The sequence below is a fragment of the Neodiprion lecontei genome, chromosome 3 (genome assembly GCF_021901455.1).
Source record: "Neodiprion lecontei isolate iyNeoLeco1 chromosome 3, iyNeoLeco1.1, whole genome shotgun sequence".
NCBI lineage: Eukaryota > Metazoa > Arthropoda > Insecta > Hymenoptera > Diprionidae > Neodiprion > Neodiprion lecontei.
In genome coordinates, this window is record NC_060262.1 from 34,464,903 (window position 1) to 34,602,695 (window position 137,793).

Below are 137,793 nucleotides of genomic sequence, written 5' to 3' on the forward strand. Positions count from 1 at the left end.
AATATTCTTTCAGCGATTCGCACAATTGGCATGATGTCAAAAGAATAGATGACTTTTCAGAATGTTCACGTTTCTTTTTTCATTTCATTTCTACTACCGATCTCATACGTGAAGCATATGATTCTTGACCTCAAACCGAGATAAGTTTCTTTCCATGACACAGTTACATTGTGACAGGATTCAACTGTATTGAACGCGAAGCGTACGACATTATGATAACACCCAAGTACTTGCGCGATAGCGCGGTAAATCAAAGAAACTCGAAAATAATCTACTCGAAACTAATTGTAAGACGCACGGGTTTTTCTATTCTCTGTCGGTGATTAGTCGGGCTTGTTCCTCTCTTCAAGGGCCTCAACATCTGGTTTACTTTCCGTTATTATACCGTACCAAAGCAACGCTCCGCGTACGCGTGTTCGCGTACCTATGACTACAGCTTTGATACGGAATCGCGGTTACTCTTTGCCACAGTTAAGTCACTTAAGCCACTTGATTATCGCGTTTACATGCAGCTGTGTAAATGTTCCACACACGGTCCAAGTGTCTGAGTCGTGTTCGTTCTGCAGCCTCGGACCATCTGCGCGATTTCCAATTATACACGTCGGAATTGTGCCATCCACTTTGAAGTTGAATGAATTCCTAATTGCCGTGCGAGCTTTTTCCTCTTCGCTCGTTGTACGGCTACATTGAATTTTCAGAGACAGCGTCGTGCCCGTAAATGGGAAAATGGGAGTACATAAGGAGGAATTCACTTTTCTTATGCTTGGACAATGCAATGGTGGCGTATCTCGGGTAACTCGGTATACAGCTTACGATATTTACAATGGCGTATAAAGATGGCCTGTCTGTCGCTACCGTGCGACATTATTGCCTCGTCATCCAACACCGTTTGTGGTTCGACGTAATCTGTGGACGAGTGTTTTCCTTTTGTTACTCGAGACCAGGTTACATAATTTGCTGTTCATCGGCAGGCAGCAATATATTATTAACCATCCGCGGTGTGATAATACATAGGTATATTATTTTCGTGTACGTATAAACTACAACTGCAGGTAATAAAGATTCTTCACTTTACGATTTGTGTATAATCCGCAGGATATAAAGCATATCAAAGCAGATATGTTAACGGAGCGCAAAGAGAGTAATGTATGTTAAAAATAAAAAACTATTACAACGAGGATTAGCGGATAAATATTTACATTCGATTATAGCACGTTATAATTCAGTAAACCATTTTTCTTTCTCTCTCTCTCTCTCTCTCTCTTTTCAAGCACAAGCGATTTCGGGGACCAGCAGAAGGAGAATTTTGAATTTAAGTCGAGCCCACGCAAGCTCGTAACTCTTACCGAGGATCGCTTACAATCGGACTCTGCAGGATCGCTAATTTGTTCCATTTATACGAATGACCAAACACCGGCCAACTTTCAGTCCTGGAACGCGTCACCAGCTGGATTAGCTATTTGAAAAAATTATATTCGTTGATGGCGAGATTTGCGTGGGGGAGCGGAGGATTACGCTTTGAAGCGAGAGTGCAGCACTTGCCAATACGACGTAGATATAGCAACAATTATTCCGTTGGATAAAAACAAACATCCTTATTTATGACGATCAACCTTGATTATCCAAGTACTGTAACAAGCGCCTTTAGAGTAACGGCTTACAACACGTCACGTTTACAGTGCGGTAAAATTATGTCGATATTTTTTCGAAATCGGGAATTTTTTGCTCCCGCTTTTAGCGCCAGGTTCAATTCGCGTTATAACTATGAATTAGGATACTGCGGGAATTTCCATGACGATCCTGCGGACGCCGATTTACCCATGGCAAATGAATAACGAAATTGAGGTCACGCTGGTAGAACTGAGAGGTGCGTGGCCATTCTGAAATCGCACATGCGTCACTGTCCAATTCGTCTTGACAAGTGGCTCCTTTTACGCTCCTTCGCGCTAAAAACCGGATCCCGCCTCCCCCGGATCGCTGAGGACTGTGAATCGACCTGTGGAACGACGCCGAAGACCTAGAAAATATTTTGCACGCCTGGAATACGTTATCGTTCTTCAAAATGACCATTTCCAAGACCGACGACCCAGCTGGACGCCCGGGAAATTCAAAACTTGTGAGAGGGACTTCGAGGAGTGGCGCTGTTTTCGCCATTTCATGGTTTTGCAAAAAGTGTTTTACGCCCGATCGGATATTTGCCCCCCCCCCCGGGCTTCGAAGCTGTCGGAGCTATTACTCGACAGGAGACACGCGTTTTTGTTCCGGACTCGCAATGCCAAGGTCTTTCCATGAACCACACTTATACGGTGAATGTCAGGCAATTTTTTTTTTTTTGCCTTCAACTTTTGTACCTTACCGTCTTTTCTTTTTTTTTTTTGCTCCGCAGGCGATCAACAAGCGTGTGTCTTTTTTCAAACCTCGTGGCTGCAGAGATTGGACTTGAATCGCGTATAATAACCGATAATAGCGTAATTACAAACTTTTGAAGCGCGTATTTTTAAAACGAATATACGGTGGGTTGGCTAGTTTATAAAGAAAGAAAAAAAGAAAATGTAAAGAACGTTATTTCGTTATTTCATTATTTCAAGGTGCACGGAAATGAGAATCGCTGTCGGTTGTTTCGCATCATTGGTTGCCGCGATATGACGTCATTCGTATCATTCTTTACAGGCGCTTCGAAAGAACCGGTACATTTAAACTTTTTTTCCCGAACTGCGAGATATTTACAATTATATCTTTCATACGAGGAACGGGCTTCGTTGATTCGCGTAGCTGTAACCTGTTTAAATTAATTCGTCTGAAAATTATTTTATTTACATGCAATTCGCACCAAGCTTTATTCAATTTCGAGAGAATCCGTCGAACGTTATCAAGGACATTGTAACACGCGAGGAGATTTCACAGACAGTTCACAATAACTATTTGGAAAAAAAAAAGAAAAAAAAAGAGTAACAATCAAAACCGAAACATTTACACGAAACTCGCAAGCTCTTGTGTGAAAATTACGTTAAATTCAATACAAGTATCCGCTGGTAACATGATTAATACTTTTATTACGCATAGTTTTCAAATTTTCCGATCACTTGAGTGATCTGTAAGCAGTTACGCACAAGTCAGATAGTCAAGCGTGTAAATTGTTTATTTTTGAATGTTGAGTTTTTCGCGACAAATAGTACACCGCGTGTTATATCTACGATAATAAGCCACTATCGCTTTCCAAGTAGGTAGGTACCGAAGATATGGTGGGGCTAAGTGTGGCTGAATTTCCGTCGGTGATGAATCACGTCTAGGAATTTGACCGGATGTCAATTCGGCGTTATCTCTGGCTGGAATGTTAACTGTAGCAAAGATAGTAACGTGCTGGAAAATGCATTTGGTCTTCGCGGTAATCGTTGACAGTGGCAATTTCCACCCCTTAGTCATCGTAATTTTCTCTATTTTCGTAGCCGTACGCAGTAATCTATGGACCATTAGAAAAAAAAAAAACTCTCTGTCGTAGTTTAAAGCGTTATTTAAAACGGTAATACAATAATTCTACCGCTTCGAACGAGTCTGTAACAATCTGACGAATAAAATGTAGTCAATAAAAATCTTAAGCGGGTAAACTATAATCATACCGGGATATATCGACTAGAAAATAAATTCTCAAGTATCGAAACGGGCCGTTATCAATTATGTGTGAACAATGATGCGTGAAAGTAGCTGCCTAGTCGACGTGTCCCGACAGGGGCGTTTATCAATGAGTAAATAAATATCTGTTTCGAAATAAAGTCTGTTTATTTTATCTGCGGAAATCTTTTCCGTCGTTAAAACTACTCGTACAACCGAGCACGTGCTCAGCACTAGGCGAATCATCGAAATTTCCCTCCGCCGAATTATTACCACTTTCTAAAGCATCCAACGGTTACCCAAAACTCTCCACCGATCCGAAACTTGATGACGATGTTACACCACGAAGGATTACGAGAATTCAATCGTTCATCGATTCATTCATTCGCTACACGTACACATGCCTGTATATTGTTCGGCAGTTAGGCGGCGATATATCAGTATAAAGTATATCATTACGGAATCGCGGAAGCGATATTTCAATCGAGAAAGTCATTTGTAATTGACAAGTGGCACAGCGGAGTGGCACAATGTGTATTAGATATTCAGAATGAAATAGCGTAGAATGAATTTAATCGGCGGGATGGGAGAAATCCGATACGCATCGTTAATTACGCTGGTAGGGAAATTTGAACAACGTTTGGAAAAATCTACAGTCCTCAAGTTGCACGCAGCTACATAATACTGTTCGTTATAAGATCAATTTCAGTCGAGTCACATCATCTGCAGCGTCGCCTTACGTAAGTCGCTGTCTGCGCGCGTGTATTTAATTTTTTTTTTTTTTTCATTCTTCTCTCTATTTCTCGCAAATAATATTGATGACGTGGACATGGACGGATAAAACGCGAAGCCGGTAATTCAAGGACTTTATTGCTTGTCGTAGCGCATCTCGTTACGTTACAACTGTACAGTCGATATGCGGTGCGAAAGTCTAGGCTGCAATTTTTCCAGCCTTATCGACGACGATCAGCCACAGCGAAGACGTACGTCGAATTTTTGATGTTACATTGAAATAGAATTACAAACTGCAAGGACACTCGGTGGTCGCACCGCTTCTCGCTTTATGCATTGTAACATATGTGTATGCAAACGTAGATAATGCAGAGATAATTACAAGATGAAAAACTAGAATATTATCGTGAACATTCGTCAAACGCGTCCCTGAATCTCGCCAAACTGCACCGGATGCCTTCGATACTTGCAGGTTGCAAATAGATACCAAGACTCAACGACGTGTCTCACGTTCTATTTCGCGTGATGTTCGAGAATTTTGCATCGCCTCGCCCAGAGGATTTTTCAATCTTTACTTTGCGGTAGAAGCATGTTTATTGTCGGTATTACGTGCTTTTCTCCCGAGCTGAAACTGGGTGCACTGTATACGAGTGTCGTGAAAACTTGGCAGCTTATAGACAACTTGCACAATGCGTATAGGAATGGCAGATAAAAATCTAACCTCTTTCTAAATAAATTATAATTTTAGGAAAATTCGGGAGGGCGATCTCTTTGCCAAGAATTTCATCGCTTTAAAACGAACCTCCTTCTCTCGCCGCGCGATATTCATCTATGTATCGAATGAGGGTTTAACCAAACTCCCAACGTATCGTCGCATATATTTTCAATAAAATTTCATTAAACGTTGTGATAATCGCTCGACTCAACTTGCCATGCAGAGATAAGTACACGTGTAATGTTGCCGCCGCGTAACGTCTCTCTTTCTTCCGTTCCACATAATTTGAACACGCTGCAAAAGGATAATCTGAGAACATCGTAATCAGTGGTGGTTTAATTGAATGGCCAAGTGGGGATTTTAGCGGTGGCGCGGTTTCGTTCCATGGATCGCTTTTACATGCTTCCTCGAATTCCGCAACTGGCGGCCTTCGATGTACAACGATCGACGCATACGTAGAAATAATTCTCCCCGTTGTAGAGCAATAGTTTTCTCATTTTCTCTCTCCAATCATCCCTGGTTCTCTACGAAAAGAGCAGCGTCACTCGTTCAACTTAATTTCTCCCCATGTCCTAGACGTTTGATTTTGTTCTTTCGTCCCTGCAGCTAATGGGTCGTTGCTTCCGGGCCTAGAAATCGAACCGAAATCACGCGTTCAACGCGCGAGAATCCAGTACGAATATAATAATTACCGTGACATTTTATTTGTCACAAGCTCGAGTCGAGTCGGTGATTTTTTTCATATTTTGAAAGAAAAAAAAAAAAAATAAACGATCTCGATCGTTGGGTCGATTTTTTTCACTGCACAGAGCAATTCTCATCGATTTTCTGTTATTTTTGAACGAAGAAATAATTTACCAAAACAAAAATACTAGCCGCAGCGCAGTTATTTGTACCATGATACGTGAGATATTGTTTGTTGGAAATTTTCGTAAGTTTATGACTTAAAAGCCAAATATATACCTTGGACTCGGGAATATTTCTTATTGAACAAATTCTTGTTACTTGGCTTACATCGCGCAGAATCACTTTCCGAGTAGCGTAAGAAATGTCCGAATCATTCGCACCGAAACTGCTCACAAGAGATTGACCCAAATTATATTCATATACGATAACCGTTACTTCAAAGTTTACCAATTAATTAAGAGAGCCTTAATCAACTGAACATTCATTCGTATAATCTTCAATTTTTTTGCGTTGTAATAAAAAAATTTCTTCTTCCAAATCCCCCCCCAAAAAAAAAAATCAAAAAAATATCCACATATTTAGCACTTGACCGAATTTGACTTTTCTTGGTAATAATTAGTGAATTCACTCTGCTAAAAACAGCTGCCCACATTTCGTCCGTCACTGCAGAGTTGAGTATTCGAATTTTTGGTACGGGTCCAAACGTCGTAGGCTAGATCCTAGAGTTAATTTGACATTTCAGTGAAGAATGCGAGGACTAGCGTGAGAAGTCGGGAACTTCGGTGATGCAACCTGTTGCTTTTCGGCATTCGGCTTCACGTTCCGTGGAACTAGCATACATTCAAGTGCATGAAGCGATGACATTTTCGTATGAATTAGAAAGATTCGACGGTAAAAAACCGGTATGTTGTTTATTCTAGCTTACACACGAGTCGTTTCTATCATAGCCTTACGCTCCTGGCAAATCTCAAATATTATCTCACAAATTTATATGCAGAGATATTCAATATAAATATTGAGGCATCTGGGTGATACTTGTTTGATGATAAAGTTGAATTTCTCAATATTTTAAGGGTAGGAAATGAATACGTGCAAATAGATGAAACTAAGAAACATTTGAGACACGTAGATTTTCTTTCAAGAAAAGGAAAAAATTATTTTTTGGGTAGTATCCAAAGTTGGGAAATAATTGAAAAATTTGAATACACGGACAGAGTCGAATGGTAAAAATTCTATGTATCAAGGCGGAGACAGCTTTATTCAACTGAAATTTCTTGGCAATTTGATCGTGGGTTTCGACAGGTATAGACTCGAAAGCTGCGGAGGCTCAACGTTGAGCGAAAAATTATAATAATCGCGATCACAACTCCGTTTTAGAAAAGTGACGTAGCCCTTCCCGAGGTATAATAGAAAAGATGACGATATCGTATTACAATTATATTACACCATTGCAAAACTCAATTCGTTAGGGTATAATAATAATCAAGTATTCTATCCAAACGAAACACGCAGCAATGAGATTGGGCAAAAGTGAGTTGCTCAAAATGGAAAATCCGATAAATCGTCGATAATTTTCTCACTCATTTTCCTTTCGACGTTTTCCCTTTACCAAAACCGAATCGCTAACAAAGCTCGCTAATCGTAAGCACCTGACGGCCTCTTCTAGGCGACGAGGGAGGAGGTGGCAGTTCCAACAAGTGATATCCCTACCCTACGACGTCTTCGGGAGGCAGCGCCGGGTAAAGCCGGCGAGGAAGCGGTGGCTCCGGCACTATATAGGTATGTATATGACGTTATGCCGGGGTACACAGTACGCAGTTGAGACTCGAGATCCCCGGAGTTGTGCGACCGCTCCGCGAACCGCAAACCGGTGAGAAAAAGTTACCAAGAAAGAACTTCGAACTTCGCGCGGGGAAGACAATTCGAGCAGAACAGACTGCATCAGTGATTTAACATTTTTCAAATTTTATTTGCAACTACGGTTCGCCCTTAACGCAGATCACACATTTTTCGTCAGGGTAAGTTTTTCGATCATTTACTCTACTGCGCTGTATTATTTTAGAGCTGTAGTAGCAACGACGAAAATTCAGATGTGATATTCAAATTTTGAATACCATTCAAGTGGCCGTAATAAATTGAATGAAGAGGATGTTAATATAATTGAACGCGGTTACCTTAATCGAGAGTTCGTTTGCATTGTGACAAAGATATTTTAACCACCCACGTTCTAAACTTATGCAAAACAAAATATATTCATTTTATTCTCTTCTATTCGATACGTTTTTTTATTCGGAATATCTACTTGTTACCCTAGAATGTGATTTTCCCTGCCTCAACTACTCTGACTGTTTATATAAATGCAGAAATATGGTGCAACTTTTTGACCTTCACGGTGATTTTTCCACGTTTTATAAGATTGCTGTAAAAAATTAATAATAACTTCGTTCCGTGCCAAGGTTTGGTCCTTAGACTCGATTATCGTTACGCCTTTGCCTCCAGGTGTATCTATGCAAATGCTATTTCAAAATGATCAGTCATGAGCCAGCGAATGTTTCAAGTTTCTTAAAACCGAATTCAGATTGTGATCGGCAGAAATGCGTCGTATTCGTTTGGAAAATAATATAATGAGAAAAAATCTTACTCGTATAATCTTGCTGTAATCTGTTCCTAATCACACATTTTACTTATATAGAATTACATTTCCACTTCGAGGGTATCGGTGTATCTCGAAAAACCCATAAAGTAAAAATTTTCATACAATTTTGTACTTAAACTTAATGTTCGTGAGCCAATTACAGCACCGGGGATTATTTTATGTTGCCATGAAACCGTCGTAGCTACGCCCTGCGTACAATTACTTATTTACAGGAATATCGCTATCGCGGTTTCGCTACCGGTCTCCAGGAAGGTCATGCAGCGTATGGCACTCGTATATAATTATTGTTCTATCTCAACCGCGGTGAATAATAATTTGCTTAAAATAAAAAAAAAAAACCGACTCATTAGGTAAGAGGCGTGTCAGTTAACTAATACGTTCGCGAATCAAACATTTTATAAATTTATATGTTCCTGTTTGGTGAAAAAAAACAAACTTTGAACGTTATATTAAACTGACAAATATATAACGCTGACATGTGTCAAGCGTCTTCCTTATCACGGGTGAAAAAAAAAAAAAAAAAAAAAATGGGGCTGTATATATATCTGCTCTCGTACTCTTTCCTCCTCTTTCGTACAACGCAGTGTTTCCTTTTATCGATACAGCTTTGTCGATCCCCCTGATTTCATAATAGCCCAATTAAGTTGTCGATACTGCTGGTATAGTTTAAGATAGACTTTGTACAGTGGCAGAAAACGTTTGAAATCCAGGGATTATCCGATAGTTTATTATCCATTAAGTGACGCCGTATAAATAATTTACCGAACCGCTGACGAATAATTAGATGAATAGAAAAATTATTCACATTCCATGTTCGTTGTATCCAGACATATACAATATACATGTCTCTATAACAACCTTTCGCTGTTGGTGGCTTTGGTAATCCGCTTGGACCGAGGTCTTTGACTCGAAAAACACTCAACAGTTCAACCAACATCGCCAAGTATACGTATATTATATATAGGCTACAAACAGCATTGCACCGCAGCGTGTGTCAGAGAGTTAAGAATCTTTATCTAACATTCTATGTTTGTCAGGTAATCGAGCACAATAAAGGCGGTGCTTTTGTTTTTCAACCAAGGGTGAAAACCCGCGGGCTGTTTTATTATCGTCCGTTGAAATATCGTCCATCTAACTACAGAAAACAGTCCATCTTTATTTATGGAAATCCCGATGATCTACGGCCAAACATTTGGCTATTTTTGTTGTTGTTGTTTTTTTTTTTCACCTTATTTTCGTTTTTTAATTGCACTCCACGAACCGTTTGACACAAGAACAATAATTAACGTAACGTTATTCTCATCGTTCACGTTCGCTCTTCTCCGAATGGTAGAAACTTATTTTTATTCTTTTCTCTTTCATCTAAATATAATATAGGAACTAGTAAGTTTCGGGCACGCGCGGTCGCACCGCGTCGTTTAAAAACTCGTAAAATAATAACAGTCGTGGGCCGAACGAAAGGTCGCTTCTAGCATTATTTCTACCGTATCTGAATACATGGGACGAGAATTGGCGGACGTGTAATATACGAAACCGAATCTAATCCCATTAGCGTTGTTAAACAAGCCACAGAAACATTTGTTCGTCGTTAGCGAACCCGGTGTTTGTCCATTTTATATACACGGTGTTTAATGATGCTTTTCACAGGCTGTATTGTCCTTGCCAATTCGTATTACACGTACCTATATATAGACCTGCTGCTAGAATAATATCTTGCCGAAGAAATTATTCAACTGATTTTCACCTCCGTTACGTGAAAAATCCGACAAGTGAAGTAGGTACACTTTATCGCACATGTGACGACTGACGTCAGGGTAATAGAACGACGCTCGATTTATCGATTTTGGATAAACTGATCGTGAGATACAGTCGCACTTTGAAATCCCAAAGTAGGGCAAGGATTGTGATTTTAGTATATAAACATCCGACAAACGGTTCGATCACAGAAATCGGGTTCGGTTTCTAATTCGAAAATACGATTAAAAAAAAAATCGTAATTCTACACCAAAGTAACAGCTTTTTTCCAACAGCCGATATCCAATCTGAGGCGAATAGATTCAGCCACACGAAACACGATCCTCGTTACGGCGAGCTTTAAAAATAGCGATTAAAGCTAATAGCTAAAAAAAAAACAAATCCTGCCATGTCTGCGGATTATTTTGTTTGTACGTTTGTTACCGATAAACTCAAGCACCAGTGTTCCGATTTCCACGAAACTTACACGAATGTCCACCTTACAAGTTCGGGAGTAACATAGGCAAGTTCAAATTACACCGCATCAGTTTTTTCCGATAGAAAAATGATGTACGATATAAAAAGTGATCGTTCGCCGTCGTGATGATCGTGAAAGACTTATTGGGACGTACGGTTAGCAGGAATGGTCTAACTCCGCAATGCGGTACATACTCACCTTGATCGAGAGATAGAGAAAGAGAGATGGAGAGGGAGAGAGAAAGAGAGAGAGAGAGAAAGAGAAACGGGTATATGCACCTAGGCACAGTGTGCTTTATATCCATTCAACGCCGCAGGGCAGAGGTGGGCAGCCGAAAAGGATCTGAGGTGAATAACTGCCCGGATAGGATTGAAGATAATGGTATATGGGGGCCTCGATTCACGCGAGATAAAAAACGAGACGAGAAGAAAAAGGAAAAGAAAACAAAAGGAAAAAAAAAAAAAAAAATTAAGAAAGAATTCGTTGTTGAATCTCTCTCCTACGTGATTACTCTGCAGGGTCAACTTAACGGCACTGGTTTAAATTGGTGCAATCACGCTCCGAAATTCCATGCCCTCTGTGTACCCTGCGACGTGGCCGTCTCGTACGTTCTGCATTGTGTTTTATACATATTAAATCGTGCATGTGTAGAACGTTATACTGATTGGCCAATGTAGCAGAAACTGGGCTACGTTCCGAAGATCGTTGCAAATTTTTTTATCAAGGTCTTTTGTTTTATAGAGTGTGATATGTAAATTACGAGTACCGCAATCGTTTACATGATTTCAAATTTCATCAGAGACACGTCGACTCGAATTTTTCTGCCACATCCACGTTCAGATCGCTGAGGTAACTTTCCGATGCAATCGCCGGGTCTTGACTTCCGGAACAAAGAAGATACGGCGGTTATTTTTTTAGAAAAAGCAACAGGTCACTCGTTGAAAAGATTTGTACAAACAACCGAGCAATGATCATGTTTTCGAATTCTCACATGTTTTTTTGGTAAACAATTTGAGTCGACTCATTGGTGTCCGCTATTTTTCTACCGGTCAATGTTTTACAAAAATACATATTACGTTAGAACAACAAAATTTCTGGCAACTCATTCCGACCTCACAGATTGTCACTCGAACTTGGTGTAGAATTTCATGATTTCGTAGAAAAATATTTGGAAATCCTGCGGAATCATTCCGTCATTTAGTTAAGACGGTTAATGCACAAAATGTAATTTGTTTCGTGCAACTGCAGGCACATTTACCGCGTACCTTAAATAGTGAACGACGAAAAGGATGAGCATGGAATTATATTTAAGCTGAGCCGAGAGTAATATCGAGGATGACATCATTCATATTCATCTGGCATACGTTTTAAGACTCGCACAAAAGTTATCTCAATCTTTTCTACCGTGCGTTGAACTATTTTTGCCTTCAATTATTCAATTACTGTTGATGCTCGGAACTTGCCACGTCGATTCTATCGTAAACTATAGATACGACCTTCGATTGGGGATAATCGGTGACGAAGAATGGCTTACAGTGCAACATTTCGTGCGATTATTTATTGCTCATTATCCACTTCGCACGCGGTAACTGTGATGATAAAAACAACATTTATTGAAGTTTTAGCGCATACCCGTAATCACTGGTAAATACGTACTCGGGTGAAAATCCAGCTGCGCAGCCGGCTGAGTCATCGAAGATTATGAAAAAGCGGCAATATACATTATCGATATTTAATAATAATCAAGTCGAGAATAACCCAAACGTTTCACGAGCGCGATTTTTATTGAGGATATCCTAATCTTTGGATTAGAAATAAACCGACCACGTTAATTGCGATTCGTGGGCGTAGTAGTAACAAGGCTTGAGAACGCGTCCGCCAATGAGTTACGCATTCGCCTACAATTGTTTACATGAATTAGTTCAGTCCCATTGCCCGCATCGCTGGGAGGAACATCGCTGGTTATGGAACAAACGAATGTGGGTGACGGAATGATTTCAGAGTGATTCAATGATCTGACGCGTCTGCAGCTAAACAGGTCGAGAACACAGCCTTCGGGATATGATTATCTGCATGTGTAATACGACACAATGTATACAATTTATGCAAACTTTTTTTTATTCGCGTAACTTGTTAAGCGGAACGCATTCGTCGCGTAACTTCTACACAAGGATCGTCCAAGTAACCGCAGCCCCAATTTATACCGAGGGCGACGCTTCGTTTTCAATTATAGTTTGAACAGAGAAATTAGTTTACTGTATGGTCGATTAAAATAATTCAATCGCGACGGGTTTTCCAGAGTAGAAAAAGTCACTCTTTTTACACAATTCTGGTTGTAAAACTGTACGACTTCACTATCGCATTTTATCATCATTCTAATTGCTAAGCAATGCGTAGGGTAGGTACGATTGTACTAACAATCATTGCCGATCCTAGCTTCAATCTCGATTCATATCACACGCGTCTTTTTTGTCAAATGCAAATTGGGACATGGAAATATGCAAGGAAATTGTGTACGTGATGTACATTCTAGTAGTAGACCTGTAAGAAAGTTGGATGCTTCAAGCTCCGCGAGGTGATGCTAAAATACGCGACTATCTGATTTTAAAATTATGAACGTAGGGTATGGTATAAATGTAATTACTGTTAATTGTTTGAAAATTTAACCGTAAAAAATGACCAATTCCTGATTCATGATAAAAGAACATTATTCATCGCACGAATGAACAATTCATTGGATTCGGCGAATCGATGTAACGAAAATATGTTCCGTCGCCAAACAAAATTGTAACAGGTTTGAATTTTGTGATTGAAAGAATGTTATTTGCGGAGCGCATTTCAAGCGTCACTTTTCTGCACATCTATTGTCAATATTTCTGACTAAACCCGACCAGCTGTTATTATAAATACCAATGATTTCATTCTCAATATTGGCTAACCGCGGTGTTTATGAGTTCTAATTATACCGTTAGCTTTATCCTTATCAATATTGTGTCCGTAAATAAGGACTTGGTCCTGAAAAATACCGTGCAAATAACCAATTCACATTCCCCCACGTGTATCGTTGCAGCAAACACAAAATTTTTCACACCTCAAGTATAATAAAAGCCACGTCTATTCGGTGTAAAAAATAATCACGCACTAGGTTGCGTGCCTTAGAATCGCCACTTGAAAAGGGTGAGTATTTTTTCGAACCAAGTTGCTCCCTCCACTTGCCAACTAAATTGTAATACGACAAAGTGGCATGATTGTACGACGAATATATGTTGCGCTTATATATTACCGGGGACCGTGTGAGATTACAGGGGCTCGACTCGTCAGTGTCACTATCAAACATCACACGTTATAAATAATGCTAACCGCAGAAGCTCCAAGAATAACGGAGCTGTAAGTCACGCTCTTGAGCATACCCTCGAAAAACGAATACGTATTTCAACCCTTCACACATAACTACTTGAAAGATGTTTGGAGTGTTTGCTCTCCAACTTGGCAATAACGCGGTTAGGAATCGGACGTATCCAGTTTCCAAGAACGACTCTCTTTATCTAATAATGAATTCTGTTCTCAGATGGGAGGAATAAAAGCCATTTTGGGAGTGAAGGAACTTTCGGATCGTAAGGCTGGGCTTTACAGAGCTTTGTTCGCCGAGTTCTTGGGCACGCTGCTGTTGAACTTTTTCGGCTGTGGTGCCGTGGCCAACAAAAACAACGTCGTCGCGATCAGTCTTGCCTTCGGCCTGACAGTCGCCGTCGTGATCCAGGCTATCGGGCACATTTCCGGAGGGCACGTAAATCCAGCGGTCACCGTCGGTCTCGCCGTCGTAGGCAAGGTACGTTAAACTCTACGCGAGAGATCTTTTGATCGCGTACCGTGACCTCGAGATTAGAATTACGAGCTCTCCGCGAATGGTCAAAGGGAACCGGTCCACGCGTTCTTTATAGTCTTCGGATTTTGCAAGAGAGATGTATAAAAATAAATAAATAAAAAGAACTAGGCCTTTCCCATATCGGTATAACCGTACACGTCTATATACGAGCATGTGTGTCAACCCAGGGGTTCTCTTCTGTACGTTCTTTGAATGATAAAAAATTAAACTTTGCAATTGGAAATCGTATTACCTTATACCTACGTTGTACATATGCTCTGATTTCAATCACCGTAATAAGATTCATTTGGTAAAGTACAGCCGGTTATTCGAGGCACCTTACCATCCTCTGCAAGTACCTTGTATCGAGTTTAAATCTAATGAATTTTTTTTTCCTACTCACCAAGGTTCCCGTAATCCGGGCGATCCTCTACGTGATAGCGCAGATCACCGGTGCAATAGCTGGATCGGCGATCGTCAGGGCGTTGTCAACGGAAAGCGCGGAAATGCAGGAGTTCTTGGGAACGGTGGGACATGGGCTCCCCGTGAGGGTCGAACAAGCTCTCGGGGTAGAGTTCTTCCTTGGTTTGGTCCTGGTCCTGGTGGTCTGCGGTGCTTGCGACGGAGCCAAGCCCGACAGCAAGGGTATCGCGCCGATCATCATCGGCTTCGCCGTTACCGTCGGTCACTTCGTTGGGGTGAGTAGTAAGCTAGACTGCCGGATTTCCGAACGCCTACGCACTTCCAAGCGACTGATATCCGGCCCTTCGATTTCGCGGATCGACTACCGGACAGTTAAGAAACAACCGCTGATCCTTCGCGTTCCGTCGTTGATTTCAGATTCCAAGAACCGGGTCTGGGATGAACCCGGCTAGAGCTCTTGGCAGTGCGGTAATCATGGGAAAGTTGGACAACCAATGGCTGTACTGGGTGGGACCACTTCTTGGAGGAATCGCTGGAGCTTTGATCTACGAACACGCGTTGGGACCGGCCGAACAACCGGAACCACGAAGACAGTACGAATTCGCCGTCACCGAGGAGAAAGAGGTATTCGAAACGAAAATGTAGATCCACGATTACCGCGTGGCGAACGAGTCGCTTTTTCGGAACTGAGATCTCGACACCGAAATTTTTTAAACCCGGATACAAATTTACGTATACGTGATTTTTTTTTTATGGAGTATATGACGAAGATTTTACAAAACGCTACCGCTTTTAAAACGCAGAAAACAGAAGCGCGTCAACTTTTATTCTTTGCACAGTTTTCGAAATTATGCTGTAAATATTGCTGTGAAGTCATGCAGATTTGTAGTCGTAAATTTCATCGCAGTAACGTTCAGAATACTTTTCAATCTATGATTGTTTGTACGCGCTATACGAAATTACTTTGCGAAAAATCGGAGATTCTAAATTCTTTTTGACTGTCCGTTTTACCGGATTAGTTTTATAGTTTATAGAGTAAAGCATGAAAATGGTAGAATAGTAAGGAAAAATAGAACAAGTGCCGTGTGTAACGGCCGCTTGTGTTTTTTCTACAGCGATTCGAGTACATAGACAGCGGGAGGGACGAACTTTGAATGATGCTGAAAAATGAAAACTAAAAAGAAAAAAGAATTTCAATGCATACAGTAAGAATAAAGAAACGATTTGTGAATACGCAACTTATTTTGCAGCTGCAGCGACTCAACAAGAAGGGTGCGACTCCTGCTTGATCCGGGGCTTAAAACCGGTCTTTGTAACGCCGAAATTAACCAGCATGTTGCGCAATACAAACCGCCAATTCCACATAACCAACATACCCTGCACACAATTACGCAATACGTTGAACCGTCGCTTCTCATCTTCTGTTCGTCCATTTTCTCATTCGTGTCTCTTCGGCTTCCAAGTCATGTTACCTACGTAATACTAGTGTAAATTTAAACACGTCGAAAATTTCATTATGATAAAAATCCAAAGATTACTCCACTTGCAGTTTTTAATTTAGTAATAATCATTCATCGTTAGAATATTCTTTTAAAACTGATAACCAAAAACCTCTGAATCCTCGGTGAAGTTAATTTTCTGAAATTTACTAAAAAGCTATTGAACGTTTCGGGGTTTCTTTTGTTTTCGCATTTGTTTTGGAAAGAAAAAGAATACTGAAGAGTGAGAATTATTAATAAACACTATTATTGACAAAGATCGCGGTAGACGACAAAATGTGTTGAATTGAAAGTTTTTTCAGAAAATTTCCTCTATAATTTTAAGTCATTGATAGAAGATTCACGAATACGAGATAACTCATGATACGACCGAATTGTTTTTTTATCACTCAGACTGTCATCCGTTGCAGGATGAACGTCCAGTTTATCGTTGTAGTATTAAATCCTTCCGCCTGTACAGCTGTTACTTTTGACTTGATTAAACGTTACAGGGATACGATTTCGCGACTGTCGATCTTTTTAGAATCTTAGGTGTACCTTTCACCGCAAACTTAAGGTTTGAAGTCCTGGTGCCAATAAAATTTTGAAATATTTACAGATATACAAACTCGAAGATTTTTTATCATTACTTTTATACTACGAGGTCGATTGCAAATTTTCCAATGAAAATATTTTGCTTGATCCAATTCCGTTATTCTCACGTGTCGAAATGAGATTATTTTATCATTTCACGTTACAGCCGGAAACATTGTTAGGTTAAAAAAAAAAGAAAAAACAGCGAAAGAAATTGTAACTTAGGTGAAGTTCATTATTTGAGAATAAATACTCGGTTGTTGACTGAATAGGATAATCTTAGCGCAATCATTGCGCAAACAGTCCAGTCAGATAAGTCAAAAGATATCAGAGCGCGGAAACTGCCTAGCTTATTTGAACTCGGAAAAGTGGAGTAGAGGACTACGTTATCATCCGGTACGAAACTCAACCCGTACCATCGCATACTCTCATATCATTTGTGCATTTAATTTATGATTTAACGATCACGAGTATTCTTCTATTCATACGTCATTCTAACAATAACGTAATATTAATCTAAATCATAGAACATTGATGTTACGTAATTTAATCATGTAAATTTTACTCGTATAAGCCTGTATCTATGTCATTACTGTGTTCTGTAATAAAACATATTTTATACATAATACGAACAGTTTTAAAAAAAAAAAAAAAAACCCACCTACCTCTTCCACTTCCTTGCGCTGTCAACTTAGTTTTAGGAAAGCACAGCGCACGTCTATACTCATTTTCGGCAAATATGAAAGTTTCTTGATCACAGGTTGGAGTTACATTGCAGTTCTTGGGTTTTCATCGAATATTGCACTGATATGCCAATTATTCTTGACTGGTAGAATTTTCAAATTATTCAACTTCAACTGATATAATGTGCATCTGAAACGGAATTGTAGCTTTTGTACAAATTCTAATCGATATGTCGAGACATGCGGTGAGGAAGACGTTCTAAGACAGAAAGACGTAAATAACGAGTGACGGTAGATCGATTAATTTCGCATGTACACAGTTCCTTGTATTTATGACAGTACAGCAAAGCAACTGCATTCGCAGAAATACATGCGTTCTTAAATCTAAATGGCTTTATAGATTTACAATAATACGAAAGTAAGATAGAGATAACTCGTGATCCTCGTCCAAGTATGATATTTTAATATGGACATAAAGTGGGTAAAAGAGACGATCGTTGTCAATCCTGTGTCAGTGTCAAGTCAAAACGCTGTACTACTTTTTTGAATTTGTAATTCAAGTACGGTGTGACTCATGGAATTACATTCGTAAATCCCAATACAAGTATGTACACGTTTTTGATTATTGTAATCTGGTGTGTATTGACTGAAATTTGAGTCTTACATGTTTTATTATTGTAATACATTGAGATTAAATACTCTGTTTTAAAATGAACCTTGATTGGCTGTTAGATGAGAAATTCTAAAATTAGTACAGCTCATTATTATATCTAGAACGAGAAAGAACACACCCAAGTGTTCGTCACTTCATAAGGCCGAATTTAGTAACGTTATTGTAACTATTCACGTTTCGGAAAACCAGTTATTTCGTCATTTTACAGGGAAAAAGCTACAATTCAAATCTTCTAACTTAGCTACTACAGTCACTACAAAATTGAAAAATACTAATTTTATCCATCAATATTACGCTACGCCAACGTTAATAAGTTCAGCCTCATATCATTTCTGTAAATAATCTTAAAAAGGTGGCAATTGTTTTCCCCACTTTATATGCATATTACCTACCACGCTTGAAATAATTCGAACATTGATAAATGATGGTATCGTCGGCGTGCAATTGACAAAAATGTGCTGAAATTCAGGTATAAACGTCATTACGGTTTCTTTTATCCTTCTGTAACTTACAGACAATCAATTACCTGGTATTTAAATATTAAAAATCTGACAACACGAAGCATATTTGTCTTGTTACTGTGATAATGTATTATATTATTTAAAATATCATGTATTTGTCTCAAAAAATTTTGTCTAGGCAATGTCTGTTACAACATTGTACTGAAATTAACCAAGACTTGATGTTTGTTCTTCAGCCCTCCCAATGCTTTATATATATATATGTATGTATATATATATATATATATATCTAAATAAATGTATATTTTGCAGAGGCTTCTGTCATCCTAGAATAATAATCTTAATTCAAACCTTAATCCAAAATCTTTAGACGTCAATATTTTCTTAACTATCGAGTTGTGATAACTTATCCTCAATGCTATCCTGTGTTTCATTTGAATCGTGCAAATTGATCGTTTCATCTGCTAACTCGATTACAGACTCCTCTAGCTCCGGAACTTCTGTTTTTGGATGATGCAATCCAGAATCTGAACCAACAAAGACCTCTGCTGGTTCGGTACCTTCCTGACCATCCAGAGACAGTGAAGAATCTGGCTGAGTCTCTTCGTTACCTACGGTACTTTCACTGATTTGGATTTCTACCATATCCCCAGTTTCGTCTTGAGTGTGCATTATTTCATCTTCACTCTTATCGCCAGCTTGTAGATCTTCTAACAATGACTCTCGAGTTTTATCTTCAACTGTTTTCGCCGCTTCTTGGGTATCGGTAGGATCCTCTTCCATCGACTTGTCGCCCTCCAATTTTAATTCTATATTTTCTTCGAGTGCGGATATTTGACTGAAATTACCCAAGACATTATCTTGCATTTTCATCACATTCTCTGAAGAGTCAAGAATGCTGCTTAATTCACGGCTCATCGAATTGTCGTCAACATGTTGCGATTCCTCTGTTTTCACCAGAATAATCTTTTTGTTACCGTAGACTTTGGAAGTGCTCGTTACGATTGGTTTCTTATAATCTCTCTTTGGCATTTCTAATGTTGAGACACTGTCTTGTGATAGTTTTTCTTTTTTTATAGTGACAATATCTTTTTCATCACTGTCATACTCCTTCTCTTCATCAAAAACGCTTTGCTTTCTTTTAACGAAGACTCGTTTTAGAGGCAGTTGCTGTTCCTCTTCAGATTCGTCTTGTCTTTCGGGCAGCATGTCTTCAACGGACTCTACTTCTTGATTTTTACGTGCTTGCAACTCTTCAATTTTCAATCTTTGCTGTTCCACACGTTTCTCGAGTTTCTCCAATTTCACTTTCGTACTTTCTGGATTCTCTTCATTTTCGTCTGTCGATGTTACTGGCATATCTGGTCCTTTTAGCACTGTTTTACCATCGGATGATTTTAGTTGGGTACTCGACGGCTTCACGTCACCTTGAGAAGTGCTTGTTGCCAATTGAGAAGTTTTCAATTCAAATTTCGAATCTGTCAATTTAGATTCCAAACTGCTGGTTTTCAACGTCACAGATTGTTGGAGGTCTTCTGCAACCTGTAGCAAAGTGTGTCCTTGAATGTCAAGTTTGTCCTTCGGTTTCTTCACAACCACTCGCTTAACAACATTTCTTGTCGGCAATTTTGCAAGCTCTGCTGGGTCAAGAATTGTTCCGTCCGGATTCATAATTACTTCGCGTGTAGTATCCCCTTGTCTGATAATTCTTCGCACGATGACTCTCTTTGTAACTTTAGTTGCGCTTCCTGGTGTGCTCGTCGGAGTTTCGCTTTCTTTGATACTTGATGCAAGAGCCTGAGCTCCTTCGGCGCCACCTTTTCTGACAACTATTCGCTTTATAACTTTAACGGTATTGACAGATTTTGGAGTAGCGGACAAGGCATCTGTTTTTGAGACTTCTTCCTTTGAAGTTGGACCAGCTACGTTACTCGTTGACAACTGATTGGACGCTGAAGCCGGTGTCCCATGCTGAGAGCGAGATTGACCGAGGTTAGCAGTCGTTGGTGAATCTTTGGACTGTTCCTGTGGAATGTTTTGATGTTTGAAGGGTATCTTGTGTTCTTTGAAAACAGATGCGACTATCTTTTGTACCTCAGCCTCGGTGTCATCCATTCGATGCTGGGTACGAAGCTTCGGAGTTGATTCACTGTCCGAGCTGACAGATCTCACTTCTGATTTAGTTGATACAATTTTAGCAGACTGTGAACCACTGGGAGTGGATCTACCCTTAACATCCTGGATTTCCCTTCTGTGAATGGGCATCAATGTCTTAATTGTCTTCTTCACTAAATTTCCATCCTTGTTCCTCACGTAAACAACTTGTTCTTTCCTATCTGACTTTTCCATCTCTTCGTCACTCTCTGGCGGCTCATGCTTTGGAATCTTTTTCGTGACAGATGCAGGTGGTTCGTAATCATCATCACCGTCAGTATCCTCCTCCTCTTCCTCTTCCTCCTCAGACTCGGAATCAATTTTCTCTTTACGAATTTCTGGCCTTAATCCATCAGGACCCATCTTTTCACCTGCCTCGATGTGCTGTTTGATATGGGTAACGTAATCGGCTCTATTTCTACACGATTCCTGGCATATTTCACATGTCAGCCCCATGCCACGTTTGGCGTGTGTCAGCTGATGCACTTCCAAGCTTTCTTTGCGTTTGAAGGCTTTGCCGCACTCCTCGCATGCGTGAGGTTTCTCAACGGAATGAGTTCTCATGTGTCTCGTCAGATGATGAGAGAGTAGGAAGGATCTCGGGCACAATTTGCACAGGAAAGGCCTATGTCCAGCATGAGTTGTCAGATGTTTAGCCAATTTGGTGCTGGACCTGAACGCCTCCTTGCAGTACTCGCAAATAAAGTTCTTGTCATCGCTATGCAGTAGTTCGTGACGCTCCAGACCTTGTTTGTAAGTGAATCTCTTGTTACAAATGTTACACTGGTAAGGCTTTACAGATTTGTGTACCGTTGCCTCGTGTTTTTCAAGATCGTCGGTGTTGAAAAATTCTCGGTCGCAATGCTGGCAGCCATATCTCAGCTCGTCTCTGTGGATCTTTTCGTGACGTTGCAGTAGACTGATTCTGGCAAACTGTTTATGACAGATCTGACATGTGAACGGTTTTACTTCCGAATGAGTGGTCGCATGCTTGGACAGATCGTATTTTGTAAAGAAGAGCTTGTCGCATTCGGTACACTTGTAGTTCCGGTCTCTGTGAGCTCTCTGAATATGAAGCTGAAGAGCTTGTCTCAGAGGGAATGTTCTGTCGCACTGATCGCAAGCGTGAACTCTTATCTCTCCCGGTTCTAGTTTCCTACCATCTTTCTCGTTCGGACTCTCATTTCCTCCATCGCTACCTCCATCCTGCTCATCGTACATGTCGTGATGGTCCATGTTATCAGATTGCTTATCGGACTGCCAATCCCTTTCCCGTTCTCGTCTTTCCCTCTCACCTTCCTCCAATCTAGGTTTCTTCGACTGGTCATTCTGCGATCGTTGATCAGGTGTTTTATTGTTACCAACGTCCGGCGGGTAACTTGGTAAAGCCGGAAATGGTCGAGGCAATACTCCTGACACAGGATAAGCTCTCAACGCCTCATCAGCCTTCTTACACTGGATTTTGAATTTGTAAGAACGATCAAGATTCCAGCGACAAACACTGCATATCATCTGAGGCATCCCATCCGCAGCGTACACCTTAAAATAATATACAAGTCTGTAGTGTGTATTAATATATCATTTCCACAATTCATGTTATCAGATACATTGAGTCTTATTTGCTTGAAGTTAATTCCATCAACAACATCGGTCTTTACTACAATTTGTACCGAAGTCACTTTTAAATCTAAGTCAAAATCATACAGGCATAGCTGTAATAAAATACAAAATATACCAACAGTAGAACACAAAAATTAATCCAAGCTGAAACCTTGATTGCCATTAATAATATACTTATCGTCAGCTCACTGCGATTGTTTTTTTTTTCTCACCAGTTACTGTTTCAAGAACACTAAAGGGAATAAGTAAAAATTTTTTGTTTGAAAAATCTGATGCAAGAATGAGGCATGAAACCACATAAAATGATTTAAATATGAAGTAATCGAACATAACTTAGAATGAATGTACGTATCAAATAATGGTACTTCAGGTTTACAGTAGAAACGGCTGTAGAAATTGTTTAAATTTCTTAAAATTTATTTGATTTTTTCTCGATTTAGGAAATCTCACAATATTTGAAAGCAGAAGGATAATTGTAACATTTAACGGTACTGACATATACCAAAAGAGTGTAAGACCCTATAATATAGGTTCAAAGATTATGTAGACAAAGAAAATAATTTTCCGTCGAAGCATAATACGATACAGCTGCTGATAAAGAGTATAACGGGTGAGCGTGCTCGAAAGAGATCCGTACTTGCAGTCGAGGGTGGATGTTCCCGCCAAAATACGACTATACGACTATAGCTCGCCGCGATCCGAAGTTAGCGGAGACAGAGTATACCTATAATACCGTTCAATGCCCCTGCTCACATAGCAATGTGAATTCCTACGTTACCCATGCAAGTCAACGCTATTGACTGAATGCTATTTTCCGATGAATTGTATGATGAGCAATATTTGAGTAAGGCCAAATCGCCAAGACGGATGTACGTTCGTTGGGAACCGAGTAAATAATCTGAGTGGGAAAAATAGTTACCTCGATAGCGACGCACGACATGATTTGCAGGGTAAGCGGCACCTGGAACGGCTTGCTGTGGTCCTTTTCGTAGATGAAGCTAAGTGGCTCGGACTCTGTCAGGCAGAATCGACATACCCGCCTAGATCTAAGCGGTGCCGGTCTGTTCTCCATTTTCCACTCCCGAAACTGCGTGCCCGGTTGTAATTACACTATTTTCGAACGTTATTTACAGAAAATCATCAATAAAAACGACGCCGAGCGTCGGTAAGCGTCGCGTAGTCGTCACGAGCGAGATACGATATACCGCTATGGAGTATGGCGGAGACTCGGGCGCCTATTTCCCTTCGCGTGGCGTCCTGGGAGTCGCGACTGCGAGGACTTTACGCACTAGCGCCGCTCACCGCGTATCGATTCGTTCCCCTGCTCGGTCGGTAACTGCCGGGCGGGCGACTTGCTATCTACTAATCGCTGCGGCTCGCCGCAGTTCACCGGAACACCGCTAGAGCTTTTCAATCGATCAAACTAATAATCTACTACAGTACAAAAATAATAATAGAATAATTCGCCCTTGTATTAGAATAAAATCCAGGTTGGTGTGAGAACTTATAGTCAGAGACAGTTAAAAAATGATATAATAATAAAATAGAGCAAGTCCATGTCGGTTAACTTATTCTAAGCACGATGGAAATTTACTCGGAAGAATTTGCGCTTCGTTCAATTTAGACGCACAAAAGTTTTTGTTCACATATCGCGGTCGAAGTTGCAGATTATTTTTCCGTTAATCGTTACACACTTCGCTAATCGAATTTTATTTTGTCGTTAGGAATTCACAGATTTTTTATTTTAGTTACCCAGATAAGTAAATAAATATAATTACAACTTCAATTGATATATTAATCAATTAACACGACGATTTCTAAAATTTCCGAATCAATTTCATCACACATGAAATACGCTAGTAGGCACACGATAATGAACTACGCGTCATATTTTCTGATTCGAAAGTGTTCAGAATTTCAATTCCATTAACTCAAAGCTATTATAATATTATTAAAGTAATGTCGAAAAAACTCAACAACCGTATAATAAAAGGACGTCGGCAATTATATACCTATCATTGATGATTCCTTAAAACTAACATTTTCACACACGATTAAGCTTGTTCAAAAATAGTGTTTCACATATCCGTGAATTGAGAAAAAAAACGTCATTATTAGATTAACATAGCTACTTATTTTTCAGTGTAGGCGAGGTTCCATTTTTATGGTACAATATTATCTATAGGTACGTATATGACACATCTCGAAATTAGGGAATAGTAAAATAATATTCCCATTTTCAAAGGTTTTCGACGAACGAAGCAGTGCAAGTAATGCAATAACTACTTTTACTTTGTAATTGCAATTGCCTGTGAGAGGCGATATTTTATAGATAGTGTGTAAGCTCAACTGGTTGTAGCAATAGGCTTATAGTAAAATTCTGTGATAAAACTGCCTTGCTAAAAAATTTCGACAACAACTGAAAACCATTTTCCTCAAATATCATTTGCGCAAATCGAAATATTGAAGCAAAGGCATGGGTGCTACATCACTTGCGGTTCAGACCTGTAATTCCAAATGCCAAAATTAAAATACTCAAAAATCTTTGCCTCATTCGCGTAATGTCTTCACATGGAATGACTGCAGTCATTAGTGAAGACTAGCCAAGCAAGTACCTATCGATATTCGCAGATTTGAATACTAATCGTAAGATATGTAAGTTAATTTCTTGACAATACCATGCTATTGATTCCGAAAATCATTACCATCCCGAAGTAATGATAGCTGTTGCTGGAATAAAAGTTAGCAAGACATCTTTCATAAGTGAAAACATTCTGCTTCGATCTGTGATACACACTTTATCTGGACTTTTTACTGCAAGTTGAAAATATGTTAGCATTTTCTCACGTAAATAACTTTTTTAATAATAATAAAATATATATTATTTATAATAATATGAAATAGGAAAAAAATTTACAATAAATCCGAAATAAATTTCTATAAAAATGCGTGTCTTGGGATGCCAAAACTTTGAATATCAAACTGACTTGTAGATGCTTTTTTAGCAAATCGACATCTTACGGGGGGGGGGGGGGGGGGGGATTCCCTTTTGTCCGTTAAATTTGTTGTTTTTTGTAATTTTCTGGTGAAGAACCTATACAACGAATCAATGCGGATTTGGAATGTGAATTTATTTATTTCTTATCGAGTCACAAAAAAAAAATGAAAATCATTTCCTCCCAAAAATACACCCTCTCCCAACCTACCCACGATTATCCCCAATTGACGCTGTGCACCATTTGAGTCTTCCGTTTAATCCTGCAACAAAAACCGAAGAACATTTCACTTCACAGGCATGTAGCTATCGTTTGACGAAGCGAAAAAAAAATTAAGCATCTGGTTGTTATTGCAGACCTCACAGCCGGGTACTAGAAGTACCCGAATTTCCTTTTGTGCTAGCTATAGGTCCCACAGTCACCCTTCTCCATAGACTCAAAACAATAATAGTGGGTTCGGGGTCGATTTAACAATTAATAATATAGCCGCCAGATATTAAACCGTACTTCAGGGTTTATTGGACAGGCTTTACATTCATTCAATCAGTAGTTATTCAAAGCTTGTGTCAACTTGGGTAACTTTCTAACGGTTATCCGTTCAACACGGGTCTCTTCGCGAGCAGAAACGGAGTAGGCCCCAGGATGACGTGTACAGGTACCATCTCACCCGACTACAACAATTTTATGTTATTTGTTATTTATTTTCAAGTATTCTTGATCAGTGGACCGCAATATCCATGTTGGTTTCCCAACGTGTCAACCACCCCATGTCAAAACCTCAACCATGAGGCCCCGGGAATGCCAGCGCGAGAATCCCCAACCGGCTCTACCCAGTTATGCTCTCGCATCTAATTACTCGATCGGAAGTGCATTAGAAACACGATCCAACGTCATTTAATAATCAAATCGATCGTTATGAGCCTCGATTCGTCGAATTGATAGCCCCATGATCACACAGATCACTGTATCACTTTCGCACACATTACGAGCTACTATCAACAAGACTTACGTGTTGTCTCTTCTGAGTTTCGACTAATACTGATCTGGTTTTGGATTCTTCTCCGTATTCTCCTCTCGCTTGCTCTCGCGGGAATTTTGGGAACTTTAGACTGTATTGTCTTGTTGACTACTCGCCGTAGTATGCGTGAGATTAGCGTAGGTACTTGGATTCATTCACTCACACATCGTAGTATTATAATACATTCTGTCCATTTACTAATCGCTAGCTGATCTGTAGCGGTCATTCACCCCCTCGCCTTACCATACCTCTCTGTTATTACATATGGTTTCAAGTAGTGCTCGTCCAAACTGTAGCGTTGTTGAGTACACTTCTTAATTTTTTTAAACATTCTCAAGTTGATATCGCGTTAAACATTGGATTCTAACTTAATAATTACGTGGGGCAATAATGGTATGTGGCAATGGCCGATTACGAAATTATAGGTCATAATGCGTCGCAAAAAAATTACGTCCATCTGTTTGTTTTAAACGAAAAGTATTCAACGTATTGCTTTCTTTTCGTCAAACGATAGATACATGTGTATAAAGTAAAATGTTCGTGGGTTGGTGTTGCAGGATTAACGGGAAGACTCAAATCGTGCACAGCGTCAACTGGGAATCATCGCGCGTCAAGGGGGGCGTATTTTTAAAAGGAAATGATTTTTAATTTTTTTGTGAATAGATAAGAGATAATTAAATCCACACGCCATAATTCGCACTGATTTGCTGTCCAGTTTCTTTACCGGAAAATTGAAAAAAGTGACAAATCTAGGGAAAAAAAGAGGAAATTGTCCCTTACAATTTCAAAAACCACAACCAGGAAATCGTGGGATCAGTGGTTGAGAAATTTGATAACTACAACCACGTAGATTTGATTCGACAATTGTAATAAAACCTTCCGGTTGCGGTAGCAAAGTTTTACGTGAAAAGTACTAAAATATTTTTATTCTCATGTGCAAAATATGTGAATTGTCTACATGAACTCAAAATTGACTCGTGATAAAAAAAATATTGGTTGTGACAAAGAGAAAAAAAAAAAAAAACACACATTTTCTAGGTACACTGAAAGAATCACACATGAACGCTTCACGATTCATGCATTCAGTTATTCTCAAAAATCCACATACATACTGCGATCGTGTGAAATGTGTGAAGAGTTCCGCATGTACGGATACTATGAATTATTTCAGTCAGAGACTCGATTCGTTTGACTATGACCTTCATATACCTTATTTGGTAGACATAACTGGACCACAATCTCAACCCATTTCGATTTTATCACGGTCATACTTCTATTAAGAAAATACTGTTAAAAGCAGTGTATTTACCAACGACGATCTTGTCACTCGTTCTGTTCCCTCAAAGACTCTCGCTTTGTCGTGCCTTGAGATACGTGTAGGCTGGTGACCGATTTTTTATGCCAACAATTTCGCGAAACTTCATTGAATGAAACAAGCTTGTAATTCGCATAGAACATACAATGCCGACGCGAGGTGATCATAATGACCGGTGGTCACGCAGGTTCTCCGAGAGCGATCGCGAAATTTGTCGGAAAAATTACCGAAGGTAACGAAAATCCGACTGCAGTCCGCAAGAACTCGATGATCCTATAAAACCATGAATATTTGAGCTGAAATTGGAAATCCGCAGAGCTAATTAATTACTGATGGAGGAAATTCATTCATATCGGTTTGTAGACTTTTGATGTTAACACGGTAATTTTTTAGAAATCAGGACGTAATATTTTTGCCAATTCGAAGTCAAGCATCACTTCCAGTCGAGCGTTCGAAATTGTATTTCCTCATCATTCTTCTCGGCATACCATTGCTCGTGGGCATCACTAATTCTTTTTTGTTTACAGTATACCGATCGGTATATCTGTCCGTAGATTTTTCTCCGTAATAGCAATTCAAAAGCTTTGTTGTCACGATGTGCTCCACTGTGCCTTTTGTTATCAGAAAAGAAAATATAATACTTCTTACCGTTCCATTTTATCTGTAGATCGCGCGTTAAGTTTCAGACTCGTCTGAATGATTCCAGTACAAAAATTGGTGTTATACTGCAACAGCTGCTGACTTCTCTTCATGCCTGATAATCATAGCAAAATATAATCTCTCTCAGAGCTGATCTGCGTCTTCTTTGTCCCAGCACAGCCACCGATAACTTGCAGGATAAAGTCAACTGCATCTATGGGTTCCTTTGTCCACATGATCATCGCGCAGTGTGCTTACACGATAATCTGCAAGATTCACCTTAAAGGACTTCGATCATCCATCAAGGAATGAACAACTACGTTTCAATTTCGGGTTTAATGAACCCTCGAGATAAACGTTGTTCCTCAGGTCAGCCACGCACTGCACGTGAATACCATCCAACATGCCTTTCGATTCTCGTTTTCGTTGAAGACGAGCTCAGAACATTTTGCATGAGAAAGTATTTGAGTGGTTTGCGGGACCGCGAGAGTTCTTATTTGCGAATTTTTAAGGATCCTGTTCGAACACTCAGCCGATGGATGAATACCAAACAACCGAAAGGTAAGAACTGCAGGAGGAGACGTGAATCGAATGAAGGAGAACTCTCGTCTCATGGTCAAAGTTATGGGACAACTAAGCACCTGAACCGAAGAGAACATCAGTTATACAAACCAGCTTATACAGCATTGTAAAATCTCTGAGAATCTCTTCAATTAATCCGCTTCTAAGCAGTTCATAAAAAAGAACCGAATTATCCGTATTACATAGGTTCTTGAAACAGGTCAGCAGAAGTTTCAGTAATCCCTTGCCAAATCTCATTGTAGAGAATGCAAATGAACGTCGTGCATGCGATATTTAGAGAACAAGTCAAATCTGCGCACGGTGGTGTCGGCCTTGAACCGGTTGACCTACCGTAGCCAAATGAAATCCCCCGGAATCGTAAATACACTCAACAGCCGGACCTCTCCGATTGCGAATCGTGATTGTCGTCGGCGTTCGTCTGGGCTGCAAATCCCTGGGCTTCCATCCCAACGGCGACATGTCACGCAGTGTCGGGACATTCACATTATACGGGGCTGCATGTCTTCTTTGTTCGATCCTCTGCACACGGTATCCGTCAGCGATGATCAGCCATACATACGCCGTGGTACCGAGCAGAAGCCCTATTCTCGACGAAGAATGTTGCAACTTGCCCGGGCGAAGTGGGGAGGCATATAAGGCCCCGATGCCTCGATCAGACCCCGCAGTAGCCCAATAGTGATCCATCCATCCGGACGCGATCAGCCAATACTTTCCACACGCACTGGCTACAGCAGTCTGACGTGTTCGCCGTTCGCGATCCTTTACCACCGGCACCAGGATGAACTTCTGGTTCCTTTGTCTCCTGGTTTGCGTCGGTAAGTCAAGACTCGAGAGCTCAGGCATAAGGGGAGGGTTGCGTTAATGAGTGTATACGAAGACCGGGTGAAACTTGACTTTCTTCACGCGGGTTAGACTGTTTAATCGGTGTTATCCGGCCGTTACAACGTTGCACGTATACATGCGTCCCACCTATAAGCTACCTGTGTTACCGGTGCGGAAATCGGTTCTGAAACAATCGATCTGACCACTCGGTGATATTTCTCTTTCATCCCCACTCGTTTCTCCGACACTTTCTTTTCAAGTAGGTATGACAAGTGATTAGCCAAATCTCTGCCTCGATACTGCGCATTGAAATTGTGTAAGCCGGATATTCCTCACGGGGTTAATCGCTTATGCGAAACGCAAGAGTTTATACCGTGATATTTGGCTATTTAAGGAAACTGCATTACGTACAGCGAAGCGGAATGAAAACTGGTTGACTCGAGTCGAACTAAGATACTTCGATGACATTTAAGTTCAAACCGATCCAACCGAGTCGAGCGTACTTTCTCGCTTTCTTTTCGCACGAGGTCGCCCGGTATACCTGCACTCGTCTCTCTATGCCTTCGTGCAACGACCAAACGCCATTGCTGACCGTTCACGGACGAATTGGCTGCCTTGAAAATAACTCCGTTTGTCCTCTCTAACCCGTATGCATTCCGATCTTTCTTTATCTCACGGCTGCCCGTTCTTCCGCGTCTAGGCGTGGCGATAGGTAAAAAATCCATACACGTATGAACACCTACACGTAGAATTGCACACATGTTGTACGTGCGCTAGTTTATTTTTTGGTCCGTACGTGGGTGCGGTGCGAATAGGTGTTTCTACGAAAATGACCGTTGGGATCTAATACCGTAAGAGTTGACCTTGCTCTACTTACCTTCAAGAAGAGCTTGGCGTATTCACCAAGATATTTAGTAGTTATTGGAAACGTTCCGATTCCCTCAAAATGCGTACGTTTATCCCAATCCACACAAATGCGTACTATATGCTCATGTTTCTTCAGGTGTGGCGACCGCGCAGCTTTCCAGAAAGGAACAGGCTGCTGAACAGGCCCGCAGAAGAGTTGGTATAGCTTCGAGATCCAGGGAACCAACGGACAGCAAACCCCAGAAGAAGGAAGAAGAAGAATACGACGAAAAGGAGTACGAAGAATCACCGAGTGCCATCAAGCAGTTCAAGTGCCCGGAACCTAACGGATACTTTCCAGATCCGGAACAATGCGACAAGTACTACGACTGCCAGGACAATAAAGCTCATCCTAAACTGTGCCCGGATGGACTTGTCTTCAACGACTTCAGTCCTCAGCAAGAAAAGTGCGATCTTCCCTTCGGCATCGATTGCTCAACGAAACCAAAACTCCGTAAGTACACGTAATTTCGATTTCGGGAAACTATCGATTTCTCTCATTCGATCTTCAATCTGTTGAAGAGTGCAATGTTACCGTGTTGCCAAAGTAAATTTCTCTCAAAGTATTCCATAATTTGCCTCCGCTCGTTAAAAAAAAAACGATTCAATATTTGGCGATAGACTGAAGAAAACTTTCTTCTTGGAAGTAAATAGAAATCATCACGAGATCTCAAGCAATGACAACATGTCGTAGAAGATCCACACAATTTCGTCAGAATGATTTGTTTTGTTGAACCCACCACGAAAGCTGTTCATTACATACCCAAACCTTGTATCGACATTTGAAACTCTTGACCTGATGTTGAGCGTAATCTCACGTGTCACACCCATGTCGGATGAAATCTGAGCTTCAATATCCATTACAGAACCTCCCATGCCTACGGTGAACTGTCCACGCTTGCACGGCTACTTTGCGCACAAGGAAGCCGGAGTCTGCGACAAATTTTACTACTGCGTCGACGGGCAATTCAACATGCTAACCTGTCCAGGCGGTTTGGTCTTCTCGGAGAAGACGGGAATTTGTAATTGGCCAGACGAAGCTCAGAAGAAAGGATGCGGCTCCAAGGAGCTGTTCAACTTCACTTGTCCCGCTGTCGACGATTCAGTAGCGGCGACGCATCCCAGGTATCCGGACGTGGAGGACTGCCAGTTCTTCTACGTCTGCGTCAACGGAGTTACCCCCAGGCGCAGTGGTTGTAAATTGGGTCAGGCCTTCGATGAAAGGACTGGGAAATGCGACTGGGCTAGAAAAATTCCCGAATGGTTGGTATTTTTACGTTATTAACACCTTTTGGGGGACGTTATTCGACACTAGGGTATTTGTATTTACATGAATCCATGTCTGAGGAAAAGTTGAAAACAAACGTTCATCTTTCAGCAAAGACTGGTACAAGGGTCAGTTGACGGACGAAGAATTAGATGCCCTGGAGAACCCGCCTCCGAAGCCTAAGCCATCTGGAGGATCTAGTCGTAGAAAAAGGCCGCAGAAAAGTCAAGACTAACTCTAATATACTTTAAGAATAAAACCTGTAATAGTTTTAATTATTATTTGTAAAGTATAATTTTTTTATTTCGAGATTGACCCAGTTAATGCTCTAACTAAAAAATTCTCTCACATCTTCTTGCCGTGGCTGGTATAACTAGGTAGAACTAGTCAGTACTTTCCAACTTGTTTTACGCTTTTGTCAAGGCTAAACGTCAAGTTATTTAATATTTTCCACAAACGATTAAATTAATCATTCGCTCGCGTATCTCCTTGGTGACAATTCCAAAGCTAATGGAGCCCGAAGCGATTTGGCTAAAGTTTCAGTTTCACTAAGACCTGTTTCTCTATACCTGTCTACAAATAAAGCACTCGTGTCGATTTACATTTTATGGTATTTCATGCATAATACAGGCATATTGTCGCGGCGAGTTGCTGGCCCTGCGGCTGTCGATCCTATGAATACCCGCAAAGCTTGTTTTAACGTTTCCACCCGGATACCAACGATACGCCTGAAATTATTTCGGAGCAATGAAAACCTCCAAAAAAAAAAAATAAAAAATAACGTGACAATGTAGAGTAAATTTTTCAAATCTTTTCGGAGGAAATTAACGAATGGAAAATTTTTGGTCTCGTCCGTAAACATCCATCGACGTCACCGTGTCACCGAATCAGACTTTCGCCTCGGGTCTACTGAATTGAATTCAGTTTCATTGACAATATGTGCGCACAATACGTGCAGACCTGACCACATTTCATCGTAAAAAAACACACACGCACAACCTGTTCATGTAATTTGCCCTACATTGTTCGGAGGTTCTCGATTGAAATTCGTGTACCTAATCTGTAATCAGCGTTCGATCCTGCAAAGTGGCAAGATCGGTAATTTTGATGAACGCGGCTCATTATAGTTCGCAAATTTTTACGAACAAGTGTCAAGTACATCGACAGTGGACAAGAACGGGCCAAGTGATGCCCCGTAAATAAAATCTCGCAAAGTTTGTAGGAATTGGCAAGAAAATGTGAAAGTATCGAATTTCAACCAGTGGTTGGAATCTGGTTAGCCAAAATCACGAAGGTGTATAAACCGCATCCATTTCTTATATATCATAGTATAATACTTACGTACGAGGCACGGTGAGGTACTCACAACGTGATACACCAACGTAGAAACACGTTTATCATATGCACCGAATGCTTACACAGGAGCAAAAAAGGCTAATCATCCGGAAATGCTAATATCTAGCACCTCGGCAAATGTCACGCTAAACTCACCATTTCTATAGGTCGCCTATTCATTCATCCGTTGCGTAACTCGTCGAATAACGGTGACGTAAAAAAAGGAAAAGAAAGAAGTCAGCATCCTGAAGTGAATTTGACTAGAATCTTCTACGAAGAGCTCGGACGGAGGATGAAAATAAAAGCTTTGTACGTAAACATACGTCTAATTATCTCATCAATCGCGCGAGGTGGTACGCACTGGAATGATGAGCATTTTGGCAAAGTATACCATTATTGAAAAATGAAAGTGTGTCAGAGCATTGACTGAAAAGTAAGTTTCTTCCATTCGAATAGTTTTAAGAGAGAAGTTTGTCCGTAGTTCGAAGAAATTTCTCACCGCACGTATATTTGTATCAAACCTGAACGTTTGACTCCTTCAACCAGGCTGGTGAAATATATTTGATTCCCAAAACGATGCTAGGCTGCAGGTATCGAGAAAAATGACACCGCATATCTGTCGGCTACAAATCGACTGGCGTATTATACACAGTGGCACGGTAACGTCGCGATGAAACTGTAGCGACTGCAGTAAAAGGCTGTAGCAGCTTTCACGACATCTGAACATCTGTTGACACCGTCAATAATCAGCAATGATTGCTTAAATCGCAAGAAGACCAACAGCTATCCGGCAAGATGAATCAACTTCATTTCTTACCGATCGACTGTTCGTTAGGCCTGGACAAAGAGGATTTTCAAGGTAAGTTACAAGTTGAGAAGATGCGTGCAACGTGAGGGCAGGTAAAAATAATTACCTGTTCAACTGGCTGACTTTTATTTTCGTCTTATAACTGCAGGCGAACATTCGTACGTAATGAGATATCTCACTAACGAGTATTTTTCTCAAAAGTCCTGAGAACTCGGTATTCTAATAATCAGTCTTGCTTGAACGATGTTCTACCCAACTACCGGTGAAGGTTTTTGTCGGCAAAAAGCATACGTACCGGTAGTTTGAAAGTGGCATTGCATACACAAGGGAAATGAATTTGTGGATAACGGTTGAACCAATTACCTTGAACGGTTGAAACATATGGCGCTTCACGACGCGAAAAAACGGCACCATTTTGTTCAGGGATCAAAAGAGACCGTTAGCTAATGCGATCGTAGCATCGATGCACAATTATGGGAAACTTTCAGGAATGATTGGACCAATTGCATGCCATCCGCAGAAGAGTCCGGCGAAATAGCTGAACCGAATCGGGCGATTTTTTCGGCGATTCTTCGCTGACGCTGCTGTTAATTCTTACCGATCATGAATATCCGCAGGATTGGCCACACTGGATTCTGACAAGGCGTGACCTTTAAGATTTTCTCCACGAAGTCTCGGAGCGTAATGTTCGAAGAAAGAAGCAAAGAGAGACAGAGACAGAGAGAGAGAGATAGAGAAAAAGCTTGGCTGGATGCAGGGGCGAGAGGGATTTCTGATCACGTGATCATCGCTCTTCACGGTGTCTTTGAAGGGACGATATAGTGGGGAATCGTTCTCCGATAGTGGGGATTGACAAAGTATACCCAGTGGAGAGACGCCTTGACTGCAGTCTTTCGCGTCGAGACGCCTTTCCAAAGAGCGCCCAAAAATTATCTTTACATCAATAATAATCATTGGATAGTTACCCGTTCGATAGACAAGACAAACGATTAACATGACTAGAGTGTGTCTTGTGGTGGTGCTGGCTATTGCGGCCGTTGCATGTAAGTACTTTATACCTCCGCCAATGTCGCTCATCTCCACTTTTCTCCTCAAGGGGCCCAAGTATGCATAGTCTTTTTATGCAAATTTCTGCGACTCTCCTTTACGTCCGTTCGAACATATGGTAGCTGTAGGATAATTTTTCACTCCTATCAGAGGAACAAAGGGCATTTGATTAATTTTAGTAAATCATCACAATGCCCGAACGTCCTTAATTGAAGATAATTTCTAACGACTATTGCTCATTTTCTAATTTCAACGTCCGATCTTTTGACACCAGGAACATTATTGCGGACAGACCGTTTCTCTGTGGTAAAAATAAATGACGAATAGCGTGACATGTAAATATTACGAGTGAAATGCAACTGTATGAAATTTAAATCGGTAACTTTCTACGTTAACGGCTGACTGAATCGATCGAATATCTTCTCACTTCTAATGCTAAAATGAAAAGAAAAGATATATAAACCGATAGACACTTTTCATTTTTCCAATCGTACCGGATCGATGTATAATCTCGTACTTCCGCGAATGCATCGATAATCGATAGAGTATACTGAGCACGTATCAAACGTATCGGCATGTGTCGGCCAGTTCACCATCATGGTAAACACTCGGACTATAGCTTTGCAGCACTTTCTAAAATGTAAATGATAGCGCTGTCTCCCTAAAGTTACACAAGAGGCTTGGAAATAGCTGCCGCTATCAATTGTGCAGCGAAACATATTACAATCGATCCAGGGACAAAGATAACGATCACCAATACAGAATTTGTCACTAATTAGGAACTCTCGGAGCGCAACTTTCTCGACCAATTAAAACATCGAATCGACGGGTCAGCCATACATCTGATACTGACATTCGCGTTACTTTTACAGCCGGGGCGTTCAAGTGTCCAAAGGACAACGGAGAGTTCGAAGATCCTGTGCAATGCGACATGTACTACAAATGCATCGACGGAGTCGCCACTCAGATGCTGTGCCCAGACGGTCTGGTCTTCGATCCGTTCAACCGCAAGATAAATAAGTGTGATCACATCTTCAACGTTGAATGCGGCGACCGCCTGGAATTGCGTGAGTTTGAAAATTTGCAAATACATCAAATTATACTTTCCTACCGCGATTAGCCGCGTTTCTTGCCGAACGTCAAATTAGCGTCTAAGATGGGAGAACATTTAAACAGTTCATACGGGGTAAAATCTAGGTAACAGTGTAGTATAAGGCCCGACAGAAATGTTTCTGTAGGAAATTAACACCGCGAAGTGGGCTCGATTTGGGTTTTAAAACTCGGTTAAAAAATCTCAACTATTTTCCAAGAAAAGAAAGTTGGCTCGCTCTTTGCTCAACACTTGATTGCACGATCGGGGAGGTTCATTAGTGTAACCGGCGACATGCAGAAGCCGGTACAGGATCGAACGTACAAGAAAGATCGTTACGCAACATGATCAGGCGGCTATCCCTTCAGCCGGTGATGATATAATTTATCCTCTCCTCTTTTTCGATCAGAGCCTCCTCAACCATCGAAGAATTGCCCAAGGCGAAACGGCTTCTTCGCTCATCCCGACCCGTCCGTCTGCGATGTATTCTACAACTGCATCGACGGAGAGTCAATAAAGATCCCATGCACGACGGGACTCCACTTTGACGAGTACACCGGAACCTGCGTTTGGCCTGACAGTGCGGGTCGCCAGGTAAGATTCGCTTCGCGTAGATGCGACGGAGCTTTGTAAGTCGGCGTCCAAATTTCTCCATCTTTCAATTGCCGTCGTACAGGGTTGCGGCAAGGTGGGCAACAAGCTGGCCGACGGATTCGAATGCCCGAAGGAAGTGCAACACGACAACCGCGACATGCCCGTCGATCATCCGAAATACGCCCATCCGGAGGATTGCCAGAAGTTTTACATATGTTTGAGCGGCGTGACACCCCGTGAACAGGGATGCAGCGAAGGAACGGTCTACAACGACGTTCTCCAGAAATGTGACGATCCTAAGAATGTTCCCGGATGGTACGTGAACACTGCTCGTATATGTAACTAGAATTGACAATTTTCACTCGTGGCCGCAGATGCTGACTTATCGAAATTTCGATTCACTTCCCACGTCACGCGCGGCGTCGGAATTGATCGTTTCCTGGATTTCATAACTTTCTTCTCTGCTCTGTTAAATGACTTTTGTTTTTATTTATTTCATTTTACTTTATTTATTTATTTTTTTTTTTTTGTTTTATTCTACAACAACAACAACCGGCCAAGCGTGAAAGAAAGTCTGATCAGAATTTCTCACATTTTTCTATGCGGTTTCGTTTTTTCGTTTCGGAGAATTTCAAGCCTATAACACTACGCGCTTTCGGAACCGTCTAATTCGTAAAAAAAATTTGTCAAAATTCGGCCGGGATTTGATATCTCGAGACTTAAATTATCGGATCGTCGAAGAATCGTCTCTACAGTGATTGATAAAATTTTACTTCACGTGTCGCCATTGCTCATTAACACATAATTTGTATATTTAGTGGCTTACGATGTCACAGGCAGCTCGATACACGCGTTTGACTTTCTCGTAGTCAAAAAGACGTTACAGAAGGGTCAATTTTGGTTCCATACTTTCATAAACTCACTGAACATCCTGCGTCATCAACTTTCAGCGAATATAAATAAATTTTATAACACTTTTCCGATCTTTACATTCGCTGCACAACCACGGAGAGAAACAAAATTCATTCGCTCCAATTTATTCCATTCCTCTATCTATAATCAAATTCGAACTCTGAATAACAGTGATATTCAACAGCACCCTTAATATTTCATGTAACTCAACAGACCGTATCGCAAACTGTTTTTAATGGTCAGCTCCTTTGCAGTTAGTTGAGTACATCTAAATTTTTGACATCATTCATTCGTTACAAACTAGCCGATGAATACTTTCAATACAAATGATGCAACGTTTTCAGTGAACTTGGTTCACGCGTTGTGAAAAATAATCTAAAATTTATACAATACGTCCGAGACAATAGAAAATGGTTTGAAATGAGAATGAATTGTACGAAAGACGATGTTAAACTATTATTTACTCAATTCTAAAAACTATTGCAGCGAGGACTGGTACAAGGAAGATGCCGCTAAGCCGTGAAGAAATCTGTGAACGTTTCCTGTCCCGCATCGGGACCTCCAAAACGACTTCGTTCTACACGTCTCAACTTATTTTATACGATTAGAAAACGATTTAGATATGAATACAATCTTTGTAAATGTTTTCTAATAAACGGTATTTTCTCTCAAATGAAATCTCATTATTGCGTTAAAGTAATTCATCGTCGGTGAAGGCTTCATTCGTGTGAAACCGACATCTAGATAAGATTATAGCCAACATCTCTCGCTCTCTTATACGCGAATCGTGCATTCAACTATGAAATTAAATTCAGAGCTATGACGATGTTCTTATAATTGTAAAGACTTAGAAAAAACTATGCGGAAGTTTGGGTTTCTGATCGATTATACCCGTACTTAATGGCATCCACTCCGCGAATTCCACACCCAACTGATAAAGAAACAACTGTTGAAATTCACATAAATAATTAGTGCGAGGAATTCAGCGCGTGGAAATGCCTGACGGTATTTCAATCGTGAAATTGTCTTACTTCTTAGTTTTCTTTCGGTATACGTTATAATATAGAACCGGGTGTACAAGCAAACGAAATTTTTTTCCGAACCAGTAGCGTATATTCGAAACAAATTTCATCGCAGTAATAAACTAGCGAGAGTGTTGTTGGTCTCTATGAATGCGCAGCGAGGCGAATCAGCGATAGCTTTCACTGGATTCGTAAGAAATCCGAGGGGTCCGGTTCTATCTTCCTTTCCTCGTTTTTTTCACAGACGACGCGCACCGTGACAAACTGGTTTCCGCCACGGTTTGCACTGAACCAGCGCAATTGATCTTGAGCAAATGCCAATTGTCTCGTCCTTGCACCACCCAGGATTCTTTAAATATAACAACACACCAGAGGATACGAATGCTAATTGATAAATGTAATTAAAGCGACGTGTTTTCCGTCAAAGAGTTATTCACTCTTGAAATCAATTGAAATAGTTTCAAGTCAGCTGATATCGTTATGGAAATCGCTTGTCATCATATGGAAATCTCTTCGAAATCACAACGAGATCATTTAGTCATGTTAAACCCGCTACGATATCACACCGAAGTCATTCAAAACCACACGGAATCACTTTGAAACCATGCCATTAACGAGACCTTCGAAGTCAAAACACTTTTTGTATTTGAAACGCACGACGCCTTCTCTAACGGGTCGTATTTCGATCTTCTTGAATGTCTTATAAAACTACCTATCCGTAATGTTGAAACATTCTAATATATTCACGAGTTGCCATTTGTGTTTCACCATACTTTATACGTTCCACGTAAATAAACGACTCGAGTAAAAACTCGATTTTGCCTCAACATTTATAATTCTTACAAAATTAAAATGCAAAATATATAAATGAACCGGCAAATCTCGGAACAACCTACAGCTACACCAATTAGCCTGTAATTGCATTTTCGGAGGAGTGTCAAGTTAGGATCGTATCAGATGTATGGTGCCCACTTTTTGCCAACTGGAAAACATCACCATTTAAATAAATATAAAATGAATGCTGTTCGTTAATTGTCTATTATTCCTTTGACCTGTTAAATCCTTGAATTGACTTGCTTTCTGCTCACCGTTATCACTGCAGTTCGACGACTCGACGACGACTGATTTAAGAAGCAACGTTGATAGATGGTAGTTTTGGAAACAGAGACGTATACAAACAACGGAAACCGTCTGCAGAGTATCAGTAATCTGTTAATCGGGGATAAGTTGGTTCGATTTAGTCCAGCACCTCTGCTCGATCGACTAAAAGTGAGCCACTGGACATGTTTCGATTCCCACTGTGTATCATGCCAGTTTCACGCGATCCACCCGATCGCCATGAGGACGAAAAGTTTGCCTTTGCGGCGATATTGGTTTCGAGCTTTATCGTTAACTTAAGCATTAACAGTTGCGATGCGCCCACACTTGAATTTCTTCGATTCGGATGGAACGGGTGTCGCGTATCTAGTTCGGACTCTCTTGGCGTTGACCTGCGTTTACTTTCCATGGAAACGCTAATCGGCCGATATTGGGTAAACAACACAGCGTCTGGCCTAAAACAATGCCTCACTGAAACCAGGAGACACGGTATAGTTCTGAACAAAGGTTTGATATTACGTCGAGGAAGTATAGGGAAAAGTAGCGAGTGAGAAACATGCTCTGAAATTGATTTACTCTGGCAAAGAGAAGATAAAAATGGTCCGAAAGATGTACTGATCTGGAATGGGGAGTTTGCAAATCGAAATTGTACCGAGTACGGCAAACGGTACGTTCTGTAACAAGACGACATATCATCGTTTGTCCAATTTTAAAACGTTTAATCACAAACAGACTTATTCAATTGTGCTATAAGTCAATAGCCTGTAAGAATCATTACAGTTTCATTCTAAAATTCACAAATATGTCGAGGCTCTGTTCTCTGGGGAAGAATATTCACCTCAGCTCGGTCTGGTTTGCGACTTGTTTCTGTGTCAGGATCAACTATACCTCAAGGGTGAAAGTGACCCGGACTAGACAGTGTGGAATTTTCAAACAACTCCTACAGCCTGAAACATTTCATTTCAACGTACGATTCATGTTTCACGTTCAATACAGACTGATCAAACTACAGCAGGAATTTCACGTCGCATAGCTGGAGTGTAATATGCAGAAGAGTGACCGAGATGATAAGAAATTTCGCAGAAAACTTTCTCTTCAATCATAGTAAATTACTGTGATTAATAACGGTGTTAGGAAGATGCATTGTCAACAATTCAATTCCCCGCAGCTGCTGCGAGATTAAAGTGAGAAGCTGATGAGAAAGGGTAATGATTTTTGATTCATTAATCCGCGGGCAGCTTTCGCTGTATAAATGTTATGGGTTGGCTATGCGAAAGTGAGTAATAAAATCGCCTGCTGTTTCAACTCTGATATATAGCTGATGACATGTAGATCGCAAATCAGAGGAGATTATTTTACAAAGAGAGATACGCAAGATCAGATTACAGGTTGCATAATCTGCCATCCAAGTGCTTGTACAGGGTATGCCGCATGCATCAAGTTTGACGTGCCATACAAATCGAAGTTTAGAAATTGAGACGAAATGACAGATTTTCACTATTGGCTCTAATTTTTTTTTTTTCTTTTTTTTCCTCCTTTCTCTCTTTTTCACATGATCGCGCGGCGCGTTTGAATACCGAAGCTCGTTAAGGACGCGTCTTGCATTCGTAAATATACACGCCCAGTTTGCAGATTATACGACGTGTTAGATTACGATTAGTAAATTTGACACGATTTAAGATCGAGAAAAATCGAACAGGTATCTAAATACACGTAGAAATAAATTGGTAAGAGAAATTTAGACTGTTCGTTCCAATCCCATTCCTCTGATCCCACTTATGAATTGCTACATTCAAATACTAACGAATTTCAGTTAAAATCGTAGCTTTCATTTTCAGTCTAGGGAGAGAAGATTGGCTGTCGAACAGCATGATTACACCAATCCGAGAAATTGCGACACCTGCGTAATTTGAACGTTAGAAATTGATCAGCGTAGTGTCAGCGATACGCCCATACATTTGAGAATAGTGTATAATTCTAGTTCTCTGAGTGGCGAAACGTGTGTGCATAATGTGGGTATAGTATATGCATGGCATTCGGAATACCGCGAATAAAGATTTTTAATTTTATTTATCAGAACCAAGGTGAGCCAGATTTGAGAATTAATTCTTCTGCGGCGCGGCGTTAAACTCTCCCGAGGGGACCGATAAAGGCGTGTCTATTGTCGGGTGTCGAGCAGCACCGACACTCGTAGGGGTGAACACGTATACGTGTGTGCAAAAATATTTAAGCAAACGAGTCACGCGTCGGGTCGGTTCTTTTGCTCGTCAACGAATTCACCATTCCGGAGAATCGAAACAACGGGTTTTACAAAGCGTGACCGCGCACGCCGATATCCGACTCTTCGGCGATTTTAATTCACGTGCGGAAAATCGCTCGCCTTATAGCGCATCGCAGCCAGACCGAAATCCCGTTTACCGGTGTCCATTATGGTCAGTCTTAAGGCTAAGTGAAAAAAAGCACAATCAAACATTGCAAATAAGCGATTTTGGCAGACATGATAACCTTCAGAATTTCATCGCAAGGTGTGGGCGAAGTTCAACGCGCACGCTTGTTGTTAGAAAGTTGACTCGTTGTCAAGCAAAACGTTTGACACCACTTGCAATTATCAATTATTAATATTACATTGGTAATTGAATATTTTCATATCTCTAAACGAAAAAAATGTTTTTCATACCTTTCATTCGCACTGTTCCAGATGTCTTATTCATTGCACATTAGAAGTGTTTACGATTTTCGTTCCCTGGAGAGAAAACAGATAATTTTATTCAATTTTTCCTATCTTTAACACGAATCAATACTTCTAGCATTTACATAGAAGTGACGTAAGTTGTTTAGACACATGGGCTGACGATAATCGTTAATGATCAGCAATAAAGACTTACGCGTACACTTAACATGTACTAGAACTCGCGGGCAAGGTACTTTTACTCCGAGAGCAAAGTACGCTTATAACCCACCTAGCGGCGAAATCTCCAACTACTTTTTCAAAATCTTAACAAACCCTTCAACAATACGGCATCTTTGAACGTATAATAATCAAACTGTTTCTGATGCATTCCATTTGTAGAAATCAGCATGAGATATCACGTAATAATTCAAAGTACCCGTAATATGATGTAGCGAAAATAGCTAATCGTAAGACTCGAAACCATACAAAAGCATGCAATTGAATCTCGCTAGCCGAAGTCTTGGAACTGAGAATATAGTGGCATGAGCGAAGAAAATATCTCTTCAGAGTAATCGGAACAGTTCTATAATACAGTAAAACCTGATTTCAAACGAAATTTGATTCCGGCCCTTCGATCGTAGGACTCAAGAACGTCGCCAACTTTCGATTGATACATGGGTGCGGAGTGACACGTAGACACATAACGTGTCTTTGATACACATATGGTGAACCAACGCGCGGCTGATGCGTATAAGAAGCGCAATGGCGAGAACAGAGCAGTCGGAAAGCGTACGGGTTGGAAAAATATTGACCAAGAGTGAGGGAGAGAGAGAAAGAGAAAGAGAAAGAGAGCGAAAGACAGTGCCGGAAGAGAGGGGTTTTCAGAAGAGAGTGAGGTGGAGAGGGGTTGGGAAACGAAATGGTGAGTGCAGCCGAGGGAATCAGGATTAAGCTTGACGCGAAGGCAACAGTCGCGTTTTGAAGAGCAGACAACTCGAACCACGACCTCAAGATGACACCTTCTAAACCTTGGACGTTCTGCTGCCTCGTCGTAGGGATGATCTTCTGCCTCGAACGAGCAGCTGCTCAGTTCCAATGTCCGACCTCTAAGGGGTTCTACCCTGACCCGGAGCAGTGCGACCTGTACTACGCCTGCGAGAACGGAAGAGCAGAGGAGAGACTCTGCAGCGATGGACTCGTATTCAAGGACGACAATCCCAACAAAGAGTTCTGCGACTTACCTTCCAACGTTCCGTGTGGCGACCGCACCCTCCTGCGTGAGTATTTCCTTCTCCGTTTCTATCTCGCTCGACTTCCCCTTCGTCTCGACCCTGGCTGTGAAATCTCTCGATGTCCAATTAGTGCGTCCAGCTTCAAGAGATCACGTTTTTCCTTTCTATCACTACGCCAACGGTGATCCGCTCCGTCAATTTCTACCAAGTAAACCGTCCCATACCTCAAGTTCGACGAACGTAGTCGAGTTACTCGCTTACCTCTCGATCCTTTTCCATATTCAGAGGAGCCCCAGCCTTCGAAGGGCTGCCCGCGTGCCAACGGCTACTTCCGGCACGAAGATCCGACCGCCTGTGACCAGTTCGTAAGCTGCAAGGACGGCGTGGCTTCCGCGATGCCGTGCCCTGCTGGTCTCATCTACGACGAATCGGTATCTGCTTGCGTCTGGCCCGCTGATTCGACCAGGGAATGTGATGCTCCTAAACGTGAAATCCTCGACGACGGATTTGTCTGTCCGAACGTCGACGTTTCCGGACCCCAGGGACGGGCTCTTCCTCATCCGTTGTATCCTCACTCCACGGATTGCGCAAAGTTCTATATTTGCAGGAACGGCATCAAGCCCCAAAAGGGACAGTGCGATGAAGGCACCGTTTACAACGAGGACAGCTTTCAGTGCATGGAGCCGGAAAACGTACCGGGATGGTGAGTCCGTTTCGCAAGTCATAGCCTAGCCGTTTTCATTATTATTATTACGCTCTTACTACTCCAAGTACCGAAAGAAATATCGATTACGGCGAGGTAAACCGCCGGTGGTCATAGCTTTGCTTATGCGACGAAAATTGACCCGCGGAGGTTTAGCAGAAGTGATTAATTAGAAAGCATATTTCTACAGGCACATTTAAGTCTGCCGTAAAAGGCGGAATCGAGTATAAAATATCAATAATCGATAATAACAGTGTAATAGCCAGTTGTTAATTTTATTGCTAAACGATTCTAATGTTGTTTGCGTTTCTTCTGTGTTTCTGTTGCAGTGAGGACTATTACAAGAAAAAGAACTGATCGGTTACGTTGCAGATTCAAATACGCATGTAACAATTTACTTCTACTTTTAAGAATAAAATAAATCACTTATTATTATTATTCTTATAAAATAAGATCGAAGCTGTTTCATTGTTCACAACCCAAACCTTTCTCTTCGCATCGTTGGATCTAGTGTATATTACACGTATTATCTGGACGTATGAATCGCGACGCGTAGCGATGCGGGTTACTGTAAGAATAAAATAACGAGTGAAAAAAGGTCGCGCAGGTTACGCGGAAAAAAAGCGTGGCTACCCGTAACCGCCTTTGATTTGTATTACATCGTATCGAACGCCGCATACAAGGTAGAGATCGCGCGTAACATCGTAATGGCAGATATTAACGGCTTTCACCGTCGATATTCACGCGTTCATGTATCGTGGACCGCGATCTCGTTCCCCCGTGTAGTCTCGACACTGTAACGTTGCATAAGAGGACCAGCCAGGCCTGCGGGGCCTTATCCGCATCAATACATGGGCCTCACTCTTGCGCGAGACTTTGTGTCTCCGAAGCCCCGGGGCGAACGGTGGCCTTATGGATGAATGGCTAACAGACACCGGGAGGTCATTCAAAAATTGTATCACCTTTTTTTCGCAAGGGTGGGGTCCGCGCGCTTTCCTATACAGCCTCGATAATTATTCCGGTAAAGCTAAGATGTATAAAAAAAAAAAAAAAAAATTTATCGCTCACCGAGCTGACTATCCGCGCAATTATCAGTGATTACCTATCGTTGGAATTATTTTCTTCATTTCTAAACAAGTTTCCATTATTCAACCGTTTTGAAAAATTACTCTACTTATTTATTACCCCATTAAACCTGTGTTACGATTTTGGAGTATGTGCTTAAGTTTAATGAAGTACAATTTTGAACGAATTGTATTCTATGAGTGGAGTAGATGCGCAAACTTGAATGTCACCATATTGTTCGGTGATATTGACCAGACATGAAAGAAAGATTGTACGTTATTTTGGCTCGAGACTTTAATATAATTTCAATTACAATCTAAAAAGTTGATTTTCAAAAAGACCGGCCAGTATTGGTAAGATGTTGAAATCTATGCCTCCTTTCTTTTCAATCTCAAAGAGGTATCATTTTTAAAGGAATGTTTTCACCGAATATTTCGATGAATGCGAATTTAGAAGCACAAGCATTATTTTGTTTAAGACTGGGATTGATTCGCGAACGAAAAATGCTTATTCCTTCGGCGAATTCTAGGACATTGGAAAGCGATATGATATGGACTAAGATTTTCAAGTCACAAAGCTATTCGATCGTGAAAACAATTAGATACAATAGAAGTAACATTTATTCTCAATTATCTGAAAACAAATCTAGAGTTTAAGATAAAAAGTAACGTAGGCGGATACAAGGCTTAAATTGAATGACACAGCATGTATTTCGTACAAAAAAGAAAAATTTTCGTTTCACCGAATCGTTTGAGGCAGTCTCAACCAGCTACTCGATCACTTTGAAAAAAGTGAATAATCTACATTCAATCTATGTCAGTTGCGCGTCAGCGTTTTATCCGCTTCGATAAATGGGCACTGAATTTCGGTCAAACGTTCCGGGTTAACCGCCAGCGTATCATCGAGAAAACGAGCCCAGTCCGCCTGTAAAACGAACCAGTGAAAGAGGGGTAAAAAATGAACGAAAACGACACCGAATCGAAGAGGTTGAATAAAAATAGTTTTAAAAAAATTTTAAAAAAATGTCCCGAGCGAGAGAGATATCGAATGCAATCCTCGAGACAATATCGTCCAGAAGTGACGGTCGGCGAAGGGGGAGGTCGAGTAACGCGGGATATGAACGAACGAACGAACGAACGAACGAACGAACGGACGGAGTGAAGGGGCCCCTCGGGGCCCGAGGCCAAGACAACTTGCCAATGAGCGGGAATCTAAGTTCAGTAGTCAGTTGGTACTGAGACCAGACATGAGCTGTCGTATAGGAGTGACCTTATTGGCCCTAACGGGCCTCATCTCTGCCGGTGAGTATAAAATATCATCAAACGAAACCTCAAAGTGCATCATCTCCACTAATCGATACGCTCCTGAGCTTCGCGCGTCCCGCAATTCCTCGCCTCTTCTTAGATTATACCGCCTTCTCCTTTACCTTCAAGTGCACCCCGCAAGGCGCTTATTTCTACACAATAATCCCGGGCCCGAGTTGCTTCTGACGCAGAGCGCTTCAACGTCGACTTGCGACACGAAACGAGGCTGCAGGAATGCTTAGGCCTACACTAGCTTTCACCGCCGCTTTACCATATGGCCATAATGCCCGACTTATGATATAATGTCAGTCGTGGTTCCTTATTCGATATTCAAATCGTCTCTAATGCCGTTCCTGAATCCTCGACGTCACTTCTCGCCACAACTCCACGCGAGCCTCGTACACGACTTCCTTCGTTAACTCGTAATATAAATTAATATTAACGTGACCCACTAAAACTTTTCAAACGAATGCTAATCGATAATGAAAGCTCGATCTGTGTCGGCTCCGGCATCGAAGGATAACCACCAACGTGCGGCAATTACATGTGCAAAAAAATTCAAACTATAATCGTATGCGCATTATCAATCTGGTCGATTCTATACACCGTTACATACTTGCGACCTTCGTCTATTAACAATTTTTAATATTCTTCTATCAAAAGGAATTTTTCACGGAAGCTCACTCAAGGCTGCAGAACTAAAGAAATCATCCAGTCAAGTTTCTCGATCACTCCAACGTTCATACCTAACGTTAGTTTGTCTTAACAAAAGCTAATTAATTGTGGCACACGTATCGAAACTGAGTAACAAATATGAACCGTGATCAAAGTTTGCTTTAAGCTTTACTCATTGACGTTAAAATGGAAAATCACTTTTTTCAGCCATGGGGGCAGCGCTGTCGGGCGCTCCTCCTTGCCCAGAACAGCATGGTGTCCAGGCGTACGCACACCCCGAGGATTGCGGTGCGTTCTTCCTCTGCGTAAACGGAACGCTATCCCTGGAGCATTGCGAAAACGGACTTCTCTTCGACGGTCATGGAGCCGTGCACAACCACTGCAACTACCACTGGGCCGTTCATTGCGGAGAACGCAAGGCTGACCGTAAGTTCGCCACATTGCTGTCGACATTGATATATTTCTTATTGGCAATAATACGAAATTAATCGACGACGGAAGAGAGTTGGACCATCGCCTCTGTGTGTGGAAAATTTGAATTCATCAGATTACTGAATTGGCCTAGTTTTCCATTAACCGAAGCATCGCTTCTTTTTATTACTCAAATTTCGTAAAGGCCTTGGGATGTCTCAAGTGGCGTATTGGATTTAATGTGGTCTGAATGTTTTCTCCGGGACAACGACAGTCTATAATTACGATTATAATTGCCCGTTCACCGTCTACTTGATGAAATTTTAATGTTATACATTTTTGTTTCACCTTTTTCTTTATTTTCCTGCTTACGTCAATGGTATAACAACTGTTCTGAACGTGCTTACCGGGTACACGATGCGATGGTAAAATTCGACAGAGCAAGTACAAGGTATAATACTGACCAATTATACCCGTAGAATGAATTCACTTTTTAACCCAAGAAGCAAGCCTTGTTAAACCACACGTAAGTATACCGCAACGGAGTTTCGGGTTTGTTGCAGCGTGTACGAAACTGTTTACATGATCAACTTTCACCGATAATTAGTAGCAAATATTTGTCGGAGTTTATAGTTCGGACCAGTTCGTACATGTAATACTAAAATATATCAATATCCTTGAGATGTCGTGGATTTCGTTTACTTTTCTCTTGCCTTTTCTTTATCCATGGAAACTAAATTGTAAATCTCACTGGAGGAGAACAGAGGGAAAGCTGACTACATCGCAAGCCATTACCAGGCAAAGCACGGCTCGAATCTATCGCGAAAAAAAATTCTCACACACCAATGAATGTCCGTTAAAATATGAGCAAAAAAAAAATAAATACATATAAAAAAAAGTAAACCGAAAGTAGAGAAAAATTCAAGCGCTTCGATCCGCTCGTTTCTAAAAGGTCACCAAGTAGATGTCTACGGTCAATTAGCAATCGCGACGACACACTTCTTGTGCCACGTTGACGTAACGCTTCGCGATGGCTGACAGGCAAACTTTACCCTTTTAACACCGGCAGTGACTCCGATCAGCTCCCCGGGATGCGAACACCAGTTTGGCCTCTACCCAGACAGCGACTCCTGCAGCACCACCTACATCAAGTGCACCCACGGCACTCCCCTGTCTTCGCAATGCGACCCCGGCTTGGCCTACGACCCCAAGAGCCACGCCTGCGTTTGGCCTGACCAACTTCTGCCCTACTGCAACCCTGAAGCCATCGTTGGCTTCAAATGCCCACAGAAAATTCCTGCCCGTACCGCTGCTGCTAAATTCTGGCCCTTCCCGAGGTTCGTTGATTCCACTGTTGAAGACAATAATCTTGGCTCATTGTCAGAACTTTCAAGGTTGAGTCGGATGATTGGGAACGAGAATACTTTCCGTTTTATCATACCAAATATCAACGGTTTATCCTCTCGTCGAGAGCTATCCTTGGATTTTTATCGATCGCTCATGATCGTGATAAATTTTTCTTCGTTGTTGAATTGAATTGCGAAATTTCATTACCTCTCATCGGCTCTTTTCGACAAAGGTGAACGAATTTCTACCTCAGCGTTTCACCCTGGTTCGCCAATCTGTATCTACGATAAAATTTTTGCATTAGAATTGCGGCGATTACGTTTTTGTTCAGATTCTCAATGAGATAGTTACCAATTGATCACTTTGAACAGATTCGCTGTACCCGGAGACTGTGGCCGACTTATAACCTGCGTCGAGGGCCATCCTCGTCTGATTACTTGCGGCGATGGAAAACTTTTCGACGCTGAGAGCCTTGCCTGCTTAGATCCTGAAGAAGGTCCTAAATGGTGAGTGTCACGACGCTGGCTTATACGGTAAAAAAGAGGTATCACACTACACCTCGAATAACGTATTTTCTTTCTTTTCAGTGCCAACCACTTGAAGTAGACGAAAATTCGCTACTGCAACAGTGCCGGAATAACATTTTTACGAACATCTTTAGTATAACGGAGTTTCATTTTATGAACAAATCTTAAAATTCTGTGAAATCTTGATATGAACATAATTCGCAAAAAAAAAAAAATTGTGCAAACAGCATTAATGTACCGCGATTTGTGAGAAACAACCTTTGCCTTCCGTCATCCTATCTGACATTTGATCGCATACCCATAAATGCGGTTATTTGCCTATTATACACAGACAAGTGTGTAGAAATAAACCATACCAATCTTATTACACAGTTAACTAGAAATAGAAACTTCGTATGCACAAAGATGTTTGTGAGAAAAAAGTTAGGGGAAGATGTCGGCTGAAGAAGGCCGAAAAGATCGCAACGTTTCCAAAATTTGTTGGCTGTTAGAACATTCAATAATACCTATGTAACTTAAAATCTATCCCCGTGCTAGTATCTCTCATGTCTCTCATGATGTACCACTGTAATAAATGAGCTGTCCAAAGCTAAAATGGCGCGTGAAAAAATATTGTATCTGTTTATCAATATGGGTACTGAGATTGAATTGCGCCATTTTCGTTTTCACACAGCTCGTGTGAAAATTAACACAAACGACAAGATATATATATATATACATAAATAAAAATACATCGTTCAGGTATCGTACATATATAAAAAATACACAATACTTTATTGCACAATCCTAGAAACTAACGTAAAGTACAAGGTTTTTTTTTTAAGTATTACAGTACGTGGATGGAAAAAGGAATATTTACATTTTGATTTAGGATGAAAGATAAGGGGTTCGAGGGTATAAGAATAATAGTACAATAGTACAAGTGTGTAAAATAAATTTGCGAGAGGATGTTGTTCGAGCCCCAAATGGAGGGCCGCATATTTCGAGGCGTCGTCTTTAATTTGCATGACGCAAAATTTCGATTGAATTGTTTTGAACCTCGGTATTTTCAAATCAAAAAACTTGGACGAGCGTTATATTGGAATCGGATTTATCCTCCTGCTACGACTCCTCCTCAGTTTCGTCCTCTTGTTCTCACCGCAACCGGAACCGCACCAGCCGGAAGCGAAGGGACACCAGGCGGCAGATTCTCTTCTTCCGGTTCACCGTTCTCTCCCACGGGATATTCGCTCTCCAGAGTTGGCGCTGGGGTCGGAATGTCGCAGTCCTCCGTCGGGGGTACCACGCATCTCAAGGACCTTCTGTCGAACACCAACATCGCGGGGCAACGTTGAAGGCGGGGGTAACCACCCTGGCATTGCCAGTAACGGTTGCACGACTTACCCAGGGGCACATTTCCGTTCGGGTCTTCGGTACAGAGAGCTGGAAATGGGATCAAAATCGTGTCAAGCTACTCCAATAGCACCAATTGGTCTAGAAGAAATTTACGCATTTTTCTCACGTCTAATCCACTTGTCAGTTGAATGCGGGAAAGATTTGAATTGACGTGATAGGATACTCACAATTAAAAAAAAAAAGATTAAAAATTAACAATGTACAAGAGTTTTAAGCTAATGATACCCATCGCAACCTGGAAATTATAAAAGTTTCATAGTTTAAGGAATCGGATTATTCTATCAATAGATGAGTACGCGGTATAATTCTTATATGTTGACTTTAACCAAGGTTCAAATTCACGCTTAACCAGGGGGCAAGTGTCAATTTGTATTTTATGGATAGAAATTCGAAGCACAATCGTTGACATGAACAGAAAAAAAGAGGGAGAGAGAAATTGATTTCTTCACTTTCTATGACCCGGAGGTCAGCCATGGCTATAATAAAGTTGTAGCAAAATACCCGGTTTAAAATTTCTCATACAATCGAATAGCCCGTGGCTATGAGGTGAAAAAAAAACACAGATTTCTTTATCGTTGACGATTAAACATTGCGTGATGTTGGCTAATAATCAATTCCATCAATAAAAAAGGGGAAGAGTCAAATTCTGCGAATGTTACGTAGTAGGTATACACGTGTACAGGTTTATCATACTGAAATAACCGGCGTTGCCATTTACTATGGGAAGTCGAACCATCACGTAAGCATAATATGCAGCGTGTCTGGCTTGAATGCTAATCGACGAGATAAACCCGGATGTTATAAGGCCGCCGACATTTTTCCACGAATATGTTAACCATTCCTTTTTTCCCTTTTTGTTCGATGTAGGTATTTTCATCTTTTCACATTCGCTTTCATTATTTCCCAACGGGCATTACTCTGCATACGAAACGAGTTTCGCGAAAACACTTGTAAATTCGTTTCGACAATGCACCGCATTCGGAGCGCACGCCGTATGCGTTCAACACTTTAATACAGGTTTTCTTAAACGAGACTCGCGGGTTAATTATAGAGTATAAAGGAGTGTCCCTTCGACTAAGTGATCGGCAAATACCGCGTCTCCTTTTTCGATTCATGACGCCATTGAGACAAAGAAGTAGGATCCTGCGGTTCCATTTGATCCGTGATCGTGCAGCGTCGAGGAAATACCTTTTACGAATATTACTCACGATGCTTTTGGCAACCCTCGACATTCTCGGGCCAGTCGCAGGAATGAGTTCTCTCGTTGTAGAGGAGACCGCCAATGCATAGCTGCTCGGTAGCCGTTCCGTTCCAACATGTCCAATATCTGGTGCACGAGGTCTCGTGTCCAAATATTCCGTAAAGCCATCCGCAGTGCTCCACTCCTATGGGGGAATTCGCCTGCGTCTTTCCCTCGCAGTAGTTCGCCCTCCATGGATAGTCGCAGCCCTCCGTGACACCGCGATGCTTGCCGGCGAACACCAATCCGTTGGGGCAGTCGAACAACTCCGGACGTCCGTTGACGCACTCCCAGTAACGATCGCAGTTCTGCTGATCACTAACGACCCGGGCTTTCGTCTGGCAAGGATCTTCCTGCTGATCTTTTTGCGCGCTAATGCCTGGAATGTTGATAAACCATTAATTAGTGTACTCTCCAATTTCATAATTTGTTTTAGTATTCGTTCAAACTTGAGCTACGTTAATGGTTGCTTCAATTAAAACATTTTTTTCACCATGTCTGACTGAAATAATTTTATGAATTTTCAATATATTTGTCATAAATGTCTCGGTAATGATTCATCGCAATTCATTGTTTGGAATGACAGCAGTAATATTTTTAATAACAATAATATCATTTCCTCAATTAAAGTCTCGTTGCACGGCGTGCGAATTGTCGTTTCGTACAATTCAAATGTAAAAATATCTCTGACAAATAGTACTTTTTCCCACGTCCAAGGAAGCCTGAGACTTGCCTTTCATTCACGACTCATGCAGGATTCGTTTGTATCAGCTTGTTGAATCTTTAACGAAATACGGAGTTGAATGAGGTCGATGAATTCTATGATAAATCATAGACTGGTTATAACACTCTCGCCTATCCTTTAATATTATATGTGAATATAGAAAGTGTTCTTCCTCTTCGAGACACAAATTTGTAAGAATGTCTGTAAGTGTTTACATTTTGGAATCTTACGCTTCTTGGTGCGAAGCTCGTAAGACGGTCAATGACCGTCTAATATTGGAATGCGGATATGCATCATCAATATTAATATTAATCACGAGGCAATTTTCATTTTGTGAAACGTATATAATTTTTGAACTACTGGTAAATTCGAAAAATTAACGACGGAGCCAGGAATCGAACCTGGTATCTAGCGATGCTTTACCGGAGCCTTACTCCACTAGACCACTGTTTTGTATTTTGTTTTGTTTTTATTTTACACTTTAATATTATAACCGGTTATACTATAGTATTCCAACATGTTAACGCTCCGTTCGGCTACATAGCCATTTTCGATTTCTATATACTTAAATCGATGTCACCTAATGTGTCTTAATTCGTTTTACAACTAAAATTCCCGCATGTTTAAATATACTTATTTAGTATTTTACGACTTAAATTCCCCCGCATTAAAATTTATTCAATCTGTCTCACGGTTTGAATGCGCCAGGTACCTTTAATCGCAGACCTCGATTTCGTCCGATCGCGAACGATCGTTGGCTCGAATGAAAGAACAAAAAATTTTCAAGGATTCGAAACCATTGCGTGCTTCATCCACTCGTCAACGTTTCGTTCTCCGTCTTTAACAGCCATTGTTATGTAAGGTCGATTGCATTGCATTAATTTTGCCGATTCTCAGATCATGACGAGAATTTGATGAAATTTTGTGCGATAAATAGAGCCGCACCAGCCGGTCGATTGTTGAGTCGTGATCGGTATACCGAGAATGACATTAAAACCAGATATGGCGGTTTAACGTTACAGTGCCGACCTGGCATGATACACAACCGTATAAATATACTTAAAATAAAAGGGGCTAAAGTATTCAAGTAAGGTGGGAAGTGCTCCGGCATCGCGCTCCCAAGAGAACCAACGATAAGTGAAAGTATTCTAGCCTTGACTTGCAACCTTCGGGACAGAACGTCCCCTCTTTAAGCAGCTGAACGCTGTTCCTTCTAATCCGAAATACGTTAATCACATCTCTCAGCAGCTCAGCTCGCATCTCCGACCGCCATCAATCCAATCTCAACGATGAGTACGCGTATCAAGAACAATCATCGGCCATGGATCGCACGAGGCCGAACATCGTGGACACGCATGTATGCAGTTCTCAGACACCGTTGTGATCGTCCTTTTCCGCGGACCGGAAGTCGGCACGTGGATACCGGCACGTGCTTCACGGAATAAACGGTATAATCGAACGCTGTAACGGATTGTGCGAAGCTCGGCCCGAGTTATGTCCGCAATGTGATAACGTAACGCGGAGTTGGGATTGGTCGACCACGTACCGAGAAGACATCTCCGCTGAGTGGTACAGTTGCGCAATAGCTGGACGTAAGCACCTAGCCAGAGGCTAGCAGTTGTAGGTTTGACTTTCCCTTTCTTTACGACTTTGTAAACGCTGCTGGTTATTTACATTTAACAACGTGGAAGGTCCCGAAAGCTCGTCGAAAGTTCGGCTGATCACACGGAAGTGACGTATTATAGGGGCGTGAGAATCCGAACCTACTTTGCGATGGCGAGCTTGGCGACCTTGGACATGTTCGCCGCTGATGACGTTACAGCATCGTCTCTAGTTCCTCGAAACCTTGATTTCGACTTTTTTTTCACCGCATCTACTCGAGCGTAGTAGCGCGCCTAGCTCCTCATCGTGACCGTGAAAACTGAAATCTGACGTTCTCGAGCCTTCGAAAGCAAGCAAAATATTTTGCATCACGAATTCAGAATGTGCGTTGCAAAGTGTACGGGACAGTTTCGATTATCCAGGATTCCAGGGTCTTGAACTCACCCCTGCCTTTCAGGCTCTTCGAAAATTTCGCGAAAATTATGACGATAAATCCTGGACCATCACCGCCCGTGCACTTGAAGGCAATACATCCCTGAGCGTAGCAAATAGTTTTCGAAATCTTCAGACATTCCGAAATTCCACTTGCGTGGTCACTGATCTGTGCGTCATGCGAGCCTCGGATCCTTGGAAAAGATCCGTTCTATTCCTAGCCAATAATTCCTACTTTCGAACGATAATAATTCTAGCTCCGGCACATAAGTTGCACGTGGCTTATCCCGAGCGAGGCAGTTTTCATTCGTTAGCACCCTGCATGCATGTTACGGAATCGGAAATCACACGCAGAGTCCTCAGAGAGAGTACCTCTCCTTGCAACTCGGCAAGCTACTTTCATATTTTCACTTGCAGGCCGGCCTACCGTACGGGGAGAAAGTTTCTATCCGATGTGTGAACCAGCCTTGATCAGCATCCATTGTCCGGCCGTCGATCTTTAGGAACCGTTTCGTACGCCTACTATAGTTTGGTTTCTTTACCTCTAATGCGTTTCGTACCGACCGGCGTTTTGATCCACTAGATACGTTAAAAGTACGATCGCGAACTTCAGGGGTATAAGTATATCAGTGAGTAAAGAGATCGTTAACCGGACTAGATACAATAGATCGATTCAATTGTCTCACGGCGATGATTACATGCTACTGAAATTAGATAATCCGACAATGAGTAGTTGAAAGAATATTATCTGCAATAGCCGGCGAATGACGAACCGTGTTTACACGCTTCACTTTGTAACTACATTCTAGGTGTACACTTGCATTCGTTATCGTAAAATTGATGGTGAGGATTTTAATTGGTGAAAGAAAAAAGAAAACGAAAATGACTTGATGTAAAGAAAGAAAAAAAAGAAAAGACTAGAACTCACCGTTGATAGCGAGAAGCAGCAGGAAGACAGGGATGGTTTGCAGGGGTCCCATTCTGCCGCGAATTCTGTATCGCAGTTTTGAATATATTATTCGTCGAATTGTAATATATCTGTGTATGCTTGATGTTCCGCAGCAACGTTAATACCGTATCAATTCGTACGTACAGAGTTGTAAACTGGGGAAATGAAAATATCGAATGAAGACGCTCGATGGATGGGTTTTCGTGTTGGGACTGGGAGAGTCGTTTGGCTTGTGGTCTTATATGAACTCCCCACTCTCCGCGCGCGGAAGGCCCCACAAACGCTAAAAGCCCAGGATAGGTACTTCTTCTACCGAAGACTGCTTCAGCCGCGTTTAAACGCGTCCAAGGAACTCTATTCGTCGGTGGATGAACGGGATAAATTCTGGGACCTGTATCCACTCTACACGCTTTAACTCCTCGGACTTACAGGCTCGCCATATTACACATACAATCAGGGTGGGGTCTTAGAGCCAGGTGCTTAAGGCCTTCACGGTTTCTTGTCCGCCCGTCGAACACGAGCACCGAGCGCATCTCCTCGCTTGGTGAAATTGAAAACGAATATAAAAAGCGAGCGTTAAGTCGTAACGCCGGGAGGGAAAAGGAATGAAAATTACAGTAACCCGAATCGAATTAATATACTCGTATTTATAGTGCGAGGAAAACCGGTCCAGCATGTTATTCTTGTAGAAATTCATGGCTGCGAAGCATCGTCAGGATTATTGTGGCATGATAATAACTGCAGTCCTATTCAACAGGTTGAAGCCTATTTACAAATGAAAAAAAAAAATACTCGAATTCACCTTCTCCCAGGACTAAAAGCTCGGTAACTTCCGTAAAAGTACGACATCCAAATTTTTGATCCTAGATTAAAATGCGTTTATTGATCGGCGGTTCGACTGTAATTTAAAAATTTAACCTCATAAGAAATTAAGCAAAATCGAAGGAAAACCCGTATTTCTGGTCATTTTTTTGCCACTGCATAATTCATCGTATGCAAATGAATTTAGAACTGCACCGGTTACGCCGTCACTGCGAGGATACGTTTAATACATGTAGAATTATTTTCACATAGCAAAACGCAGAACTTGCAGCAATTTTTCGCCTTAAAGAAGTTTCCGATTCTCGAAATTTTCGTACTTTCGAATATTGCATGCTAATGAAGTATAGGTAAAATTAGAAAGTTATGAAATTGTTATAGGTACTAATTTGGTAACGAGAAAACAACTGATTAATTATCATTTGACCGATATATAACAGAGAAGAGGAAGAAAATGACACGCGGTATACGAATTAACATGGCATAGACACTATTTAGTCAATTTGCATTCATTCATTCATATCGTACTCTAACTGCCAACGCACGCCGAAAGATTGTATATTCAATATTGGAAAGTAAGAATGTATTTGAACAAGCTGTGTTCCGATGTTTGTATCAGACTTCGAGTTTCATTGTGGTCTATGTATTATTTTGCACAAAAACATTCAGCTCGTTTATATGGACAATTCTACGTAACACAGGCAATATGCAACATTCCTGAGGCATTACTTAGAACATAATTATACATGGCATACCGATTTCACGCACACTCACCGTAAATATTTTTTTCCTGCCCCTTTCTATTGTCAACAAATTTTATCCACGTTTCCTCTGGCAATTTTTTTGGCTTACAAATATGAAACTTAGTCCGGATGAAGGATTAAAATTTTATGACAGTCGACATAAAATTATAATAAAATACCAACAAATGTTTTCGTACTCGTACAATGGTGTGGAAATCGAAACACTTTGGGCGGTGAAATAACTTTTTGTCCAAACACTTCGATTGTAGGTAGTGACTTTTTAAAACCATATTACTCCATGTTTCTCCAATAACTAAAGAGGAAAATTTCAATCTGCCATTTCCCAAAGCTTCGGAAAATTCTCGACTGGTATTCCATATTACTTGACCTATATATTCAGTGACTTTCGACATTCAGAAAGTGTCTGCAGATTTTTTATTATTTGCACAGTTCTTAGCTCTTTTACCTATGCTCATATATAACTATTACAACTCCTGGTGTTTAACACCTTTCGTGGGTATAATAGACTATATACGAAGCTAATACTGAGTTTGCGAGTGCGTGATTTTTCGTGTAATATAATTTTTAGTTCAGGGGCGTTCTCGCGTAACGCGCAGTGCAATAGTTTGAAAATATCAACGGAAACGGTTATAGCAACGCAAGTATAATACTAATAACAATAATAATAACGAATGGTAACATAGCTGAGTTATAATATAAAGCGCACGTGGTTGCGCATGCATCACGATGCCCGTATGATAAAGATATTATCTGTACAAGATCAGTGAGAATCATCCCAAGAATTAACGGGGAAATTTAAGAATAGAACAATGCTAAGAAGTTGGGAAACTTTCACACGACATGCACCGTGTGAGTGAAACTGTCCCGTGTCACCGGGTACACGTGGTTTCATATATTCATCTTTAAGTTCTTTATTTTAACCGAACTTCCATTCATGGACATTCAGATCGCTCGAGATTTATGGTATCGTGCATTCCGTCATAATTACCCTAGAAAGTTGGCGAAGCGGCGCCAAACATTTCGGCAGTATTGCCCAAGATCAAAGACAGAAAATCCTATTTACACGCATTCTGGTCATTACGCGGCTAATTCCTAAACGGAACCGCGTTTATTACGCAAGACTGTTCGGAGAATTAACCTTTCGGATAGCATGAAAGCTGTACACGCAATTGTTTCTGCGTCTAAAATCATTATATCAGTGTTTTCCTATTTGCTTAGACATGTTCTATTGACTTTTCAAACTGAGCGACTATAACGTAATTATTTGCAATCATTTGTAGAAACTAAACCTGCAACGTTACTTTACGCCGTGACGCTGTCTTACAGATGTGCAGAAAAGTAGAATCAGTTGCACTGCTTCAAGGCGTTACGGTAAATAATCCGCAACTCCTCTTAGGATAAAAAAGACAACGCATGCAGAAATATCTGCGAAATTTAAACTCTATGCTTGCCGACTAGGCACCGTTGCAGATCTCTGCTTATCCGTGTTACGGTAATGACTCAGCGTTTCTTTACTCGTGTATTATTACACGCAGCATTTCACGCTGTTCGTTTAGAATGAACTTACAAAAACTGATACAAGAATTCTTCCGAAGGATCAGCCGACCTTGAATTTGTCGCTGTCGTTTATCGCTCTAAAATAATTATCATATGCAACCGATAGTTTTTTATGAGAATAGGTGTGACTCCTGACATTCATATGAATTTTCGAAAGCAATGAAATTAATTTCATACACCATTAGCACAGATCAGAAGTGAAACGTTCTTAAAAGGGTGTGCCCTGGTCGATTTCGACGTTTACGTACATATATGAATATCTCCAAACATCGAAGTCCACGTATCTCAAACGTAAAAAAAGGCTTAACAGACCCATTCTATACGCATGTTTGGAAATTTGAAAAAATCATTTTATTTTTGTTTTACACATTATTATAGCGACGTATTTTAAGAATATTTTGGTCCAGTGTCGATCTCAAATTTCCATAAATTGAGAAAGTTATGAGCATGTCAGTAAAACAATGCACAGTGTTCCGTCTCAATAGAGCCGAGTTCAAGGCTAGAAAGATCAGCCTACGCCTCTAATATACAATCTACTTTGAAAAATTAGTAAATGCGATTTTTCAATCATGCGGAAAAAATGTGAAATAATAAGTGATATCCAGCTAAATTAAAGTCGTAAACTATTTCCGGTGTCGTCATACTTGGCACGGTAATTTTGGCCTGTGAGCTCAGTGATGAATTATTTTGTAGAATTAAATTCTAAGAAAGTCTCACAGATATGAACTGTTGCATATTCGTCAACTTGACTCTATTGGCCTGAACGTACAAAAGTGAATGACCAGTAACAGAGAAATACTTCTAAATCGAGCCGGAAAATCCACCAGGAAATTATTTTCCATGAAACATCCGTTTGATCAAAAACCGGTAATTTCACTCTGTAAGTCTTGGTAATGAATCATTTCATAGTTGTGAATTATAAAAAAAAAAGTCTCACCAAATATGAACTGTTGCCCATTCGTGAACTTGACTCCGTTGACGTGTACGTACAAAAGTGGATGACCAGTAACGGGTAAATACTTCGGCATCGAGCAGGAAGATCCTCAATGAAATCGTATTCCATGAGTCGTCTGATCCGTAAAAAATCGTGCAGAATTATTTAAGTATAAAAAGGTTCAATGACTTGGGATATTTTCAATCAATCAATGTACAGCACTTCTGGTTTGTGATTTTTACGTACGCAGATAAATGACAAACAAGGTTTTACCGATCAATCATGGAAATGAATAATAATTCGAATTGCAACAGTACATATCGTGCAAATCGCTTGGATTATTGACGCATCATCCTCTTTGGATAGCAAACAAGTTTGATCCTGCAGCCCCGAGTCGAATGATTTACTACAGATCCTTAAAAATAAACGATTTATACTTCAGGGTGTTCGGAGACTGGACATCGATCATTGGCTTCTGACTGCCGATCAAAACGGAACAAAATATCGAACGAAATCGATTTTGTTTTCATTGGTATAAGAGATTTGAACGGAATAAAAATAAACCTCAAATCAACCTGACTTAAATTATAATCAACTTCAATTATTATTCACGTATAATGTATAATACATTACGTATATTTACAGTTTCAGTCAAAATGTCATATTAGTCGGTTGGAATTGCCTTATCTCAAAAACGAATAAAACGCATCGCAGAACCGATCAAGTAAAAACACGAACAGTCTATATGCGTGACTCGAAATATTATAACTGTTAGACAATCGAACAAAGTATAACCTGCCGGAGGGTATGGATAATTGAAATTACAGGATTCACGAGAAGAAGCGGGCACAGCTCGCAAAAACCTCCGCACCAAGCAGAGATGCTAGTTCGCAGAGCAAAACCAAAACGTGAAGTCAGGTCCCGAGACTTGGCTTTTTACAACTCAAATCCAGCACCCGAACGGTCTAAACTTTTCAACCAAATGTATATCTTATTCTCCACTTCCAACGTCCAGTAACGTCAGAGTGAAACACAACGCACAAAAATCGCGCAGCCGGTGCTTGTCTCTTTCATGTGGGATTCTTCGCGTCGTGACAAGTGAAAAGTGCTCGTTGCACTTCTCTTGGCTATCGGGATAATGAACGCGCCAATTCATCCCCAGGAGTCGAGAATGATGCGTGAGTCTGAATAATCCCATCGAAAACGAGACTCGTTCTACCGCAGTGCGAATGGTACCGTCAAGTGTAGTGCAGGGTCACCGGCGTGAATTCTATTGACCAGCCTTTCCGTGCCCAAGGCGTCCTTCTTTGGCGAGTTCTCGCCCGTCCGTTTCTTCAGTTCTGTTCTATTTGATTTTTTTCATCCCAATACCTTCACTGGTAAAGGTATGTTCGAGTGGCCATCGAGCATCTGCCCAACTCGAATATCCGCAAGAACCAGTGAGTCGGAACGCCAAGCACTCGAGGTGTGACGTGTTCGAGATGTGCTCATCGCGTCACCGTTGCAAGAGAATGTACGTTTAATACCTTAGGTCGCCTCGAACCAGCATCTGCATGTTACAGGTTCTCCGGCGATCGCAAGAGCGGGACAATTTAATCTCGCCGAGATCATCTAGATCGAGCCGTATAGTGAAGCTAGAAGCTCTGTACGCGTCTTCGATAAGCAGCCGTTTGTCCGTGAATTAAATGGTAGTCAAAGACCGTCTCGACTCGAGAGTTATATACCAGGAGAAACGAAGGTGTTGCTTTTTCGTGGTACAAATGAAGCAGAAAAGATCTACAACGCAAAGGAGAGCCTGGTGGATCCCGAAACGCAAGGTCACTCATTCGCCAGCTCCAAGAGGGGTCAATGTAGGGTAAATTCGCGACCCGCTTCAAACTCGTGAAGGAAAGAATAGCAGATGAAGCCGCTTTTGACACCAGCGGTACGTCTATTGTGCCCCTGATCCAATGGGACGTGATCGTCACTGCGAACCCGGCTTCTTGTAATTATCTTACCCCACGGCCGAGAATTGTCCCCCCGTGTTATTGAATTCGGGATTTGAGAGCCTCTGGAGGGAGGAGTGTTACGGGTCTGCGAGCAGCTATATGACCCGGAGTGCAAGGACCCTCGGACCTTGACTGGCCTGGCTGACTTTTATTTTATTTCATTTTCGCGCATTCTTCGGTTTCTTTTTGGCTGGGGTATTTTTCCCCTTCCATTTATTTTTTTATTTTATTTTTTTATTTATTTTTTTACACCTTTCTTTCCTTTTCTCTTATTTTTCTCCTCTCAGCTTCCTCCGTTCTGCAGCCTCCCGCGCTTCCTCTTCTCTCTCTATCTCTCTCTCTCTCGCTCTCCCGAGAAACCCTTCTGCCTTTAAAAGAAACTCACTTCATTAGAGTATTTAGTTTGGTTAGGCAGCTGTGGGGAAGCTTTGTCTCGCCGAATATCTCAGCCTCTTTCCTGCTCTCGACCAAGTTGAAATCCCCACGGTTTGTTTGCCCGTGCGCTTCACGGTGCATGGTATTATATGCGTCCACCACCGTAGAGATTACACTGAGTGGCTCATCTTGTATTTTCTTTGCCGAATTTATTCACCGATCTGCATACCACGCATCAATGCAGCATTGCCGGAGCCAACATCACTGACGGTGGTCACTCGCCTCGTCAGAAAAGTGCAGGATCTTATATCACCACGACGCAACGCTGACGCAAATATCGGCTCGCGTCACTTGAACTCTGAAGTACCACGTCAACTTTCGTGTTCCGTATAGAATCCGAGCAAGCTGTTCGTACACCCAGCAAAATATCTCGTCCACGGTACTTCAATGACTTCAAATGAAAGAAAAAATAAAAATTTCATGTACGTAAGTTAGTGGACAAATCGTCTGAAGGGTTGCGGTTGAGGTTCTCCAAGATTTTGCACATCAACCATAAAACTGCGGTTACTCACGGCAAAGAAGCCAGGCGGTACCGAGCCACCGCTATCCGATATCGATGTAAAACATTCGCTCTTACAAGGTCGCACTGTCATATAGGAGGTTTCAATTTCGCGACTGCAGGTAATTACAGGGGAAACCCAACTTCCACGCATCCATTATAGGTGCACGTAATCCCAGCACGTAACGCGTGTAGCGATACCGCCGACCTCCAGTCATCACGGCACACAAGATACTCAACGCCACGATCTTGTTCGTATCGTTCCAGGAACCTTGCTGGAAGTGGTACTAACTGATTGCAAGTAGGAACCAGAGATTTAAGTACCATAACAGGCTTGACACATTTCTGGCAGAAATTGTCATTGGATCGGGAAGTTCTACTATCAATTGACCAACTAGACGGCTGGGGTCTAGCCTTAAATTCGAGATATGAAAGAATGTATGTTTTAATTACCAAGAGCCTTAAGGTTAGGTACAGAATCGGTTCCGCCCAAAACCCGTAAAACTTCACAAGCCATAAAAATAAACTACAAATACTGCACCGCATGAGCAGCGTTCTCCGGACGTTGGCAATTATCATTAAATTATGGTTTCTAGATTTTCGTGTGCCCTCGAGGAGCTTCAATCTTTCTATAAATTTATGATAAGTATTTGAGGCGAGGATGTGAAAATATCAACTACAACGCGTCGTCGGATAAGAGATGCGTGACTAAAGCTGATTAATAAGTACAATTCCGGGTGACAAATATATTCCTCGAGATCTTCTCATTGGATATGCAAAGCCCAAGAGACTAGACGATACGGGCTGATTGTTCGATACTTTTTACCAACTCAAACTTCAAGGCGGTTTATTGAACTGCGTGGGAATCCGCGTAACCGCTCCACCCACCTGCAGGTAGCAACGGATTACCCTGATCCCCTTGATAGTCCCTTAAGTAGTCCAAGTGCAAGTTGACGCACTGTGATCCTCGCGACGGTAGGTATCACCTCCGGTTTTGTCTTCACCGTTAATCCGTATCTGCAGGCGGAGCATGTCCTCGGCCACGTAACCTTGTCCACTGCCAAAATGCAGTAACCTCCACGTGGGAGTCCGCGAAAAGCTCAACACTGCCGGACTTCTCGGAGTCACATGCAGCTGCAACGCTTGGAACACAGAGCATGCAACCGACCTCCGTAACCTGTGCAGCTGACTCCGATACTATCTGCAAGAATGCCTAGATATCCGAGTCTCAAATCTAGGTAAAATTCGATCACCAGCTGACGTCTTGTATGCAGGAAGGTAACTACTGCGTTACCAGCGATTATTGTACAGTGGGAATTATGTGCCATCATTCGCATGACGGCATATCACAATGTTTTTCATACTTCGGCTGAGCTGAAGTGTACAGCTGTTGATATCCGTTGGCGATATACCGGCAATAAACAACCGTGAGTCTGATAAGAGGAGATTAACAGTACCGACCATCGGAGAGTTTGAAGTAACGAGTATAGCCTGATATCAGTAACGTGGAATTGATTTATTTAGCAATGTGCGCGAAAAAACGGTAACTCGGTATTTTCGCCGGGTGACGTGAACGCGAAAATTATTTGGGAAAGGAGAGCGGGACTGTCGCACAAACGCATTTTATCCAATGACGTTACATAAAATGTAAAATCGTGAATCCGCATTGCGTAAAACGATACGACGCCGACGACCCGACAACTCGTGCCTCGAGTGGCGATTAAGGAAATGGGTATGTCGTACCGAAAAGCTGTACGGTGCGGTAACTTTCAATTCTGCAAAACAAATTTGTAACTGTTCATTTTTATTACACGAATAAATCTTTGCCGGCCAAATTGGACAGGCACGTTTGTACGATACGGTAAGTGGTGATTCGTGTACACGGGATTAAAATTTATTCAATTTCACCGAGTAACAGTTTCCCGCTAATATTTCCTCGGTCGTAATCAATCTCCGAAATTAATTGCCCCAAGGACGAAACCAAGGATCTTCAATTATCCGATCGCGCCCGCTGTCCGTCCGACTCAACGCCGACTCCTTTTACTCCTCGAGCTGCATTCCGCTCGAGTCAGATCTGTTCCTAGATTCACAGCAGCATTCTGAATCAGAAGGATCGGACCCTCGTTGCCCTCAGCGGTCCGAGTTCGGCCGGACAAAACTATTTCTTAGAAGACTGAATATTTATTCGACCATCCAAAATGAAAAAGCAGGACCTCGCATCGAAGAAGATGAGGCAGCGGAATGGTGACTGTGAAAAATGATCGTACCAAAAGTGTTTGTAAGAAATGTTCCTTCGCCCTCTTGTCTCTAAATCACGAGTTTTTTCTGCGTCTTTTCTCACCCCCTTTATTCTTTATGATATACCGTCAACCCCGAGATGCAAATTCCAAGCCGCGCTCTATTCATCTTCCGTGGGAGGTTTTACGATGTATAAACACCGGATCTTTGTTATTTTCATTATGATACGGGACTCGAGTCGTTCTCCAGGAAAAAGGAGACCGATGGACCGTTTTCTTGATGCGAATTCTAATTTCAATGCAGTGCTACTTAGCCGTATGTTCTACTACACAATCGACGTACGAGTATCCGCTGTTAGTAACGTATTCCTTAAAAGTGCATGGGAGACCTGCAGAGCCAAGAGTTATTGAAAATTCCTCCATTTCATATTCGTCCCCGTCGCATAAGAACGTGTAATTTCATTCGTAGCTGTGCAGTACTGACTAACTACAAAAATATAGATAAATATAGACAAGTCAAACATATTCATTATCACTACTAGATACGAGGTTACTGACATCACTTGATCGCGAGCGACAAGATCACTCGGATGTCAAATACGTGAAAGATACCTACCTGATTTCGATCGGCAAAGTAAACTTCTTAAAGAAAAAAAAAGAAAAAATGCTTGTTGGCACCTGTGTATTACACGAGCGTCAATCGTGGGTACATCAAAACAAAACTCATGTCTGAAGGATAGCTGCTTACTGATTTTTAAAGAAGGATCCAGGTTGCGCCCACGGCCCTGTAGTGGCTTAAATGAATTCCTCTCACGATTTTCAATGCAAATACCACAGACCGTAAGAAAATATAATTATTTCTTACACCCGGTGTACAACTGCACAGACACCTTCGGTAGTTCGTCACGGTTAAAGAAGCCGATAGGTGTATAATTCGAGTTATTATTTCTTTAATTCCGAAAATTACGCACGCTCATAAACATTTATAACCCACCACAAGAATTGTAATGGCAGGCGCCAGAAACTGCAACGATCGAATCACCAACGGAACGGTCTGGTTCTAAATAAGCCCTGTAGTTTTACAGTCAAGAGATCCTTACCTCTGCGAAATTTGCACCACTCTCGGCCTTGTAATCCCTATTTTTTCTTCATTTTTCTTAGTGCTCGGCCGAAGGCTGGCGCCAGAAGTACGGCTGCGTTGCCGAAAATCGAGTCTGAGTGAAAATTTATTTTTCATCGTCAGACGGTTGAAATACCATGAGCCGTCCCACCCATCCTGTTCTAGTCTCTTTTTCGTATTCCGTACAAACCTCACATTAGAATTAGCCGCGCATGTTCGCGATGATTATCGGAGATCAAGAGTCACGATTTCCTGATGTCCGTCAATATATGCGATCTGTGTAAACGCCGAACGTTTTGCCATCTAAAAAATTGACGAAACTACGTACCGCCGTCGAAATGAAGAGCCATAGTCTGGCCCTGGCCTTTTTATCATTCTATTCACAACCGTCCTCGCCTCTGAGGGTATGATATTACGAAGTTTACAATTAATTCCACACCATTTGTCTCACGGCTGACTTTGAGGCCCGACAAAGTTTACAAAATTTCAATCCATTCCATCTTATTTCTCTGAATTCCTTCAATCGTACTCATCGTCAGCCATCGAGCAGCCCTCGCTCAACGTCTCTTATTGTCTAGTTCTCGAACACATTGAGGGATTCCATTCGGCTCGCTATAACAATTGATTGAACTTTTTTGCAACAGAACTTCGGACGAGAAACTCCAAATTGAAAGTAAGAGAGGTAATCGCTCCATCGCCATTGGGGTAAAGGAATCGACGTGGCAATGGACAAATTCACAGGCTATTCTTACTCTTTTAATCGCCATCGATATCCAATAGAGCTGAATGGTCTATCGAATCTCATGGAGATTCTTTTGAATGGCAGAATGATTACAGGATTAACGAGACAGAGTTGGGAACCTGGATTAGGCGCTGACGAAGCTGCGTATGGCATAATATTCTCGGAATACCTGACGGAAATAATTTGATAAATTTAAAGCTTTGAGTATATAGTGAAATAAGTAGATCTTGGAAAGAGCAGGATGTATCATCCTGTAACTGCCTCCCTGCGGCGACTATGCGGTAAGCAAGAGTACGATGACGCGTTAGAACTATCAAAAATTCTCACAATTCCACGGTTTTCCTGTACACCTCCGAAAACCGAGATGTACAAGCCAAGATGCACAAAAACCAGGCAATAAAGTATGCCGCCTGCGGTGACGTCGAACGCCGGTACCAACGACACTCGTACACAACACAAGAGCATTACAACGCTTATTTCTCGAAAATCAGAGACGATCCGGGTGGCTAACGGACGCATCTCCTTCCCCGAAGTGGGCGCATTGTGTATATTGCGAATACTTTTCGCCACTCGAACGTGCACTTCCTGCGTTCAGGGGGAGTCCTGTGAGCGTCCGAATCTCCGTGGTGGGGATTGTCCTATGTAAGCCCTGAACGACGAGGTCCAGGCCACAGCATCAGAACTCGAACCCAGGACATCGCAGCTTCGGCGATACGTGTGAAAACTTTTTTGCGAGTAATATTGCACATTCGGTATATCGCGAATTTGCAACGCACTTTAATCCGTCGTCTGTATCCTTGGATCAACCCGTCGATACCATTGTTCACGGCAATGTTCTATTTGTATTTACCGGCTCTCTTGAGCCTCGCGGCTGCTCTGAATCCCACGTCTCAAGCTACGCAGACTTATCTCCAGCAGACGCAGCAGCAGCAGCAGCAGCAACAGCAAGGTGAGTGATGCTGATCTGTCAGTTAATGTGCGCTAGGAAAATCCAACAGGTTTGTTGTTGACTGGTGCCATTGAGCCAAACCACGCGAAAAGTACTTCGCGTCATTGTTCCTACTCAAATTTAGAATCGTTAGTTCACGAAGACGGTGAAACGATTCGAGAACCAAGAGAGCATCGGGAAATTTTTTTAAAACGTAGCTTCATTACAATAATTAAGTAAGTTTTGACTCCTGTTTGTACTTAAAATAGATGCGAATGAATCAGAGTCGATCAGTGTTCCTTCATTATTTATAAACTATTCGCCGGCCCTTTATACTGGCATTAGCATAACATATGATTTCCATTTACTACGAAATATTGCAGAACACCTTAGTTTCAACGGCTTCTTCACGAGTTTCTTCTAACCAAATTTGATGTGAATTACCACAAGCTTCATATTTATCATATAAAAGCTACGATTATTGAACCCCGAGAGATGCGATTAAATCCAATTAGCAATGCTCGCACTCGCTCTTGAAGAAAAGATCTCCATCCAGCACAGTGAAAATAAGTTTCGCTACTGACAAATTGCCTTGAGCCACACCCGTTCTTGTAGGAAAAACCTTCTAAGGTGTATGAACCTCTGGAAACGTAATGAAATCAGCGTCGAGGCGAGCTAAACTCATAGAGATATAAGACTACGATGCGTGCCATTCATCCAGTAGTAACGCGACGTACGCACGTTCACGTATTCCGTACGCGATATGAATCGAGTAAAGTGTGATTTCAATGCCAAAGACTATTTGAGCAACAACATTCAAGTTTGAAACGTAGTATGACGGTACTATAGGACTATGTGACGAGATCGAGTCTGAATAGAACATTTTTCGGGAGTTTTAAGAAGACCGATAAAAATTCGAATACCGAATGACAGCCAATGTAATCCAGGAACAATCGCCTCAACATTAATTGCTCAATTTTTATAGTAATTGTCTGAACTTGGATTATTAATAATTTTACAGTGAATCATTTAGCGCAAAGGTTTTAAATGCTCGGAACGAATGTGTTAAAAATAATTTCCGATACCTAATCGGTCCAGCGTTAAACACTGATCAAACGTTAAGTTAAAATCCCACGTTCGAAGCTCGAAGCAATCAATTATAAGATATTCAGACCATTATAAATGCAAATTATTGCTTCAATTTTTTGTTACACTAATATCGTACCACACAATAATTCTTCTGTGACAAAACAGACTTTTTCAACGCGATGGTGATTTCGGACTTGTCCGGTCATTCAAAAAGCTAACTGGAATTTACATTCTGCATGTGCATACGGCAACGATTTGGTTTTTGGGGGGCTTGATACGTTGATCAAGTATAAAAATCTTTCCCCCAAGTAGATATTGTTTTTTCAAAAGTCTGAAGGATGTTATACGTACCAGTGACGAATCAAGTGAAATCATTTCAACGTTCTATGTCACGTTTCGAAGAATAAGAAAACTTTGAAACGAAACCTGCCCATCTCACGGAGTTGTTTTAGTCTTTGCCACCAACAGAGCTTCGTTCCCTGCAGCGTTGGGGCGTGCGAAAGTGAAGAGGCTTCGCGCTTGAACACAACTCGAGTACGACGTGAATATTTATTCAATAACGCCACTCGTGTACGAGAAAGAGGTTTGAGAAACAAGAAGAGTAGCGTTCAAAAATCTGAGAACAATTAGCCAAGAACGTAACAAAGACGGGCCGTAGGTCAACGGCAGAACCTGCTCAAGGCTTATTTAAATATTAACCCAACGTTACGAGGGAACGTTGCGCATAACCGTTTATGTCGCTCGAGTCTCATCAACTTTTTGCAGAGGCGTTTGTAACCGCCTCGGGTCTCCGAACCCACGCCGAATGCGGGTTATATTTGTGTAAACCGATATGAATATTCCACAGACCAACAACAGCGAAGCCATAAGTGAGCATCCTTACATGGACATGCGGTACTGGTATCAAAAACCACCCGCGGAGCAATTTCATGGTCTAGACCAAACTGCTCCGTATTGATAAATCGTGTCAATTAAACAATTCGACAACCGAGTTGGATCCGATTTATTTTCTTATGGTGGACGCCACCTGCGGCACTACTGGGCATATCGATCAGTATCATCAATATGTCATCGCTCGTCGAACATGTCGAGAGTAAAGGCTGCTTTGAAAAATAAAATTCTCTCCTGTTTCAATTTGATTTCACATGCAATCAGTGTAATTCACTTCACTTTAATAGACTCGAACGCGCGAAAACCAATCCCATGAATACAGATTGTCAAAACATTCCAAGTTTGAATTCAAATAAGCTTTTAAAACGCCCTTTACTTGCAGTTTTTTAGAAGTCAGACTACGACCTATATTTTGACCATCAAAAGAGTTAGCTCGTGTCTTTTCTTCCTTCTGGTATCCCAGAAAATATTGTTGGAGCTCATCTTCTTGCCAACTAGAAGAATGAAATACTCTAATTTGATACATTACGACAATTTCAGTGTCACCGAACGTATGGGACCGTATCGACTACAATAAGCTGGATAAGGAACTTACAAGTTGGCACAAGGAGCCCGAAATCCCGAGTACGAACCCCTCTGCAAACCAGGGCGAGGTAAAGCAGAGCTACGGCGACATTCCTCGTCCAATTCAACCGTTTTGGCCACCTCCAACGACTAAGCCAATTCCACCGACAGCGAAACCAGAGCCACCGGTTCTACCGGAGGGTTGTCTGGCTCTCAGAGGTCAATTCGCTAGCTGGAAAAGCTGCTCAAGTTATCTTAATTGCTGGGACGGTATCGTAATCGAGCAGGAATGCCCTGGTGGATTGCTGTTCAATGAATACAAAAACTACTGCGACTTTTCCTACAACGTCTACTGCGGTAGCCGGCCGGCACCCACGCCCCGTAAGTACCTGAAGACACCTTTAAGAGTCAATGAAAATTGAACTCCAGACTTATTTCACGATTTCCTATGACGAAGGTTAGGTATTATAGTCTCCAATACGAGGATTAATTCTTCGCGTAACGGGTACCTACATTAATTAAAGAACGACTGGTTTTTAATTATGCATTCTAACGGGCAAACAGCTTTGAAGAAAAAAATCTGATATTCACCGCTCTTGCAAATTGATTACATCAACGGTAATGTGTAAAAAAAACAAGAAGCTCAGTTTCATCAAAATACGTAAATATCGTTGGTTGATTTTCGCGGTTCAACTTTACTTGACTTTGACGAAGAAAAAACCGGGAAACATGTTTCGCTATTTGTCTTTAAAATGCAGAATTTACCTCTTTTACTGTAATCTCATAGACATACTCTAGAACAAAAAGTCTGAATTGACGCGGAGTCAACCATTTGAATACACATCGAAATGTTAACGATCCGCTGCTGTTTGACTATCTCAAAGCTGTTGAATATGGCACTCAAGTTTATGTAAGTCGAAGTTATCTCGCTTTTGGTTTTATTCCGTCGTAACACGTGGCGGGATAAGATTCGCAACTTAAATTACCTGCACAGTTCGAAGGACTCGTGTGTCTGATGTCACGCCGTTAACATTCTTGCAGAACCGGAGCTACAACCAGGTTCGAACACTTGCCCAACCCCGAATGGCCAATACAGAAGTTCAACCAACTGTTCCGAATTCTACGTCTGTGTTTACGGAAAACCCACGAAACGTCATTGCCCGCGAGGTCTTGTCTACAACGATGTAAGCGATACGTGATAATGATCTTATAGAATGTTATTGTTTTTGGTTAGCTTACAACAATCGATTAGGAATCCCTTTTATGATATTGTAAATATCACTAAATCGACGCTCCGCGCCTAGCTCCTCTTTACACAATAGGTACTCAATATTATCCGAATGGAAATTCTTCTTGACGAGTGGTCAAAAAATTACTTCCATAAATGGGAAACAAAGCCGAGTGCATTGAATATTGTATAATCAACATTCCTTTTGCACCGAACACAGCGCTGTAGGAACCGCGCGTTTACTTTGGAATATGGAAACATAATGCGCATCCTGTTGCATCGCGCATACATCATGCATAATCCATGAAGTAAATTATTCTCACAAACTTAAAAATTACAAAACAAAGCCCCGGCAGAGAACTCGTGCATTCCGAATTAATGTAGCTTTTTACAATCCAATGACCAGCAGTTCGTTGCTCCTTCGTAAGTATCTATAAATACTACCTGCGCACAGAGGTTTGTCTACTGATCATTATTATAAGTAGAAATGTAAATTCTATAACGGTCATGCCACGTTCCTAGATACGAATAACGACTTCAGTGTCATGAATTTCATATCCTGATCAATGCCAGCATTATTTTGCCGTCGCGTCTGCGCAACGTCGATGTTAATATGTTGTTTGATCACCGTAGGAATTCGGCATTTGCGACTACCTCTACAGGGTGGATTGCCGAGGTGCTGCAGAGCCCGCTCCATGGACACCCCCGATAATTCCTCATCCTCCGCACCACCCACACCCTCCGCACCACTCACATCCGCCTACACCACCCACTTCGTACTACCCACCCCAACAAGTTCCGCAGCCTCAGTATCCTGCAAACCCTTGGCTGACGAAAGGATCTGACGTTGAGTCTGACCCCTGGCATCAAGGCACGGTAGGTTCGTCGTGGGAGAAACAGCAAGGAAAAGAAAAAGACATCAAGGTATGTGGCGAACTTTTGGACAATTTTGTTCAGAAGACACGGTAAATAGTTATATGCTTAGTTTTCGGATGGAGATATTTCTACTGTTAATTTCACCCGATTCTCATTCAACAGCAACAACAGCAGCAGCATGTCCAACAAGGCGCAGGCATTGATCTTAGCGTGCAACAGGAAGAAGCCAAAAAACTGTTGCCGGAAAATCCATGGGGGCAGACGCAGGTGATACCTGCGCAACTCGATGGGAAAAGATGCACGGACGGAGACGTTCGAAGGTTGACCAATTCCTGCAGTAGTGTGGTAGTTTGCAGGAATGGGATTCCTGAACTCGTCGAGTGCCTAAACGGACAGGCATACGACAAGTCGTCGGACTTGTGCAAGCCTTTCGCGATCGCTAAGTGGTCAGTATAACTCAAGCAGCTCGAATATTACCGCTGTAGCGGTAAGAAAGTGGAAACTGATGGGTCGATTGCAGTTTTCAAAGAACAAAATGCGTAGAAGGGTTTAAATTTTATGGTTGTTAAAAAATTGCAATGGACCGATCCGTTTCCGCGGTGTACTGTGATACGAAATTTGAAAATTTTCTAAAAACCTGTATTTTTTTCTCTGTATGTTTACAGTTAATCAAGAAACAGTATAGATTATCCGCTTTTTAACCAACATCGCTTCAATAAATCAATTTTATATATCGAAAACCCATTGATTACTCGATCATTACCCTCATCGAATCCTACCGCTCTGAAAACAGAACTCTACCTTACCGTCTGAGCTTACCGAACATATGATCGACGAAAAAATATCCGTAGATCGGAGTAGATCCTACTACGAAGTTCAACGAAGTCGATTGAACAGGTAATTTCAGATTCTCGGTTCAGCCAATTGCCATCAGCCGAACACCAGTTGGTTTCAAAGATTATCCAAGCATCCTTGCAAGGTATCCGACTGTTTGCATACTTTCCGTCGATACGATTCCAAGCGTGTCGTTGAACAAAGAATTTAAAGACGGTTGCCGCTGGGTAAATTTTCTCGATCACTACTCTGAGCGTAAGTGTAACTTCTTTATCGGCGGGAGCCGTTGATCACTCGATCCCATAACGCATACAAAACCCCATCAGGGCAGTCTTCAGTCACGATGTCTACGATTTAGGACTTATGAGCAGCCCAGATAGAATATGCACCTGAAACAGTGGATACATTGAGCAATGATCGCATCTCTTCAAAGCTGGACAAAAAGCTACGAAAAAATTACTCCGATCAGTAGCGTTCAGCCTTCGAACACAACTCGTCAAGCTTGCACTACCTTACGGCGGTAAATCGGTGTATTAATAGACACGGATGTAGTATATCCGGGCGGATAGATCTGATAAGCAATCAACCATGCGCCCAGGCGCCAAAGCTGCGAACGCGTCGCAATGCTTTACTTGTGGATATCGCGGTGACGCCTGTTTACAGAGTATGGGTATTACTTTCCCAGATTGCTTTCTTGCGGCTGCCACGCCCGGCACGAGCACTCTCCAACAAAGACGGAACTGGAAATTAACAGGAAACAGCGAGGCGAGGCAAGGCTCTGACAACGCGAAGGCGTCGTCGCTACCACATCACACGGACTGATTAAAATATGGGACTTTCTCTGTCTGATTTGTCGACGAATCGCCCAGTTTCGATTCTTTTAACATAATTCTGACGTCCGTCAGCTCCGTCAGGTCAAGAAGACACTCCGACAGTGTCAAACTCATGATTCAAACGAAAGCGTTTTAAAAATTTATTGACAAACCTGACCATTAATCCTATGCCTGGTATAATCGTATCTTGTGAAATTTTACTTCTAATTGGTGAGAAATGTCGTTGGGTGGCCGTTGTTGTTTATACTCTTCTGGAAGTTCACGATTGCATCAGCAATAGGTTGTATACAAGTTTTATCGCCGAATCTTTCGACGTTTCTCTTATAATTGCCGATAGAAATCCTGATAGCCATGAGGCGATGTTTTTTCCCGCCTAAACCAGACACCGAATCATAATTAAACGACGATCGCGGTTAAACGAAAAAAATAAAAAATATACCACGATCGTTTAGGCAAAACGTGCCACTTACACGTGCAAGCATAATTTTGTAGAAGTCATTAATTTCAGCATCAGTGCTGTAGAATTTGCAGCACATAGGATCTTGGAATGCCATAGAGGTGTGTCTTCGTATACGTAGGTATATTCTTCGAAGCCACAGTAAGTTGCTCATGATATAAAGAAACACCCCTTCGAGCTTCGAGGCGTGAAAGCTCTCGGATAAAGAAACCCGCTATTGAGCTTCCAGGATTTCATCCCCCCAGAGGCGTTACTGCAATGCGTTACATCGATCAATATACCTACGCTGGACAAAAACAACGCTCACGATCGGCGAGAAAAAGATGCGCAATGACATAAGGCGGTTTGACCGTCGTTTCTTCGGCCTCGTGCCTGCAGCTGACGATTCGTCGACGTGACATAACCGCATGGCTTTATATGTACAGGCGACATAATCGCCGGCTGCATGTATCGTTCATTGTCCGGAGGGCTGAGCCTTTGTGGGTACGTCTTGTTCTGTACGTGGAATATGCGTGGGAGGCATAACTGCATATCTGCAACGTGACCCGACGGTCCCAGTCGGACGTGCAAGGGTTCTTGGTATCGGCCACCGAACGACAATGAAAATACCAATATGGGCGTCACGGGTCGGAGGAACAATTCTTCGGCACGCTCTGTTGATCGTGAAATTCTCTGCTGTAAACCGAGAGTTTCTTCACGGTATTCTTTTGCCCCATCCTTCTACAAATCCCGGTTCGACAGCGACTAACGAACGCGTCTTTTCCTAAGATTTTTCTTCACGGTTTTCTGCCGACTTGCGATGTTATACACTTTAATTAATTAGGAGCGTCTCGAATGGCTGGAACTGAGAAAAACACTTTTATGTAGCTAGAAGCATCTGCAGTTTTTATAGATTAGTAGCATCGTCATGGTGCTGAAGACGGGCATTTATACACGTTGGGTTTGTATTACATTTTTGCGGTTCCACATCGCTGCTCGTTTGCTAGTTAGGCAACTTTTTTCAGATGCTTCGCAACATCCGAATATTCATATCCATGGCCAAGTCAAAGCTTTATAATAAATCTCATATCCAGAATCAAAATTCATTCCTCGATGATTTGGAATTGTTCGCAAATCCATCCTAATTACAGTCGCGGTGCAGTCACTTCGATGTTATTTCTACTAAATGTATCGCTTATTGGCCTTGACATAGCTGCCAGATTTGGCAAAATTTCCACTATGTTTGCTGAAAATAAATATAAATAATATCCGAATCGGTGTTTAACAACTCTGTAACTGTAAAAATGAATATTCACTTAGGCTTATGGACTCTCGTTATAATAATAAGATTTCCACATAAAAAGTGAAGTTGAACTCACAGGTCATCCGTTCTTTATTTCTCGATTGTAAGGAATCTGATATTAAAAATCTAACTTTCACCCAAAAGTTGAATATTAAAGTAGAATAAAAAGGCTTAACAGATAATAATCGTTAATAACGTTATTCTTCGTTTTCTCTTATCAGTCATCATCGGCAATTCCAGTCCGACACGTGTATATACCAATCACCAGTCCTACGCAAAGATCAGTCATTGTTTTATTCTACTCGGTTTCCGTTCATTGTTTGTTCGATCCACCACAAAGGTTTCGTAGAATAAAAATGGTACCCTGTTTCTTCTCCTCTTTTCTATATCTCTATTGACAATAGACTATATACTAGATATTTTTCAACGTTTCTTCTAACGCAAAGAACGAATCTCGTTACGTTCGGTTAATAAACGCAGAAGTCGATGTCAAGTATAGCAGAATGTTATCGTTACGCCAATTTGTCGCGTTTCTCCAACCGTAAGTAGTGCTGGTCTGAAAATGACGGGTGAAGAAAAAAGCGTCAATAAAAAAAGTGAGTCATTGAAAATGAGTATAAGCTTGTGGAAAGCGGCGTATTTATCCAGACATGCGTAGAACGGCATACGGCTCGTCACGCACGGTTTAAGTCTTCGTAACTGGGCCTTTGCCGCGAAGACTGGGAGGACTGTAAGAGAAATGCGCGTAAATGCAAAGAATGGCTTGCAATTTAATCGTCCGCGAGGCAACTGGGTCACGTCGAACAGGTGTTGTAATGCCCGACGTTGTCCGTCGTCCGACTCGCGATGTACGATCTTAACTGCGTCGACGTCATCCTGAAGAACGGACAGCAATTGGTTATTTGAAATTCCGATTTGGCAATAAAGAAAATCGACATGTCGGTGGCCGAGGGCCTGACTCGTGGCGATACGCTCCGTCCATTCGCCTTCCACCTTCAATCACTTTCGTTCGACGCTTCCGAAGAGCCCCGCAGTTAATCTTAAAGAGTGTGACAGCAAAATCCCGAAACTTGAATGAGAGAAATTTCACCGCTGTTACACAGCTTTGCCCTGGAGTCGGACTCCGCGTGATTTCGCGTGGTCATACTTAAGCCAGAGCGTAAAATCCGTGAGAAAATAGTCGCTGCATCCTGAAGCCGGACGCAAGTCACGGTCCCTGAATCGTCCGCTGATTGGCCAGTCATTGATTCGAAGTCAAGTCACGATGCTCCGAAGTAACCATAGGCTCCAATCCTTATTTTTCAATTTCGTCCGTACCTCGAGGCACTCGAGACTTTGGTCAAGGTGAACCAGAGACCCCTCCTTCATCCTGCCGACAGTATCTCTCTTCGCAGCCTCTTCAATCCTGGACACGTTATACGTTACAGACTTCCGCAGATACTCCGAACTCACCTCCTCTATGCTATATATTACACCCAGCAAGAGCGTGCAGATCCGATTTTTCGAAAGATCAATTCAAGGCTGCACGAGCATTCATCTAATCGCGTCGACGTGGCCAAGAAGAAACGCCTGGTGTACAAAGAGAAATAACTAGCGGTAGTAGCTGGAGTAGCGTAAGGACTTTGTTAAAGTCTGTGCGGTGCGTTTGGCGACCATAACTCAGGTGCGATCAGGCGACGGGGTTAAGTTATGCAAGAGCCTCCTTGAATACATAACGCATACTCGGTAAGGTCAAACGCAGTGACATTTGAAACACAGCTTTCACCCATGTCGCACTTACTTTCTTCCTATTTTCGATTTGCTGGAGATCAGGGCGCGGTCCGATCGCGCACCGTACGTGTGCAGCGTTCACCGATACCATCGAGAATATCTCATGTTGTCTCGAAATTGCGGACACATGTGTACATTACGTGAATAGGCGAGAGTCAGCCAGGGTTGACTGGGTAACGTGAACTCTCATAATTCCCGCTCTATTCAATTGACTGTACAAAACTCGTGAGCAATGGGTTCTACATGCTCTTCTTCGGTTGTCACCTATTTTCACTATTGGTACGTGCCTCCAACCGGAGAAGCAGTACATAAGTTTGGTCCATCGTCTCGTTTCTTTTTTTTTAAATACATATTAATATGCTTACTTACACCTGCGTTGTGCCCACCAGATGTATAACGTGAATTTATGAATACCAAAGTCTTTCTTACCTAAGTGGGTTGTTTCACGTTTTCACTTTCTCTGTCTTTCTGACTCTTGATCTCGTTCGTCAAGCTGCTCGTTCTGCTTATTGGTCCGTCGATCGTTGACCGTGACACAAATCTGCCTCCGTGTATTCATTAAGTTATAAATTTGTCTTCACTGTTTTTTTTTTTCATCGGTCTACGCCCCGTTTTTCACGATACAGTATATAGTTGAGCATGTAATGAGTATGTAAATAAAGATTTCAGATTAAAAGTAACTCTCGATGCTGGTGCTTCGGGCTCTAATTCTAAGATCTATCGAGTATTAGACATGGGCAATTAGTCAATTAGCTACTGAATAAATTTGCTCTGAAGAAAGCTGAACGCTACGCGTAAATTTGATGAGAGGATTATGGTCTAAATCAGCTTTCAGGTGTAACTCGATCCAGGATTGTATTCTATACCGACGTTAATGGCGTTAAAGAATACCAGATCTTTGAATTTTAAAAAGAAACCACGTTTTCTCAATAACCCACAAATCTACGCAAAATTGAATACAAATTCGATCGCATTGGTTAAATTATTGAACTGCTCATCCCGATCACTTATCAAAGGACTATATTCTATATGATCAAGCTTAGCCACGAGCCTCGAGAATTTTGGCTGCTCAACCGAGAATTTTCAGCTAGTCTATATTTAGCGGAGTTGGCATAGCTACCGGTTCGCGAAAACCAGTGTTGGCGACTAATGCTTGGCCGCTCAAGGTCGACCAGAGGTCTCTGAACGAGCATTGCAGAGCGCTTCGGGAGTGAAAAAAATTTGTTATGCTGAAATTGGAATCAATTTTCCAACATTCGTTAGTCTGTTCTCCCTGACGACAACCGTATCGGTTCAAAGTTCACGTGTCGAGCCGCAGGCCTCTTTTACGAAACGCGTCTCATAGTCCGACGCACAGTAATAAATAGTGTTGCAATTTTAATGACTGCGTTAATGCTCGGAGTAGATGAACCATCGCACATTTGTCTCGCACATTTCCACATCTTGGATTACAAACATATATTTTCACATCTATTTTTATTTTCTATCATCATCGGTTTGACATTTTCAAGAAACTCGTGTGCCTTATATGAATATACAAATTTAATCACAAACCTAGTTTTATTCACACAATTTGTAATCGTCTTTCGAAATATAAGTGCATGTTAGTTAAAGGCCATACTCTCTACGGCCCGATACTTCTGTAACAGTTGAATGAAGTCAACGTAAATGTTGCGAGGCATGCAAACCTTTGAAAACTGAAATTACGTGCAGCGTGGTTACAAGTAGCATACTCGAGGTGAAAGGGGAATGAAACTTGAATAAATAACCTCTGGCCCACCCCTTAGATTGGAATCTGCACGCCTACGGTTAACGCAGCCAAGATTGATCGATGTCATGTATAGAGAGACACGTGATCAGACCCTGACTTACGTACGGCAGATAAACTTGAATATATCCGCATAAGGGGCGTTCCGGTAGTTGCTCTTCGAGTCGTAAGCACCTAAAAACTGACTCTCCTAGATGCCCCGGGACTAACCGTGAACGGAAATCCTTGAAACACTTTCATAGGATAGTGGCATTTTTCATTACCACAAAGGATAACCGTATCATATATTATTATATTATACATTATTATATATTCAACGCGAAATGCTTAGAGCAGTTCCGTTGCGGATTAAATACTAAACATGTTTTTCGTACCCATTTGAAGAGAATTTTGCAAGAGCGTATCAAAATTCGTTCCACAAAAATGATGAAATGAACTTACCGTTCTTTCGAAATCCTCTCCAATCCAGCAGCTACGTTTCCCTTCATAACCCATAGACTGGCATTCTCAATCAGAGGCTATAAAATCCTTTACCCGGGTCTTTTTGGCCCGCCTTTTAAATGGAAATTGGCTACAGTGGTCCTGATAATTTTCCAAACCCCGACATCGAGCGAACTCGACTATCGTTTTTACGGATCGGCATAAATTAGTTCGCCGAGACTTGATACCAACGGCTAATGGTCTGGAACCTCCGGACCTTCGGTGTAGTCCCAAAAGGCCGCGTCCTTTCGAGGACCCTCGACGTCTTGTTTCGAAGGTACGACCTGCGGCTCCTCGGCGAGATCTCGTTCGGAACCCAGACACTTGACACTCCCGTAGCCGCGGTTGTGTGCGGGTATTGAAATCTAGGGTGCAGCCTCGCGGAGTGGTTCGCCTTGGAGTACAGATGCCGCATTCCACGACATTTGCACGGTTCTCTCCTCGCGGCGGGTTCGCCATTGTAAACCTTTGGTGGCAGATGTGTGTACTTAAAACCAGGGAATACGCACCTACGACGTGTCCTCTCCCCCGATGTACCGTTCCTCCAAGAACGTCCGCATGTCTATGACGGGAAATTATACAACGTATGTACCGTTACTGTACTTACATGCAAATCACCGCTTCTGAACTCTGTTCCACGTGCCGGCGATTGACCAGCTCATGTTTTTAGAGCATTACCACCTCGTCGTCAATTCATGAATCGTTCAGCCGTTCTACGCCTGGCTAATGACAATCTGAATATTTTAAACGAAACGTTTTGTCACTAGGCAGAAAACGAAACAACTTTTTTGTATAAGATTTTACAATCCGTCTTACTCACCTTTCGATCACTCGTGCTATATGCACTCTGCGATTATTGGTATAATACAATATTCTCCGGAGGCAAGGATCCTCCCTCCGAAACTCGCTTCTGGAGATTCTTTGATCTGCCAAAATTTACTAAAGTTCATTAAAATTCGTAAGATATTTACTCGAAATTACGGTGCATAAGAATGATCGCAAATAAATGTCAGGATGAACACAGTATTTCTCGATGGTAAATTGTTTCACAAATAATAGAAAAAAAAAATAATAATGATACAGAGAAAAATAAATTTTTAACACAGTTTTTAGTTTACAATTAATATGAGATTGAAAAATTGATTTCACCATTATTTTTTTTTTTTTTCATTTTTGCTATACAAATCAGAAATTTTCAAGGTAATCAATTCCATCATTTCTTATACTGAAAAAGAATCTCTCTGAGTTGCTACGTTAAAGCTTATCCAATTCACGAGGTATTATTCAACCAGTTGCACAAAACAATTTCATTACGACCGAAATTCCGCTATAGGTAGGTATATATACATCGTCAATCAATGCCAAGAGCACCAGAGGGGTTATCCACCGATTTCTTACAACGATTTTCCACTTGGAGTCAATTTGAATATAATTTACGTGTCGAAATAATTTCACTTCCTCAAATTCGCTCAAAGAATTCTCAAAATCAAACGATTATATGAACAATTTAATTCAACTTTCTCAGACCTCATCAAACAACAAAGTACTCGTCAAACGTTGGATTATTTTTAACAATGATCACAGGACCTATCATAATCGATGAAAGGTTTTAAAATCGATCCTCGGAGAGGGTAAGTTAAGCATTTGATATTATCAATTAGATCACCAGGTGTGTTAATTTCTGTAATTTCCAGGCCTTTCAACGTTCTTGATTAGACCAAGAAATATGTGCTTAAACTTTTTGTACGTGAACAGTTTTAGAAAAATCTTTAATTCTCTGTAAATTCAATAAAATTTCTAAAAAAAGAACACCTTCCATCCTGCTTTCATATTCCAATTAAACATCCAATTAATAGGAAATAATCGAGTCAAAGGTTCCAGCACGAGATTATTATATAACGTATGATCTCGGGATTTGATTGCCTTCGAACTTTTTGATCATAGTTATACTTTCGAAATGTGAGGTGCCTGTATAATTTTACGTGAAGAGACAACAGTATCTCAGACACTGTTTCCGTAACATTCCGATTAATCGTCACCGGGAATAACATTTCTTGTCGTGATTCGGCTAAAACTTGTAAAACACCTACGTAAAATTTGTAAAATTTCCGGTTTTTTAATCGAATTCTACTCGGATTCCAGAGGCATGAAAATCCCTGACCTTTTCTAGCTTTCCAGACTTGGGATAAGCCACATTCCTATACCTGTTACTACCGGGTGATATTTCAGCAGTAGCTATTCCTTCACAGTTTTAATTTATGTTAAGCGCGAGTGATTTTTAGCGACTGTACAAGACTCGCGAGGTATTGATTCAAGGAAATGTCAACAAATATTACATGATTCTTGAAATTTATTATCGTTTTGAAAACCGACGTTACGCCGATCGCGCCAGTAGCAAGTTTCGTAATTAACGGTTGCAAAAATTATCACGGCGACGATAATTATAATTTCTGCAGTACGGGCAGTAAACGGAGAAAGGCGATGAAGCGTATTTGTCTATCTAAATAAATTCAACGTGTCCACGTACTTCACTTGCCACAAGTAAATAGAAACACTTTCGATTCTCCGACGCACATAACTGCACCTGCCGGTCATCACACTGAATAAGCGTGATCGCAGCGATCGGTTACAGTCATTGTTACAATCCCGTAGCGAAACTGAAGGTTAGTCGGAAATTGTTCAAATTGTTAACCGAGACGTAATAGCCGGGTGAAAAAAAACACCCGTAACAGTCAAGGCACGGTAATAATTCGCGAATAATTCATTCAAAACGGTTATAGAAATGTATTCGATCAGCGATAGATCTGAGAAATCGTTAAACCGTCGCGACAATGAGTCAAAATAATTTACGATCGAACTCGCACCGCTCATAGACACTAAAATTAATTATTACCACAATCTGAGAAGATGCGAGCTGCCTTTCTCAACATTTTAATAACGTTCTACGACTACGTAATAATTGCTCTTTAAACACGGGTGAGCGTAAGATGGATAGGTGAGGGGGCTTCGCAGCGTTTCAGCGGCACGATATTTCTCCCATTGCAAACCATCGCCAGGCACGAATACCCCGACTTCGAAAGATTTTCGCAATCTCTTTTCTGTCCTACGTACGATGCATGCAGATATAGATCCGCACAAGTATAAGTTATGACATATGGCAGACGAAGCTCGGAATCGTTGCGATTCGAGGCGTTCGCCTTCGCGTGTGATAAAATCGCGATCGAAACGATCGGAGGAAATTGAAACGGATCCGAAAATTCATTCCGTATGCGTGAACGCGGTATGCAGCTGAAATATATCGGTCAGTTTCTAACTCCGTCATCCCGCTCTTTCCCACCTCTCTTCAGAAGGCAGGCAAACTCTGGTCTGGTACGTCCTCCGAAATCGAAAAACCTGTTTGGTATTTCGATCGTCGGTTCGTGACGCTGTAGTCTCGGTGGTACACTTTCTACAACTCGCGACGCGACGCTTCGCCATGTTGGTACTCGTGCTCGTTCGAAAGGTCGAGGCTATAGCGACGGACTTGAAGGCGGTATAATAAAGAATTAATTTTTCATCGCTTAAATCGCAGGAAAACTTACATTACAATAAGAGAAAAAAAAACAAAAAAAACGAGTCACCATTATCGACCTTACCCTGAATATCAAACCTTCGATGCCGATCGCAGCGTGTAATATTTTTCTACAGACGTATCCCCTGCATATTTTGCCTTGCTCTCATTTATTGCTATTATAGACAAGAGCCACGGATAATCAAGTCATTCCAGCTCTGAGATAGAACCAAGTTTTCTCGTGTGTACTCTTGATTCCGTTCCTACATCTCAACGAGCCAGAAAAATTACAAAAATTTTCCAATTCAATTCAAAATCTAATTTGAAGTGGAAAGAAGAAAAAAAAAAAAAAAAAAACAGAAATCCGTAAAAGATCGAGGATATTTCGAGAACGGAAGTGACACTGCTGATATGCTTAGTCAATACGAAAATCCCGTGGCAGAAATTTTCGTTTTGTATGCACAAGAGCGGCTCTTCAGCCTCGGTGTAAATCTAGCCGAAGTGTAGGAGTGTGGTGGGTACGGACCGGAGCCTCGGCATGGATAGACTAAGAAAAGGAGACGGCACCATCGTAAGGTGTCAACAACCTTACCGAATAGAGCTCGATTGTAGGTAGGTACCTGTATAAGACTGATACAAGGACCGGGATGCTGCAGGCGTTCTGCGTCTTCACTTTCACTACTGCATCTCGGCGATGATATCCGAGGCTGTCGCTCCGCCCACGATGCACCCTGCACTCTGCATCCTGCAGCCCCCGGAGTCGTCGACACCGAGGCGAAGATGGACGCGTGGAACCGGAGGATCTGCGCATGCATCGCAACGGCGAACGTACGGAGAATCGGAGATTGTGCAATTGGCACCGAGAAAATACACGTTTCGCGGCACGCGTCGTGCGTCTGACGCGCGTATTCACGCTTCGAAATATTAATCAGGATTTACCGGCGCAGCTAGCTCGAACGGCGCAATCGTACCGTTATCCGGAAGTCGGAGTTATACCAACTCTCTGCACCATTGCAACGCGACACGGCTACCGTTGTATCCTACCGTGGCCAAAGAAAATCCAAGAAGAGTCGACGGCGGGACGTGACTCACGGAACAAAGGGACGTTCTTTCGATTGTTCTTTGCTCGGCGCGTGACTTGGAGGGTTCCTTCGTTTTCTCACATGGCGAGTTCCCAACCTCCCGGTTATAAATGGTCCTACATATGTACAAAAAAGGACCGGCACACACCGAATCGGCGATGGATCAAATTATCAACGCGTCGAGTACAATCTTTCTCTTTTCTACGATTCATCTGCACGTATAACGCGCCTCCCTGACGCAATTTATTGTAAGAATGTGTAGCTTCGACGGAGGGAAAAAAAAGTCACTCTGCAAAGAATGTCGTATCTGTGATTCTCGGAAAGCTGGCTCTCGTTTTTTTTTCTTGTTTTTATTTCACTTCACAAATTGCGTAATCCGAAAGGAATCGTTCGATTAAACTATATGCATTAAGCGAACCTCAAAACTGAGCGGTAGATTGAGATCTGAGTATTTGTGATTACCTGTTGAATCCGTTTCGAACCCCATCGTTCTCTTTCATTCGTTTTAGGATGCTTCTGGATCTATCTGGTTTGAGAATCGAGAAGCCGACTAGATTCCAGAAGTCTTGAGTTCACTCCATTTGTTTGGCAAGGAAATTTTGTTCTCGCAGAATATCACCGTTTTTGCAGTGAACGGTACCAACTTCATGTCAAATTGAAATACGTGTACGAGTATGTAACGAATGAAAAAAAAAAAAAAAGAAAAAATGAAAAATTACGACACAGGTATAATCAATCATGCGCTATAAGAAAAATGAAGCCAAAAACCAATTGGACCCATTATCTAAGTTTCTTTTACCTTTGCCCGTGTGTTATGTAAAGCATATTATTATATACCAATTCGATGTCCGTAAAACGTTACTTGTTTCCAATCTTCCGGACCACGTATGCATGAGTCAAGCTACATAAGCACATGGAAGTATGTAGAATGTAAACTTAACTTCCTTGTGCGTGAGATATTTATCAATTTGTTCACGAAAACAGGTCCACATTTGTTTAAAATTATTTATTCGGAATCACGCAATATGACAAATTTTACCACATATAGACATCATCTTCGCTCAATCGGACACAATCTTTGACTCTCCGCGACTCCGGTATGATAGATATAAGAATCAACGTAGCCGCCGCCGCGAGCAAGCAATTTATTCGGAGGTAGTTTTAAACTATGAACGATTCATCCGCAGATATTCTATACCCACCGAAGGTAGAGTTCTTCAAGGACTCTCTGGACGGATTTCTCCTTTCGCTGAAGATTCAACCTGTCGCCGAATGTTCCTCTCGCAAATAATCTTTCGCGGCTACCGTATCGTGCAGAAAAGTAGATGCGTTGCAATAATTGAGTGATCTCGGGCATCTTTAACTGTATATCAGCAAAAAGCAAAGTACAATTATGAAGTAATCGGCGATGCCGGTTTTTCGATGTTTCACAGTAAGAGCATCGTAAATACGGGTACCATGTACATTGCGCAGGGATAGAACTACCGTTTGATTTTCAATTTGAATAGGCATAACCTTCACAACCGTCGTCTAACACAGCGCGGATTATACATATATACGTAGATGAAAGAGAGGAATAGATTCTTTGCGCGTTGCGGAAGGCCGGCATGAATATTTATTCGAATGAAATTCGATTTACTAGAGCATGCCGCCTCGGGGCGGGAGCCTGGAGCTGAGTCAGTCGATGACTGTGATCGGGATGGCCTTCGTCTCCTCTAGCCCTGTTTTACCTTTTTGCATGCCGACTTTATACCCGCCATATAATGTATAATATCATCTATGCACCCCCACCACCTGATGTTAAAACGGACCGGAGCCTGAGACACCGAAGGAAATACTTTTCTTCTTAACTTTATCTTGGGAAGATATCCAAACGGGCTCAGACCCTTCGCCATAACCCGATAGTCCAGTCTTTCAGCGTCTTATCAAAGGCTGGAAATGCACAAGGAGAACCAAAGGCGCATTATCCAGCGAATAACTAATTTAGGCAAGCCAGCTGAAAACTTGGACAACTGTGAAAGGCTCCAAGCACACGTGCTAGATCGCTTCGAGGGACACATGTACAAGCCCCTCGAATAAGCAAGTAGTGAAACGGACTTGAGACTCCCTAAAACCAAGGAACCGTGTCCTGCAGCAATTATTGTACTCCGTGTCATTCGGACCACCTTTATAGCCCGGAGCTTTGTGCCAGCGGGTTTGAAGTGTTTTTTTTCTCTTATTTCTCAGGCCCAACGCGGCCTACCCGCCCATATCGAAGCCCGAAGCCGGTTCAAGATCATTTCTCTCGAGATGAGATGGAACAAGAATGAAAAGTCCTGCGGTCCTTAACGAGCGGCCTTTAAATATGTCCATCTAAACGTAGTGGAAGTTTTTGCTACATTATGGTTTCCCCCAAATCCGGGCATTTCGATATTGTATATTTTCAGTCGGGCCCCTCTTTCAACAATTCCCAAGACAGCCCGAGAGAGGCTTATCGTTAGCCGTATGGAGGGGGAAGAGGCACGTGACCAATGACTTATATAAATGTGGGCACACACAGGGCGCCAACACAGTCTTTCGTGCCAGGGGCTGGTGACTAGCTAGTGATTTTTTTTTAATTTAAAAATAAAATAAAAACAACAAGATTAAAAAAACGTTTTCTTTGACCTAACTTTAACACATTCAAGAACGCATCATGAGGTCGTACTTTGTGCTAGCGGCCATCCTTCTCGCCGGTACGTAGATTTGATTTGAATACATTCGCGAATGCGCGTCCGAGATTCAAATTTTACTGTACAGTGTGACCCAGTGCAGCGGCAAGTGTGTGACAAGGGTGCAGTAAATATATATATTTATTCCTTCAATTCGGTACATTATTTTATTAATGTAATTTTTTATTAATGAAAGTAATTTCGTTGGTAAAATAATCCACCGAATCCAAGGAATCGAGGAAGAGAAAGAAAAAAAGAAAAATAACAAAATCGCAAGTTTACTTACAATCGAGAAACTTTACTTCTAGCATATCGCGGCTAACAGAGAATCAAATAAGAGTGTTTCACTCATTATTAATAGCTTTTTAACGACTGGTTTCGCCGAACACTGCACTTACCAGCCTGAAAAACATCCGCCTTGTCGCACTTTCGAAATTTTTTTTTCTATGAAACTTTGAGTAAAAATGACGAACCCACGGTTAAATGAGTCAATATTAAATGTAGCTAAAAAAATTAAGAGTAAAAGGCGGGAGGAATTGGACCGCATAAGAAACGAGATCGGGCCCACTTTTCGGGCCAATTTGTATCCCACTTTTGTATATAATGAATATGAAAGCGAGCATAAGTTACATACGCAGAGGTATTTTCGTTTTGAGACGGAGATATCGTACACGTACATACTCATGCGTACGAGTGGTATAAGGTATAAGGTATACGTATAGGTATAAATACCTACGTGGGCATTTCTGAGGTGCGCACTGCGAGTGAACGGGATGCTGAGAGACCGCGATCGCGAACCGGGCCTAAGAGTGAAAGTGTCTGGCGAAAGTCTTTGTACAGCCAACCTTACGTAAGATATTTAGTTATTCATAAGGCCCAGCCTACTCGGAGTCGCGCTCATATATGCTCGTTAGATAATAATTCGAGAGATGGAAAGAGAGAGACAGAGAGAGACGCATTGCCACATATTTCATGCACGATTCTTCACCCAGTTTTTACAAGCCTCGCGGACCGCGCATAATCAGGAATCACCATTGGCACGTTGTAATAATTTACATCCGAAGCGACGATACATGCATAATTCATCAAGCATGCAGAACCGTTCTTCGCAGTTTACTGATCCATCTTTAGCCGTGCAGTAACCGGCTGGTATATAATTCACTGATCGAGCGGTAATTTTGTTATTATATTCCACACGACTCGAGCCCGGGCAAGAGGAAGAAAAAAGAAACCAGAGATCAAAATAGACGCCGTGTATCCTGTTCGTTACGTAATATTGCAAACTATACCCTTTTCGTTCGATCTCTCAGTCCGCGTATATTCGCTCATAATCTATTGACAGTAAAAATCTTTCAGCCGCCTGCAGTGCTCAGGAGAGCTTCAAATGTCCCGACGACTTCGGATTCTACCCTCACCAAATTTCCTGCGACAAGTACTGGAAGTGCGACAACGGAGTCGCTGAACTCAAGACCTGCGGAAACGGACTCGCCTTCGACGCGACCGACAGCAAATTCTTGACCGAAAACTGCGACTACCTTCACAACGTAAAGTGCGAAGAGAGGACGCAGCTCGAACCGGCAATCAGTGCCCCGCACTGCTCACGCCTTTACGGAATCTTCGGCGATGACGACAAATGCGACGTATTCTGGAACTGCTGGAACGGTGAAGCTTCCCGCTACCAGTGCAGCCCTGGACTCGCCTACGACCGTGAAGCCCGTGTCTGCATGTGGGCCGACCAGGTCCCCGAGTGCAGGAACGACGGTACAAATATTTTCCAATGTCGCTTATACACGTTTCGACGACAATTTTTAACGTACTTGATATTTTTTCCTCTTGTATATACATCATCGACGGCACGGTTGATTTGACCCAATCGGAAGTTCCGTGAAATTCCCAAAACAGTAAAATCACAGTATATAGAGAAGTGCAAAAATTTGGAGAACAGAATATCATACCGGAAATACTTTATTTCTGTGACTTTGGTCAATAGACGCAGAACAGAGTTCGACCCGTTCTAAAAACGGTATTTCAATAATATCGGTTTCACAGAAGATGAGTTTAAATTTTAATCGAACAAAACATTTGCTTGCAATGTTTTCGTTTTTTTTTTTTTTTTTTTACACGCGAGTCGTAACGTTTTCGAAGAATTAAACCTTGATGAATCAGAACGCTGAAAAAAAGTACAGCTGACAATTTCGCCCGACGATGGAAAGCGTGAGTTTGCCCGACACCGTGAATTCACCAAAAACCAGCGAGTAGTACGATCCAACAACACGTCAGCCGAGCGAGTAGAAAACGAAACAGCGATCAGCCGCGTAGTAGTAAAATCTTATATGGTCAGCCTCGGTTGCGAGAGATGCTGGTCGGCCGGATGGGTGAAAACGCGCGTGTCAGTCGGAGTAGTAGAACCGTGCCTAATCAGCCGCGGTATGCGGACGGCGAGCGGTTAACGGCAGTAGTAAAACCGCTGTTAGTGAGCCGCGAGTAAAATGGCCAAAAGTTCGCGTGGCATTCACTTCAATAATATCAGCGATGCCGTTGAAATGGCATTGCCAAAATTCGAATGTCATTTTACCGCGAACAAAAATCTTGCGGCGTATGACCGGACTATTGATCAGTGAATCACAAAAACATGCGCACGAATCTATAAGGAGAGAATAATTGACGAACATTGTAATTAAATATCCACTCATGTATTTTTGCTCATCAATCATTGACGCTAAATGGAATATTTCCCATCCGTTATTGCAGAGGTTGCCGGAGGATTCACCTGCCCAGCTGCCGGCGAAGTTAGCGGAGCTACCGGAAGCTTCTCCAGACACGCTCATCCCGAAGACTGCAGAAAGTATTACATCTGCATGGAGGGTGTTGCCAGGGAATATGGTTGTCCCATTGGTACCGTATTCAAAATTGGCGACAGCGATGGCAGCGGCGCCTGCTCAGAACCCGAAGATGTTCCCGGATGGTGAGCAATAAATTAAATTTCAGCTACCGCATACTGGTGATATTTTTGTCTTAAGGTATACATGTGGTTTTGGGAATGTAGTTCTATGTTCTCCCTGGTAATTACTCTCACGGTATTTGTATACTTATTGCATTTTTAAAAGCGTCCATACTTTGTCAACTGTTATCTTATTCTTCGATGTCTATTTTCTCTCTCACACTTTTCGTTTCTTCTAAAGTTTATTAGGCGAAAAACTGAAGCACGAACGATTAGCATGTCGATGAATGATGTACCCGGTTTTGTATGCACGTTTACTGTCTCTCAATAATCGTGCATCAAAATACGGTGCTAAACGTGGCCCTCGACTGAATCTGAACTTATTGTCAATTCATAGTGTGCCTAGCTTCGACTAAACACAATTGTCTTAACGTGCGTAACTTTTTATTAACCATTAATCTTGGAATAATACCTCTGTCTCTGAGACGAAGGACCGAATTGCATGAAAGCGGAAAAAACCTACTATATGCTTATAGTAAGAAAGCTCGCCGTTCAAGAGTTCGCGATGTTAATTTTCTTACATACTTGGCACGTTTTTGAAAGGCATGCGAAGCTTAATCTCGTGCTAACATCCCAGTTGATGCCCACGTATGTCCTTCATTCCCCGATTTCCGGTTCTGCTTTGCAGTGAGGATTACTACGGTGATTTGGACCTGAAGAGCATCAGAAAGAGCGAACTCTTGGCTGGAATCCAAAGCTCGGGCGAATCCCGAAACACCCCGAAGCCAAATCAGAGCAAACCCAGGCCCAACGCCTCCGTCCCCGCCAGGCCCTCTGCCCCTGTCACGGAATAATTTATTTGAACGATCACGAGTAAAAATATTAAATTGAGCAAAGAGTACTCGAGAAAGAGTGGGGTCCAGTGCTTAAATTATTACTACTGATATTCACAATTTGAATTTTGGTTTGAAACACTCTGAACTACGTTCTATTATTTTTTTTATTTTTCTATTTTTCTATTTTTATTTCCTTGGGCCCGTGACATCGAATCTTTGTGTAATAAATAACATCGACAAAACTCTTAATTGATGTACCCTTGCAGCAACCGAACAAAAAAAAAGAACTCCCCGAAAAAAACCCTGAACCCACCCCTGCTCACGTATTTTTAAATAAAAAGAAGAAAACACAAAATAAAAAAAATCTCAAAAATTAATCACCGTATTTTTCTTGTTTCGCTTCCATTACACGTTCACATAATCTCTCTATAATATGTATTTTTTATCCAATCTCCTCTCTGTTGACTATATTTTTTTTTTTTTTTTTTTTTGTTGCATGTTATTATAGTGATGTGGTGATGTGAAATGTGTGTAATACCTGTCTATTTACCTCGTTTGTGACTACATACCTACTTAAATAATGTCTATTATCAGTATTAAAACTTTTAATTCTAGGTATTCTCGTAGTTCCTCAATGTCTTGATTTTAGACGTTGTATATGCACGTTCTTCGATTTTACTAACGTGTCTAATTTCATCTGTTGTCTGCGGATCTTTTTCTGTGCTAATATTCTGACAATATTCCGGCATCGATGACAAGTCTGAAAATGATATCATCATTAGCCAGATATTGCTGATCAATTTTCTATTACCTATTTAGAATTTTATACAAGTCGAGGTAATATCAATAAAAGGGTAGGTAGATGGATAAATCTCTCTTATAATATTATCATGACTCCATCATGAAAATACTCATCATTTCTTATAGCTTTCTCAGAAATCTTTCCGCTAAGGTAATATTTATGAATATCAACCACATTTATATTTAATTGCTAATTATTCGGGTAAATCGTGCGTAGAACTAATAGTACGAAATTGATTGGAACGTTCTAAATTTATAAATACATTTCTTCAGTGAGGATTACTATGGAGAAGTCGATGTGAAGGCTCTGCGTAAGCTGGGATTCAGAAAATAGAACACTGTAGTTCCAACCATCACTGACGAAGCTCAAGCAAATGCAAAAGAAGATAAAACCGTCTGTAACAGTACTGTTTTACTTAACCTCCATTTTATGTAAACTGCATCTCTGGTCACGCTCTCTAGCTGTTGCAGCCTTCTCGCTGCAGTTCTCATGCATTTTTTGCCTTATGTTATGCATTATTATTATTATTATTATCATCCTTATTATGATATTATTATTATTTTTATTATTATTATTAAGAAACTACTCCCAGAAAAATAATCATGTTAATCGAATAGACGTTTATCTGTTCGTGAACCTGATAAGACAATTTATTTGCTGTGAAGTTCAATTTTTATCAATCTTGAATAAAATTTAGTAACCAAAGTAAATGATTGATTGACGAATTTTCTTCGGCTAAATAAATTTTTTAACAGGTACAGCATTAGATGACAAATTTTTTTCTGGGTGTAGGTGTTGATATGTTGTAAATAAATTGAAGAAACTTAATGAAAAAAGTAAGATGACTCGAAAAAACTTATTTATTCTCAAAGCATTTCGTTATTTAGTTATACGATACTTTTTTATCAAACGCAAATATCGCACAGTTTCAAAACCAAAATTTTACATTTACATGAATATCAACGGATTCATTCAAATTTCCTGGCACATTTCTTTTCCCGTAAAACCAATGTCGTCTACAACATGCAGAGTACGCTATATCTAGATATACAAATATGCGGAAATATCGTGTGCAACGTAAACAATCTTTACACATTTCTAGCTTCGCGAATATTTTCGACAGAACAGTACTCAAACATTATTGCACGCATTAGTGGTTTATGATCGGTAGGTTTAGAATGAACCCGCCGCACGAAATACTTCAACTCTCTCTGAAGACAGACGCTAATAATCTTTGCAATGGAAAAAAACGATTTGGTAAATTCTATACACAGGCATGACTTACTAATGCTTACGCGTGCCTAGCGATTCTGTTACAAAAGCTAAAAAACAAATATTATTGTGATGCTGATAAGCGATGAGTTTTGTAATAATTAGTTTTTTTTAATTTTATTTTTATTCTTTACCACAACTGAAACGCACCGATGTAATTTTATTACTATAAAGCAAACTTATTTTACATGAAAATACATATTTAAAAACTTGAGCCCCTTCCCTATTGTCATGTGCATTATATTCGTATTTATACAATACAGTATTATTGTCGACATTCACACTTATTGGGAAGAAACTGATGGAACTTTACAGGGTTTTTGTTCAATAAAAACTCGTCTAATAATCGAATCTCCAATAATTTTTACAAAACCACAGTTACAGCATATCAAAGAGTCTACAATATTGATAAAAATAATTTAATCTTCAATATTTTACTATTTTCTTGCTCTTCTTTTCTTCAATCGATCAATTGCAATATTTATTATATTCCTAACTATCATATAGATACAGTGCGACACGTTATCTGTCCCATACTTCTTCAAACCTGATTCTTGTCTACACAAATTCATTAAGGCCGATTGATTGAAATGTCTTGCGTTTGTGTAAAAGGCTATACAATATGAAATGAATAAACTCATGTGGCACCTGGAATCATAGGTTGCATACAATGATGCTGATCCTAGGTTTTGCATGAATTGTCTATTTCATTTATTTCGTCGACAATAACAAAAAAAAAAAGAAAAATCCCACTGAATGAAAACAAAACTTTAGTTCTTAATTCGAAGAATTTTTGTTTCATCTTCAGAAATTAGAGTTTTTTTCAATGCTGGAAGCCACAAGGTTTGTGCATCACTCAGTACTCTTCCAAATAAGGACCGGATCCACTTTCACAGCTCCAAATGTTCAATAATTCGCTTAATAATTGGTAAGATACTCGGATTTCGCATGGGTAATTAGGAAGACCATGCTGGATTTATTTTCGACTTTTTCTCGTTAGTTTATGTTTTTCATTATACGTACAAGATTCGCAGATGGCTCCGGTATCCACAATTTTTTATACGGGGGAATAAATACGAAGCGTTTCTAATATTTTCAATCTTTTTTTTTGTTGATAGTGCTAGTCCAGAATCATTGTTTAAGCCCAGTTACCTAGAGATTCTGCACCGACATTAATCTCTTCATCCAAATAATTTTTTTTTTTATCTAAATGCTACGAACTGCAAACGGTCACTGCAAGACTGCCGCGTTGGCAGCAATGCTAGGATTATTCACAACCTCCCCGAGGCTTTCCAAAAGCTCTTTTCTGTAATCGTCGAAGTCGCCGTCGATTTCGTTGATTCGTTGATCTTCAATGACGTATAGGCAACAACTCGTCTCACGAATGAGTCGTTCGTCATGAGAAACTATGATCACACCACCCTTATATTCGTTCATAGCCTCGGCTAAAGCATCAATTGATTCAATATCCAGATTATTCGTAGGTTCATCGAGAATAACGACATCAGGAGCATTAAGGCAGAGTTCCGCTAACGCAACGCGCGCTTTCTGCCCACCGGAAAGATCTTTCATCTTTATTGTATGAGCGTGGGAACTTAATCCAAATGTTCCCAATTGTTTCCTAGCTTTTTCATAAGGCAAATCGAAGAGTCTCATCAAGTATTCCGACGGCGTTTCTTCGGCTGTCAAGTGCTCTCCAGAATGCTGATCAAATTTACCTATCCTCTAAAAATTGAGGAGTGGTTAGTAACAAGCTAACCGACAGTTTCAATAAGAAAGCTCATGTTTCACATACCAAGCGATGATTTTTAATCAAATCTCCTTGTTGCGGCTCAAGCTTTCCAGTTAAAAGTTTTAAAAAGGTTGACTTTCCAACACCGTTAGGACCAACGATTGCTATTCGAGAGCTCAAATCTATACCAAAATCTACATTGATAAATAGCGGTTTCTGGCCCGCATAAGCAAACGTCACGTCTGAAATAAAATATTCTATGTTAGATTGATTCATATTTACTACTAAACATAAATGTCAGTATAAGTATCAGAAAGATGAGTTTACTATGCAGTCCAAGGATAGGCGGCTGCAACGGCGGTGGATCTGGGAAGCTAAATTTGACTAGATACTCCCTAGGCCTTTGCAATAATTCTTGGGGTCCATTATCATCTTCTTGCTTTTGTATTTTCGATTTGTTTTTCTCCTGTTTCCTAGTTAAGGCTTCCTTCTGTTTCTTCTCAGCCTGTTTTTTACTAGATCCCGAAGATTTTAAATCTCTCAACCGTTTTTCTTGCTTTTCCCAAGCCTTAATCTGTTCTTTACGCTTCTGAACGTACATTTTTTTGAACATACTATAATTTCCTTTATAGTAGTATAATTTCTGCTGATCCAAGTGTATAATGTCTGTGCATACATTGTCCAAAAAACTCTGGTCGTGAGATACTATCAGTAAAGTTTTCTTCCAAGCCTGGAGGTAATTATCCAACCAAATAACAGCGTTTAGATCTAAATGATTTGTCGGTTCATCAAGTAACAACAGTGTCGGCTCTACAAAAAGAGCCCGAGCCAATGAAACACGCATTCGCCAACCACCGGAGAAATTTTTTGTTGCTCGATCTTGCATAGCACGACTAAACCCTAGACCAGCTAAGATTCTACGTGCTCGAGGTTCTGCTGAGTCAGCGCCGATCGCCTTAAGTTCGTCATAAACCTTGAAACAAAAGAAAGGAAAATGAGCTATCACCAGAAAGTTGTAATAAGTGATACCTAAGTTCTGTAGTAATTAAAATTTGAAATAAATGCGAGTTAACCATGTTATATGTATAATACCTCCTGAAGACGTTCCTGAACCTTGGTATCACCCTGTTCTGCTCTTTCCTCCAGTTTTTTGCATTCTCCCATTAATTCTGTGCGCTTTACATCAGCTTTCAACACTTCTTCTACAGCCGGTGTATCATCTGCGACCACTTCTTGTTCGCAGTAAAGAATATCTATGTTTGGTGGTATGGCAAATGCTCTTTGTGCTATATGGCGAAGCAGTGTTGTCTTACCATGTCTAAAAGCAGAAAGTTAGTTAGGAATGGCTAAAGCTTCTTGTATAAAAATTTCGCATCTTCCAGACACAGGCACTTACTTATGTATCAATATAAAATTCAATACAAAAAATGGCATGGTCGTCAAGTGATCCATATGAAACGCTTTGTTCAAAATAGACAAATATATGCTTACCCATTAGGTCCGACAAGACCGTATCTTCTTCCTTGAGCAATTAAGAGACTAGCATTAGTAAAAAGATCTTTTCCTTTGGCGGCGATGCTGAAATTCTCAACTTTGATATCGACTGCATTATCTAGCTGCTGTTGGCCTCTGCTTTGATTTATACTCTGCGATACGGTAAAATTGGATTCTAATTCGCTGTGTCCTTGGCCACCTTTCTTTGTCATAAGTTCAACAGTAGCTTCATATTCTTGTTGTTTCTTCAATTTCTTTTTTTCCTTATGGGTCAACTTTACCAAGGATTTATCAATGGTTACTTCAGGCAGTTCCTCCATCAGCTTATCGTCACTTATAACTGTGACAAACTCTGGCTTTTTGCTATTCTTCTTATTTTTCTTACCCTTTCGCACCATCTGAGCAGTATATACCTTTTCACCATCCTCATCTGGATCTTCGGAGCCTAGCTCATCGGATAAATCTTCTAACTTGTTCTTGACTTCTTCATCTTCAAAGCGCTCGTCTTTCTTACCATTCTTTTTATTTTTCTTACCCTTATGCTTTGATTGGACAGAACTTGCTTTGCTGGTCGACTCCGCCTCTGATCCCTCATCGCTCAGTCGTGCGATTTCTTTAATTTCATCCCCTGAATTATCGGTGTCAAAGAAATCCGTTTTTTTATTCTTTTTGTTCTTCTTACCTTTTCGGGTCATCAGAGTGGTAACGTTTTTTTCTACCTGTTCATCATCAGAGTCTTTGACGGCAAGTTCGGAAATCTCCGCTTCTTCAGAAGAGTTTTCATCGTCGAATAAGTGATCTTTTTTAGCGTTCTTCTTATTCTTTTTGCCCTTTCGAACCAGCTGGGCAGCGTGAATTTTTTCGTTTCGATCCGCGTCCGAATCTTCAACGTATAATTCGTTCTTTTCAGCCTCATCTCCGGAATTCTCACCGTCAAAAAAGTCCCCCTTCTTCGAATTTTTCTTATTTTTCTTACCCTTAGAAACCATCTGGGCACCATGCGTTTTTTGACCAGACTTTTGGACTGGCTCTTTCACGCTCAATTCGGATATTTTTTCCGTTATCTGCCCCGCATCATCGTTATCATCGAAGTCTTCTCGTTTTCCACCCTTTTTGTGCTTCTTACTTTTTGACACCTTTTGGGAAGTACTCATTTTCTTCTTTGTAAAAATCAACTACGCAATCCTGCGACTATCCTAACCATAAATCCGGACCACAGACAACTGGATCCTCATGGTCACTTATCGCTCAAGACTCACTACCTAATTGAAGTTGTCGACGATTTTCCAGTCTTCTCACAACCAACAGCGAAAACAGTACTCGATCGCACTAGCTGGTGTTTTACTTTTGAAGCTAGCTTCAATATCCTTCTCTCTAGTTCGAATAGTGCTGCTACGGGTAGCGGTTAGCTTCCGAACCTTCCATTCACTAACTTGCTTACATGCGTTGTACCCGGGGCTAGTCTATATAATAATTTTTCGATGATGAAGGCACACCGGTAAAAGGATTCACTTACCATCACGAAAACCGTGAATAATACAGAGATAATAGTCTTATTTGTTGAGCCGAGAGATGTTTGTTTTTATGAGAAAATGAGAGATTAGGATAATTAGACATACATAAGAATAAAAAGAACACATATCTAAACAAAAAATATTCAATTCTATAGTATGAGGCAAATTATATTGACTGCAACCAAAGAATATGTATTTGAAACAATTAATCATTTGCAAAGCACTAGTGAAGTAGAGAAAAAGGACAGTTGCTACTAAAAATAATACAGTCAGCAGAGTGACAGTTACACCTATATGAATGCACTGACAAGGAGAGGAAAAAATTATTGAAATCCTTAAAAATATTATATAAATACTTACAACATTGATTGAACGCTTGTACAAAATCCTTTACTTACTATACAGCCCACGACTTTGATCCCCACGCCTCGTGCGCGGCTTGGACATGCTCCGCTTTTTCTCAGAACCAAAAAGTATGATATCAGCGCGCAAAAAACGCGGTCAAACTTGAGCACTTCATTATTTGTTACTAAATTCACTGAAGAACTGAAGGCTTAAAACATCAAGAGTTCTTTACTTTTTTATATTATACCGTATGAAAAATCGTCGTGCAAAAGGCGCATCCGATACGCGTGATTAATCTACGCGCAAAGATGAGCCACCGATTAATCTCTCGAAAAGACCTTGTTGTATTATTATTTGCCGAAAACTCCTATAGAAACACAGTCTACATCTACATCTTTTTGAATCCAACACATTGCAATCCAGATTGTTGTTCTCCCATGAGAATCGAATCTGCGAGAAAAGTAGGAAGGCATGCATTAGTGTGTGGCGGAATGGTCGGTAGTCGTTTTCGAGCGCCACATCTCTCACTATCTAGCGTACTACGGAACGCGACAGATGACCCAGAGATGCATTTTTCCCATTCAGCTGATTACAGAGATCAATCGAATGAAATGACGATTGATATTGGCTTAATAAAAGAATGGAATAAAAAGTGAAAAATAGTTGCCTACTGACAAGAAAAGGAAAATTAGACATGGTTGAAATTTGAACACTCACAAATTGATGGCTAGGATCAACAAAACATATTCTCAGAATTTCGTAGGAAAACGTCGCATGTCCTTGAAGATCACTTCGGATGTACGATGACTTACATTTTGAGATGGCGTTTTGTTGAACCAAAATCTGAGATGAGGTTTTGTTAAACTCATTAGTCGAAATGGTCTGAAAACTTTTATACCGAGTCCTTTAAGTCTTTAAGAAGATGAATCTCTGAGACCACTTAACGTTATGGATTACAAAAGTTAATAATATCGCGGTACATCGCAACTTTCCTACCCCTAGCCAGATTCCCTGAACGGACCCGCGAATGAACGAATATGTTGAAAAGAGGCACACTCACACGCACATGCATAAACTCCGCAACAGATCAGTGCTTGTTATCACCCCATCGAATTTTCCAATTCGAATTCACCAACCTGATGTTCGATTAACAGTCAATGATCAACATTCCCTCTGAAAAAGAAATTAATTTCCCCAGCCTTTTCGACTCGCGTTCATTTTATCGATTCAGCGCTGGTAGCACGGCGCTGACTGTTAAAATTTGTACGGATTCGAAGATTCTTTCAAATTTACAACCGACTGGTGACAACTGCCCAAACAATCCAAGAGCAGAAAGCAATACAACATTTCGCCGAAAATGAGGTAGCAAGAAAAAAAGAACAACTTCCCATATAGAGATAAGTTCGACGAAGAAAGCTGAAGTTTCACATGACACGAAACTCACCTTCATCGCTTACAGACTATTCTAATTTCACTCACTCGTTCTTTCCTTTGACCACACGTCTACGATTTTATCGAATGTAAGTTTGGTCAAGATACAGTGATCAATTCGATCTGGATTCCGTAGCGTCGAAGTACGTCCTTTCCGTTGCGCTGCCCAAAAGCGACTGGCGCCGCGCGAATGCGAATCCGGTGGGAGAATTTCGAGCGAGAACAGAAATACTGACAGTGTCCGATATTCTAAATACATCTGTACTTATTGACTCGCTCATGTCAGGTGTAACTATTAATATGAAGTATGTATGTATATGCAAAAAATATTTTGTTTAAATTGTACAATGGTGATCGATAAACGAGGTCGCCGTGCGCTCGATTTATTATCCTGATTTCATTGCTAGGCCTTCAGTCAATCAAAAATGCACAGGAAAAAACTGGAAAACAACGAGACAGCTAGAACCGTGTTGCGGTTCGACCTGTGGGTCGAACATCATGGTATAAGGTGACAGCGGCAAAGGTTAAACATCAATGGTTGCCGATGATCGAAATAGCGTTTGTTTGGTGTTGTTTATTTGAAACTCTATTCAACCCTATTTCGAGTCGTTTAAACAATCCTTGGACATATTTCGACGGTAAAATGAGTACCGTCGAATACGACTTGGGCACAGCCGGCGGGCTCATGCCAGTGAGTAACATAACCCTAAACTATCTCAACGGTTTTTTGAAATTGTAAATTATAATCTTCGCAGTTGTTTAATTAGCGTGTTTCTACTTCTACAGCAAATCCAAGCTCTGATAGCGCCCCCCGTATCAGAGGAATCAAAAACAACAAAAACGAAGAAAGATAAAGATGAAAAAACTCATCCATACTTCAAGCGACCCGGCCGAGGTCACAACCGAGACTCTTGTGACGCTTGTCGCGATGGAGGAGAGCTCATATGCTGTGACAAATGTCCAGCTTCGTTCCATCTCCAATGTCAGTGAGTGTCCTAAGATATCTGTTGTCACACAATTTGCAGTCAAGTTTGCAATGCGAACAACGGAATAACTATAACTATACTAAGTTTAACATTACTCTGTTGTTCGAATTTTCTACTTCACCTTGTGAGTACTTCTGTTATTTGTAGCGATCCTCCATTGGACGCAAGGGATATCCCAAATGGAGAATGGATGTGTCATGCCTGCCGTTGTGCGGATGTTACTAAGAAAGATAGTAGTGCTGGTAAAAGGAAACGGCGAAAATCAGCCTTGGAAACCCTAGCATTGGCTGCTTCCCTCCTGAATCCAAGAGAATTTGAACTTCCACGAGAATTGCAAATCCCAATCACATTCCCTGGAACAGACAAAATAAATCCTTCAGCTGGTAAAAAAGGAAGGCAGCAAAACTCTTGTACAAACAATGGCAAGTTTCAGCTATTAAATGCTTTTATTCGTATTAACAAACTATGCTGTTCCTTTAATAATGCTATCATTTTCCAAGTGGTAAAATTCTTTTATCTCCAAATGACTTTACCTGACAAAAATTTGTAGCAAATAATTGCCCTACAACAAAACTTCCTGGATACTTGTTTGGACATTATATTGACTCAAAATTTGGAAACAAAATATTGTGACTGAAAATATTAAACAGACATTACTATTTATATCTTTATGTATTTATTTATTTACTTTAAAACCAATGGGTAAAGCCGAAATTGTTCTCCACAGACAACTTATCTTACTAACGTAAAAGTAAATACAGAAAATCTTTTGTTACACCCAGTCTAGTACTACAAATTATCGTATTTAAAAATCTATTTTATATCTCATTTCTTTTATTAGGGAAGAGTCACTGCTTGGATAATGGGTTGATGGTGCCCCTGCCAGCTCGTTTATGCTTTGAATGCGGGAAAAGTTGTCGGAAAGCGCCATTGATAGTTTGCGATTACTGCCCACTATATTTTCACCAGGATTGCCTGGATCCTCCTCTTACAGCATTTCCAAAAGGACGTTGGATGTGTCCCAATCATCCGAACCATTTTATAGACCAAAATTTACTGCCGTCATGTGGTGCTACAGAGCGCCTTAAATTGTGGGATAAGTATGCATCTAAGCGGCTGGATCAACAATCTGTAAAATTGGAATTTCTTCGAAAAGCCCGAGCAACTAATCCACCCTTCAGGGTTAAAGTCAAACTCAATGGAAAAACCAGGGTTCAAGTGCCAACTGCGGTAAAATATCACTATGCGAATCCACCAGAAATTGAACCAAGTAATTTGTATAGAATGAATGATGTAATTCAGCCAACAATGCATCCGACGGAAACGTACAGATCAGAAAAATCACATAATGAACCAGTTAATAATGGTGATGTTATGTCGGACGTAGAAAGCAATCTAGAAAGTAAGCAGGAAAAAAGCAGAGTTAATCAAAGAAGTACAGATGATACAGATATAATAGATAGTTCAATTAGGTATTCGAAAAATATAAGCCAACACTCTGTCAAAGAGGGAGTACAGCTACTGGAGAGACCAGTCTTAGAAGCTTTAGCTCAACAGAGATTAGAACAGATATTGAATCCGATGGGAGACGATTATATGTCTGTTCATTGCCAATCTAGAGCAAGAGCTGTGGTGTTTCCACTGAGTCGAAAACCAGGAACCCCGACATTCATGACAAGTAGAACACTCAGCATTGGAAATGGAGCTGACTGTGATTTATTATTATCCAAGTATGGAAACTGCCAATGCACGTCATCTAAACATGCTGTCATTTTTTACGATGAGGTAATACACCTAACCATTGTACACTCACATACTACTTGGTAAATTGTACATCTACAAAAGTTTTTTTCTATAAACAATCTAATAGCACTCTTATCAACATATTCAAAATCCATTTATTCATTTAGTATGCAATGCAATGTTTTTTGTTTAACAAACTGACGTGTACAATTATACTTAATATTAAATTTTAATATCATTTTATGCATTATTTGTATCTTTGGACTTATAATTATAATAATATTTCATTTAGCACAAACATTTCATGAAAATTTTGCTTTCGACTAATTTAAGATGTATACCTAATTGGTAATTATTGATAGATTGAATATGCTACTCTGTATTGTCAACATCCCTGATGAGTCTCTTCAACATTTCACAATCGCCTTAAAATATTTCGTTATAATATTTAAACGCTCAAGGTGTAATACTAGGCAACGATGTAAAAATAATAAGAAAGTATTTTCCTCTAACTTCCATCAGGTATATTGGAATGAACACCGGGCAATCCCGATTCCGTACGTGATTTTGTATTCACTTGATACCCATAAGTAAACATTAAAACGAACACTTTTCCCGTTCAATATTTATCACATTATTTTAATTATCTTTTTTTTTCAGACCACTAATCGTTACGAATTGCTAAACTACAGTGAGCATGGGACTACAGTAGATAATATTTTATACTCTTGTGATTACGCAAATCCGGAAAGGACAGAAAGTGAAGGGGAAGAAAAAGCAAGAAGCATATTAAGTAAAGATCAAGAAACTGTAAATGCGATAAAAAATATTGCCAATAAAAACAAAGCATTATTGCCAGAACGTGAGGAGACAAAAGTTTTGTGCACATGCAGGCAATTGAATCACGTGAATAACAATCACAACAGCAGCTATTTGGAGGAAGGATGGGAAGGCAGTGCATTGGTAGCTCATGGCTCAATCTTGAGGTTTGGTTGCCTTGTATTTTTATTTAGTACTGTTGATCACGTTTTGATTACGCATTGAATCAACGTAATTGTGTATTCTGAGAGATGTAAATACGAAATGTAAGATAAAAAAAAACTTTTATAATACAAATAATTTGAATATATTTCAGACAGTTATGAAATTCGGAGAAAACTCGTGGCTATTGTTACAAATAATTTTATTTAACCTTCTTTTGGAGAAGACAAGTGATACAGTTTATTTAAAAACAAAGGATGCAAATATGGTGATCGCCCATGTATTTACATGTTTAAAGTGCAATTCTACCCACGAAGCTTTATCTTTCAATTAAATTTTGTGTGGTTAACAGGAAATTCTTTTTATTCTCCAAAGATATTGCAATACTGCCAATTCAGGATATCTTCTTTGTTTTTAGACTCTCAATTGAAATATTTGGAAAAAAAAATAATATATATATAACCAAGGGAATTCAACTACACATAACGTCATTTTTCTATTTCCTATTTTGCCTATGTTTTTCAGTTTTGCCTTAATTTTTGAGATCTTGCCAGATGAATTTTAATAAAATATTCTAGTAAACGGACAAAACAGCCAGTATCCTGTGTGCCAAGTTCACTTGTGCCATACTTGATATTTATAATGTATAGTTTGTTTGCAAGTATGTGGTACACATTGTGTATATTAACAAGTTAAAAAAGGAAGGTAACTAATGAATAAATAATTGGCAACTGTAAAATGCGTAGACGCCTATTTTATTTATAATATAAATGTATAATAATTAATATTACAATACAATTCTTTATTATTGTATAACAATACAAGAGTTTGAATACACTTTGTTGAGATAGATATACTTAGGCATGGTCGAGACTGGCAACAGTGTATGTACATTTTTCAAGATGAAAGTTCATATGCCAATTAGAGATGTGCGTTGAAGGAGAGGAAATAAAATAAAAATTAATAGCAATAATTAGTAATAGTAACAATATTAGAAACAATAGTATGTACTTAATTGCAGCACTGAAATTGTAATGGGAAGCTGATGTGTACTACCTTGACTATCATACATACCACAGATTAATACAGACAACTTGTGCTGTGGCTGAACATGACAAAATTGTCTGTGACGGGGATTTTATCAATATTTTATTGATGTCCATAAAGGTTTATCGATTAAATTTCTATTTTTGTTACCGTTTAAAAATTTTTGAACTTTTCTTTCTAATAGTAAAATTCAAGCTCACGTGGAGAAGAATAAGCAAATTTCTAAGCTCAAGTTCAAGAGAGCCACACATTATTGAACGTCGTATTTCAAAGAACTACATTACTGGTTTGTACTTAATTTAACACACTTATCTAAAGTACTGCAAGGATTTCATGCCCTCTTTGTTTATCATTTGTTTCGTTCCTTCCAATTCAAAATGTGAAGTGATAGTCTTCGTATTAAATGAACAACTAACTACCCTGCTACGTTACAGAAATTTGCTATAAATAAAATCTGGAACATCATCTTGTTTTGATGTTCATCGGTAACATTAGTTCTGTCTTATTCTGCGCTATTTTATTGTAGCAAATAATAGTTGGAAATGGTGGTAATGTTTTTTGTGTATATATATGTATATATATACATACATATATATTTAGTATATGGGTATGTATATTATTGCTAACAACATTTGCGTCTATGTTGCTTAGTACTTTTGCTCAAGTTTACGGTCTCCTTGGTTTGTATAGCTTGACGTTCCTTCCGTTCCTTTTTGGTTCTTAACACTTGGCGTGTAATAGCCATAAACATCTAAAAGTACATAGGAAAAAAATCAGTCAAAATACTTTCAATGGTATTCTTAAATGTCATGGTATTATTGTTGTCAGTAAAACTGCCATGTGAATCTGATTTCATAAAACTGTTATAGATAAGCATTCCAACTACTTGAAAAAATGGATTAAAACAAAACCAACTGACTAGCAAACGGTAATGAATCGTACTGAACCATTTTGGATGTCACTTCATACAAAGAATTCATCTTAAAAGCTATACGTACTGTATTTTTTCTTAATATCTTTGAAAATAAAACATTATTACTAATGAAGTGAATCAACTCTGAACTCAGTTTATGTTTAAATTGTGAATGTAATTGTATCAAAATAGCAATTAACCGATGCATTACAAACCTCTTCAACATTGATATTGTCTTTTGCAGACGTTTCAAATAATTGAATTCCCATTTGAGTAGCAAATCTCTGAGCGTCTTCTGTAAGGACAACTTTGCGGTGTGGGGCATCGTTTTTGTTGCCTACTAATACCCTGTTGACCACATCACAATTATGTTCGATCTCATGAAGCCATCTTTTTACATTCGCAAAAGAATCCCCGCTTGTTACATCGTATACTACTATTACTCCGTGTGTTCCTCTGTAATAAGTAGATGTTATCGTTCGAAATCGTTCTTGACCTGCAGTGTCCCATATTTGTAGCTTCACTCTTTCCCCGTCAACTTCTACCGTCCGAATTTTAAAATCCACTCCTATTGTCGTAATATAACTGCCGGAAAAGGTGTTGTCCGCGAACCGCAACAGCAGGGAACTCTTTCCTACACCTTTAAAAAGTAGACATCACGTTCTCTTTATGATGCTCCCAGCTATTGTTATCATGTGTAATAAGCTCGCTGATCCAGCGTTACTATTGATTCAAAGATCTATTATACCAGTCTTAAATTTGTTAGAGACCATCAATTGATTTTCAATATAGCAAGTCAAAATTATGCAATGTTGGTGTAAAAGGGTGAAAGAAATCGAAGTTTTGGAGGCCGATAATTTCAATGAATAATCATGTCGCCGTACTTGTTTAAAAAAATCTCAAAATATCTCTTCGATGGTATATGAAATAATGACTAGTCTTCACATGCATAGCTTTAGAAGAATATAAACTTGAAAGTGTGTTCTTGATCTGTGGGTCTATCGGGACAGAAAATAGTTTACGGATTGTACAATTGTTTGTATGATGATAAATTCTTGTATAACGTTTAAATAGTAGTTATTCAAATAAATGTATGACATATCATGCATGCATTCAAGTAACCCTTGACCCAAACGCAAATTACTAACATTTTCGGGTTTAAAATTGATTGTCATCCCCATGTGAAGAGTTAAAACATCATGCTTGGGAAAATTTGATACCTACAGGTGGTTTGACATCTTGTTTGCTATCTTGTCAAATATTGAAAATTAACTGATGTATGAAAAGTATTCACGTGATATGTAAACGAGAACGGAGAAATGTAAGTAATGAGCGTTAAAGCCATGTGTCATCGTAGGACCAAGTAGCGGACGAATTAATCGCAGCAAATTGTAACGAATAAACGAAAGTGAAATTTGGAATGAGGAAAAAGTGAAAAGGAAATTACCACTATCTCCGATGATCAGCAGCTTGAACAAATGATCATATTCGCGGGCCATTTTCTTACAAACAGCCCTCGAGGCGAAGATTAATGCTGTTTAATTGTGGTGTTGAGATTTATATTCCGTTGTTATTGTTCAAGAGGCACAACACGCACCCCTACATACAGATATCGCGGAATTATATTATTCAGCACTTCCTACCAACACACAATTGTAACTAAACAAAATGGTACGGGGAACGAACGAGAACAAAGTGAGAAATACACCTATGATAATAATTGTCACTTCAAAATTGAAAGATCGCCATGTTCCTTTGACGTGATATCACCATTCATTATCGCTATCGTGAAAAAAAAAGATCTACTCTCATTTAACAGGACGCCCATCCCACATCAGCTCATCACCAACGCCATTTTTCTTTCCACACACAAATGTGACATGCACGCATGTACTACATACGTAGCTGTACACATTCATGATCTAGGGACCTTTTGTGTATGCATACTTATACCAGTTTCTCCAGGCTGCGGTGAAGGCCCCAGCTTTTCCTTTTTCCGCCTTTGCGCAGCATTTTGATAAGAAAAAGCCGTTGAAAAATAAGGAAAATATCGCAGTGGTCCGATAATATAAGTTTTACGTACGCTATCGTTCTTTATACCGATGATTACAATGACGACATTTTAACTTTATCATTTCCATTGAAAGAAAGTTTCTGAAATAACATGTATAATTTTAACGATAGAATTAAATACGGTAAAAACTGTTCAGTACATTTTGAACGCGATAATAATTCTCTTGAATACCTGCTGCAGTCAACTCTTCCACGAAGAAATATCGATCTCAAATTATTACTATTATGTTTGTTAGTTGGTAAAATTCGAGGATAAAACCACAGCATTTCATGACTCACACAATCGACAAGTTCCTACACTTTTAGTACGTGTTTTTCAATGACGTATTTACATAAGGGATAAAATATCCTAATATTTGGAGCGAAAGGATATTTATAACTCGAAATACGTTTGTAATTCTTTTTTTTTCTTTGACTTTTTTTAATATTGATTATTATTTTCCTGTAAGAGCCCGAAAACATGTCCTAAACGGAAAAAAAGGAAATAAACACACTTTATTCTTGCGACATGCATGCATGCCGAGTGCATTTTCTTAGGGAATCTCTATTTTCATTCGATAACAAATTATGAAAATTGCACTCGGTGCATTTAGTCACTGTAAAATATTCCTGCTATGACGTCACCTCTTGGGAAATTGATGGTGAGTTTCAGAACACTTCCAGAGTATTCCTTAATTTACCCGTATGTTAATTGGATTTGGGACCGTACAATCAGGACTCTAACTCAAAAAATACACGCAGAACGTGGCAGAGTCAACCGCTGAGAAAATACCAAAAGATTTTTTGTTTTCTAGCTGTAACTTTTGAATTATTCATCATAGCGACTCAAGACTATTTGCAAATGTTTTTTTTCGCGTAACCACGTCAATGTAGTGTTTCCTTCGGTCAACGGTGAACGTACGAAACAATGAATTCCAACGTTTTCCAACATTACTCAAAATTTTAGCAATTCATCAAATTCTCATTAATAATCAAAATGATAAGCCTACAGGTCTATGTCCTTGAACTTTTTCCAAAAGCTCATTATACAAAAAGCTGTCGAAAGAAATTAAATTTTTCTGATCGACACTGTTTAGGGAAACCGCATCAAAATGATAATCGTAAATTTGAATTTCTGTACATCTATTGCAATACCTATATCTATAATAATTCAAACAACACTTTTGAAAAACTGCCTGATGGTGGGGCCGTAGGTGCACCTGTTTGCTAAAAGTATACAAGGACTATAATTAAAGAAAAATATCTGTATTTATTCTTTGCTAAATGTGGGGATAACCTCTAGTCGACCGCTTTGAGGTCGAGGAGTGCAGCTGTGAAGCTTGCATGACAATACTGCATATAAGCTAAGCGGATGATTTGGATTTCCCGCAGTTTTTTTTTTTTGCTACTGAAAAAATCGAGCTTCAGACTCTGAAATCAACAATAACTTTACAAGACAAGAAGCAGTTGAAAAGAAGGAGGTCAGAAAATTGCAATACAAATTATAATTCACCCGCTACACTCTGCGTTCATTGAGCGCGGTTTTCCGTTTTCATCCAATCAAGTGCCGACTGCGTTTGGCGCGCATCAAGCGCAGGAATTGGAATTTAATTTTCCCGATACACCTGAGTTGTTTATCCCAGTTCATGCCAGAGTCGAAATTTGGCATGCAAAGAAAATCTAACCTTCACACTGCCGTAAATTCAGCATTCGTGACGTAATGTCAGTCAAAACTCTAGTAAACATCTATTAAAATTTACTTCTGTACTTCAGGTCTATTGTATTCGGGTAAAAACTTTCAAAATGATTTTTGTCAGCTGGCGGAATGCTTGCATGAAATATCCAACAGAATGTAGGTTAAAGACGCTCGCTCTTCTTCGACGAAGACAATCGTTTCTGAATCGCCAATTATACAACACACCGGCACGGTAGGTATCTCTAGACAATTCTTATCTCTCGGAACATCTAAATATCTGATCTAATTCACTGTTAATGTCCACAGCTCTGCTCCCGTAAAGTTGGCCTATGCGGCCTACGAATCAACAAGTGAAAACCCTTCGACAATAACAGAGGCGCCAGCTCCTATAATTATTATTCATGGTCTCTTTGGGTCTAAGAATAATTGGAACTCATTGTCAAAAGTAATACACCAAAGAACTAGTCGCAAGGTAATTCAACAGGGTATGTATACCCTTAAAATGGACTGGTTTTTTTAAACCAACATTATACTTTTTTTTACCAGCAGTAATTGGAATTATATTCAGAAAATTCTCAAACCTCAAACTTTGATATCATGAAGACTCATTTGCTATACACGTTATTTCGAATCGAACTATAGAAGTATTAATTTTACATACCATGAATGTACCTTGAAACAGACCCTTCTGAGTCATGCAGTCACTGCCTACGCCAACACATGTACAATTTTTACCGGCGGAGAGCGTACAGATACATATTGCTGACATGAATTTGTGCATGTCTCGGCACAAGCGGTAACCGCATTTAGAAATTTCGAATAATGCATCTGAAAAATTAAACGTAATAAATTTGAATCACAATTAACTCGTGAAACATTTGTGAAATATAATAGAATGTACTAAGAGCAGTAAAAACCACATTTACCTGAGAACTGAAGTCTATTAAAAAGGTATACACCCTCAGCAGGAAAAACGTCTGGATTTCAAATAATAAAAAATAAATATCTCTTCAAACTTAGCCGGCATCAACCTCAAGATTTTACCATACAACTATAATTTTCGAGTTTTCTCACCATGTGATATACTCATTGATTCAGGTCATAGCTGTGGATGCCAGAAATCATGGCGATTCGCCACATTCTTCGGATTCTACATACGCTGCTATGGTAGACGATATAGTTCTTTTGGTAAAAGATCTTGGAATCAAGAAAGCAGTAATGGTTGGCCATAGCATGGGTGGTAGAGTTATGATGTATTTGGCTTTAACTCATCCGGAACTAGTGGAAAAATTGGTCTCTATTGATGTTTCACCTACAAACCATAGCCCGAGTCTCCTTTCCATGGTATCACTTTTTGATGCTATGAAAAATGTGAAACTAGATGAAAATGTGTCATTGTTCAAAGCTCGTAAGATGACTGATCAACAGTTATCTGATTCCATTAATTCTGCAGCAATTCGTCAGGTATTTCAGTCATAATTAGTACTACACCAAGGGATCAACCACTGATCAGTTTTAGGTATGTCAAATCTCAACTGATTGGAAAAATTTTCGCCGGCTCGTGGTCAGATGTCTTTATAGGTAGAAATGGTCTAACAACTTCAAACTCTTGATGCAAGTTTATATTGAAAGAACTTTCTAGATTCCTTAAAGCAACCTACATCTAATATTTACAGTGGTCAATCACTTATATTGCACGTATATGGTTATCAGTTTTTTCTATGTAGTAAAAAAATTTCATCAACTTTTTCGATCATGAATTTTTGTTCTAGTTTTTACTGACAAATCTAGTTGAGGCTAAAGATGGAAAATATAAGTGGCGCCTCAATCTACCGGTACTTGAGAAGCACTTCAACAGTGACATTAGCAGGTTTCCAGCAACAGACAAAACCTTTAACGGCCCCACTCTCTTCATAGGAGGCGATAAGAGTGATTACATTACTGTTGAGGACCATGTGAGAATCAAAAGATTGTTTCCGGAAGCAAAAATTCAATATATACCTGGGGCAGGTCATTGGGTTCACTCAGAAAAGCCAAAAGAGTTTCTGGACATAATTACTTCGTTTATCAATGAAGCACAGTAATGGTAATTTTAGATAGGACGATGAATCATTTCATACGAAAAACTGAAGAGTTTGAAATCACTTTACTCTTTAATAGGATATTCGCTGTGATAATGTTTAGTGCAATTCACATAGTTTTATAGGAATTATCAGAAAATAAAAATTGAATAAGCACGGCACTGAATTCAGAGTTTAGTCTTGACGCATAGCGTTTTAGCATCTGCAGTAAGTGACTACGCTAGGCTCAGAAATTCAGTGATTTATTTTTCACTGCGACGCAGTGATAATTATTATGGTACAATGCTACCTCAATTCACAATAAGTGTATCATAAACATATATCACATAAATAATTAATTAAATTCAACAAATCAATATGCAACATCTTTTAAGCCTTTGTTGTAGAATAACAATAATTTGGTGCTACTGTGCCAGTATACACATCTTTTTTCACCAATGTGATATTATACCCGTGCGTATCATTTGTGCGAGGGAAATGTCACGCATTGAAGATATATGCTTACCAAAAGGAGCAAAAGTTGTCTGATCACACATATACTGGGACGTTTAAAAAGGTTCATTAAGTAGTGTTTTCTTAAACCTTTGAAAGTGTTGTTTGTAACATGAAAATGAATTTCTATAAATTTGGATTTTCGCAAAAATATCAGAGATGCTGAATTGATATGTTAAAAAATTGTAAAATAAGAATAGCGTCAGTTGAATAGCACGTAACTTTGCAAACGGAATTGTTTAGATACTGCATAAATCGAAGAGTTTGAAAGTTGTGTTCATGCTATGTTTTGAGCCTTCCGATCCTTGTGTTGAAACATTTGTATAATTAATAAAAAATTTATTGCAAAACCTGTGATCAAATCACCGTATGATTACTTCTGCTGCCATCCAGATTTAGAAAGATTCTATACTAGACTCTATACAAAAAATTGGGAAATCCCAAAGTAAAAACAAACAATACTGATTATCTTTGCACACACCCTAATGTATACAATATACATACGTAGATTTCCTATTTTACTCTGCGCGATGTAATCTTTCAATACTGAAAGATTCATTAAAAATAGCAGTCCTTTCTCTGAACGCTCGTTTCATTAAAATATTATTTCAAATCCCGTAAACCCTTGCCACACAGGACAGCATTGCTTCTTCTAGTAGCATGTGTATTTAATGTGCTTGATTGCATTAAAAAGTTGATTAAAACAGTTCATAACCAAGTCCTCCGTCATAAGCGTAGTCTGCTTTGTTGTGCATGACCAGTCGATCATCAACAAAATAGAATGAGTCTGATCGAGTTTCAAATGGGTTAGCAATCATCTCCGATACTGGAATAATAAATATAAATATTGAGTTATCAAAGGAATGTGCCTTGGGAAATATATATTGAACGTTCAAATTGTTGAAATTTGAACGATTCATTCCTCACATACAATTAGCTTTATGACTATGCTTTGGGATAATTGAAAATAAAGAAATCTGGTGATATGATCTAGGTAATCTGTCAAAACATCAAATAACATAGAAAAACTCTTAAAAAATAATCTGCTAAACAAATAACTATGTGAATGAATAACATTATGATTTGTAAGACAAGCAAGCATTGACAAGCTATAATGAATAAAATAAAACGATGAATTATTTCGATTTATTTATACTAAATTTCTAACTACTTTTCAACTCAAAATTATATGACTCCAATTCCGTTGTTCTATACCTACTTAACTTACCCAGCTCTGGAGGAAGTGCTGGAAACTCATAGATATGTTCGCACGTATTCTTGCTATTTGGAATACAGAAGCCGAATTCAAAGTCAAAAGTCTTCAGTAGCTTGTCACGAAAAAAATGACGTTCAATCATCCTGAATTTATTTACTGGACGTGATCCAACCATAAACTCCACAGTAGCCCCAACTGTTTTCAGTTTTAAAAACTGTGGAGTGAATTGATACCGCACGAATCGTCCTGTATTTGGATCACATCCTCCTGCCTCCTCCGTTTCTGGATCCGGATCTTGATTCCCTTCGCATTCTAAAATACAAGAGTATATTTTTATCAACATATTTAATACATTCTCAGAAAATTTTTGATACTAAATCAGACTACGTAATTGGATAATTTAATGGAAAATACATTCTGGAGAATTTTGAAATTGGTAAACTAATTGAGGTTTCCAGCTGCTAAGTGATTCAAATTCCTAGAAAATTTTATATTGCTATTGTTTACAAGTAAATCATAATAGAACATAGAGTTGAAAGCTTTACAAGCCTCTGGTTGCCCTTTTAGTAACTCTGGTTAAATTTTGAATACAAACCTGTCACAGGAGGTTTGGCAATTTCAAACAGGACTGTTCCTGTTTCTAGATCTCTTATTTGAAACCTAGTAAAGTCTATATCATACACATTTGCTTCTGGTGAACATAAGTACTCTGAAAATTGACAATAACGAGATGTCAAAAGCAAGTCATAAATAAAATTAGTGCTTTATATAGCATGTCTTACCACCTAAGACAACTACATAAAAAAAACATATGTAATTTGTAAATATATCAACTTGATGGGCAAATGTATTAGAGAGGATGGCTATAAGAATCAAAATAGGCACTTGTAATTGAAAATTTGAGAAAATGATGAAAGAATTTGATAGACATAGAGCAAGATATTTGCGTTGACTGCATTGACCTTTTTACCTTCAGACACATTCTAAATATTAGCCAAATTATTTATGCAATACAAATGCTGTCATGACCTGAATGAAATTTTAATTAGGTTCACGATGAAAATACTTATGCTAATCATTTACTCTATATTTCAGCTGAATCAACAGCAAGTATAAATGTTTGATGAAGCAAAAGCGTGACTACAGGTATTGCAGTTGATGACGTTGCATCGAAAAGTAAATCCAGCAGATTTTGTCGGTCATTTTACAATAGGATATTGATATGACTCCTCAAAGACATAGCTGTGAATAGGGATCTCAGATTGTTGAATTTTTTAATGTAACCATCCCCTTAATTTTGTCCCTAAGAACGTGCTGACGTAGCAGTATGTCGGTTGAAAACTGCAAACATTCAGTGTTATTTTAAATGAAAATAGATAAAGATGTGGTAAATTTACTGTCTGTGATGGTGGGCATATGTAGAACCATATCCGGAGTTACAGGCTTGCTGTCAAATACTCCGTTTCCATTATTTTCATGGATAACAGTTGGAGTGACTTGCACATTGGACCCACTTGTTTTATTTCTGCTCACTAGGCTCATTATTTTTTAAAGAACTTATCGATCTGTCGTGTATAATAATCGCTTTGAACACAAATAAAATGCGTTGTCTCTATAATATTTATTGATAAACTAGTTAGGCCCAACTATTAACAAACTTACATCTAAAAATTTGACAGCTACTTTGACGTTCGGCGGATTGATTTTGACGCGACTCCGAATTTTCCAAAGCAACTCCCTCTGTGATGTATCGTATCATTCGGGTAGTGGAAAAGCGTACGTCATCATTTTCTTTAGGTAATAAAGCGAAATTCCCTAGTATAGGAGAAAATTGTTTTTATCACCACACGCCAATATCAGCAAGAATGCAGCATGTGGAATTTTGTTCAAATTTAGCGGGACTTTGGTTGAATACGTAGCTTATAACCGGGTGAAGGATTCAACTGGATAAAACTCCATCGAGGTTTAATTATATATGATTCAAATTTGGCGGATTTTCTCATTATTAACAAGCGACCACTGGGGGAATTTTCCAGTAACAACGCGGGGATCTGCTTTCGATGTTGGCAAACTGACCAAAAAGAAAAGCGGCAAGCAACGGTGACGTTACCAACGAAGACGGGGTCATCCTGAGTACGTGGCGCGCCGAATAGTTAGCAAATATTATATACTAGAATAAATAATTAATGAATGAAAGATGAATTTACTTCTGTGTTATGGATTGCTACTTATTTGGAGCGGCTATGCGAACTCATATTCGATAACAGTTGATGCTCACGCTGAAGAGTGCTTCTTCGACAAGGTGGAATATGGCACTAAAATGGGTTAGTTTTTACTTCAATTTTCTAGATAAATATTATTCCTGCAATTGCAAGTCGTAGAGAAGCATTAATGGACTAAATTTTATTCATAACGTATTGCTGATCCAATTTTACATTAGGTGAAATCATTAATATGCCCAAATTTTATTCGATTTTCGTAGTTGACGGTCTTTCATAACCTTTTAAACTGCGGCGTTATTCATACTTTCAACAACAGTTCTATCATCTCGGTACCCAATTACAGATTTATCGCATATCCACGAAATCCTTTATCGAAATAATGCTGTTCAGTCTCGACACTATGATCAGTTTCAACAGATCTATTCTTTTAAATTATACCACGTTCTATATTCAGTTAATCAACATTTCAATGTTGTTTCTTGTAATGTCTTTGCCGATGACGTGCTCGCTGATCTGCCAATAGCTCAGATATTCAGTAACATTTTTTTCCTTTTTTATATTCAAACATTTAGGTCTCATGTTCGAGACGTCAGAAGGAGGGTTTCTTGATATAGACGTTAGGATCATTGGACCTGATGGAAAAGTCATTCATCAAAGTGAACGAGAGACTAATGGAAAATACACATTCTCAGCCCATACTGCGGGTGTGTATACTTACTGCTTTGGTAATCAGATGAGTACAATGACACCAAAAGTGGTAATGTTCACCATGGATATTGGTGAACCTCCCAAACATGGAGGAGAGGGCGGTGATGCAGAAGGCCAGGAAGGCGATGCATCTAATCATGCAAAATTGGAAGATATGATCCGAGATCTAAGCACCAGTTTAACTGGCGTGAAACATGAACAAGAATATATGCAGGTATACACATTTTCAGCTCTCTAAAATACCATTCCTATGAATAAAATATCTAAACGAGGCAAACTATCTTTAACAGCCAAATTTTATCATGTTTTGATGCAATAGTTTTGAGCAAATTAGAGAATATTCGACATTCTTTGCACATTTACTAGTGATTACGCTGGAATATTTTTAGACTTTTTTAAAGAGTCCACTCAACTTTTCAAAAATTTTGTTATCCAATTTTCATTTGGTGTTAAAAGAAATCATTCGAGCATATAGAAATTAAAAATTCTTTAAATTCTCATTCGATCTGATTTAAAATGTTTCAGGTCCGAGATCGAATTCATCGCGCTATTAATGAAAGTACCAATTCTCGAGTGGTGATGTGGTCCTTCTTTGAAGCACTAGTACTAGTTTGTATGACCCTAGGTCAAGTCTTCTATCTGAAACGTTTCTTTGAAGTCCGACGTGTTGTTTAACAGAGTTTAATAATAGCTATAGTTTGTCCAAACTCATTGTAAGTTTTTTTTTATATGTACAATTAAATTATACTAATCATAATTAGGGTATAATACATCTCTGTTTTCAAACATAAATTTTTGTATTGCATTTTTCTTTCAACTTACAATTATTCTCTCCACTTAGCACTTGTGAATCAGGTGTAAGATATGGTTTACTATAAATCTCAAAAACAGTGTGTAATTTCAAAAACTTAAAATATTTGTATCCACCACTTTTATTTTCAACTCATAAATATTTTGATAAAGCATTGAACATTAATGACCTAACTTATACTCAATAAGAACTAAATTTTAGTATTTTTCTCAACTCACAATGTGAACTATTCAATGGTAGGATCCCAAGGCTTTTCAGGTCTATGTTGGTCCCAAGGATTAGGTTTCTTGTATCTAGTTGGTTCTTTCAATTCAATTCCCCCATTCTCTAATTCTTTAATAAAGGCCTCCATTTTTCCGCCCTTAGTAACTTCTATATGACAACTAACCATAGATATACCGGATTCCAAACATCGCTGCGCCAGCACTCTTCCTAGGTTTATATAGGCTGCAGTATCTGATAACCTTTAAAAAAAAGATTGTCATTAATGCTCAGTGGCCTTCCGCTGCAAGTCGTCAAAGATTAACTGCATAGAAATTGAACTTTGAAACCTGTTGTTTGTTGCTACCACTTTTGTAACAGCCTTAAACAGTGTAGTCAATTTAATAGAATTCATCTCATAATTGAGTATTGAATGGTATTGTCAAACTCAAACCAATTATTTGTGATATTCAGACTTAGCTCTACTCTGCTGGTAAAAAGAAGAAGAAACCTGTAAAGCTGCTTTTTGATTGCCCAATCTTTGGTTGAAACTGTGATAACTGGTCCATTTTCAAAATGATAAATTTCAGCTGCTACGTGACGTGGTGCTTTGGTGACCTTTAACCTGCATTCAGAAACTGATAATGTAGAATTTGTATTTGAAAAAACAGCATTTCTCTGTTAGTATTTTGTTTCTGACAGGCGAAGAGAAAATAGTAAATATGCATGTGTATATTTAGAAAGCAAAGTGCCGATTTTCGGTTCCTTTCAAACATTCACAATCGTTCAAATATTAGCAACGGATGACGTTCGAACATTGTATTTATAGAACAAGTTAATATCGTAATTTTCATGACAACCAATAATAGTAGGTAAATAAATATTGCCATCTTACGTGTGCCAGTATTCTCGAACTTGCCTATCCAAGTGATAACCACTGGGTTTCCGAGCAATTCGAAGTAGTTCTAGGTTTCTTGGATTCCGGTTTTTCACAGCGTTACAATTTTCGATCAACTCTGCATTTCCGTGAATTGTTCTGGAGCTAGCTCTCAACGAGGATTTCACAAACCCCAGTGTTTTTGTTATTCCGTTCATTTTTCACTATCATTCAAGATTATGAAAGATCACACGAAACCAGTACCCACTACTAGCAGTACTAGTGTGGACCGAATATAGGTTAGGTTATGCCGAGTGAAAACCACGGACAAATCAGGAAACAGAGTGTGGCAGGGAGGGGCAGAAAGCCTCATTGGGTTGCGTGTTTTAGCAGAATTTTCAAAATTCGTTCACGGAAGATTGGTAAAAAAGGTTCTACGTCGTTTTAATCGTTGACTAAAAAATATTTTCCGTCAATGTTTTAATTAAAAATCAACTTAGCTTCAACATCTGGAGTAAATCCATTTTGGAATTACTGATTAAATTTTATATTTCAGTAGATAGCACCAAATACACTTAATATTTACCGATTCTCGAGATGATTTGTATTGATGCAAAGAGACATTGTTGTTGATCCACTGACTGTACTCGAAAATCCTGACACTGGCTTATCGCCACGAACGATTTTACATGACGCAATGGAGAATATCACTGGCAGAAAATCTGCGACAATTCTTTAGCCCAAACATGAAACGAAAATGCATTTAAAAATGCGCTGCACTTGCCAGTATCCACGGAGACTACATTTTGACTAACTGATAAAAGTTTAAATTTTTGGCGACTTTAAATCACCACGAACACAAATTGAAGCGGCAAGTTTTGTTTGTTCAAACGTATTTACGACGGGAGTTGACCGAGCATACATCGCGTCAATCCCACCATAAACCGAATTACCAGTACAAACACAAATATAGACGACTACTGTCCACACTTCGTTAATTGCAAAACCGACTAGCATTAACAATTAGAAACCAATACGCGAAGATCGGCCGTGAAATTGGCGGTAAATTACAAAGATGATGGCGATGGTGGCACCTCGGTCATAGTTGTTGATCGTCGATTGTTTACAGTGGGTTTCTTGTATTTGACACCTGTCGAAAACGAATGAGTCGAACGACTCATGTGATTGGTCAATATTCAAAAATAAGTATACTGTGACGCCTCAGCTACAAAAAAGAAGGAACTTCCTGAATGCCACTATCAGTCACCTGCACTTTCTGATCTCACCAAAATCTCTCCGTGTAAAAGATTGCCGATGAATATATGTCACTGTGTTCTAAATAATTTCCACCAAAATTGTGCAAAATCAGATCTGGGAGATGATCAAATATCAAATGGAGATATTTGCATTTATAATATCATTCGCACAAGTAATGTAGCTCGCGTAACAGAAGTCGTAACCTTATCTTCTCCAATCGATTAGTGTTGATCAATTAATAAAGATTTACTAAGTTACTTGTGGGCGTTATTTAGACCAACTTTTATTCATTGTCAACATCAGGCCACGACAGTGTAATTATAGCAATGTTTGTTCTAAGTTAACTACCGTTGCGAAACCTCCGAAACCCCTGGCGTTGCATTTGGAATTGCAGAAACCATGACAGTTTCTGCTCACGCGATACTGATCGTATATTTATTCTCTGCAGTAGTATGACATTTTAAATTAGGTACACAAGAAATGAGTTTGGTTGGTCAGACACTTCCTTCCTAGCTCCGTACCCTGCATGTACGTAAGATAGATCGTTGGAGCCTTGAAAATGATAGTAAACCGAAGACGTGAGCATCAACGGGCTTCTTCGCTCTGACAATCAGCCTTCTCGTTTAGGGATAATCTGATAGGTGTCCGAACTCTGCTAATCAACGACTGATTTAGAGAATGCTCCCCATTTGAGCCGAAAGAGATATCCCATACGAGTATTTGGATTTCTATCAATACTCTTCGCAGTATATCTATCCTGTGTGGAACGCGCGTTCTTCGGAGCTGTTACCATCTATAGCAGAGGATGCGACGCATATACTTTGCATGACGCTTTCCACACGCGCAGTACTTTGGTTACGCCTCGAAATTATCTGCCAGCACTGCATTTAATTTTTAATAGGTAACAGTTGACCAATTTACCCGTTTGTAAGCCACTAACAAAACGTCCAGCCAACGTCCAACAAACTGTTTTCACGAAAATGTATTGAATTTCCGTTACAGACGAGGGGATAAATTGACAGAGCTCAATTAAAGCCAATTGCTACTTGTAGTAAATAAATTATTGCTACTATACTATTCATGACCACACATATCTCGATGCACGAATAAATACACGTAAATATGCGCCCTCGAAATGGCGTAGAAAACTGTTATAGCAATCGAAAGAGTTTTCGTTGCTGTGATATTAGTGTATGTAGTGTATGTATTATACCTATTTGTCAATTAGTTTACTCAAAATACGGGGTGGAGAATATTCAAATTACACGTGTAACGTTATCAGATAAGAAGCAGAAGTTTCTGTAGTCAACATCCCAACAAAATTCAGTACGAAAAAAGAAATCAAAGTAAGTAATCTGACTCCTAATGCGTACTCCGGCGTTTTGACAGCTATAACACGTTCACACGTTCCTCGATCGTCGAAAATGATCACGACGCATAACGGCACATCGCCTACGTAAGTGCGGCCATGCATTTGTTCCCCGATGGAAAGCGCTTTTCTAAAACGTTCAGTGAACAAACGCCAATAAACTTATGAATAAATAGTGTAGCAATGGCAAATTATAGACGGCGTAAGTTTTCGGAATCTTATCAAGAGTTTGGCGATGATATCCGAGGATCGCGACTCGGCTCACCAGAGCAAGGATCGGTAAGATCAGCTGGCAGTAGCAACATCAGCAGCAATACGAATACCAGCAGTAACAACAATGTCGACATTTCGATGGAACTCACCTCTGTTGCAGTCATTCCTGACGGTAAATTGTTGTTTCACTAAGCAGCCGGTATTCAAAATATATATACCAAATTTAACTTTGCATTCATTTGCTACGACAGATACATTTACCGTTGCACAAGCTGTCAACATGCTGGGCTTTGGCAAGTTTCAAGTCAAGTTATCACTTTTTACGGGTCTGTGCTGGATGGCAGATAGCATGGAAATGACTATTCTCAGTATTTTAAGCCCCACACTTCATTGTGAATGGGATATTACGAGGTATCAGCAAGCTCTGACTACGACGGTACGTATCGTTAGATGATTTATTAATAATTTTTTTAATGATATATAAAATTCAATGTCCCGTCAAATAGTGATAATTTAAATGCTTGTACTGTTGTTCAAAAGAAATATTTTTGCTCAGGTAGTTTTTTTGGGCATGATGCTGAGTTCAACGTTCTGGGGAAACCTAAGTGACCGATATGGTAGGAAGCAGGCATTAACGATCTGTGCAGTATTGCTATTTTACTACGGATTCCTCAGTGCATTTGCGCCAAACTTTTTGTGGATTCTTCTACTCCGAGGACTTGTGGGATTCGCAATCGGTTGTGTACCACAGTCGTAAGTCCTATAAAAAACTTATAATTGCGTGTATTAGCTTATTGTGATTTATTTCAGTTTATTTAGATTTTTTTCTTTTTTTTGTCATTTGTTTGCTTTTATGTTTGGCCTACAGCGTTACCTTGTATGCAGAGTTTCTCCCCACAAAGCAAAGAGCCAAATGCGTCGTCCTATTGGATGTGAGTGATGATGCCCATCTTCATTTTATTTGTTTATCATTCATAGAAAACCCTCGTATTCCTGGCTTTACATAAACCATCACAAAAAAAATGCATACAGTACGATTTTCTTTTTGGTAAGATTAGGAGTACTAGTCCTGCATATGGTATAGTGCAGACTTGGGAAAATGTAGCTCTACAGTATCGAAAGATAATGGATTCATTTTGATGAGTTTATATGATATGTCATTTCTCAGTTTGAATTTATTGATAAAACAAAAACAATGTTGGTCAAAAGATAATTTTCAAATTGTGTGTGTAGAAATAGAGGCTATACTATATTCTTGCACCATAAACTGATTCAATTCGGCAGTGACACTGAATTAGAAGCTCTGAAGTTTATCTGTAATTCAAATGTGATAATTCTTTAGTGTTTTTGGGCGCTTGGAGCATGTTTTGAAGTGGTCCTTGCTTTAGCCGTGATGCCGATCCTTGGTTGGAGATGGCTTCTTGTATTGTCTACACTTCCTTTATTTGTGTTTACTCTTATTACACCGGTAAGTCAGATTCAACAACACGTTTTTCTTTGTACATTTATTTTCTAGGTATAAATTTTAACCGTGCATACAAATCATGCACAACATTATCTTCATTAGAACAGTCCTTCATCGTTAAACATAAAATAAAACTTGACTCTAAAGATATTAGTAAATTGCTTAAAAATATATTAGTAGATTGCTTAAAAATAATGTATACTTCGTAAAGGTTCAAATTTTAGATGAAAATGACATATTTATAGCCTTTGGATTTTCACTTCAAGCAAATATTGTTGGAATTGGATCATTCAAATTCAAACTCACCACATACAGGTGTTGTAACATGTATGTTATGTCTTGACAGTGGCTTCCTGAATCAGCAATGTTTGATGCAGCCTCAGGTCGTATGGATAAAGCTTTGTCGACACTAGAGAGAGTGGCTAGAGAAAATGGTAAGCCTATGCCGCTGGGTAGATTGGTCATTGACCGATGTTATCCAAGTGGTCGTGGTAAGCTTCGCGATTTATTATCTTCAGAGATGCGTCAGACTTCTATACTGCTTTGGCTAGTTTGGTGAGTTTAATTATTGAAAAATTTAAGGGTGTTGCAAAATCAAAATAGAAAAACATATACTTGCTCTCTAATCTAATTGAATACACGTTGTAACTCGCATTGTAAATTTGTATCTCAACATTGCAGGATGACCAGTGCCTTCTGCTATTACGGACTGGTACTGATGACCACGGAATTGTTTGGGAGTTTACCAGGTGAATGCGGTACTTGGGGAGCCAAAACAATCACTGAAAAAGACTGCCGTTTACAGTGCCAATTGGAAAGTAGCGATTACATGGATCTTCTTTGGACAACTTTAGCAGAATTCCCTGGCATATTTTGCACGATATTTGCAATCGAAAAGATTGGTAGAAAGGGCACAATGGCTGGGCAATTAGCTGTATTTTCAATGTGTGTTTGCTTGCTCAGCAAGGCGTGCAATCTGAGTCGAACATTTTTGACAATTTTAATATTTCTGGCCAGAGGATTAATCGCAGGAGTATTCCAAGCTGCATATGTATATACTCCTGAGGTTTATCCAACGCATTTACGAAGCGTTGGTGTCGGTGCTTGCAGTGCTATGGCTCGGTTGGGAGCCATGTTGACTCCATATGTAGCACAAGTTGTGCTGCAAAAATCTTTATCCTTTGCAATGGGCGTGTATGCAGTTGCCGCTTTATTAGCAGCTGCGGCGACCCTGGCACTACCTATTGAGACCAAAGGTCGAGGATTACATGAAGGCCCTACTTTTCCAAGTCAAAACTGAGGTAATTATATCCAGAAAAAGGTGCTTAACATTAAAATATTTCACCTGCATTCTTAAAATATCAAATATGCACCCATTATTAATGCATATGCATTATGATTGAAATCAAATTACTGTTGGCAATTTAAAAAGACCTACATGTAGATTAACAAATCTAGATAACAGACAATTTTCTCAGCAGTTGATAACCTCAGGCTAATTGTAGGATGAAACATTTTTTGTACTGAATGATATGAACGTGCGTTTTGAGTCATCCGCATTAAGCAATCCTAATGTGTACATTATCGCAAAGAGTTTTCGTTAACTGCATACATTTATAGGCCATTCTGTATTAGCGGTCAAGTATTAAACGGTGAAATAGGATTGAAATTAGTTGAAATGAATGTTAGTAAATACAATTTATTTATTCATATTATTTTGCAAATTAAAGTAGTCTTTACGCCAAAAAGCAGTGCAGAGATGGAATGGTTTAATTATTTGTACTTAACATTTATACGATTTTTACAAAAGCACATGTCACTTTTTACTACGTGTTTCTTCGAGGCCCATTTATTTATTTATTTATTTAATTATTTATTTATCTATCCAATATGTAGCAGACTACGTCGAACTTTTAAAATTTTATGGCCTATCCTCATATCAAGGTACAAACACCATTGATACTCTTAAAACTGCCAGAACAACCCTTTAAAAAGTACTTGCATGGAGAAATAATCAAAACGCCAAAGCATTTTTATAGAATGACATTGCGTATGCAGCCACCACAAATTTATACATTTTTGATATGTATAAACCGTTCGAAAAAGTGACAATGGCTTTTACTAAAAATTATGAAACTGCTGGAAAGATTTAAGTCACTCTGGTATGATGGTCGATTTTAAATCGTTGGATAAAAACAATAACTTTCAGTATTTTATACAGCGATTAAGACGCACAAAAAACATTTATCAAAATTGTATAATAAATAAATGTGATACCTTAGTAAGCATGAATAGGAACAATAATATCTGAACTTTTTCCACATGTAACTTAATACCAAAATTTACTTAAATAAAAATTTATCGCTTTTTAGCAATCTTTGTAAGTACTTTAACATAAGTTATAAATATGTAACCATATAATATGCAATTGTATAATCTAGCTTTCATAGTGAAATTGTTATTCAGAATATATAACGACAACTTTGGAGGGATATGCGATCCACGCATACCATGTCATGTAGTAAATACCTAAATAAATATGCTATGTATATCTATAATCTTCCAATATGAGATTCCATTGAGATTTATTTATTTTCAATAAGGGTTTGTAGTTGTAGAACCAACTCTCGACTTAGCGCCAGCACTGCACGAGCGTCGTGTCTTTCTGCCATTTCTGTTAAAGCAAGATTAACATATTTGGGCAATGAATATTTGATGAAAACCGCGTCATTGAAATACTGGGCATATTTTCATTTCAACATATACGTGTATGGGGGTTGTACTCACCGTTGAAGAACTTAATAATATCTGTGAAGTCCATAGAATTTGTCAGGATAATATCGCGATAGGTTTGGACGAGAGCCAAAGCTAAGAAAAGAACAAAGTGATTTGATGCGACATATCTTGCTGCCCAAATCACCTCCCATACCATAAATACATCTTCGTATACTAATTCTCTTTTAAAGTCCAAAAGAAACCTGAAAATTACATAAGAAATAGTTTAAAATCCATTTAATGGAAATGCTGACATAGGTATTAATAAGAGTGGGTATGCCATGGCATTGCTTTCAAGCCAGTTATCTTAGAGTGAAATACCTATATAAATCAGCGTTATCAGATGCTAATTGTAGTAGGATTTTGAATCATAACATACCAGCGGTAGCAGAAATAGAAATGAGTATAGTCTCCATGTTGATGCATTAACTCGAAAAGTTCAGCATCCAGAATTTGTATTAGGCTCCGCATGTTAGCAAAGTGAGCATCCATTGCACCACCATGTGGAAAATTGGCAGACATTCGTTCCATGAGATTACAAAAGCAGGCATATGTCTTGGCTTCATCATCAAAAACCACCAGAAGAGGAGCGACAAGATCACACATGCCTTGCATATATCCTGCGTCCAATCTTTCCCACACGTACCTAAGCAATATTGTAAATTTGAGCACAACTTTTATACAAAAAATGCTGCAATGCGATGTAAAATTCCTAATGCCAACAAAGGGAATGTTTTTAGGATAAAGAAAACTTACGTGCACATGATATTACGCAATTTTTCCAAATTATCTGGTGGAACAAAGTACCAATAATTTCGGTCACAGCGCTGCACATCTTTATCTATCCTATGCAAATTTAGAGCAAACAGGTCCAGAAGTTCTTTTGAATAAATCCCGCCTTGAGATGAAACGGGAGAAGTAGGTTCCTCACCGTCTTCAATAGAATCCCCCAAATCACTTTCGTCATCTTGTTCTTCACTAGAGTGACTGTAGTTATCATTCATTATATCATCACTTGTTGAAAACGGTGAAAAAAGCAGTTTAGAAACTCTAATATTAAATATCGTTGTATACCTTTCGCTGGATTCGCTGCTTGGTCTATCTCGTTGTGTGGCAACAGCTTCTGCTGCGAGCCACTCAGACATGGTGGTTTCATAACTTTGTCTCGTACCTTCATCCAAGTCCTGTCTTTCATTCGATGTACTGCCCCATACATAGTGTCCCAATAGATATGGCCAGACTTCGCTTCTCAATTCAGCAGCTACACCTCCATAATAGGCGAGTCTCAGTACTTGCTGACTGTCGGTGACACATCCATCTTGTGACAAAAGCTGCCACCTCTCAACCGTAAGACCTTCTCTATCTTCTGTGCTACCTTCGACAATTTTTCCATTGACCAGTCCTGAGAGGTGTGTGCGTACCTTTAATTAACATGACACTACTATAAGTAATTTAAACCATAATATCTGTGAATTGCTGATAAGTAAGAAGATTATACCAGCAGTATTTTGTTGTTGAAGATCAATATTTTTTAATAATGACACTTATCCATACCGTTGATAAATGGCGACAATAAGCGAGCCAGCCGTAGAATGCTCTAGATATTATCTGACGTTTCATGGTCTGACAAACAAGACGAATTGGATGACCGTTGCTATTTTGCTCTGGTTGTGGGATAGCAGGGCTATCAGGAGGATTGAGGGATTCTGAAGTGTGTGGAGAGTCACTACTGGAAGCTGATGCCGAGGCTGAGGATAAGACTCTCCAATTCTTAGCTACACCGCGCCTGTAGCCTGGATCCATCAGTTCTTGACTCGATACTACACAGTGCATTAGATTCATTGAATCAACAATAATCGCACTAAAAATTTATGTTTCATATTTTTTGCATATTCAATCAAAAATATTTGTAATGATTTAATCAGGTTTTGTTGCCCGAAGATAAATCTGGTTTCAGAACAATTGGATTGAATAGTTTATAGATTTTGCATACTGTTATAGACCACAGGAATTTTTTTAAACATAGAACTAGTTTCTTGAATAATATAACGTAACTTTCTCTCTTAAATGGTACTGATTCACCACGTAACATGAATATTTAAATAGATGTAAATGAAACAATATGTAATTGGTAATGAAGAATAATAATAACAACATACATAAATCCTCTGGGCGAGCTTTACTAATGATCCTAAATACATAATCTATCGCTTCTTGGTATTGATCTGGCATCGGTGCTGGTCGCCTCCGGCTTCTGGGAAACGCTTTACCTTTACCACGTTGTGACCAAAGTGGTGGATCAAGTTGACCCATCGGCAGAAGTCCATTTTCCAAGCAAGATAAGAATGACAGTAAGTGTCCTTGACCTGTAACATCGATCAATTTCATTTTTCATGCATTCATATGTTATGATCATAAACTAGATGACAAGTCAATCTTTTAATAATTTTTTCATTCTACCTGTGGGAAAACAAATTGGGGGTCTCTGCACGCCATCCTGACCTACTAGAACTACCGTACCACCACCTTCACCACCACCTTGTTGATGACAGTGAACGTATACAATGTCTTCCACTCGCAGATTCAGAGCATACTGCCAATATTGAGATTTGTCTTCTTTTCCATCTTTGCCATCACCCCCTCCTCCGATACCACCTGTTTCTGATGAGCAATTACTGACAAATCCATTCATGAGTTGGTTCGGTGTCCACTTAATAACCAAACCTCGAGCGCTTTGGTGTAGGGAAAGATATCCTGGCATTGGATCTGATTGTGGCTGAATTTTCAACAAATTAATATTAGGGCCATATTAATAGTGTCCAGTCTTTAGATGAGAATTCCTCAAGATTGTCTTATTAACATTGTAATAGCACGTACAGTTTCATCTCAAAGATCGTTTGGCAAACAAAACCTGTCTGTATGGCTCTGTAGCCTACGATGATGTGTTATTGATTTCTTCGAAACTGAACATAAGTGAGAAAGCGTCATACGTACTGGATGCACATTGACGTTGTTTTTCCCATAAAGCAGAGTAGCTTTGCTGTTTTGGTGTAGAGATTCAACGTAATCTTTGGCAGATCTGGGCATCTGCCCCAGGGCGTCCTCGGAACTACCTCCAGTATGTAGGCTTCTTCCAAACTTTTGAATGGATAAAAGAATTTGAAAGAATAGAATGGATATAAAAAATTTAAGATATTTCAAAAACAGTCCTTACATATTAAGAAAGTACATTGTTTCGAAAATTGTAAACAGCTATTTCTCAACTGAAATTTTACAAGTTATGACAAAAAAAGTTTTTGCACTACTTTCAAATTGTGATGTATGAAATTTTTCTGCCATCACAAATCATTACTAACTCAATGATAGTGAAAGATCATTGATTATTACAATATTGATTTTGTTATGTAGCTCCTAACTTTACAATGTAGGGATATAGTGATAGGACTATCCACATACTCACATTAAGAGGAGGAGTTGGTTGACAACTAGTAGTACCGGAAGATATTCTGTGTCTTTGAACAAGTTCGTCAGCAGGGGGATCCGTCCAAAAATGATCCTGTGTTTTGGTCTTGGAATAATCCAGGGCACACGGTCCGACTAACAAAGAACTAAGAATGGATCCACAATCTGGATCGGCAACAAGTGAATCCTTCTCATAGTATCGGCTACTATTCTCTACTAAATATGCAATAATCCCTGCAAGCTGTTTTTCGAGCAGTGCCAACCGTATCCATAAATATTTAGGTTGTTGGTGATGTGATTGCGAAATAATACCAGTGGAATTTTTTTTCAATAATGGAGGTGGAAGTGGTTTACTGGTGCTGTCGCCACTACTGGAAGATTTCCTATTTGTTGGATCCACATTTTCCAAGTCTTGAACCATTCTTGAAATGTGATTAGCAGGTGGGAAGCTTTTAGCCACTTTGTGCAACAGTGCTGTAGTAGAACTCGTTTTGAATAATCCCAAAGCACGTCTCCTTAGTCCTTGCGATAGGCATGCCTCTACGGCAGCTAAAGTTATATGGATTGACACGTATTAGGATTGGCAAAAAAATTGGCTCTTTGCATTCATTCTTATTTCAAGTTCTGGGTTCTACAAAAAATAATTTGAAGATAACTCAAATGGGATAAAATTTGAAGGCTAATAATAGTCTTTTGATACAATCAAACTTTCATATACCTATTCGAGCAAAGTTTGAGATCTCCTCATTATTACACCAAGTAGGCGTAATTATATTTCAAAGTCCATTTTAGTAACATCCAAAATTGTAAGTGTTCACAAATACGAAACTAACAATCGTGAATTAGACACCAATATAGTCTGTCATCAAATTTTGGATTAGTTGGCTAATAACTTGGGCAATTAGAGAAACTTTCTTTGGTTTAATACATCAGTTTAGCGTATGCAAGTTTCTAACTATAAACCACAGTTACAAATTACACTTTCTCAACATTTATATATCTATTAAATTTCTGGTGACAGTATTCAGAATGAATATTTTTTGACACTTTGCGTTGGCTGTAATTTAACAAAAAAGATATGATTGTTTTGGTTGTATTAATGATATAGCCCGACACTTAAAATTATTCATTAGAGGAATACTAAACGAATGAATTTAATCAGATATATCAAGTTATTTTGAAGCTTGCAATTTTTTCGCCATCAAAGATGATTTTCGAAGATAGTAATATCCTAAAACCGAAAATAAAAAATATACACTTTCCTGCACTAGAGGACCCTTAAAATTTAATTTTTACTGAAATATTCATCAGCTGTTGTTAGTGAAAATTTCATCATACTTTCAGATTGTCCGGATTTCCAGGCTTTCTTGCAACTCTGCGTATATGCATATGCGTATGCGGGCATCTCGTGTACACAACATTTATATATATCTATACGTATACTCGCCACATAGGGAGGTAATGCTGCTGCTCTCTTCGTGTACGAATTTTCTTGTTACAGCTTCCTCCATAATCTGTTTCACCTCCTTCTTAACATTCCTTATCAATCTCTCCTTAAAATTCTCGTCTGAAATAACATCGACAACATAGATGATACGTTTCCTAACATACGTGTAATCACGCTTGGATAGTGATTTATATAAGCAGTAACGTAATTTACCCATTTCGAAACCGGGGGTGGCGTCGAGGCCCGGCATCAGCTGTATCTAGTTCTGTTCCAAATTCAAGGTGGAGTTCAAAGGGTGGGGCGAATAATCAATACCGAGGTTACGCGCGGTCTTATCACCTGTTACGCACTGCCAGATAAACAAAACTCTACCCCAGACGACATTCACTCCATTTAAACGGGCATTTGTTAGTATAGCAATTTTGCAACACTGACCACGAAAATACTAATTTCAAATCAAATTTGACGCTATCAATGGACCGATATCCCGTCTACTGTCGTATGATAGCGGACGTTCAATGGTTCGCGCGCGCGCGTTCGACACTTCCTAACATTGCGCTACATCCGCATAATCGGGCGAATCGTGCGATACGAGCCTGCGCGTGCATATGCTGGTGCATACGAATTATTATCTTCTTTCGGCGGATTCGGCGTTACCAACGTCGTTGATCCAAACTCGTTTAAATTCTTAGTTGTTGATACCGCCGTCAGATGATTTGGCGGGGAAAAGTGATTTTTGAACAATTTGAATAGAATATCTAGTATTTTATGACTAATCTTCAACTGGGTAAGTTTTAAAAAAGTGCATAAAATGTACTTATTGAGAATTTTAAGGTTAGTCCTGCGATTCAGTTGAAGTCTAAACTGAAAACTATATCTCAGATAAATACGATTTTGCAAAAACTCGCACTGGCAGTGGTATTCGCCAGCTGTAATACCTAGACGTCATTCATACAACGTGGACTGTAGCTATATTCTTCAATCAACGCGTTGACGGAAGAAGTTAAAGGTGGGTGACCCTTGGGAAAATTTTCGTGATAAGAACTTCCATGGATCATAAGAAGTCGCTGCAATCATCGTTGACTGAAGAAGACTGTTAGAAAGACGGTTACGATAGCATGGACTGGTATACATATGTCTTCAGTCAACGATGATGGTGTTTTGTGTGCTTACGGGCTTGCATTTTAAACGGCTCCCGCCGATAAAAAAGCTACCGCAGAGTATTGGTCCAAAAGATTCCAGAAATAACCATCTTGAACTTCTTCCATCGACGACCCAAAGGCTGGCAATACTGATTCCATAAGCCATAGGCGTAGAAGGACTTGTAAGTCTGGTTAAATCCACCTGCGCTCGAAATACATAACAACAAAAAAGTGTCATGGCGTCCAAGGCCCATGTGGACAACACGGTGAATGAACGCCGACTAAGACCGATTTATGGTAAGTAATTCCATGATTTCAGTGAATTTGTGCTTATTAAATATACCTTGAAACAGTAGTGTTGATTAGGTGGCAATATGACCAAGTTGTTCGTAAGGTTATGTAATTCAATTGTGTCCTTTGCTCAACATAGACTGGCTGGATCATGGAAATAATAAAAAAGCTCTTCAAGAAGCCGAAAAGGTGCTTAAAAAACAGCCGAGTAATCAATGCGCCAGAGTCCTCAAGGCACTGGCTTTACTTCGTCTTGGCAAGGAAGATAATTGCCAGATGATAATGGAAGAAGTACGTGCTGAGGTTCCCTGCGATGATTCTACCCTTCAGGCCATGAGTATCTGTTATCGGGAAATACATAAACGTACGTTACAATCATCTTTCTACCCCCGATAATAATAAACATGATAGATTGCGCATCACAGTGCTTACAGAGTGCTGTTACGCCGTAGTTGGATTTCATATGTTTTACAAAACACATCACATATCATTTATTATATTATACTGTTAATATAACGATGCTGACTTGAAATGTATGTTTATCGCTGATTTGCGTCTAAAATTGAATCAACTTTTTTCAAGGTTGAATTAAAGTTTTTAACACTATTTATCCTCAACGTAATTTTGGATCACATTATCTACAATCAGTCAATTATTAAAATACAGTCTATCTAAGACACCCGAACAACTTTAATTGATATTAGATTATTGAGATAAAAGTGCAGGCAATGACTATCAGTGCCTTGCAGTACTTACCTGTGAAACAACTTGAGTAATTGGTTTTCATAAGATTTAAAAAATTTGAGGGTTCATTAATTTTGAAAACACTGTAACTTACTTGAGAAACAAGAGACCAAGCAGGAAATCTTAAAGATAATCAATTCTACTATATTTTATTTTCAAGATCCTCATCTAACATACTTATATTCTAATTAATGCACAATATGCTCTAATTAAAAAAATACCAGTACCGAAGCTGCTATCATGTTCGGAGGAATGGATGTAATATTCATTGTAACTCTTGTCAATAGCGGATAAAATCAGTGAGTTGTACGAAGCAGCAGTCAAAGCAGATCCAACCAACGAAGAACTTCTTACGCATCTATTTATGTCCTACGTGCGTCTATGTGATTTTAAAAAACAACAGCAAACAGCGGTTGCTCTTTACAAGCTGAAGCCCAGGAATCCTTATTATTTTTGGGCTGTGATGAGCGTAGTAATGCAAGCTATGCAAGCTGATGAAAGGTTGGCAAAAGCTGTTGTACTACCACTTGCTGAGAGAATGGTAAGACGTTTTTCATTCTAAGGGAACTAGGATGTTGTATTTTTTTTTCAGATCAATTCGTTCGGTATATTTTCACCCATATTGGGATCAAAAATGTATTAAATCTGCTGTCAAAAATTTGAGGTAGTCACAAATTTGCAAATGTATGAATTTAATATCAGCTGGCTCTTAAAAACATATATTATTAAACCCAATACAACTCTACTTTGCTGTTAGAAATTTTTTTTTTACTATAGGTTCAGAACAATTACGCGATATGTCAATATTTTATAGAATAATTCAATGAATGTAAAAGATTTCATATCTTCCATTCGATCAAGTAAACACTAAGCTAAATCATTGGAGAACAGGTATTGAAAATGGTGAATGAAGGCAGAATTGAAGCAGAACAAGAAGTTCATTTGTACCTTATGGTGTTGGAACTTCAAGGAAAAGAGGAGGCAATTATGGAGGTTTTAACAGGACCTCTTGCCTTCCGTTTATCATCTCTCCCTCAACGACGAGCCACACTTATGTTGCAGTTGCATCGATACTCGGAAGCAGCTAGTACCTTTAAAGAACTGATGCATGAAGAGTAAGTGACCCCTAAGTGCTAGACAAAAGTATATAAAAAAATTTAGTCATTATTAAACAACGTTAATTAAAATGATTATTTTTGTACATTGTATAGTATACTTTTAAGATATTAGGTTAATATGCTTAAAATTTGACTGTAAGTTTGTATACAAAATTATCTGATGTAACGCTTGTCTAATTTCTTACAAATGTATTATTGATAGCATTGACAACTGGACCTATTATCGTGACTACTTAGCAGCTGCACTAAAATCAGAAACACCACAAAAGTGCTTGGATCTTTTAAACGAGATTATTGCAACAAAGGGTGAGAAAGCAAGAGCTCCTCGACTTGCCCGTTTTGAACTGCTGAAACATGCACGCTTATTAAAAATTGAGCTGAACTCGCTTGATTCTACACAACTGATGCACCAATATTTTACGCAGTTCGGGGAGAAAGGATGTGTAGTTGGAGACTTGAAATTGTACTTACACCTTCTAAAGCCAGATGAACGACTGCATTTAATTAAAAAGGTTTATAATCAACAGTGCTATGCTACCAACAATTGCATTTGTAAAATTCTAAGAAAAATATATTATTTTTATCAGCTTGAGCAAGACGTGGCTGTTGGTGCCGATGATTATCCTACTACCATAGGACAGATGCAAAGACACATTCATTTAGAGCAATTACGACGCATATGTGGCCTACATCATTCTCCTACGACTAGTATAGAAGAGAGAATCAGTTTGGCAGATCGTCTATGTGACCTTCATAAAAAGGGAAATGCACTTTGTCCTGCAAGCGATCGATTGCCAACTGACTTCTGTCCTGCTGATGCATATGGTCTTTTGGCCACTCACTTGTTTCATCAGCTTTGGGTTGAAACGCAAGAAGCGTTGTACCTTTACAGGTAAAATACAGTACCATACATATAGGCAATTTATATCACAGATTGTCCGTATAGCTGGCAGCATAACACATTTCCAGTTTATAAAACTTTTTCCTCACTGGATGCCACTGTTATCTGCGTGTTACTACAGCAATTTAGGTGCAAAAAAAAATTTATAGAAGCACCCCAGGATTTCTGACTTTTTCTGAAATGGTTATGTTTTAGGGCAATGGCACTACTAGAGCAAAGTCTTGTGTCAAGTCCTTCCAACTTTCACACAAAAATTTTACTGGTACGAATTTATCTTGAAGCTGGTCTTGTTGGGGCAGCTAATCATATATTCGCGTTACTAGACGTCAAACATATACAGTTGGATTCATTGGGGCACCTGCATGCCCCACTTCTTGCACCCTTGGGACATTTATCACAGGCATCTTCAACTCTCGATCATGCTGCAAAGTTCTTCGTAACAAATTACAAAGATGTATAAATTTCAAATATCTCAATGCAATTTGAAGCAGGAGTTTTCAATGTAATCGAATAATTGCACAACGCTCATCACTTTGTGTTTTTTGCGAACAATATTAGTTTCAAACGCGGTTCAATACATTCAATTCACTTATTTACATACGCCAATCCAATTGTTATTTTTCCGCACTCCCTACAATTATTAAAAGTTAGGATATACCTCTTTTATTTGGGAACCCCTGCTCTAAGGAAATTGCTACACAAATGAATGCAAAGATAAGTCATATATATGAATCTAAATGAATTTCCAGAGCGCAGACCATTTAACATTTGCTTATAAGTATGGCAGTTTCGTAAAAATCCAAGAGTTTGTGGAACTAAGGAAACGATTGGATAATTCATTACATTTTGCGATGACAACTGTGGATAAAATGTTACTCGAGCTTAGTTGGTGCGATAGTCCTAATATCCTCTCCGTCATGCTCACTTCTATGCGGATACAACCCCATGAAGATTCAATTAGATGGAACCTCATCAGAGACAATAGAGACCTTGAGGTAAATTATTGTTGCATATTAAGTAACTTATATATTATTGAACACATGGGAATATTGGCAATATACATTTGAGTGTAATAAACTGTATTGGATGTAGTGCGTGAAACGATTGTTCCATTTTGTTTATAAATCATGTTGTCTGTGTGGAAATAGGTGGTTGTTGGATGGGAGCCTTTAGATAGCTATGAGAAAGACCCTCGTTTTCGAGAAGAGACTGTATCCTGTATGCTGGTATTACTTTCTGCTCGCAATTTACTATTGCGGATAGTCGCAGCAGCAGCTGAAACTGAATCATCGCCACTTTTAGCTCAACTGGGTACTGAGCTTGAGAAGTTGCAACAAGAACGTATTCCTGAGGTTTTAGGTCATTTACAAGATCGGGGAAGCAGTGCACAGAGCATTTTGGTACCTTTAGATGCGATAGAGCGTTTGAAAGAAGCTCATGAGTCGGAACAATTGAAAATCATTGCACGACTTGCAAAGTGTCTATCACGCTCTTCGTCTCCTGATTCTCAGTGCCTACAGGACTTGGATGCAACCCCAGGCCTTCGAACTCTTCCAATGCCGTGTCAACAAACTCCAGCTTCATACAAACGATTTCTTATGAGAGCAGTGACATGTGGTGAAACACTCGCATTGATTGGGGCTGTATGCTGTGGTTATACCACATCTCAAACTCCATCCTCAAATAAAAAAAATAATAAAAAGTCGGGCAAAAAAATCAAATCACCTCAGCCTGATCAATTAACGGTAAGCAGTCATTCTTATTGTCTCCTTTTGAAATGTTTCGGATGAGTGGTCATAATGTGATGTTAAATATTCCTTTTCAAAAGCAATTTTGAATGTCTCAGGGCACCAATTTTCTATCTTTAGCTCTTAAAGTAGACAGCCAAAGTATGGACTTTCGTAATAATTTAAAAGGCTCTTATTGCTGACCACATAAATAATTGAAAGATTCTTGATAATGTGCAATTTATCAGTTATACTTATGGACAAAAAACAAATAGACTATAGCGTAGGGATACATACTGTATTATTCAAATATAACAATACCTAGTTTATAATTATAAGGCAAGGATTTAAATTGCTAGCACAATATTTTTCAATTGATTTTATGCACAGTACCGTTTGTCATATGATAAAGATAAAGAAATTACATATGCACAGAACTTTGTTCCATTCCGTTTTCATACTTGACTGAACCCAGAATGTGTCATGTATAAATTTGGTCAAGGGAGATATTTACTGACAATTACTTGCTCAAAGTAATATGCCTATAATTTCAGTACTTATCCAAACTGATGTTAACTATACGCAACAGAGCCACAAGCACAAAACCCAAAGTTTTTGTCAGCATTACCGACGTAGCACTATCACCCCATATGCTATTGATGTGTTCCTCGTGAGAATCTGCGACTTACAGCCGTTTTAAACTGGCCCATCCTGTAGCATTTAATCACTAAAGACAGCCGGCGAGTGCATGATAGTTAAATGAGAATCCCCTAGCTCTGTTCTCATTCTGGTCTCAGCCGTCAAATGCTACTAGATTGGTCAATTTTAAACGGTTATAATTCGTAAACGACAAATATCCTGTAAGAAAAAAAACGTTTCAGTTGCAGTGTTCACATGAAATACATTGGTAGTCTACGAGGCAATAGTTTTGGATCACCCTGTATATGTAACATGATCACAATCCAAACCGAATACTTGAAAATTAATCTCATTGACGAGAATACAATTCTCCAGAATGAAAATGGCATAAAAAAATATTTATATTCACTACTGTGTTGGGAGCAAGAAAATATTCCTGCATTTCTATTGTCACCTAATTTTTACTTTTCAGGATGGTTGGAAAGACATAGGAAACTTACTAGTGGAAAGAGCTAGTGTATTGGATTCAGTTCTTTCAATGTTAGAAAAGGTACAATTGCAAACAGGGCTGGATTCTGAAGAAGCCGTAACAGCAACTGTGGTACAACGTAGTCAAGAAAGCATCGCACAAAGTTCTAGGGAGATTAAGTCTCGTGTGCAGTTAACTATAAAACTATTAAATAGCCTGAATAGTTGAAAATATTAGAAAAACGTCTGTACAAAGATCATCCATCAATTCGTTCACTGGTCTGAGAGTGCCATCTTGTTATTTATGTACATAAGGCTTCGCCACAGCAAACCAATACCCATGAGATTATATCTGTCGTAGGCATCTAATAAAATCAGGCATTTAATTAAAAGCCTAGTCATCTAATTAAATGCCGGCATTTAATGAAAATCGTATTGATGTCTTTCATTTACCATTATCTGTCTAGGGATTAACTTAAATGCCGGCATCTAATTGAATGCCAGCCGGATCTTCAGGCAAATAATAAAAAAAGCAAATGTATATCCACGCACGATCCGCCCGTGTTTACCACGCATGTTCACCTAGCGACAGTTTGAAAACAAATATTATGCCCAATTAATTCAAATAGAAGCAGTCGGTCAGTAACCGTGATTGAGTATACAGATTCGCCAATT

General features: G+C 39.8%; 20 protein-coding genes across 30 annotated transcripts in view; 12 read left to right on the top strand and 8 right to left on the bottom strand.

Annotated features, from left to right (window-relative positions):
• Positions 1–7,536: 7,536 nt before the first annotated feature.
• On the top strand, positions 7,537–17,597 carry LOC107226112 (aquaporin AQPAn.G). Of its 2 annotated transcripts, none has more exons than XM_015666807.2 (5): positions 7,537–7,761; positions 14,180–14,440; positions 14,884–15,174; positions 15,317–15,523; positions 16,015–17,597. In XM_015666807.2, exons 2-5 carry the CDS (start codon positions 14,180–14,182, stop codon positions 16,051–16,053), a joined length of 798 nt encoding a protein of 265 aa, XP_015522293.1. In that variant the 5' UTR covers positions 7,537–7,761; the 3' UTR covers positions 16,054–17,597. The 2 variants fall into 2 exon arrangements, with proteins under 2 accessions (XP_015522293.1, XP_015522294.1); XM_015666808.2 differs by having other exon boundaries at positions 7,539–7,761; positions 16,150–17,597.
• On the bottom strand, positions 16,705–23,786 carry LOC107226129. 2 transcript variants are annotated; one of them, XM_015666831.2, is made up of 2 exons: positions 23,482–23,786; positions 16,705–22,481 (listed from the first exon to the last, which is right to left on the bottom strand). In XM_015666831.2, the coding sequence occupies exons 1-2, from the start codon at positions 23,632–23,634 to the stop codon at positions 19,173–19,175; spliced, it is 3,462 nt and encodes a 1,153-aa protein (XP_015522317.1). In that variant the 5' UTR covers positions 23,635–23,786; the 3' UTR covers positions 16,705–19,172. The 2 variants fall into 2 exon arrangements, with proteins under 2 accessions (XP_015522317.1, XP_046591831.1); XM_046735875.1 differs by lacking the exon at positions 23,482–23,786 and adding an exon at positions 23,013–23,075.
• A 5,982-nt stretch (positions 23,787–29,768) lies between these two features.
• Positions 29,769–32,708, top strand: LOC107226093 (protein obstructor-E). Its single transcript, XM_015666779.2, has 4 exons — positions 29,769–29,927; positions 30,938–31,294; positions 31,707–32,103; positions 32,219–32,708. Exons 1-4 carry the CDS (start codon positions 29,891–29,893, stop codon positions 32,340–32,342), a joined length of 915 nt encoding a protein of 304 aa, XP_015522265.2. The 5' UTR covers positions 29,769–29,890; the 3' UTR covers positions 32,343–32,708.
• Positions 32,709–35,124: 2,416 nt separating this feature from the next.
• Positions 35,125–38,566, top strand: LOC107226108 (protein obstructor-E). Its single transcript, XM_015666804.2, has 5 exons — positions 35,125–35,293; positions 36,170–36,364; positions 36,797–36,981; positions 37,064–37,296; positions 38,380–38,566. The coding sequence occupies exons 1-5, from the start codon at positions 35,245–35,247 to the stop codon at positions 38,414–38,416; spliced, it is 699 nt and encodes a 232-aa protein (XP_015522290.1). The 5' UTR covers positions 35,125–35,244; the 3' UTR covers positions 38,417–38,566.
• Positions 38,567–43,617: 5,051 nt separating this feature from the next.
• Positions 43,618–45,073, top strand: LOC107226107 (protein obstructor-E). Its single transcript, XM_015666803.2, has 3 exons — positions 43,618–43,961; positions 44,202–44,619; positions 44,949–45,073. The coding sequence occupies exons 1-3, from the start codon at positions 43,697–43,699 to the stop codon at positions 44,974–44,976; spliced, it is 711 nt and encodes a 236-aa protein (XP_015522289.1). The 5' UTR covers positions 43,618–43,696; the 3' UTR covers positions 44,977–45,073.
• A 1,754-nt stretch (positions 45,074–46,827) lies between these two features.
• LOC107226109 (protein obstructor-E) lies at positions 46,828–50,675 on the top strand. Its single transcript, XM_015666805.2, has 5 exons — positions 46,828–46,985; positions 47,871–48,089; positions 49,144–49,411; positions 49,793–49,927; positions 50,009–50,675. Exons 1-5 carry the CDS (start codon positions 46,931–46,933, stop codon positions 50,025–50,027), a joined length of 696 nt encoding a protein of 231 aa, XP_015522291.1. The 5' UTR covers positions 46,828–46,930; the 3' UTR covers positions 50,028–50,675.
• Positions 50,676–50,684: 9 nt separating this feature from the next.
• Positions 50,685–56,621, bottom strand: LOC107226111 (protein obstructor-E). The gene is made up of 3 exons (XM_015666806.2): positions 56,270–56,621; positions 52,552–52,962; positions 50,685–51,370 (listed from the first exon to the last, which is right to left on the bottom strand). Exons 1-3 carry the CDS (start codon positions 56,319–56,321, stop codon positions 51,063–51,065), a joined length of 771 nt encoding a protein of 256 aa, XP_015522292.1. The 5' UTR covers positions 56,322–56,621; the 3' UTR covers positions 50,685–51,062.
• Positions 56,622–68,045: 11,424 nt separating this feature from the next.
• On the top strand, positions 68,046–73,701 carry LOC107226106. Its single transcript, XM_015666802.2, has 6 exons — positions 68,046–68,334; positions 70,834–71,238; positions 71,899–72,041; positions 72,719–73,009; positions 73,124–73,407; positions 73,627–73,701. The coding sequence occupies exons 1-6, from the start codon at positions 68,217–68,219 to the stop codon at positions 73,628–73,630; spliced, it is 1,245 nt and encodes a 414-aa protein (XP_015522288.2). The 5' UTR covers positions 68,046–68,216; the 3' UTR covers positions 73,631–73,701.
• Positions 73,702–87,567: 13,866 nt separating this feature from the next.
• Positions 87,568–94,287, top strand: LOC107226137 (protein obstructor-E). 2 transcript variants are annotated; one of them, XM_015666842.2, is made up of 4 exons: positions 87,568–87,731; positions 89,064–89,468; positions 90,459–90,672; positions 92,559–94,287. In XM_015666842.2, exons 1-4 carry the CDS (start codon positions 87,692–87,694, stop codon positions 92,617–92,619), a joined length of 720 nt encoding a protein of 239 aa, XP_015522328.1. In that variant the 5' UTR covers positions 87,568–87,691; the 3' UTR covers positions 92,620–94,287. The 2 variants fall into 2 exon arrangements, with proteins under 2 accessions (XP_015522328.1, XP_015522327.1); XM_015666841.2 differs by lacking the exon at positions 92,559–94,287 and adding an exon at positions 91,337–91,861 and having other exon boundaries at positions 87,569–87,731.
• LOC107226133 (ATP-binding cassette sub-family F member 1) lies at positions 93,902–98,392 on the bottom strand. Its single transcript, XM_015666836.2, has 5 exons — positions 96,782–98,392; positions 96,383–96,608; positions 95,618–96,263; positions 95,354–95,532; positions 93,902–95,283 (listed from the first exon to the last, which is right to left on the bottom strand). The coding sequence occupies exons 1-5, from the start codon at positions 97,936–97,938 to the stop codon at positions 94,789–94,791; spliced, it is 2,703 nt and encodes a 900-aa protein (XP_015522322.1). The 5' UTR covers positions 97,939–98,392; the 3' UTR covers positions 93,902–94,788.
• A 1,977-nt stretch (positions 98,393–100,369) lies between these two features.
• On the top strand, positions 100,370–104,216 carry LOC107226127 (PHD finger protein 12). Of its 2 annotated transcripts, XM_046735483.1 has the most exons (6): positions 100,370–100,765; positions 100,861–101,060; positions 101,208–101,482; positions 101,902–102,845; positions 103,464–103,789; positions 103,939–104,216. In XM_046735483.1, the coding sequence occupies exons 1-6, from the start codon at positions 100,619–100,621 to the stop codon at positions 103,946–103,948; spliced, it is 1,902 nt and encodes a 633-aa protein (XP_046591439.1). In that variant the 5' UTR covers positions 100,370–100,618; the 3' UTR covers positions 103,949–104,216. The 2 variants fall into 2 exon arrangements, with proteins under 2 accessions (XP_046591439.1, XP_015522316.1); XM_015666830.2 differs by having other exon boundaries at positions 103,464–104,216.
• Positions 104,217–104,513: 297 nt separating this feature from the next.
• LOC107226126 (ras-related protein Rab-35) lies at positions 104,514–107,277 on the bottom strand. Its single transcript, XM_015666829.2, has 3 exons — positions 107,192–107,277; positions 105,960–106,384; positions 104,514–105,582 (listed from the first exon to the last, which is right to left on the bottom strand). The coding sequence occupies exons 1-3, from the start codon at positions 107,241–107,243 to the stop codon at positions 105,454–105,456; spliced, it is 606 nt and encodes a 201-aa protein (XP_015522315.1). The 5' UTR covers positions 107,244–107,277; the 3' UTR covers positions 104,514–105,453.
• On the bottom strand, positions 107,248–110,696 carry LOC124293662. The gene is made up of 4 exons (XM_046735486.1): positions 110,567–110,696; positions 110,419–110,469; positions 110,154–110,320; positions 107,248–107,744 (listed from the first exon to the last, which is right to left on the bottom strand). Exons 1-4 carry the CDS (start codon positions 110,580–110,582, stop codon positions 107,667–107,669), a joined length of 312 nt encoding a protein of 103 aa, XP_046591442.1. The 5' UTR covers positions 110,583–110,696; the 3' UTR covers positions 107,248–107,666.
• LOC107226121 (protein ABHD11) lies at positions 108,695–112,201 on the top strand. Of its 2 annotated transcripts, XM_046735484.1 has the most exons (5): positions 108,695–109,277; positions 109,570–109,724; positions 109,799–109,964; positions 110,591–110,956; positions 111,265–112,201. In XM_046735484.1, exons 2-5 carry the CDS (start codon positions 109,600–109,602, stop codon positions 111,574–111,576), a joined length of 969 nt encoding a protein of 322 aa, XP_046591440.1. In that variant the 5' UTR covers positions 108,695–109,277; positions 109,570–109,599; the 3' UTR covers positions 111,577–112,201. The 2 variants fall into 2 exon arrangements, with proteins under 2 accessions (XP_046591440.1, XP_015522304.1); XM_015666818.2 differs by lacking the exon at positions 108,695–109,277 and having other exon boundaries at positions 109,305–109,724.
• On the bottom strand, positions 111,724–115,027 carry LOC107226118 (protein unc-119 homolog). 3 transcript variants are annotated; one of them, XM_046735485.1, is made up of 5 exons: positions 114,944–115,027; positions 114,679–114,865; positions 113,877–113,990; positions 113,294–113,593; positions 111,724–112,891 (listed from the first exon to the last, which is right to left on the bottom strand). In XM_046735485.1, the coding sequence occupies exons 2-5, from the start codon at positions 114,821–114,823 to the stop codon at positions 112,764–112,766; spliced, it is 687 nt and encodes a 228-aa protein (XP_046591441.1). In that variant the 5' UTR covers positions 114,824–114,865; positions 114,944–115,027; the 3' UTR covers positions 111,724–112,763. The 3 variants fall into 3 exon arrangements, with proteins under 3 accessions (XP_046591441.1, XP_015522301.1, XP_015522302.1); XM_015666815.2 differs by having other exon boundaries at positions 114,679–115,023; XM_015666816.2 differs by lacking the exon at positions 113,877–113,990 and having other exon boundaries at positions 114,679–115,023.
• Positions 115,028–115,362: 335 nt separating this feature from the next.
• Positions 115,363–117,003, top strand: LOC107226119 (transmembrane emp24 domain-containing protein 2). The gene is made up of 3 exons (XM_015666817.2): positions 115,363–115,605; positions 116,076–116,425; positions 116,737–117,003. Exons 1-3 carry the CDS (start codon positions 115,479–115,481, stop codon positions 116,884–116,886), a joined length of 627 nt encoding a protein of 208 aa, XP_015522303.1. The 5' UTR covers positions 115,363–115,478; the 3' UTR covers positions 116,887–117,003.
• Positions 117,004–117,125: 122 nt separating this feature from the next.
• LOC107226097 (39S ribosomal protein L18, mitochondrial) lies at positions 117,126–118,528 on the bottom strand. The gene is made up of 3 exons (XM_015666781.2): positions 118,119–118,528; positions 117,735–117,848; positions 117,126–117,486 (listed from the first exon to the last, which is right to left on the bottom strand). The coding sequence occupies exons 1-3, from the start codon at positions 118,316–118,318 to the stop codon at positions 117,249–117,251; spliced, it is 552 nt and encodes a 183-aa protein (XP_015522267.1). The 5' UTR covers positions 118,319–118,528; the 3' UTR covers positions 117,126–117,248.
• Positions 118,529–119,898: 1,370 nt separating this feature from the next.
• Positions 119,899–124,972, top strand: LOC107226124 (synaptic vesicle 2-related protein). Its single transcript, XM_015666823.2, has 7 exons — positions 119,899–121,111; positions 121,191–121,375; positions 121,496–121,692; positions 121,808–121,871; positions 122,282–122,407; positions 122,751–122,959; positions 123,086–124,972. The coding sequence occupies exons 1-7, from the start codon at positions 120,910–120,912 to the stop codon at positions 123,702–123,704; spliced, it is 1,602 nt and encodes a 533-aa protein (XP_015522309.1). The 5' UTR covers positions 119,899–120,909; the 3' UTR covers positions 123,705–124,972.
• LOC107226122 (small G protein signaling modulator 1) lies at positions 123,933–130,631 on the bottom strand. Of its 3 annotated transcripts, none has more exons than XM_015666822.2 (12): positions 130,302–130,631; positions 130,089–130,208; positions 128,640–129,190; positions 128,174–128,317; positions 127,640–127,955; positions 127,339–127,545; positions 126,734–126,999; positions 126,254–126,600; positions 125,936–126,157; positions 125,559–125,825; positions 125,192–125,382; positions 123,933–125,078 (listed from the first exon to the last, which is right to left on the bottom strand). In XM_015666822.2, exons 1-12 carry the CDS (start codon positions 130,336–130,338, stop codon positions 124,990–124,992), a joined length of 2,757 nt encoding a protein of 918 aa, XP_015522308.1. In that variant the 5' UTR covers positions 130,339–130,631; the 3' UTR covers positions 123,933–124,989. The 3 variants fall into 3 exon arrangements, with proteins under 3 accessions (XP_015522308.1, XP_015522306.1, XP_046591438.1); XM_015666820.2 differs by having other exon boundaries at positions 125,936–126,166; positions 130,302–130,630; XM_046735482.1 differs by having other exon boundaries at positions 125,936–126,166; positions 129,980–130,208; positions 130,302–130,630.
• A 557-nt stretch (positions 130,632–131,188) lies between these two features.
• Positions 131,189–137,793, top strand: part of LOC107226135 (N-alpha-acetyltransferase 25, NatB auxiliary subunit) — an 11,693-nt gene continuing 5,088 nt past the window's right edge. For both annotated transcript variants that reach the window (XR_006903552.1, XM_015666838.2), the window contains exons 1-10: positions 131,189–131,527; positions 131,661–131,885; positions 132,553–132,806; positions 133,157–133,380; positions 133,586–133,895; positions 133,971–134,275; positions 134,480–134,738; positions 135,034–135,279; positions 135,433–136,029; positions 137,123–137,793. The exon at positions 137,123–137,793 is cut by the window's right edge. Coding sequence is in view for 1 of the 2 variants with exons in the window: in XM_015666838.2 (XP_015522324.1) it covers positions 131,467–131,527; positions 131,661–131,885; positions 132,553–132,806; positions 133,157–133,380; positions 133,586–133,895; positions 133,971–134,275; positions 134,480–134,738; positions 135,034–135,279; positions 135,433–136,029; positions 137,123–137,347 (2,706 nt within the window). In the remaining variant the exon portion in view is untranslated. The remainder of the gene's footprint in view (positions 131,528–131,660; positions 131,886–132,552; positions 132,807–133,156; positions 133,381–133,585; positions 133,896–133,970; positions 134,276–134,479; positions 134,739–135,033; positions 135,280–135,432; positions 136,030–137,122) is intronic.

Bases quoted from the DNA above. Each gene is read 5' to 3' on its own strand.
- LOC107226137 (XM_015666841.2), top strand. From the start codon at position 87,692: ATGAGGTCGTACTTTGTGCTAGCGGCCATCCTTCTCGCCG. The intron at 87,732-89,063 runs GTACGTAGATTT...AAAATCTTTCAG, and splicing joins AGCGGCCATCCTTCTCGCCG to CCGCCTGCAGTGCTCAGGAG. The intron at 90,673-91,336 runs GTGAGCAATAAA...TCTGCTTTGCAG, and splicing joins CCCGAAGATGTTCCCGGATG to TGAGGATTACTACGGTGATT.
- LOC107226124 (XM_015666823.2), top strand. From the start codon at position 120,910: ATGGCAAATTATAGACGGCGTAAGTTTTCGGAATCTTATCAAGAGTTT. The intron at 121,872-122,281 runs GTGAGTGATGAT...ATAATTCTTTAG, and splicing joins AATGCGTCGTCCTATTGGAT to TGTTTTTGGGCGCTTGGAGC. The intron at 122,408-122,750 runs GTAAGTCAGATT...ATGTCTTGACAG, and splicing joins TGTTTACTCTTATTACACCG to TGGCTTCCTGAATCAGCAAT.
- LOC107226107 (XM_015666803.2), top strand. From the start codon at position 43,697: ATGACACCTTCTAAACCTTGGACGTTCTGCTGCCTCGTCGTAGGGATG. The intron at 43,962-44,201 runs GTGAGTATTTCC...TTCCATATTCAG, and splicing joins TGGCGACCGCACCCTCCTGC to AGGAGCCCCAGCCTTCGAAG. The intron at 44,620-44,948 runs GTGAGTCCGTTT...TTTCTGTTGCAG, and splicing joins CCGGAAAACGTACCGGGATG to TGAGGACTATTACAAGAAAA.
- LOC107226093 (XM_015666779.2), top strand. From the start codon at position 29,891: ATGAACTTCTGGTTCCTTTGTCTCCTGGTTTGCGTCG. The intron at 29,928-30,937 runs GTAAGTCAAGAC...ATGTTTCTTCAG, and splicing joins TTGTCTCCTGGTTTGCGTCG to GTGTGGCGACCGCGCAGCTT. The intron at 32,104-32,218 runs GTTGGTATTTTT...TTCATCTTTCAG, and splicing joins GCTAGAAAAATTCCCGAATG to CAAAGACTGGTACAAGGGTC.
- LOC107226119 (XM_015666817.2), top strand. From the start codon at position 115,479: ATGAATTTACTTCTGTGTTATGGATTGCTACTTATTTGGAGCGGCTAT. The intron at 115,606-116,075 runs GTTAGTTTTTAC...TCAAACATTTAG, and splicing joins GGAATATGGCACTAAAATGG to GTCTCATGTTCGAGACGTCA. The intron at 116,426-116,736 runs GTATACACATTT...AAAATGTTTCAG, and splicing joins ATGAACAAGAATATATGCAG to GTCCGAGATCGAATTCATCG.
- LOC107226118 (XM_046735485.1), bottom strand. From the start codon at position 114,823: ATGAGCCTAGTGAGCAGAAATAAAACAAGTGGGTCCAATGTGCAAGTC. The intron at 113,991-114,678 runs GTAAATTTACCA...GTCAATTTTCAG, and splicing joins TATGCCCACCATCACAGACA to AGTACTTATGTTCACCAGAA. The intron at 112,892-113,293 runs GTAAGTTAAGTA...TTATTATTCCAG, and splicing joins AGCACTTCCTCCAGAGCTGG to TATCGGAGATGATTGCTAAC.
- LOC107226109 (XM_015666805.2), top strand. From the start codon at position 46,931: ATGAGCTGTCGTATAGGAGTGACCTTATTGGCCCTAACGGGCCTCATC. The intron at 46,986-47,870 runs GTGAGTATAAAA...CACTTTTTTCAG, and splicing joins AACGGGCCTCATCTCTGCCG to CCATGGGGGCAGCGCTGTCG. The intron at 48,090-49,143 runs GTAAGTTCGCCA...TAACACCGGCAG, and splicing joins CGGAGAACGCAAGGCTGACC to TGACTCCGATCAGCTCCCCG.
- LOC107226112 (XM_015666807.2), top strand. From the start codon at position 14,180: ATGGGAGGAATAAAAGCCATTTTGGGAGTGAAGGAACTTTCGGATCGT. The intron at 14,441-14,883 runs GTACGTTAAACT...CTACTCACCAAG, and splicing joins GTCTCGCCGTCGTAGGCAAG to GTTCCCGTAATCCGGGCGAT. The intron at 15,524-16,014 runs GTATTCGAAACG...TTTTTTCTACAG, and splicing joins CCGTCACCGAGGAGAAAGAG to CGATTCGAGTACATAGACAG.
- LOC107226121 (XM_046735484.1), top strand. From the start codon at position 109,600: ATGATTTTTGTCAGCTGGCGGAATGCTTGCATGAAATATCCAACAGAA. The intron at 109,725-109,798 runs GTAGGTATCTCT...TAATGTCCACAG, and splicing joins TTATACAACACACCGGCACG to CTCTGCTCCCGTAAAGTTGG. The intron at 109,965-110,590 runs GTAATTCAACAG...TCATTGATTCAG, and splicing joins ACCAAAGAACTAGTCGCAAG to GTCATAGCTGTGGATGCCAG.
- LOC107226126 (XM_015666829.2), bottom strand. From the start codon at position 107,243: ATGGCCCGCGAATATGATCATTTGTTCAAGCTGCTGATCATCGGAGAT. The intron at 106,385-107,191 runs GTAATTTCCTTT...TACTTTTTAAAG, and splicing joins GCTGATCATCGGAGATAGTG to GTGTAGGAAAGAGTTCCCTG. The intron at 105,583-105,959 runs GTTTGTAATGCA...ATGTACTTTTAG, and splicing joins ACAATATCAATGTTGAAGAG to ATGTTTATGGCTATTACACG.
- LOC107226111 (XM_015666806.2), bottom strand. From the start codon at position 56,321: ATGGGACCCCTGCAAACCATCCCTGTCTTCCTGCTGCTTCTCGCTATC. The intron at 52,963-56,269 runs GTGAGTTCTAGT...TCAACATTCCAG, and splicing joins GCTGCTTCTCGCTATCAACG to GCATTAGCGCGCAAAAAGAT. The intron at 51,371-52,551 runs GTGAGTAATATT...TCCCATTTCCAG, and splicing joins CGAGGGTTGCCAAAAGCATC to CTCTCTGTACCGAAGACCCG.
- LOC107226097 (XM_015666781.2), bottom strand. From the start codon at position 118,318: ATGAACGGAATAACAAAAACACTGGGGTTTGTGAAATCCTCGTTGAGA. The intron at 117,849-118,118 runs GTAAGATGGCAA...TTCTGAATGCAG, and splicing joins GTTCGAGAATACTGGCACAC to GTTAAAGGTCACCAAAGCAC. The intron at 117,487-117,734 runs GTTTCTTCTTCT...TTTTTTTTAAAG, and splicing joins ATCAAAAAGCAGCTTTACAG to GTTATCAGATACTGCAGCCT.
- LOC107226108 (XM_015666804.2), top strand. From the start codon at position 35,245: ATGACTAGAGTGTGTCTTGTGGTGGTGCTGGCTATTGCGGCCGTTGCA. The intron at 35,294-36,169 runs GTAAGTACTTTA...TTACTTTTACAG, and splicing joins GGCTATTGCGGCCGTTGCAT to CCGGGGCGTTCAAGTGTCCA. The intron at 36,982-37,063 runs GTAAGATTCGCT...GCCGTCGTACAG, and splicing joins CTGACAGTGCGGGTCGCCAG to GGTTGCGGCAAGGTGGGCAA.
- LOC107226133 (XM_015666836.2), bottom strand. From the start codon at position 97,938: ATGAGTACTTCCCAAAAGGTGTCAAAAAGTAAGAAGCACAAAAAGGGT. The intron at 96,264-96,382 runs GTATTATACATA...TTTTGTTTCAAG, and splicing joins TTCAGGAACGTCTTCAGGAG to GTTTATGACGAACTTAAGGC. The intron at 95,284-95,353 runs GTATGTGAAACA...CTCAATTTTTAG, and splicing joins TGATTAAAAATCATCGCTTG to AGGATAGGTAAATTTGATCA.
- LOC107226129 (XM_015666831.2), bottom strand. From the start codon at position 23,634: ATGGAGAACAGACCGGCACCGCTTAGATCTAGGCGGGTATGTCGATTC. The intron at 22,482-23,481 runs GTAACTATTTTT...TATTATTTTAAG, and splicing joins TGTCGTGCGTCGCTATCGAG to GTGTACGCTGCGGATGGGAT.
- LOC107226127 (XM_015666830.2), top strand. From the start codon at position 100,619: ATGATCGAAATAGCGTTTGTTTGGTGTTGTTTATTTGAAACTCTATTC. The intron at 101,061-101,207 runs GTGAGTGTCCTA...TGTTATTTGTAG, and splicing joins TCGTTCCATCTCCAATGTCA to CGATCCTCCATTGGACGCAA. The intron at 101,483-101,901 runs GCAAGTTTCAGC...TTCTTTTATTAG, and splicing joins AAACTCTTGTACAAACAATG to GGAAGAGTCACTGCTTGGAT.
- LOC124293662 (XM_046735486.1), bottom strand. The intron at 110,321-110,418 runs GTAAATGTGGTT...TTAATTTTTCAG, and splicing joins TAATAGACTTCAGTTCTCAG to ATGCATTATTCGAAATTTCT. The intron at 107,745-110,153 runs GTATGTAAAATT...TGCTGCGCAAAG, and splicing joins TGTTTCAAGGTACATTCATG to GCGGAAAAAGGAAAAGCTGG.
- LOC107226122 (XM_015666820.2), bottom strand. From the start codon at position 130,338: ATGCCGGGCCTCGACGCCACCCCCGGTTTCGAAATGG. The intron at 128,318-128,639 runs GTGAGTATGTGG...TCCATTCAAAAG, and splicing joins AACCAACTCCTCCTCTTAAT to TTTGGAAGAAGCCTACATAC. The intron at 127,546-127,639 runs GTAGAATGAAAA...TCGATGTTACAG, and splicing joins CCCAATTTGTTTTCCCACAG to GTCAAGGACACTTACTGTCA.
- LOC107226106 (XM_015666802.2), top strand. From the start codon at position 68,217: ATGTTCTATTTGTATTTACCGGCTCTCTTGAGCCTCGCGGCTGCTCTG. The intron at 71,239-71,898 runs GTAAGTACCTGA...ACATTCTTGCAG, and splicing joins CCGGCCGGCACCCACGCCCC to AACCGGAGCTACAACCAGGT. The intron at 72,042-72,718 runs GTAAGCGATACG...TGATCACCGTAG, and splicing joins GAGGTCTTGTCTACAACGAT to GAATTCGGCATTTGCGACTA.